Source organism: Eublepharis macularius, chromosome 1, assembly GCF_028583425.1.
Source record: "Eublepharis macularius isolate TG4126 chromosome 1, MPM_Emac_v1.0, whole genome shotgun sequence".
Classification (NCBI taxonomy): domain Eukaryota; kingdom Metazoa; phylum Chordata; class Lepidosauria; order Squamata; family Eublepharidae; genus Eublepharis; species Eublepharis macularius.
In genome coordinates this window covers 247,749,144-247,893,322 of record NC_072790.1, presented here as the reverse complement: position 1 = coordinate 247,893,322, position 144,179 = coordinate 247,749,144, and positions in this window count along the sequence as shown.

Here is a 144,179-nt window from a genome sequence, read left to right as displayed (position 1 = left end):
AGCTCACTTCTTCAGGTATCCTGAAGCAATGGTCTTGTACAGATGGCAGGGAAAGCTCTAGATCCATATGGAACTGACTGATAAAAGCTGAATGGACAGTAAATGCGCAAGAAGGAATATAGGAAACACTTGAACATTTTTAAACCTCGTTCATTAAAAAAAAATCCTAACAAATTACAAGATTGATTCTTTTAATCATTTTCTTTCACTCTGAAAAAGTAAGCTCACCTGTTTAAATGTTCATTCCAGACTCTCCTCCTTTCCAAAATGTCCTACCCAATCGGAGGTCTGAGCTCCCTGGGTTCCTACAGTGCCGTCTCTGGTGGCGTATCATCAGCAAGAAGCCTTGGCATCTCTCCCAGGCCCAACATCAGACCTTTCGAGCAACTCCCATCATCAGAAGTTGAGATACAGCCATCTCCTGTTGTTGTTACAATCCCAGGGCCAACCCTCTCTGCCTCTCCTGAACCTCTTCATGTGTGGTGGAGTTCCGGCCGCTTTATCGCTCCATAGGTTCTGGCTGCTTTCGTCAAAGGCTGTTTGGTTACCCTTGTTAAACTAGGAGGACCAGAATACAGGGAAATGGTATTTGAAAAACTGGATATGGATTCACAGCCGATGCTTTCATGGACTTGGGAGTCAGAAATACTGACCCTCTCCACTTTAAGCCAGAGCTCTTAGCTTCTCCGCCAGCTCAGCACTTCTCACGTCCAATGCTAGTGTGTACTTATTGCAGGCTTCACAACTGATGGTCACTTTCTCCTGAGCATCAGAATTGTAGAAACTCCCAAATCCAGATAACAGTTGATTGGATTTATCGTTGCTGAGCTCTTCAGGCATTTCTCTTCAAGCCTCCCAACTCTCTGCTGCTGCTGCTTTTCCTTGCTATTTTTAGGGTATTTCTACAAGGGCACCCTTTTATATTGATTGAGATTCTAGGGGGCGTAGAGATTCAGGTGACTTACCTGGATCTTTTCTTTACAGACTTGTGAAAATGATATTTAACGTGCATAAATAGCCCTTTGTTTAGTTGCCTAGTGCCCTTCGAGGGATGTCCAAAGGAAAGTGTATTACTTCTTTTGCATTGCATATGCTGTTGTCACCTTTGAAGTTGTGTGTTATGCATATGTTTTCATCCAATCTGCATTAAAGCTTGTCTGTCTGCATCACAAAATTGATTGTTGTTCCTCTTGTTTTTTTATGTTAGGATGATTTGTAGAATTTGACTCCAGTGATTGTGGTTGCTGTCATTTTTAAAGCCTGCAAAACTAGGTCAACTGCTTCGTTATCCCTCCCTATATTACAGAATAGATTGGCATTCAACCAAGGCTAATTGTTCAGAAAAGAAAATAATTGATTGCCGTTGAAAAGAAATGTTGGCTCTTTGATTGGAAAGTAGTGTCAAGCTCTCTCCCCCCCAAAGAAAAGGGGATTGGTTTCTTTTTGGTTCTATTCAGACAAAAAAATTTCAGTTTAAAATTCCAACCTCTCAATGGGCAGAGAGTGAAACTCCATTCCAAGGAAACCACGTGAGCACATGATACTGCTTTATACCAAGTCAGACCCTCAGTCTATCAAGATAGTTTCAGGTGGGTGGTTTCAGGTAGATGAGCAGTCTTCGAGTTCAGTAGCAATTAAAGGGCAATAAAATGTAGGTGTCCTCAAACAGAGAAAAACTTCAAAGGAAGATAACAACACAAGAGAGCTGAAACTGTTCCTTCGTGGATTCAGATCAATGGATCCCCCATGGGTGAAGAGGGATATTGGATATTGCTTTCACTACAAACACTTATTTTCTGCATTTCCACCCCTGCTCTAATCAAGCTGAATACATTTCACATACTATCTCCAGCGGTTCTAGGTGTCAACCTTGGTGTTTAAAGCCTTTCATGGACTGGGACCTGCATACCTGCGGGACCGCCTCTTCCATTACGTCCCCTGCAGGGTGTTGCACTCTGCAGACAAGCAGCTCCTGGTCATCCCCGGCCTGAAGGACATCCGTCTGGCCTCAACCAGGGCCAGGGCTTTTTCTGCCCTGGCCCCGGTCTAGTGGAATGCTCTCCTGCTGGAGATCCGGGCCCTGTGGGACCTGTTACAGTTTGGCGGGGCCTGTTAAATGGAGATGTTCTACTGGGCCTTCGGCTGAGTGCCAGCGGGTGTCCTGCTTCTTCCATCTAAGACCATCACTTCTTCTGGGGCTGCCCTCGGCCATCTGCCATGCCTGTATGCGGACTCCCAATATTTGTTTAAATAGCCTACTTCTGGACTATTTTAATGATTTTTTAAAAAAAAATTGATTTTATGTTTTTGAGATTTTACTGTATTTTTTAATGTTGTTAGCCACCCTGAGCCCATCTGGGGGGAGGGCAGGGTATAAATCGAATAAAATAAATAATAAATAAATATCTTACTTCTTTGCAACATCCCTCCCCTCCCACCTTCTGATTAGGATAAAAAATCTCCAATTTCCATACCTGCTTGTATCTGCTGTAGCATAGTGGTTAAGTAGTTGGGCTGTGAATCAGCACTCTGATAGTTCAAATACCACTCCTGCCATGAACTCAGCAAGAGGCTTTGAGTTAGTCCCCCGTCTCAGCCCAGCTCAACTCCTGTATTGTGGGCATAATACCAACACTGACTTTGTTCACTGTGCACTAATCCATCTAGAAGAGCATTATATAAGTGTACTGTTAAATGAGTTATTGTAGCATTGGACTTAAGTGGTTGGGTTGCAAATCAGCACTCTGCTGATTCAAATCCCACCCCTGCCATGAGCTGAGTAGGTAGTCTTGAGTAGGTCACTTCTATCAGCCCCATCTCCCCAGGTGTATTGTGGGGCTAATAAAAACACAGACTTTGTTTGCTGATCTGAGTGGGACACTAATCTGCCTAAAAGAACAGTATATAAGCACACTACTACTACTACTACTACTACTACTACTATTGTTGTTGTTGTTGTTGTTGTTGTTGTTGTTGTGACAAAGGGAGCTTGAATCTCAAAAGCTTATACCGTACAACTCTTTAAAGTGCTACTGAACTCAACCTTGCTCTATCAAGGCCAGTATTATCTACTCAGACTGGCAGCAGTTTTCCAGGGTCTCAGGTTGAGATCTTTCCAAACATCCCCTATCTGATCCTGTTTGATGCTGGTGATTGAATCTGGAACCTTTGTGTGCCAAGCAGATGCTCTTCCAGTCAGCCATGGCCCTTCCCCAGTCACAGCCCTTTCTAATAGACGGTACTCAGGGCTTTTTTTTCTGGGAAAAGAGGTGGCGGAACTCAGGACAGCACAATGATGTCACTTTCGGTCAGCTGGAACAAGAGGGGAGTTTTTTAAAGATTGAAGTGCCTCAGCGAAAATGATCACATGGCTGGTGGCACCGCCCCCTGATCTTCAGACAGAGGGGAGTTTAGGTTGCCTTCTACTCCACTAGGTGGCTCGGAGGGCAATCTAAACTCCCCTCTGTCTGAAGATCAGGGGCCGGGACCACCGGCCATGTGACCATTTTTAACAGGTGCCAGAACTCTGTTCCACTGCATTCCCACTGAAAAAAGGCCCTGACAGTGCCAAATAATAGATTGAGCCTATTAAGCTAATAAAATGGAACAAGATGGGAGAGGAAAGCTCATAAATCCTGAACAGGGGAAGACAATTAGCAGAAACACCCCCCCCCCATATCCCCTCTCTGGATTCAATAAGCTCTTGTATGGCCTCATTTCCCTTTGTCCCTCCCTTTACCCATTTAATCGATTCTCAATTCCTGCTTGCGTGATCTGATCATATACTCCCAAAGCTGCAGTCTGATTTCTTAAAGTTGTGTTCTCTGATTTCCATCTTTTCTGAAGCTATGAACACTGCCAGCATAGTTTAGCTTGTAAGAAGGCTGGGCCAAGGGACAGCAGGCAAAGGGGCAAGAGGGGAAGAGGTTGCAGCAGTGGTGAGGCAGGATAGGGAAGGAAAGAGGGGGATTCTCCTCCCCCCCTCCTGCTGAACTCCTCTGTCTAACTCCTTCTGTTAGCATTTCTGCTTGCATGATCTGATCTCTCTCAATTTTCTAGATGTTAAGAAGCTGCTATGGTGCTTACCAGAAACTATGTTCCACAAACAAGAATATTTTATTTGTTTGTTTACTTAATTATTTTTTAATATTTTTTATTTTTTTTAGATAGAAAATAGGGAATAAGAAATTGAGGGGGGGGGGTAGAAGGAAAAGAGAGAACCAAAAAAAAAGAAGTTACATATCTATTACATTGTACCATTCACTCTAATACTGGGCCCCGCAACCTTTTGGCACATGGGGGTCGCATTAGAGTGCCCAATGTCTAAAAAGAGCCACAACTTAAATTAAAATGTAACAAAATTATTAACCTACCCATTTAGATCAACAGTAAATTCAGAAGGCAATGAAGAAATGTTAACTTGAATGCAATCCATTTTGAAATAATATTTTACTATCAAATCCTTTTATCTAGCTACACATGCTTACCTAGTCAGTGTGATTTTTGGGGCTGTTTTCTGTTAGCCAAGACATTAATGTCCAAGTCAAGGTTTGTGACACTCTTAAAATGTCATGTAAATATTCATCTGTAAGTCTTGACCTACACTTGGATTTCACAATTTTCATCTTGGAAAAAGTTTGTTCACAGATGTATGTGGTGCCAAAAACTGTGAACATGCCTGCAGCAAATTTCTTTAGGTTGATAAATGTATCAGGTAGACCACAATAGAAATTGGACAGACTATTTTCTTTGTAAATGTCTCTGAGAAGACAACTAGCTTGCAAATCAATTTGGTCCATCTGAAAAAAAATTACTTGCATCTTCTGGTGCAACTTCAAATGGATTTTGAAACATTCTTATTTCTTTTCTGGGCTTATGGCAATCAGTGAATCTGTTTGGAACTCCACCTGTAGTCAGTTCAGTGCTTTGACATGTCTTTCAACATGGAATTGTAAATTCCCGCACTTCTCAAATTTTAGTTCATTGCAGCATGAGACGTTTGAAAAGTTTCTTTCTCTAACTTGCTTCACAAACATATTTAGTTTTGCTTCTCTCTTCATTGATTCTTGCAACTACACCAGTTTTACTTCCCACCATATTTCTTGCACCCTAAGTTGTGATGCTTTTCAATTTATCCCAACTCAGACCTAGATTTTCTACTGATTCACACACCTTCAAGAATATGTTTTCTGCAGTTGTCGTGTCTTTCAAACTCTGCAGTGTACACAACTCTTCTGTAATTCTGAAGCTGGAATCTATTCCCCTGATAAATATTAGTAGTTGAGCAGTGTCTATAATGTAATTGCTCTCATCTAATCCCAAAAGGAAAAAAATCAAAACTTTTTGCCTTGGCAATCAGTGACATATGCAGCTCTTCTCCTAGTTCTTCAACACGCCTGGTGATTGTAGATGCAGATAAACTGACACAACTAACACAAGATACCTTATCAGGACATATTTCCTCCATTACTTTAACAATGCATCAGTGAACGGCCTACCACTCACAGCAGTACATTTAGCAACAATGATAGCTGGCCCTCACAGTAGATAGATTCTCCTCAACGTGCTTTCTAAAACTATTTTGCTGCAAAAACATTGATTTTTTAAAGAGAATTATATTGTTCATGTAACACCTGTAAGGTTAATTGGTTTAGCCCAGTGGGGTGGAGTCAGAAGCTAGAGGCAGGCTGCTGAGGAGGAGGCTGTTTGCTGGGGAGCTTAATAAATTATAAGCTCTTATCACCTTGAATAAGGTAATCAAATGTTGTATGTAAAATATGATTTAAAGTGGTGTTTGTGTATTGTGTTTAGTTGGTGTTACTGTGATTATATTATTTTTGCAGGGCTATAATTCCCAACAAGAAGACAGAAGCCTGGGTACAGTTGCTTCAAATGGATGAGAGAGAACTCATCAGTTCTTGAATGTTGAACTGTTTGCCTTTTCAAGGACATTGTTGATTTGGAAGTTTTATTTTGGTTGCACTTAAGAGTTGATTTTTTAAGTTGTATTTTATTGTTAAAGTTTAAAAGAAAAAAGTTATTTCTTAAAATTTTGTGTAAGTTGCTTCCTAAGCCCCATAGAACCCATGAAAAGAGAAGTTACAAAAGTGGCGCCCTACATGGGGCTTGGAAGCAAACTTGCAAACAAACAGATTGCTGAAATGGATGTGTGCAAAAAGCTGGGGTTTGATGTGCATAGGACTATTCTGTTAAGTGATATAGATTCTACTGATGTAAATTCAGAGATAAAAAATCCTGTAGAATTGTTTGGTGTAATTGCTAAAATGCAAACACTAAAGGGGCAAGACAATGAAATGTTAGTGTGTGAATTCCAGACTCCCAGTGCTGTTTGGAGAATAGGGAGGGAATTCTGGAAGCACAAATTGCATGGAAAGTGGGAGGTAATTCCTGCAGATGTAGAAGTTACAACATTGCTTAGCAAAGAAGCAAATGATGTGGTACAGGAAAGGAAAGGAATGCTAAGTGGAAGTTATAGGGAGGAAAGAGCACCAATTGCAACCTCTACTCCTGCTGTAAACCTCTGCCCTGATTTGCAACAGCAATTGTTAATCAGGCGACTTCCAGCTTGGGATCCATGAAGGTCTAATGCAGTTCAGGGAGCTGAGCTGTCCGTGCCGCTGTTTGTAAGGGCTGGAGGAGTACAAACTGCCCATAGCCCCTGTTCTCAGGCAGAGAACAAGCAAGTACGCTCAAGACCTTGAGAGTGCGTTGATCTCAGGTGTGAGGGGGGGTCTATGCAACGATCCCCCACCTGCCCTTGAGGTCCTGCTCATAGACAGGCAGCCAAGATCTCTGCAGTGGCTCTGGAGTCAATTTCTGGCATAAGACCCTCATGCCCAAGCCTCAGCAACACCAAGGAAGGTTTTTGAACTGATTGGATAATTGAAGCAGCGATTACAACCCAAAAAAAATGTCTACAAAGGTAAAGATTGCTATCTCTCAGTACGGGACAGATTACAATAAGAAATAAAGTGATAAAGAGAACTAGAAAATTGGAAGAGGCTTAATAAATAACAGAGAAAGTTCCGGCAAACAAACTGCTAAAAGTTGACTTTTTAAAGAGAAGTTAGAGTGGAAAAGTGAATACTGTTTACATACCTGCGGCTTGGAAGAGATAGTGGACTGTGAGAAAGTTTTAACATCGCGAGAACTGCCATGCAACAAAGAGGAACAGGAAGTGTGTCATAACCATAAAGAGGCAGGGGAGAAGCGGCTTGCAAACAAAGAAAGTAGAATACCACCATTTTGAAGAAGGGCAGAGTTTTGGCTTCAAGGAAAAAGGAAGTAGGACATTTTGGACAAGGGTAAGGGCAGAGCCTCAAACAAGATCATAGAGAAAAGACGTCCGACATTTTGGACTGTGTAAACATCAATTTTTGCAAAATAACTTAGATTCAGACTTTTAAAAACAAAGGGAAAGAACAAACCTACGCCACAGAGTTAAGGAAAAGAGCGGACTCATGGGAGCGAAGTAAATCTAGCCCCACGATGTCGAAAAAGGACTGGCAGATGGTGATAGAAAATTTAGATTAAAAAGTTACAGAGGGAAATAAAGAGATGGAGAAAAAAATTACGGAAGGAAATAAAGAGCTCAAAGACATGATGCAAGAGATGGTGAAAAATTTGAAGGACTTTAAAGAGGCATTTAAAACAGAGATGGCAGAGCTATCTAAAAATATTGATCAAGTCCAAAAAGATTTACAAGCTACACAGCAGAGAGTTAATGCAGTTGAGAATCCAGCTAATACTTTGGCGGATGTGCACAGAACGGAGATGAGAGGAGTGAAGGGAAGAATGGCCATGGCAGAATGTAAACAAATGGAAAAACAACTTAGATTTCGTGGAATTCCAGAAGTTTTGGAAAAATCAACCCAAGATCATATTACTGAAATTTTAGCAGGTTACCTGGATAAAGAGGAAGTGGAAATAGCAGCATTTCTGGACGTAGCATACAGGATTAATTCAAAATTTGTGGCTCAAAGGAAATTACCAAGAGATATGATTGTGCAATTTACAACTAGAAGCATCAGAGAGTCAATAGTAAGTAAACAATTTCAAGATCCATTGGAAGTCAACGGGAAAACAGTGAGAATCATGAAAGAGCTGCCCAGATCGGTGTTGTTGGAAAGGAAAAAGTACAGAGAGCTGGTCCAGATGTTAAAAGATTTGAAAATCAGATACAGATGGGAAATACCTGAAGGGCTGGCTTTTGAATTTGGTGGAATTAGGAGGTCTATCAGATCTGGCCAGGAAATGCAAACTTTTATTAAAGACAATAAAAAAGACTTACCAAAGAGTACTAAACTTTGATCATGGAGTGTAAAGTTATATCTTGGAATGTAAATGGACTAAATTCACCTTCAAAACGTAAGACTATATTCCACTGGCTTGTAAAACAAAAATGTAATATAGTATGTTTGCAAGAGACACATATTAAAAAACAGGACGTAAAATATTTGAAACTTGCAAAACTTGGAAATGAATTTGTAGCGGCCTCCAAAAAGAAGAAGAGAGGAGTTGTGCTGTATATAAAGGAGGAGCTGCAGCCTAAATTAGTTTTATGTGATACACATGCCAGATACATAGCAGTGGAAATAATTTGGAATTCAAAGAAGATGTTGGTGATGGGAATTTACGCACCTAATGGTGCAAAAGAAAATTTTTTCAAGGACTTACAGAAACAGCTAGATGAACTGACCTATGATCAAATAATCTTGGCAGGTGACTTCAATGGAGTTACAAACTTGGAAGAAGACAAGAAATCTAAAAGCACACATAAAAAAAGAGGACTTTTGCCAAAATCTTTTTTTGAGGTTAAAGAACAAGAAAGTCTAGAGGATGTATGGAGGAGACAAAACCCCAAAAACAGACAATATACATTTTATTCTGCAAGTCATTTTACATTATCAAGAATTGATATGATCTGGGCTTCCAAGGAACTGGCGATATGGACTAAGGACGTGAAGATAATGCCCAAGGTAAGCTCAGATCATAATCCAATTATGTGGAAATTTGGAAAAAATATTAAAAGAAGAGGATGGAGGTTAAATGAGGACCTACTGCAGACAGAAGATAATATGGCATTGCTACGAAGGGAGACCAAGTTCTTTATACAATATAACATAAACAAGGATGTGTCAACTTACAAGGTATGGGATACCTACAAAGTTGTAATAAGAGGAATATTGATGGATCTGAATGCAAGAGACAGAAGGAGAAAAGAAGAAAAGAGAAAGGAAATAACGGAAAAAATTAAAGCCAAAGAGATGCAACTTAAGAAAAGACCAGGGAAGAAGCGAATATATCAGGATATAAAAATACGGCAGGAACAATTGATGGCAATGAACAATAAAGAATTGGAGTGGACTTTGAAAAAAATGAACCAAAAATCATTTGAAGGCGCAAATAAACCTGGCAAATATCTAGCTTGGCAATTAAAAAAGAAAAAAGAAAAGAAAATTATAATTAAGATTCGAGAAGAGGACAAAATAGTGTTGGACCAACCAGCTATCAGTAAAGCTTTTTATAAATTTTATGCAAAACTATACCAGAAAAAAGAGGTAAACAGAGATGCAATAGTGGAATACTTGGAGAGAATGAAGCTTCCAGCGATGTCAGAGGAATGGAAGGAAAAATTAGATAGAGAAATGACAGAGGAAGAAATAAAAGAGGCTATACAATCAACAAAATTAGGGAAAGCACCGGGACCGGATGGAATAACGGCAAAGTTCTATAAAATGATGATTAATGAAGTGGCACCTTTTTTAAGAGAGGTAATGAATGAAGTTATGCAAGGCCAAAAGATTCCTGATTCATGGAACGAAGCCAACATATCGTTGATTCCGAAAGACGGGCAGGATCTGACCAATGTTAAAAATTATCGGCCAATTTTGTTGCTGAATAATGATTACAAAATATTTGCAAAAGTTCTGGCGGAGAGGATAAAGGGATGGTTGCTGGAATTTATTGCAGAAGAACAGGCTGGATTTCTACCTAATAGACAAATCAAAGACAACCTAAGGACAGTAATAAATGCTATTGAATATTATGATAAGCATTGTGATAGGGAAGTTGGTTTCTTTTTCATAGATGCGGAAAAAGCATTTGACAACCTGAACTGGGATTTTATGTTTGCCACTATGGAAAAGCTGCAAATGGGAGAAAAGTTCATACAAGCGGTTAAAGAAATATATAAAGACCAATGTGCAGCGATTGTAGTGAATGATGACTTGACTAAAAAACTGCAAATAAGTAAAGGCACAAGACAGGGCTGCCCACTGTCTCCATTGTTGTTCATTTTGATCTTGGAAATATTGCTGATTCAAATACGAGAGGACGATACAATCCGAGGCATAAAAATAAAGGAATTTTCTTACAAGGTCAGAGCATTTGTGGATGATATAATGTTAATAGTAGATGGACTTCCGGTTTGGGATTCATGGAGGTCTAACGCAGCTCCATTTGCGGAGCTGACCGGATTGCCGTTTTAACCGGCCGGAGGGGTGAAAATAACCCGCGGCCGACTGCTCTCAGGCGGGGAGCAGGCAAAGAACGCTTAAGACCCTAGGGTGAGTTAGATCTCGGACGAGGGGGGGCTCTACACAAGGAGTCTCCCCCCTGATCCTTGAGGTCCCACCTTGCGACGGGTCGGCTATAATCTCTGCGGCAGTTTTGGGGCCAATTCGGCTGGCATAAGACCTACATACCCAAGCTTCGATCGGGGAGGGAAGTCGAGAGGAGAATTTAAGATCGAAACAGCGATTACAACCCGAGAAAGCTGAAGAGAAGGTAAAGATCGCTATCTCTTGAAACGGGACAGATTGATAAAAACAGAGAAGAAAGAAAGTAGACTTTTAAACTGCAACAGACTAGTGAAAAGGAGGTGAAGACTCGGCAGGAGTTGTATTTTAAAAGAGACTAAATTTAAAGAAGTTATTGTAAAAATTGGACTATTGTTTTGAATACCTGTGGTTTCGGAGCTGTGGGAAAAAGACACCATCGCGAGACCTGCTGTGGGAAGACGGGAGACAGGAAGTGCGTAACAACAATAGAGTGGCTGGAGGGAAGCGGCCCTTGCCGACGGACAGGAAGCAGGGAATCGCCATTTTTGAAAGGGGAAGGGTCGCGGCTTCAGCGGAAGAGGAAGTAGGCCATCTTGGATTACAATAACATAGAGAAACCATAGAGAAAAGACGCCCGACATTTTGGATACAAAAAAAATTAATTTTGGCAAAGATTGGGACATTTGAAAAAAAGGAAAACGTTTAAATATACGCCACGGAGCTAAGGAAGAGAGCAGATTCGTGGGAGCGAGCTAAAGCAAGCCCCACGATGTCGAAAAAAGAGTGGCAATCGGCGATAGAAAATTTGGACAAAAAACTTATAGACATGATGAAAGAACTTAAGGACACGAAACTGGAGCTTATTAAAGAGGTCAAAGAAGTTACACAGACAGTAAAGTCGGAGCTGTCAGAAGTGAAAAAAGGCGTGGAAACGATTAGTAGTGAATTACAAGGAACACAGCAGAGAGTTAAAACAGTAGAAGACGCGATGGAGAATTTAATAGACACGCAACAAACAGAGATGAGACTGGTGAAGGGGAGGATGTCAGTTGCAGAAACTAAACACATGGAGAAGCAGCTTCGTTTTCGTGGTCTGCCGGAAGTGGAAGGGAAGTCAGCGCAAGAACAGATGACTGAGGTGTTGGCTGATTACCTGGGGAAGGAGGAGGAGGAAATTGTGGCTATCCTAGATGTGGCGTACCGTGTGAACTCGAGAATTGCAACCCAGAGGAAACTACCAAGGGATGTGATTGTGCAGTTTACAACTAGAAACATGAAAGAGAGGATTGTGACAAAACAATTTCAAGATCCATTGGAGATTGATGGCAAGACGATTATCATAATGAAGGAACTGCCCAGATCAGTGTTACTGGACAGGAAAAAATATAGAGTGCTAATTCAGACTTTGAAGGACATGAATATCAGGTACAGATGGGAGTTACCGGAAGGAGTGTCCTTTGAGTTTGGAGGGGCAAAAAAACGCATCAGATCTGAGCGGGAGATGGAGAGATTTATCAAGGACAATGAAAAAGACTTACCAACAAAACCATGAATATGGAGTGTAAAGTATTATCTTGGAATGTAAATGGACTAAACTCACCGAATAAGAGGAAAAATATTTTTCATTGGCTACTAAAACAAAAATGTGATATTGTTTGTTTGCAGGAGACCCATATTAGAAAACAGGATGCAAAATATTTAAAATCTGGAAAATTGGGCAAAGAATTTGTAGCGGCCTCTAACAAGAAAAAAAGAGGAGTGGTGTTGTACATAAAAGAGGAGCTGCAGCCAAAATTTGTTATGAGAGATGTGGAAGCTAGATTTGTAGCAGTGGAATGTAATTGGAATTTAAAGAGAGTGTTGGTAGTCGGACTTTATGCACCTAACGGTGCAAAGGAAAGCTTCTTTGAGGATTTAAGGAAGCATTTAGACGATCTTGTATATGACCAGATAATTCTTGCTGGAGATTTCAATGGAGTGACAGATTTGGAACTAGACAAAAAGATTATAACAGCACAAAAGAAAAGAGGACTATTGCCAAAGCTTTTTTTTGAGTTGATTCAACAAGAGACTCTCGAAGACGTATGGAGGAGAGAATATCCTAAAACCAAACAGTTTACTTTTTATTCTGCAAGGCATCTTACATTATCAAGAATTGATATGATCTGGGCCTCAAAGGACTTAGCGTTATGGACTAAGGAGGTAGAAATAATGCCGATGGTAGGCTCAGATCACAATCCAATTATGTGGAAATTTGGAAAAAGGAGGAAAAGGAAAGCCTGGAGAATAAATGAGGACTTGTTACAGGAAAGTGAGAATATGGAAATATTGAGAAGAGAGACAAAGTTTTTTATACAATATAACGTGAATAAAGAAGTACCAACCAATAAAGTTTGGGATGCTTACAAGGCGGTTGTAAGGGGCATACTAATGGACTTAAATGGCAGAGCAAGGAAAAAGAAAGAGGAGAAAAGACAAGAGATTGAGGAGAAAATAAAGGCCAAAGAAGCACAGTTAAAAAAGAGACCAGGGAAAAAGAAAATATATCAGGAAATCAAAATTCTTCAAGAACAGTTAACAGCAATGAGTAATAAAGAATTGGAGTGGAACCTTAAAAGACTGAATCAAAAAGCTTTTGAGGGTGCTAATAAACCTGGGAAATATTTGGCATGGCAATTGAAGAAGAAAAGGGAAAAGAAAATAATAAACAAAATCTGTGAAGAAAACAAAACGTATCTGGAACAGACTACCATTAGTAGAGCCTTTTATAAATTTTATGCTAAGCTGTATAATAAAAAAGAAGTAACCAAAGAATCAATAGCATCATATTTGGAGAAAACTAAACTTCCGGAGATCTCGGAAGCTTGGAGAAATAAGTTGAATAGTGAAGTAACCGATGAGGAAATAAGTAAGGCAATACAATCTGCAAATCTAGGAAAGGCGCCAGGGCCAGATGGACTTACGGCTAAATTTTACAAGACAATGGCCAACGAACTGGCACCATTCCTAAAAGAGGTGATGAACGGAGTTTTTAGGAATCAAAGAATTCCAGACACTTGGAGCGAAGCGAATATATCATTGATCCCAAAAGAGGGCCAAGATCTGACTAACGTGAAAAATTACAGGCCTATATCATTACTTAACAATGACTACAAAATTTTTGCGAAGATATTGGCGGAGAGACTGAAGGGGTGGCTCTCGGAAGTCATAGAGGAAGAACAAGCAGGCTTTTTGCCAGACAGACAAATAAGAGACAATTTAAGGACAGTGATCAATGCTATTGAATACTATGATAAGCGTTGTGATAAAGAGGTTGGTTTCTTCTTTGTAGACGCTGAAAAAGCGTTTGACAATTTAAACTGGGATTTTTTGTTTGCCACTATGGAAAAGCTACAACTGGGAGAAAGATTCATCAGAGCAATTAAAGAAATTTATAGAGACCAGACTGCAGCAATTGTAGTGAATGATGAACTGACTAAGAAATTGACGATTAGTAAAGGAACAAGACAAGGTTGCCCGTTATCTCCATTGTTGTTCATTTTAGTATTGGAGATTCTGATGATACAAATACGACAAGATGAGGAAATACGAGGAATAAAAATAAAGGACTACTCATACAAGGTTAGAGCATTTGCAGATGACATAATGTTAATTGTAGAAGATCCATTGGAGAGCATGCCAAAAGTGATAGATAAGATCAAGGAGTTTGGTGACTTGGCAGGTTTCTTCATTAACAAAAAGAAGTCAAAGATATTATGCAAAAACATGACTAAGCAGAAACAACAATTGTTAATGGAAACAACGGACTGTGAAGTAACTAGTAAGGTGAAATACTTGGGAGTTGAGCTGACTGCAAAAAATATAGATTTGTTCAAGAATAATTATGAAAAATTATGGACTCAGATAGAGAGAGACTTGATCAAATGGAATAGACTGAATCTGTCATGGTTGGGCAGGATTGCAGCAGTTAAGATGAATGTGTTACCAAGAGTAATGTTTTTGCTACAGACAATACCAATCATCAGAGACTCTAAACAATTTGAAAAATGGCAGAGGAAAATATCAGATTTTGTTTGGGCAGGCAAGAAGCCTCGAGTGAAAGTAAAAGTTTTACAAGATGCAAAGGAAAGAGGCGGAATGCAACTGCCCAACTTGAGACTTTATCATGATGCAATCTGCCTAGTTTGGTTAAAAGAGTGGATGACGTTAAAGAATAAGAAACTATTAGCCCTAGAGGGATATAAAAAAATTTTTGGATGGCACGCATACCTATGGCATGACAAAGTAAAGGTCAACTCGATGTTCCTACATCATTTTGTAAGGAGAAGTTTATATACAATCTGGAAGAAGTACAGAATTTACTTACAAGAAGGAACCCCCTTGTGGGTGGTTCCATACGAGGTGATAGATCCGAGAGCTGTTGATAATGAACAACAATGTTTAACATACAAAGAAATAACTAAAATTGAAGTATCTAAACTTAGAATAAAGACGCAAGAGGAACTATCACCTAACTATGATTGGTTCCAGTACAGACAGATTAGAGATTTATACAATTCGGACTCTGTAAAAGGGGGCATACGAACAGAGAACTCGGAACTAGAGCAGACCCTTCTTAAAGAAGACAAGAAAAGAATATCCAAGGTATACCAAGTACTGTTGAAATGGTATACTGAGGATGAGATAGTTAAAACACAGATGGTGAAATGGGCTATAAATTTCAATAAAGAAATAACAATGGAGGCATGGGAATACTTGTGGAAAACTACAATGAAGACAACGACATGTATCAATATTAAAGAGAACATTTTCAAAATGATCTATCGTTGGTACATGACACCAAAGAAGATTGCGCTAGGGAACTTGAATACTTCTAATAAATGCTGGAAATGTAAGAAACATGAGGGCTCCCTCTATCATATGTGGTGGTCGTGTGAGGTAGCTAGGCAGTTCTGGGGGGAAATAATAAGAGAAATGAGTGAAATTTTACAGTTTCAAATAAATAAGAACCCAGAACTCCTGCTGCTAAACTTGGGAATGGAGGGAATTCCAGCCCATCATAGGACGTTGATTTTTTATATGACTGCAGCAGCTAGACTTTTGTATGCGCAGAAATGGAAAGTACAAGAAGTACCAACTATTGAAGATTGGATCTACAAATTGCTGTATATGGCTGAAATGGACAAGATGACAAGAAAACTGAGAGATCTGGACTCAGGGCAGTTTAACACAGACTGGGAGAAGCTGAAACAATATCTGGAGAAGAAATGGGAGGTGGGAGGAAAACTGTGGCAGTTTGAGAACTACTGAAGTATAATAATAGTATAAAAGAGAGGGGTGACTTTACCGGGGGAGGAAGAGAAATGTGAATTTATAAGCAGTTAGATTAATTGATTGAGATATATATAGATATGTATAGGTTAACTGATAGAGAATAATTAATGATAAGGTTTAAACATGAGGATTGACTAACTAACAATATTTTCTTTCTTTGACAAGATTTATATGCACCAAACTGAATGTATAGAAGAGTTAAATTGATTGAGTATCTGAGGAGTTATATAGAATTACCATAAAAAGATGAAATGAGTAATACATAGAGAACAAATCAAATTGTTTGATTTAAATGTGGGAAATTTTTATGGTTTATGATATATAGGTTTATATAGAAATATTCAAAACTGGAAAATGGGATAAATTGTTTATCTAAAGACGTATAGTTTGGGTGTATAATAAGTAAGGGAGTTAAAGATGTACTGCTTAATATAATGGAGAATGTATATCTGTTTTAGATAGAGGAATTTAATAGAAGTAAGGGAAAAGGGACAGAGGGTGGGAAAGCTGTTGGAAGTCAACAAAAGGGGGGGAAAGGGAGGGGGTTAGAAACGGAAAATTAGGGGAAAATTGATTGTAATGCAAAAATAATAATGTTCTAACCCAATAAAAACTTTTCAAAAAAAAAAAAATAATGTTAATAGTAGATGATCCAATAGATAACATGCCAAAAATAATAGATAAAATAAAGGAATTTGGAGATCTGGCTGGATTTTATATGAACAAAAAGAAATTGAAGATATTGTGTAAGAATATGACTAAGCAAAAACAACAAGAACTAATGGAGGTAACGGACTGTGAGGTAACCAACAAAGTAAAATATCTTGGCATTGAACTGACTGCAAAAAATATAGATTCATTTAAAAACAATTATGAGAAACTATGGCTACAAACAGAGAGAGACTTGATAAAATGGAATAAATTAAATTTGTCATGGTTGGGAAGAATAGCAGCAGTAAAGATGAACGTGTTACCACGTGTGATGTTTTTGTTGCAAACAATTCCAATGATCCGGGACTCCAAACAATTTGATAAATGGCAAAGGAAAATTTCAGACTTTGTGTGGGCAGGCAAGAAACCACGTGTGAAGATGAAAGTATTACAAGATTCGAAAGAAAGAGGTGGTTTGCAACTGCCAAATATAAGACTATACTACAAAGCAATATGTTTGGCATGGTTAAAAGACTGGATAACGTTAAAAGATTGTAAACTGCTGGCTTTGGAGGGACATAAAAAATTATTTGGATGGCATGCATATTTGTGGTATGATAAAGTAAAAGCGGACTCTATGTTTTTGCATCATTATATCCGAAGAAGCCTTTTCACTATCTGGAAGAAATACAAGGTTTATATGGGAGATGGAATTCCTTCATGGGTGGTACCATATGAAGTAATAGATCCGAGAGCTGTTGATAACGAAAAACAATGTTTAACTTACAAGGAGATAACACAAATGCAATATACAACGTTAAAAATAAAAACAGAAGAAGAGTTGTCTCCTTGCTATGGTTGGTTCCAATATAGGTAGATCAGAGATCTCTATAATTCGGACTGTTTAAAAGGAGGAATAAGAGTGGAAAATTCAGAACTAGAAGAAGTGATTCTACAAGAAGGCAAGAAAGAAATTTCAAAGATTTACAAAATACTTCTAAAATGTTATACTGAAGATGAAACAGTAAAAGTCCAGATGGTGAAATGGGCAATAAACTTTCATAAAGAAATAACAATGGAAGCTTGGGAGCATTTGTGGAAAAATACACTGAAGATTTCAACTTGTACGAATATTAAAGAGAACGTATACAAAATGATGTACAGATGGTATTTCACACCAAAGAAAATTGCGCTAGGAAATACCAACATGTCAGATAGATGCTGGAAGTGTAAAAAGCATGAAGGATCATTATATCACATGTGGTGGACTTGTGAAGTAGCAAAGCAATACTGGGGAGATATAATTGAAGTAATTAATGAGGTTTTACAAACCCAAATAAATAAGAACCCAGAGCTGTTGCTACTGAACTTGGAAATGGAGGATGTTTCAATGCAACATAGAACATTGCTATTTTATATGACCACAGCAGCAAGACTTTTGTATGCGCAGAAATGGAAAGTACAAGAAATACCAACTATAGAAGATTGGATATACAAATTGCTGTACATGGCAGAGATGGATAAAATGACAAGAAAACTTAAAGATCTTGATCCAGGACAATATATTGCAGATTGGGGGAAACTGAAAAAATACTTAGAAAAAAAATGGGACGTGAAAGAAGGACTGTGGCAGTTTGAGAACTATTAATTTGTGATGTTTTAAATGGAAGAGATAAGTAACTTTACCATTAATGGGAAAAAATAGCTATTAATTAATCTAAGCTAATATTACCATTAAGGAGATTTTATTTAAAATATACAGTCTAAGTAGTGATGTAGAGAATGGATATATTAGTGGATTTAATACAGTATATATAACAGAATTTGAACATGCTTAGAATAAGTGATATAATACATATATGATTTAGAAGAATATAATTGAAAATAAGTTAAGTAATAAGATAGGTTAAGGGTTGGAAAGCTGTTGGAAGTCTATAAGGAAGGGGAGGGAAAGGGTGGGGGTTGAAATAAATTAGGTAGGATGGGGAGTGTATGTATTAATTTTGGATTATATACTCACCAATAAAAAAAAATTCAAAAAAAAAAGCAATGGTTAATCAGGCTGTTGCAGGCTGAAAGTGAAACCAAGAGTGCATCAGCAGACCTAAGAGTGCAACTAAAGACTTTTTCAGGAGTTACACACAAACATATTGGAGAGATAGATTATTCTATTTGGAGAGTACATGCAAGAGAATTATTAGAAGATGAAATAATTCCTGCAAATATAAAAAGGAGCAAAATTATAGACAGTTTGCTTCCACCAGCCTTGCATGTAGCTTTAGGAGCAGGAAATAAAGCTACTGCAGACGAATGTTTTGCAATACTAGAAACTGCATATGGCAGTATTGTCCCTGTTTCTGAACTGAAAGCAAAGTTTTATGAAACTTACCAGCATACCAAAGAAGCCCCTTCAGAGTATTTAAATGGTTTACATGCTCTGGCTATGCAAATTTTAGAAGAAAGGGGAATAACAGAGAAGGAGTTTAACTTGTATGTACAACAGCAGTTATTCAGAGGGTGCTGGCATGAAGCACTGTTAACTGCTCTTAGAATAAAAGGAATAGGAGCTGGTAATACGCCAAAAGGTGCCCGGTATGGAGAACTCCTTTATGCTGTGAGATCTTTGCAGAGTGAAATTCTTGATAAACAGGAAAGAAAACTTAAACAGGAGATACATGAAAGGGAAAGATTTTTAAGTAAATGCAAGGGGCCTATTGAAAAAATGCCAGAGAAAGTTCCAAAGAGCTATGACGACAGAGAAATAAATTGGAAAGCCAAATACTTTGAATCTGAAAGAGAGATGGCTAAGCTGAAGTTAACTGTTCAGCAAGCACAGGAACTTAAGTCTTCAAGCCCACCTTTTCCCCAAACATATAGGGAAAAACAATCATTCACACCTAGGCGGAATAACCAAGCATTATGGTGCTTTAATTGTGGATTGAAAGGACATTTTAAACGTGATTGTGTCAATCAGCCTAATCCAACACTAGTACATAAAATTTTGATGAGAACCGTGGAGACCCAAGAGCAAACTGGTTCACAGGAAACAACTGAGAGTAAAACAGTTAGTCAGTGGGCATACAGAAAGGAGATTTCGGCTCTGGGTGAAAAAGAAATATTGCAAGATTTAGTAGGACCTGTATGTAATGATTATGTGTATTTGGATGGGGTAAAATGCACATGTTTAATAGAGACTGGTACACAAGTGACCTGTGTATGTGAAGCCTTTTATAAAAATCAATTATCTCATCGAAAGTTGCAACCTGTTGAGAACTAGAAGGAGCTGGAGGACAGACAGTGCCTTATTTAGGATATGTAGTCTTGGAATTGCAGATCCCACATGAAGTGAAAGGGACGGAGGATAAATTGGAGATTTTAGCGCTTGTGTGTCCTGATCAGCACATGAATCAAGAAGTCTCAGCTATTGTTGGAACAAATGTATTTAAGTGCATCACGGATGCCAATATTAATCAAGATGGATCTAGTTCTTTGAATAGGATGGGCCAGCCACGTCACTGGAAGGAAGCTTACAGATATCACCTGGAGAGTCAGAGAGAAAAAATGGAAGCTGAAGATGGGAATGAAATACGAATGCAGCGGGGAAGACCTATCAGTGTTCCAGCTGGAGGATCTTGCACAGTAACAGGTATGTTGCAGATGGCAGGATGGAGACTGGGGACTACAGTTCTTTTGGAAGATCCAGAAGTTATTGCTGGGCCAGGAGGGTTGGCTGTCTTCCCACAAATAATGAAACTGACTGTAACTAACATGAGAATAGGGATGCGCATTAAGAACTTGACACAAAAGGACATTGTGTTGAATCCTCACACTGTAGTTGCAAAGGCTTGTGAGGCAGAATGGGCGAAAGCCTTGTCCATGCCTGTTTTGCCCACTGCAAATACAAAAGAAAATCAATTACCAGTTTTAAATTTTGATGCTTCACCGTTGAGGGCATCACAACAAAGGAGGATTTCTCAGCTTATATCAAGAGAAACACCAGGAGTTTTTGCAGCACATGATTTAGACCTTGGCAGAGTCTTGGGTGTGACTCACAGGACTGATCTAACCAGTGATGTGCCCTTCAGAGAAAGAACTAGGCGAGTTTCACTTGCAGATTTTGAGGATTTACGGCAACATTTGTGGGAGCTAGCTGCTTTAGGTGTAATTGAAGAAACTAGTAGCCCATATGCGTCTCCCATAGTACTTGTGAGAAAAAAGACTGGCACTCTTAGGATGGTGGTGGATTACAGGAAGCTAAATAATTTGACGAAGAAAGATGCCTATCCTTTACCTAGAATAGAAGAGACTTTTGCGCTACTTGCAGGTTCTAAATGGTTTTCTGTTCTGGATCTGAAGAGTGGTTATTATCAAGTGCCAGTGGAACCTGCAGATCGCCAGAAGACAGCTTGTACCACTCCATTTGGAAACTGGCAATTTAAAATGATGCCCCAAGGACTGACAAATGCTCCAGCGAGTTTTCAGCGAATGATGGAACATGTGATGCATGGTTTAAATTTAACAGAAACAGTTGCCTTCCTGGACGATTTAATCATATTCTCAGCTACTAAAGAAGAGCATGAGGAACATCTTCTCAAAGTACTGAAAAGACTTCAGAGATATGGATTAAAGTTGGCTCCTTCTAAATGCAAGTTATTCCAACTCTCTGTGAAATACCTTGGCCATATAATATCAGCATCAGGTATAGAGCCAGATAAATAAAAAACAGATGCCATTACCACCTGGCCAATGCCATTAGAGAGCTTCAGAGTTTTTTTGGGTTTGCTGGATATTATAGGAGGTTTGTACAAGGATATTCAGTTATAGCGAAGCCATTAAACCAACTTCTAGTAGGTAGTCCTAAGGGGAGTAGGAATAGTGGAAATCAGTCTCTGAAACACAAATGAGACACTTGTTGTCAAGAGGCTTTTGAGACACTGAAGCTGAAGCTGACCACAGCACCAGTACTAGGTTTTGCTGACTAGAAACTAGCATATATATTGCACACTGATGCCATTACTTTTGGTTTAGGAGCAGCCTTGTACCAGATTCAGAATGGCAGTCTCCGTGTCATTGCTTATGCAAGAAGAAGCTTGAGTCGCAGCAAATGTAATTATCCAGTGCACACATTGGAATTCCTGGCATTGAAATGGGCAGTCTGTGATAAATTTCATGATTTCCTCTTGGAGCAGAATTTAAAGTGATGACAGATAACAATCCGCTTACTTAAGTATTAACTTCAGCTAAACTAGATGCTGCAGGGCAGAGGTGGGTGTCGGCATTATCCTTGTACAATTTTGAAATTGTTTAGGGGCAGCCAGCTTGCGGGAAAAGCAAATGACAGCACAGGTGGCTTGGAGGCCGCCCGCGCCATTCGTCTTTCCCCAGGACAAGGGGCGCATGGGCAAGCCAGCCGCCCCTTATCCTAGGGAAAGGCAAAAGGCAGCGCGGATGGCTGGGAGGCTGCCTGTGCCATTCGCCTTTCCCCAGGACAATGGGCGCGTGGGCAAGCCGGCCGCCCCTTATCTTGCGGGGCAGGTGAATGGCGCGGGCAGCCTCTGAGCTACTCGCACTGCCGCCAGCTCCGCAGCACACCAGGAGTAGAGCGGGTGGCAATATCTGTACCCACTTCACCCAGCTGGGATCAGGAGCAGTGTAGGTAGCAAAGCCCACCGCCCATCTTCACCTGTCAGGATCAGGTTTGGAGCAGATGGCAATGCCTGTTCCTCCCTTTTCCCCGTGGGGAGAAGGTGGCAATGCCCACCCCCCATCACCCAGTTGGTATCATGCTCGGAACAGGCGACAATGCCTTCTCCCCTTCACTCAGCCATAGTCAGGTGCAGAACAGGAGGCAACGCCCCCTTTACCGGCATGCATCAGGCATGTATCAGGTAGAAAAGCCCACCACCCTTTCACATGGCTGAGATCAGACAGACCAGGCATGGAGAAGATGACAATGCCCACCCCCTCCTTCACAAGCTGTAATCAGTGACAGAGGAGGAGCGAATGCCTTCCTGCCCAACTTCCCCTTTCTGGAGCCTGTTGTATTTTTCCCCCACAAAGGGCTATGTTGCTAGTACATTTATATTGTGCTAAAAGTCAAGAGATCTTCTGTGTGGTTAACTATCCCTCCTAAATAATACTGCCTAAAGTAAAGTTACTAATCTCTCACTAGAAGATTTCTATGCGTCCCATGGCTGTGAGAAGAAATTCCTTTAATCTGTCCACAAACATCACTTAACATATGAAAAGCCAGACTCCACATCCAAACAGGTTGATTGCTACTTGCAACAACCTGATCTGCAACCTTTTGCCTCCCTGTAAAGGCAGTTTTTGATTCAATGCTAAAGTTCATTCTAAACGAACTTTGAAATGAGTAATTTTTACATAGACACCTGTGACTGCCTCTGGCTCGGTACAGGTACAGTATGCGCCATATTTTGTACTGTGGGTTCCAAGTTGGCCACTGCACAGCCTCAAGCAAGGTTTGAAGGCAATAGCCTCCCTCATTCCTGCCCCCCTTCCTTTGCTCTCTCCAGCAACTCCTTGCTATACGGCTTTAAATACGAAGGTGTCAACTCCTATCAAACTCAGACTTGCGCTGACTTTCCCCTACCTTGGGGGGAAACTTCTCCTCTTTAAGCTTATGAAGCCTTCATTACCATGTTTGATGTTAAGCCTCAACTTTATTTCTTGTCCCACCAGTAACATATAAGTAGTATGGTTACCCAGCCAAGTCCAAGTAGGGAAAGATCACGGGTTTGCACTTCCATTTGTGCACCCTTTATTCCGAAGTGGCATCAACACAAGATGGAACCTGTAGAAGGTCCAGTCCAGATGCGTGAAGCTGTTGCCTTCGTGCATAGCTAGAGGTAGTCTTGCACATATAATGGTATAAGTCCATAAAAGACTTCGTATGTGATGGGATCTTGAATTGGACCTAACAGCTATTGGGTAGCCAGAGGAGTGACTGCAGAATAGTCGGAATATGCACATCCTCAATCTTGAGCTGTATCTTCTGCACTAAGTGGAATTTCTAAATTGATTGGGAGGAGATAACTACCTGAATAGAGTGCATTAGAGTGGTCTAGTCCTGATGTCACCACATGTCACCTGGCAACCAGCCACATTAAGGTAGGGGACCATCTTCCAGGTTGAACTAATTTGGAAGGAAGTGTTTAATGCAACTGCATTAATTTGTATATACTATTAATAAATAAAAATGGCATGTACACAATGATCTATAGTTTCACTTTGGAAACAAGGCAAGGTAATTCAAAACTCCAACATGCATGAAGAAATTGAGATCAATTGTGTGACTGCAGAATGACTGATATGCATGCTCTGTCCAGGTCCGGAGACTTAAGTGAGCTCCAATGTTCTGTACCAGCTGGAGTCTTTGACGGGAAACCTTTGATTCCTTTAATGCTGAGTAGGATTGTACATAAAGGAAAATCCAGGTGGTCAAATCAACCATCTAAGGGCTGATATAAAGCTTCCTGCCTTACCTCTCCTGATCTGCCTAGTGTCACGGGCTGGGCCAGCCCAAGCAGGGTGGTGCAGGTCCAAACCTTGATACCAAGTCCAGAGGGAGTTTCAGGAGCCAAAAGCCAAGTCAAAGCAGTGGTCAGAGCAGAAGCTAATGCCAGAGTTGAGTCCATAGTCCAAGAGCAAGGTCAGGCACAGTCCAAGGTCAGTTACCGGTAGTGTCAGGTCCAACAGCAGGCATGGGCAAGGTTCACGGAGCACGGAGTGGTTGCAGGCAGTAGAGACGTTGCTTCCACGCCTGGCTGTTGCTCCTGACTGGCTTTTATAGCCAGGCATGGTTTTCAGCCAGCTGCTGGGGCTCCATCCTGAAGCTACTCATCATCACTCTCCAGCAGCTGGCGTTGGCTCAGGAGACGAGCACTGCGCCATCTCTCCTGCAGCTCCAGTCTCTGGCGCTGTCTGCGGCGTTCTCTGGGTGTGGGTGAACCTGGGGGGGTGGAAGCCTCTGGCTGGGCTTCCCCTGTGGTGCTGGCAGTCCCTGACTGAGCTTCCCCTGTGGAAGTCCCTGGCTGCACTTCCCCTGTGGTGCTGGGGCTGGAGAGTACTGATGGCTCTGCTTCAGCTGCTGGCTGTAGGCTCCGATTAGCCAACAGCTGTGGCTCCTGATTACCAGCCTCTGCTGAGTCAGGGCTGGCTGCATGGAGCTCCTCTTCTCCTGAGGAGTCCTGGCTGGCTACACGAAGCCCCTCTCCTCCTGAGGAGGAGTCCTCGCTCTCACTGAGCCCAGGCTGGGCCATGACACCATCCCCTCCCTCAGGCCCCCCTCCATTCCGCGGACCGGGTTTCCGGGGGTAGGCCCTGTGGAACTGGCGGATGATGTCCGGAGCATGGAGATTACTGGCAGGCTCCCAGGATTGGTCTTCTGGGCCATAACCCTTCCAATCGACCAGATATTGCAGCTGTTCCCGGTGGCGGCGGGATTCCAGGACCTGGGCAACTTCATATTCTTCTTGCCTATCAATAAGCACTGGTGGCGGAGGAAGTGGCTTGGGTCTCTGTGGGTCCGGGGGCGAGGCAGGAATGAGGAGAGATCGATGGAAGACCGGGTGGATCGGGAGCGTAGGAGGCAAGTGCAGTCAAAAAGCCACAGAGTTGACCTGGTCCATGATGGTGAATGGGCCGATAAATCGGGCATCCAGTTTTTGGGATGGTCTCTGGGTCTGTATGTGGCGGGTTGAGAGCCAGACCTGATCTCCCACCTTCAAGGGTTCACCGGGTTGGCGCTTCCGGTCTGCAGCCTTTTTGTATGCCTCCTTGGCCTGTTGCAACTGCTCGTTCAAGAGTTGGTGTAGAGACTGGAGTTCTTGGAGGTAGTCATTGGCAGCAGGAACACAAGTGGAGGGGGTAGTGCTGGGGAAGAACCGAGGGTGATATCCATAGTTTGCCATGAAGGGTGTTTGTTGGGTGGACGTGTGCACCGCATTGTTGTAGGCGAATTCGGCCAGGGGGAGTAGGGCCACCCAGTTATCTTGCTGGTAGTTCGTATAGCACCTCAGGTACTGTTCCAGGGTTGCATTAGTGCATTCAGTTTGCCCATCGGATTGGGGGTGGTGCGCAGAGGACAAGTGGACCTGGGTGCCGAGGAGGGTATGCAGGGCACGCCAGAACCGGAAGGTGAATTGGGCTCCCCGGTCTGTGATCAGATGATCTGGTATACCATGGAGCCTGAAGACGTGTTGTAAGTAGAGCTGTGCGGTAGCCGGGGCTGTAGGAAGTCCGGGACAGGGAACAAAATGAGCCATCTTAGTGAACAGGTCCACCACCACCAGGATACAGGTGTGACCTTTGGAGCAGGGCAGGTCAGTGATAAAGTCCATGGAGATAAATTTCCAGGGCCCCGGAGGTGTAGGCAGGGGCAATAAGAGTCCAGAGGGTTTCTCAGGGTGGTCCTTGGCCCGTCTGCAGGTATCACAGGTGCTCACATACCGGGCCACGTCAGATTGAATCCAGGGCCACCAAAACTCCCGGGTCAGTAGGTGGGTGGTTTTGTGACGGCCGAAATGTCCAGCAGGCTTGGCATCGTGTGCCAGTTGTAGTACTTCGGTGCGCAATGGGCCTGGGGGAATATAAACCTGGCCCCGCTGGGTGAGCAGGCCATGTTCTTCCCCAAATCCGGATGCATTTGGGTGTGAGGACATGTGGAGGTCCTGGAGCTGCTTCTGGGCAAATGAGTCCTGAAATTGTTGCATGCGAATTCTGGCAGAGAGTCCCGGGGTGGTTTGGATGGCTGCAAGAGCTTCTGGGGGTAATATGGTGGTCAGGGGATGTTCCTCTCCAGCCGGTGAAGCGTACTCCGGCTTCCTCGAGAGGGCATCAGCTCGTTTATTCTGGGAGCTGGGCACATAGGTGATTTTGAAGTTGAACCGGGAAAAGAATAAGGACCACCAGATCTGTCTCTGGTTCAGGCGACAAGCTGTCTGGAGGTGTTCCAGATTTCGGTGGTCCGTGAGTACCTGGACCGGGTGTCGTGCCCCCTCAAGGTGGTGCCGCCAAACCTCAAAGGCTGCCTTGATGGCGAGCAATTCCCTCTCCCAGATGGTGTAGTTTTTCTCTGCTGGGGTGAGCTGGCGGGAGTAATAGGCGCAGGGTCGCAGAGGGCTTGAGGATGTCTCTCGCTGGGACAGTACAGCCCGAATCGCGGTGCTAGAAGCGTCCGCTTCCACAGTGAATGGCAGCTGGGGGGCTGGGTATCGCAAGACCGGTCCAGCAGTGAAGCAGCCCTTCAGGGCTTGGAAAGCTTGGTCTGCTTCAGGAGTCCATTGGAATGGCACCCGGGGCCGCAGTAGCTGCGTCAGTGGTACAGTGGTCTCGGCAAAGCCGGGGATAAACTGGCGATAATAATTGGCGAAGCCCAGAAAACGCTGCACATCCTTTCGGGCACGGGGGGCTTGGCAAGTCTGTACGGCCTCAACCTTCCTGGGGTCCATCTGAATCCCCTGGGGTGAAATTACATGGCCAAGGAATTCCACCGTCTGGAGTTGGAAGGCACACTTTTCCAACCTGGCAAACAGACCAAGTTGCCGTAGTCGCTGAAGCATGCTTCGTACATGCTGTGGGTGGTCTGCAGGATCCCGGGAATAAATCAAGATGTCATCCAAATAAATTATGACAAACTGATCCAGGAGGTTGCGAAAGATGTAATTCATGAACCTCTGGAACACAGCTGGTGCATTGGTCAGCCCGAACGGCATTACAAGGTACTCATACTGTCCATATCGAGTACTGAAAGCTGTCTTCCACTTATCATCTTTGCGGATACGCACCAGGTTATATGCCCCCCGAAGATCAAGTTTGGTATAGATCTGGGCTCCCTTCAATTGCTCTAGCAGGTCGGCGATCAGGGGAAGTGGGTACCTGTCTCGGACAGTGATTTTATTCAGGGCCCGGTAATCGTTGCATAACCGGAGTTCCCCACTTTTCTTTTTGACGAATAATACGGGAGCGGACGTGGGCGAGGTGGACGGGCGGATGAACCCCCACTGCAGGTTTTTGGCAAGAAAATCCCTGAGTGCAGCCAGCTCAGGCTCTGTCAGTGAATACAGGCGTCTCACCGGCAGGGGTGAGCCTGGAAGCAGGTCAATGGCGCAGTCATATGGCCGGTGGGGGGGGGGAAGTTGGTCCGCTCCCATCTCCTCAAACATATCCTGGAAGTCCATATACAGTTTGGGCAGAGTGGACGAGGTTGGTGCAGCTGTGACCGTGGCCAGGACCGTAGGCTGGGTCAGGTGCGGACATGGGTCCCAAAATTGGAGGTCCAGTTGGCCCCACCTGATGATGGGGTCGTGGAGGCTGAGCCAGGAAAGTCCCAAGATGAGGGGGAACCGAGGTGTACTCGCAACGTCGAAGCAGAGCTTCTCCTGATGCTGCTGGATTTGTAGTGTGAGTGGCTGGGTCTCTTTGACCACTGGGCCAGAGCACAGCGGGCGGCCAACAATGGCTTCAACTATGGTGGGTGCCTCCTTGGACTGAAGAGGAATTTTGTGCTGGGCTGCGAAGTGAGCATCTATGAAACAGTGGGAGGCTCCCGAATCTATCATGGCATACACAAACAGGACCCGGCTGTCGGGTAAGCAAAGCTTCATTGGCACCAGGAAAGGTTCAGGATGGTCATCGGAGGCATTGGCCACCCCAACCAGTTACTTTACAAGAGGCTGCTCTCGCCCTGTAGCTGAGATTTTCTTCTTTGCAGGGCAGCTGTTGGCATAGTGGCCTGCCTCACCACAGTACCAACAGAGCTGGTGGGCCTGGCGTTGCTCCTTTTCCTCTGGGGGCAAGGGGGGACAAGGCCCCCTAACTGCACAGGCTTACCCCTGTCTTCCGGTGAGGCTCTGGACGGAGGCCGATGGCGCAATGCATGGGCTGTTTTCCTGCTCTCCAGTCTCCCCTCGATTCATAGGCATAGAAGAATAAGAGCCTGCAGATCCACTGGCCATTCCGATCGAGCCAATTCATCAAGAACTTCATCGGACAGCCCTTCCAGGTACTGGTCCACTAGGGCGGCCTCGTTCCAGTTCAGGTCCTGAGCCAGTAGCTGGAATTCTGTGGTATACTGAGCCACAGTCCCATTTCCCTGGGTGAGGGCACGGATTTTCTGGTTTGCTTTGATGGCTTTCAGAGGGTTGGCAAAGACGGCGGTAATGTGAGCCACGAAGTTTGGAAAGTCCCCCAGCAGAGGGGATTTAGCCAGTAGCAAGGGTGTGGCCCATCTTGCTGCCTGCCCCTTTAACAGGCTGAGGATGAAGCCAACTTTGACTTTATCCGTGGGAAAGTCTCTGGCCCGAGTTCAATGTACAACTGGCACTGGGCAAGAAATGCTGGGAATTCTTCCACATTGCCCTCAAAACTGTCAGGAGGCCTCACTGGGCATTTTGCAGGCAGAGGTGCACCAGGGGCAACAAGAAGAGTAGCAATCTGCTGCTGCAAAGTCACCAGTGCTTGTGTTAATTGCAGCACCTGGTCCTGCAACATTGCCAGGCTTCCCGGGGTGGGCATCACTGCGTCCATGCTGGGAAGTGTGGTGGAAGCAATCTGTCACGGGCTGGGCCAGCCCAAGCAGGGTGGTGCAGGTCCAAACCTTGATACCAAGTCCAGAGGGAGTTTCAGGAGCCAAAAGCCAAGTCAAAGCAGTGGTCAGAGCAGAAGCTAATGCCAGAGTTGAGTCCAGAGTCCAAGAGCAAGGTCAGGCACAGTCCAAGGTCAGTTACCGGTAGTGTCAGGTCCAACACTAGGCACAGGCAAGGTTCACGGAGCACGGAGTGGTTGCAGGCAGTAGAGACGTTGCTTCCACGCCTGGCTGTTGCTCCTGACTGGCTTTTATAGCCAGGCATGGTTTTCAGCCAGCTGCTGGGGCTCCATCCTGAAGCTACTCATCATCACTCTCCAGCAGCTGGCGTTGGCTCAGGAGACGAGCACTGCGCCATCTCTCCTGCAGCTCCAGTCTCTGGTGCTGTCTGCGGCGTTCTCTGGGTGTGGGTGAACCTGGGGGGGTGGAAGCCTCTGGCTGGGCTTCCCCTGTGGTGCTGGCAGTCCCTGACTGAGCTTCCCCTGTGGAAGTCCCTGGCTGCACTTCCCCTGTGGTGCTGGGGCTGGAGAGTACTGATGGCTCTGCTTCAGCTGCTGGCTGTAGGCTCCGATTAGCCAACAGCTGTGGCTCCTGATTACCAGCCTCTGCTGAGTCAGGGCTGGCTGCACGGAGCTCCTCTTCTCCTGAGGAGTCCTGGCTGGCTACACGAAGCCCCTCTCCTCCTGAGGAGGAGTCCTCGCTCTCACTGAGCCCAGGCTGGGCCATGACACCTAGGTTCATAGAATCAGCATTGCTGTTAGATGACCCTCTAGTGTTGCCAAGGAGGCCCCCTCTCCTGCTTTAAGGCCTGCCATGGACTGTGTTAGAGTTTCCTGCGTTGCTGTTTTACTACTGCACCAAAGATTGCCCTGCACACGTGCACTCTAATACACGTGTCCGTTTCCTGCCTGCTTGTTGATTACCTTGCTCCTGCAATAGACTGTGTTAGTTTCCTGACACCATGGCTATATAACTGCACAAAGGATTCTCTTTCTGGGCAGCTCTGCCTAGACCTATATCTGGACCTCCCAGTGTGTGTTTGGACTTTATTACACGTGAGTCCCATGCCTGCCTTGCCATCTGCCACGAACTGTGCCTGTTCCCTGCTATGGACTGTGTTTTACGTGCTGTTCCCCCTGCCTCCGTGAAAGCCTGCCTCATCTGGGCCCAAGCCACTGTTAGCAGCCGGGCGCCAGCCGGGGAAACCTCCAGCAAGCCTGGCCAGGTGCTCCCTGGCCAGTTCCCGCCTGGAGGCTCCCGCGGGCCGGTCGCCGAGCTTGCCCTCGCTACCGGGCAGCCTGTTAGCCAGCCCCAGCCATGCCCAGCCGGCATCCATGTTCTTAGGCAGCTAGAAGACCTAGAGAAGAAGCCTGTTTTGAGAAGCCATTTCAGAGAAGCGGGCACACCATGTCCGCAGTGAGAGAACCTCGCCCCGCTCTGCATATCTTAGGAGCCGCCCCGGAGAAGAAGCTAAGTGCCGACCATCCCAAGCACTTAGAGAATGCATCTCAAAGAAACCTCTGCATTCCAGAGCTGATGACATCAGGACAAGCCCTGTCCGCTGGAACATCCATTCAACATGCCCGGATCTCCCCCTCCCTCCTTTGTCCACTCTTCCTGAGGTGTCACTATAACACAATCAGATTCCTAAAGTGGCCCATCCAAGGCATTCAGTAACCCATTAAAACCTTTGTTTTAATCCACGAGAACCACCAAGTACAGCACCAGCACCAGGGTACGTTTAAGGGTCCCTCAGACCACATGGTGAGCGTATGCCATTCCTATCCAGACCCCTTGCTGTCTCTCTGTGGATCCAGTGCTGGCATTGGACCACCTCGCTGTTGTGTCCCTGCTCCGCTTCACGATTATGAGTATTTCCCTTATCATCGTGGGTACCTGCTAATGCGACCGTCTCTATATTTCTTACTCTGCATTTCCTAGTTCTTGTGCACTTTCTTGTATGTATGTGCAAGTTCAGGCTTACACCACACTATTAGTAAATACACGTGTTTATTGAATCTATTTATAGTCTGCCTCTTTGTCACGTGAGTTTCTGGAATCGGAACCTCCATAAACATTGGTTAGATCCGCGCTAATTTTAGTTCCAGACTGCTACGCTAATTTCCCCATTTAAAAGAGCAGTTCTGGTAACACTAGCTTCTGGTTAAAAACCTCCAAAGAAGGAGAGCCCCCCACCTCCCAAGGAAGCCTGTTCCACTAAGGGACTGCTCTGACACATTCTTCTTAATGTTCACTTACTTTTTGCTTCCTGAAGGTCTTTTGATTTTTATTCAAAGCAACAGTGCTTTGAAATGGGAAAAGAAATTCCATGTCTGTCAGGTCTAGGATTCGTATGAAGTACCCTTACTAACCTTCATCCTTACCTTTTCTTGACTTTAGAAAGAGTGGGAAAAGGAGATAGCCTAATCCACATGCCTTCCAATACCTCTGTTTCCTTTAATGCTGGGTAGGGGGGTCCATAAAGGATAAGTTGAACCAAAATTACATTCAAATCTTGGTGGTTTGGCTCCTTCAAACAGCTTCTGGAATGCTGAACCAAATCCAAGAAAAAAACCAACCATACAGAGGCTGCACAGGCAGGCCAGGCAGTCAGAGGCCATCTGGTAGCATCTTGTTTTCCTTGATGGCAAGTCCATCTACACGTTCAACAGCAAGTCCATCTGCACCTGCAGCCACTTGGGTCCAACAAAAGATCATGAGCCCTTAGCGTTAGCCAGAAAGGGGGCTTTCAAGGGAAGGAAGAAACAGAGATGGTTTGCCACTGCCTTCCTCTGCAGAACTTTCCTCGGTGGTCTCCCATCCAAGTACTGATTCTTCTAAGGTTTGGAGATCTGATGAGATCAGGCTGTACCATACCACCTTCACTTCCGGGAACAATGTCTGATAATAACATTTTTTGTTTGGAATCCCCTTGTATTAACTAACCCCCAAAACCCCCTAATCTGCATAATTGATTCTTGGCAGACTCCTTCTCTCAAGCATAGAAGCCCCAGAGTAATATATTTATATTGTGCCAAAAGTCAAGAGATCTTCTATGTGGTTAACTTTCCCTCCTTAATAATACTGCCTGAAGTAAAGTTACCAATCTCTCACTAGAAGATTTCTATGAGTCCCTTGGCTATGGGAAACAACTCCTTTGAGGTGTCCACAAACATCACTTAACATATGAAAAGCCAGGTGCCACATCCAAACAGGTTGATTGCTACTTGGAAAAACCTGATCTGCAACCTTTTGCCTACCTGTGAAGGCAATTTTTTGATTCAATACTGAAGTTCATTCCAAACCAACTTTCAAATGAGTAATTTTTACATAGACACCTGTGACTGCCTCTGGCTCGGTAAAGGTACAGTATGCATCATATTTTGTACTGTGGGTTCCAAGTTGGCCACTGCACAACCTCAAGCAAGGTTTGAAGTCAATAGCCTACCTCATTCCCCCCCCCCATTCCTTTGCTCTCTTCAGCAACCCTTTGCTATATGGCTTTAAATATGAAGTTGTGACCCCTCCCCCCCAGCTGTCAAACTCAGACTTGGGCTGAGTTTCCACTACCCTGAGGGAAAACATCTCCTCTTGAAGCTTATGAAGCTGTATACTAGACTGGGAAGCCTTCAGTAGCATGGTTGATGTTAAGCTTTAACTTTATTTCTTGTCCCACCTTTCAGTAACATATAAGTAGTATGGTTACTCAACCAAGTCTAAGTATGGAAAGATCAGGGGTTTGCACTTCAATTAAACAGAAACTGGAGCATAAGGCTTGGGGAGATTCAAAGTGTAACATAAGGTTTATTTACAAGAAGGTAAAATAAGAAGGCAGGTAGGCAGGTGTTTAAAACTCAAAATAACATAGAGGTTTTTAAACAGAACACTTCACTGATGTGAGGCACAATAATAACATAATAGTAATGTCTGGTGCGACCAGACTCAGCCTCAGGGCCCTGGGTGCCACCTTCTCACTGGGAGGACTCACCCCCCCCCCCCGAGCCCTGGTGCAGCCAGCCCCCTTACCTGGCCAAAGGCTGGGGAGAAATGGGAGCTGGCCCGAGAGGAAGGGTAGCTGAGGCCGCTGAGCCAGGCCCATCCAGCCCCGAAGACACCACCCATGCCAGCCACACTAGCGAGCCGGAGGCAGTGAGCTCCAAAGGCAATGCCTGCCACCACACAGCTGAGCCACAGGCCGGTGCCGCCAAGGAAGTGACAGCCATGGGAGACAGAGTCAGGTGAGGCCTGGCTGATGGCACATGCTCCCGGGCTGCAAGGCTCAGCACATGGCCCGAGGCAGAGGAACACACCAGGCTGGGTAGAGGAGGCCACAGCAACGCTGGGCCAGGAGGAGCCATGCCCAGCGGATAAGGGGTGGGCCTGGCGTAGACAGAGGAGATGTGGGGAGGTGCTAAAGACGGCTGAGAGAGCTGGCAGTGGTGACAGAGACAGGGGGAAGAGAGACCAGAGACCAGTGGGGTAGAAGGGGGAACAAGGGTGATTTCAACCCCCTCCCCAACCCACATCGGAGGCCAAGGGAGGGCCCTTTGCGAAAGCTCACCACGGCAGAAAGGGGGATCAGCGCGGTGGGCAGAGCAGTGGCTCAGAAGTAATAATAACAACATTTGATACACACACACACACACACACACACAAAACGCTTGGTGCTGTTCTTAAGTTGCTGGCTTGTATTAGCGAGGTTGGTGTTATGAGACTTTACAGGGGTTACATTAGACACTTTCTGCAGTTGGCACTCCTATAAGTTAGGTGCTCCATTTCTAAAATACACATGGCATGACCTCCTCTTTATCGGACCTTAGGGTACTTTATTGAGTCTAACTCTTTCAAGGTACTGGCTAGGCATTATAGTTAATTATAGGCATTATAGGTATAACCCTGTTCCTCATGCCGATGGGGAGACTCCTTTCTACCCACTTTCTTGGCACACTATAATTCCAGATCTCTGTCATAGTACAGCCTGAGCTTGACGAGTCCTCTGAGGAGGAGGAACTGGAACAGCTGACGCTTGCTGACAGCCTTGCTCCTCCTGAGGAGGAGCAGCCTGTCTCCCAGCAGCCGACCACAGCTGAACAGTCAGAGGCTGAATCCCAGCCAGAAGCTCCCCTTCCCCACCCAGAGCCACCGGCCCAGATGCAGCCAGCTTCCTTATCCCCTCCAACATCTCCAGACTATCGAGAGCTACGTCGGCATAGCAGGGACAGAAGAGACTTACAGACCCGACGTCAATCTGCACGCCTCCGGGCTCTGAACAGGCCAGCCTTCTCAGAGGAAGGAGGGGCTTCAGAGGAGGAGACTTGAAGCAGCTGTGCGAGCTGAACGAATGCCCTTAGAGTATAAAAGCCAGAGGGAGGGCTCCCTTCAGCGTGGCTTCAATGAGTTCTCTAAGCTGCTACTGTACTGCCTGTGTTTGCTCCTTGGAACTGTCTCTCTGACCTCCGACCCGGCCTGTCCTCGACTACTCCCTTGATTTACGGACTTTGCACATTCCTCGCCTTGCCAGCTGGACCTTGTTACCTGTCAGCAGCACTCTGCAGACTCGGCAACCCCTGGAAGCAGGACAATCTCTTGAGTCTATGCAGGAGTTAGTGTTGTCTTTCCCACTTTAGTCCAAGGACTAAAAGTGCTTCAGGAATGTACAGTTTTCACTTTGAAGGGAACTCCTTCCCTTCACACCTCACACAGAGGGCTCTCTTCCTGACCCTCTCTGGTCAGAAGCCAGACCACCCACTCCCCTCACTCTTTTGTTTACTCCAGTTGTCAACCCCTCAACATTCCATCCCCAACTGCCATTTCAGGCTAGCTACATGGGGGGCAGGGTATGTCAATCATCTGCTTTAGTGTCCAGCAATCCCTGCTTTTGTAGCTGAGTCCTTCACAGAAGGTTGCATTCGGCCATTGTATCTAACAGCTGTAAATAAGGGAGGTGAGTATGATTACTTGCAGGAGAGGGGATGTCCCTCCCCTCCAGCTCTTGCGTTTCCCCCTCCTGCTCATTCATTCTCTGCTTTTTTCCTCATCATCTCTAAGGGCCAAGCTACAAGTGATAAATGACACAGGTTGGACACTTGTCAGCAGCTGAGCGGCCTGTTCGGTGCATAGACTCAAGAGATCTGGGAATTACAGTGGGCCAAGGAAGCGGGTAGAAAGGAGTCTCCCCTTTGGCACCAGGAACAGGGTTGTAGTTGGAGCATAACTATAATGCCTAGCCAGTATCTTGAAAGGGTTTGACTCAGTAGAGTACCCTAAGACCAGCTAAAGAGGAGAAGTTGAGTTGAGTGTATTTTAGAAGTGGAGCACGTAACTTATAGGAGAGCCCACTGCAGAAAGTGTTTGTTGTAACCTCTGTAAAGTTGGATAACAACAACCTCTCTAATACAAGCCAGCAACTTAAGAACAGCACCAAACGTTTTGTGCCTCAGTCAAGTGTTCTGTTTAAAAACCTCTACATTATTTTGGGTTTTAACACCCGCCTACCTGCTTTCTTATTTTACCTTCTTGTAAATAAACCTTCTGTTACACTTTGAATCTCCCCAAGCCCTGTGTGCCAGTTTCTGTTTAAGGGATGTGCAAACCCCTGATCTTTCCCTACTTGGACTTGGCTGGGTAACCATACTACTTATATGTTACTGAAGGGTGGGACAAGAAATAAAGTTGAAGCTTAACATCAACCATGCTACTGAAGGCTTCCCAGCCCAGCATACAGCTTCATAAGCTTTCAGAGGAGAAGTTTTCCCCATGATCTTTCCCCTACTTGGACTTTGCTGGGTAACCATGCTACTTGTATGTTACTGAAGGGTGGGTAAAGAGAGAAAGTTGAAACTTAACATCAACCACACTGCTGAAGGCTTCCCAGTCCAGTGAACAGGTTCATAAGCTTAAAGAGAAGTTTTCCCTCAGCGTAGGGGAAAATCAGCCCAAGTCTGAGTTTGACAGGTGTTTGTGACACCTACATATTTAAAGCCGTATAGCAAAGAGTTGCTGGAGACAGCAAAGGAGGGGGGGGGAGGAATGAGGGAGGCTATTGCCTTCAAACCTTGCTTGAGGTTGTGCAGTGACCAAGTTGGAACCCACAGTACAAAATATGGCACTGTACCTGTACCAAGCCAGAGGCAGTCACAGGTGTCCATGTAAAATGTACTCATTTTGAAGTTTGTTTGGAATGAACTTCAGCATTGAATCAGAAACTGCCTTTACCGGTAGGCAAAAGGTTGCAGATCAAGTTTTTTAAAGTAGCAATCAACCTGTTTGGATGTGGAGTCTGGCTTTTCATACGTTAAGTGATGTTTGTGGACAGATCAAAGGAGTTGTTTCCATTAGCCAGGGGACTCATAGAAAGTTTCTAATGAGAGAATATTAACTTTACTTCAGGCAGTATTTTTAAGGAGGGATAGCTAACCACATAGAAGATCTCTTGTCTTTTGACATAATATAAATGTATTACTCTGGGACTCCTATGCTTGAGATATACTGGGACTTTTATATGCCAATGGCATGAGTTGATTTTTGCCTTCTCTGTAAAATCTTTGCTTGCTGCCAGGTCTTAATGTAAGTTGGTCATATTTATGTGATGAACATTTTTTTTGGTTTGCAGAAATTCTGAGAATGTTCCAGTGGTTTTAAGCTGTTCATGAAGTTACATTTAGTTTTGGAGATCTCCTGTATGGACCCAAGTAGTTGCAGCTGCAGATGGACATGCCATTGAATGTGTAGATGGACTTGCCGTTAAGGAAAACAATATGCTGCCAGATGGCCCCTGACTGCCTGGCCTGCCTGTGTAGCCTCTGCGTGGTTGGTTTGTTTCCTGGATTTGGTTCAGCATTCCAGAAGCTGTTTTAAGGAGCCAAACCACCAGGTTCTGAATCTACCTGTTTGGATGTACAGGCCAGCTTTTCATACGTTAAGTGATGTTTGTGGACACCTCAAAGGAGTTGCTTCCCACAGCCACAAGACTCATAGAAATCTTCTAGTGAGAGAGTAGTAATTTTACTTCAGGCAGTATTATTCAGGAGGGATAGTTAACCACATAGAAGAACTCTTGACTTTTGGCACAATATAAATGTATTACTCTGGGACTTCTCTGCTTGAGAGAAGGAGTCTGCCAAGAATCAATTACGCAGATTAGGGGGCTTTGGAGGTTAGTTAATATGAGGAGATTCCAAAGAAATAATTTTATTATCAGACATGATTCCCAGGAGGGAAGGTGGTATGGTACAGCCTGATCTCATCATATCTCCAAATCTAAGTAGCATCGGTACTTGGATGGGAGACCACCAAGGAACGCTCTGCAGAGGAAGGCAGTGGCAAACCACCTCTGTTTCTTACTTGCCTCGAAAGCCCCCTTGCTGGCTAACACAAAGGGCTCAGGATCTCCTGTATGGACCCAAGTGGCTGCAGGTGCAGATGGACATGCCATTGAATGTGTAGATAGACTCGTCATTAGGAAAACAAGATGCTTCCAATGGAGCCTGACTGCCTGACCTGCCTGTGCAGCCTCTGTGTGGTTTGTTTGTTTCTCAGATTTGGTTCTGTATTCCAGAAGCTGTTTGAAGGAGCCAAATCACCAAGTTCTGAATGTAATTTTGGTTCATTTTTTCCTTTATGTACCCCCCTACCCAGCTTTAAAGGAAACAGAGCTATGGGAAAGCATGTGAATTAGGGTGGGGCTATATCCTTTTCCCGCTCTTTCTGAAGTCAATAATAGGTTAAAATGAGGGTAAGAAATGGTGCTTCGTACAAGTCCTAGACCTGACAGACATTGAATTTTTTTCCCATTTCAAAGAACTGTTGCTTCAAATAAAAAGCAAAAGACCTCCAGGGAGCAAGGAGGAAGTGATCATTAAGAAGAACTTCCTGACAGAGCAGTACTTTAGTGGAACAGGCTTCCTTGGGAGGTGGTGGGCTCTCCTTCTTTGGAAGTTCTTAAGCAGAGGCTAGAGGGCCAACTAACAGCAATGCTGATTCTGCAAACCTGGGCAGATCAAGAGAGGGAAGCCAGGAAGGGTTACATCAGCCCTTACAGAGCTGATCTGACCACCTGGATTCATGGCACTGTAACATCAAAACTAGATTGCTGTAATGCTCTTTATGTAGGTTTCCCCTCAGTTGACTCGAAGACTCCAGCTGTTACAGAACACTGCAGCTCACTTAACTCTCCAGAATTATATATACAGCACTCTTAATGTGACTGCATATATAGGTGTATCAAGATTATTTTGTGTGGTACATTATTAATGCAAAGCATAACAAACTGTAGAGTTCTTGACATGTATTTTTCAATGTGCACATGGAAACTGGAAACTGGAAATGGTACACTCCATACAGAATTGCATTTAAATCTTTTTTAACTTAAGGCACGGTGTAGAGGTCATTGGTATGGAATTCTCCTTGAATTCTCCATTCAGGCCCAAGTCATGGGGCTTGTGAAACAAAACTGCTTGCTCATCATTTGACCCAGTTTTCATTCATGTTGCTGGGATCTTTTGGGCAGGCAGTTATGCATTTAGATAATATCATTATGGAAGTAAAGTAACATTTGATTTATAAGCCACCCTTTAGGACAACTTAACACCTACTCAGAGTGGTTTACAAAGAATGATATTATAATCCCCACAACAATCAACCTGAGAGGTAGGTGTGGCTGAAAAAGCTGTGACTGACCCAAGGTGGAGGAGTGGGGAATTAAACTTGGTTCTCAGTGTCAACACTGAGAGATCTCTGTCTTTCAGAGCGACACCTCTGAAGATGCCAGTCACAGCTGCTGGCGAAACATCAGGAACTACAATGCCAAGACCACGACGATACAGCCCGGAAAATACACAACAACCATCATTCTCCAGCCTTCTCAATACTGGCAGAGATGCTAAAAACAACAACTGGAAACACAGGAATAGATAAGATCAAGAGTTGAGCAGCACATAAAAAACTAACAAAATTTGTGGTAGGGCTTTTATGAGCCACAGCTCACTTCTTCAGATCCCTTTGATGATGTCTGTTTGTACCCGTTCAGGTTTCTTCACAAGGTTGATGGATTTCCATTCTGTATGGCTCAATGTGGTGCCTTCCATGGAGATAGCTCAAGATGGGTAGCCGTATTAGTCTGTCTGTAGCAGTAGAAAAGAGCGAGAGTCCAGTGGCACCTATAAGACTGACAAAATGTAAGGTAGGGTATGAGCTTTCATGAGCCACAGCTCACTTCTTCAAATACCCTGAAGAAATGATCTGGTATAGATGGCGGGGACAGCTCTAGCTTCATACAAAACTGACTGATAGAAAATTGAATGGACAGTAAATGCACAAGAAGGGATATAGGAAGCCCTTGAACCTTTTTTAACCTCGTTCATTAAAAAAAAATCCTAACAGATTGCAAGATTTATTATTTTAATCAGTTTTCTCTCACTCTGAAAAAGTAAGCTCACCTATTTAAACTTTCATTCCAGACTCACCTCCTTCTTTCCAAGATGTCCTACCCAATCGAAGGTTTGAACTCCCTTGGTTCCTACAGGGTACTCCCTGGTGGTGCAACATCAGCAAGTAGCCTCGGCATCACCCCGGGGACCAACGTCGGATCTGTCAACCAAATCCCACTATTAGAAATTGTGATAAAGCCACCTCCTTTTGAGGTTACTATCCCAGGGCCAGTCCTCTCCTGATCTTCTGCATCTCGTCATGTACGGGGGACAGCTCTATAGGTTCCGGCCATGTGGTTGCTCCTGTTAAACTAGGAGGACCGGAATAGGGGGAAATATTTGAAAAACAGGATATGGATTCACAGCTGATGATTTCATGGACTTGGGAGTCAGAAATAGTGACCCTTCCCACTTTAAGCCAGAGCTGATAGCTTTTCCACCAGCTCAGCAATTCTGACTCTCACATTCAATGCTAGTGTGTATTTATTGTAGGCTTCACAACTGATGGTCACTTTCTCATGAGCATCAGAAGTGGGGAATCTCCCTAATCCAGGTCAGAGCTGATTGGATTTATCATTGGTGAGCTCTACGGGCATTTCTCTTCAAGCCTACCAACTTTCTGCTGCTATTCTTTTCCTTGCCATTTTTAGGGTATTTCTACAAGGGCACTCCGTTATTTTGATTGAGATTCTAGAGAGCTTAGAGACTCAGGTTACTTACCTGGATCTTTTCTTTACAGACTTGTGGAAATGATGTCTAAAATGCATAAATAGGATTTTTTTTGTTCATATTGCTGTTCTTGCCCATCTCTATTTACAAAGTGTGTTATCATTATCCCCACAACAATCAGCCTGTGATCCGAGTGGGGCTGAAAGAGCTCCAAAAGAGCTGTGACTCACCCAAGGTCACTCAGCTGGCTTCAAGAGAAGTAGTGGGGAATCAAACCCGGTTCTCCAGATTAGAATCCTGCCTCTCTTTACCACTACACCAAACTGGTGTAGAAATAGCTAGTGCACACTCTGCATACACTCACAAAATCAAAGTTCTCAGAAATTCGCATCAGAAGGAAGTAGAACAGAATACTTGATATAGCCATGCAATGGCTATATCAAGTACATAGCAAAAACGAGTGGCATTTGTCTCTTGGCATGGAAATGATCAAATTGAAGTAGGCGGATCCTGATGGGCATTTACCAGCATTATAATCCTGTTTCATAATCAACAATTTTTCAAAGGCTTAATTTGACCACGACAAAGGCTTAATTTTGACCATTACAATGCTACATTAAAATGACCCTTTCTGCCGCCAGCCTGGCAGGGGGTCGCCATTTGCCTCCTCGGAAGGAGGAGGAGAAGGCGCGCTTTCCCCGGGCATACGGGGATTGTGAGGGGGTGTAGCTTGCTGGCCGTTAGGCTGCTCCGCTCCCCTTCAGGCGTCAGTCGCCCGGAGTCGCGCTCGGAGGCAGGTGCTGCTTCCAGCTGTGCTCTCGGCGGCGGCCGCCTCAGCGGCTTGTTTGGAGCCTCGGCGGCGGCAGCAGCAGCATGGCAGCAACCTCGGCAGCGCGGCAGGGGCCTCGGCGGTGGACTCGGCGGCAGTCCCAGTGGTGGCGGAGGCATTTGCAGCGGCTGGTTCGGTGGCTTGAGGCTGTCGGCGGCGGCGGCCTCATTGGCGAGGCGTCGGTGGCCTTTCTGTGGCTTGCTCCTTTGCGAGTGGGGGGTGAAGCGGCGGCTGGTGGCAGCGGCTGGCCCGGGCCTTCCTTAGATACACCCCCTCCCCCCCTCTTTGAGGGAGGTGTTTGGCGGGTTCGGATTCCCCCCCTTTTTTCCTGGTACCACGCTTGGGCGCGGGTGGGTCCGCTGCCTGCTTGGTGGGGGGGGTTTCATTCTTGTGGAGCTCATTCGTGGGGGTGCGATCTTAGTGGGTTTTTTGCCCCCCCTTCCTCTCTTTGGTGGGGTTGTTGCATGAGCATAAGGGAGGGCGTTTAGATACCCTGTGGCTTCAAGGTGGCCATTTTGTTTGGGGGTTATAGTACTTCCCCCATCTGATTGATTAAGGTAGCCATTTTGTGAGGGGGCACAGGGTTGCACCCTCTCCTCCTCGTCCCCTTTTTGCCCATTGGCCATCAGTGTTAGGCATTCTTGGGCTTGTGCTATAGGGCTTCCTAGGGAAGTTTGAAAAATTTTGCTTGGTGGATTAGGCTGGCCTTGCCTCCTAAGAAAGGCAGCGGCCCTTCTAAGGGGAAACAACGCGCTAAGCGCCCTCCGCCCAAAAGCCCCCCCCCGGTGATTGCTTCATCAGAGGATGAGGAGGATGTTTTAGGGCACGAGGACATCCTGCGACAGCTGCAGGCCCTTGAGTCTGCCAAGGGGGTTCAGGCTCCTTCCGGGGACAGTGGGGGAAGGAAGAGGTCTCGGCGTATGGCCTCCAGAGATGCAGTAAACAGAGAAATTCTAATGCGCTTATCTGCTTTGGAAGGCACAGCGAAAGGCGAGTCCGGCTCTGCTCAGATGGCTTCTGCCAATGAAGTTGGTTCAGCAGCTGAGGAAGTGGAACAGGGAGTTGAGGCGGTTCCCACACCCGGGGTCCTGGCAGTGGAGCCTGAAGAGCAAGTTGGTAAGGATGCACCTACACAAACAGGATACCCTTGGCCTTGGGGGTCCTGTGGGCAGGGACCGTTTGTGGAGCTCTGGGTGCTAACTCTGGGGTCTCCTCCCAGTATTCTACTGTTTGGCCTCCTTTAGTGCAGCCATCATGGAAAGGACAGGGTTTTAGGGCTCCTGCTCCACCCTCCAGTGCCTTCTGAAAACTTGGCCTGTGCTGGGCAGCCTTTCGGCTGGCCTGGGATGATGGGTGGTCCCTGGGGGTGCTACCTGTATCCATCTTTGACTTATGGCAATGTTCCTTTTGGTGCATTGCCGTTTGGTGATGTAGCCCTTCCCCTTGGAGATCACCTGACGCAGGCCACACGTGATAAGATATTGAAAGGCGAATATGTGGACATCTTTTCCCTTCTCTTCAGAGACCTGGAGAAGAAGGACAAAGACGATCTAGACAACCGTGATAAAGAGCGGCTTAAGCGTCGGAAAGTAGATAGAACCTGGGGTAATTGGCTCCCCGGGTTCTTGATTTATGCGGGGGTGCTGGCAAGGGAGCAGCCTCAGAGGGCGGCGCCTTTGTTTCAGTATTTGGACATTGTTTACAAGGGATATACGGGATTCCTTGGAGGTGCATGGATGCAATATGACGAGGAGTTTCGGATGCGAGCTGCTATGAATTCGACCCTTCCCTGGGATCGCATTCATCAGCAGCTGTGGCTTTCCATGATGTCCCCTGCATGGCCCAGTGTGGGTGATCGTTCAGATAGCGGTCACATTGTGCAGCGCTCCTCCTTGGCTTCCAGCACCCGCACTACTGCGGGTCAGCAGGTTCAACCCCGGCTGCTGTGCTGGGAGTTCACTTTTAAAGGAGGCTGCAGCCGTAAGCCCTGTAGATTCAGGCACGAATGCCCATCCTGTGCTGGACCTCACTCCTATACTACCTGCCCCAAGGCACGGCAGGGCGGAGGAGGTAGGAAGTTTGGGGGATCAGGCAGTGGTAGCCAGCAGTCTGGTGGTAAAGGGCCCCAGTCCAGTAAGACTGAGGGTCCTTGAAGGACTGTTACGGGCTTATCCCAAGGCTTCTGAGGCCCAGTATTTGTTAAAAGGGTTTACTTATGGTTTTTGGATCCCAGTCGAGGGACCTCGTTGCCCTTTCTATTCGGATAATTTGCGTTCAGTTGTAGGTAAAGAAGACATTGTTAGGGACAAGATTAGGAAGGAGTGTGAGGAAGGGAGAGTCCTGGGCCCCTTTGATTCTCCACCAGTTCCTAATTTGAGGGTGTCCCCTTTGGGAGTAGTCCCCAAGAAGGCAGCAGGAGAATTTCGTTTAATTCATCACCTGTCGTTTCCTAGAGGCAATTCAGTTAATGATGCGATCCCAGAGCATCTTTGTTCTGTCAAATACACGTCATTTGACCAAGCAGTGAAGATGGTGCGTAAGTGTGGGGTGGGAGCGGAGCTGGCTAAATGCGACATTAAGTCCGCCTTTAGACTGCTCCCGGTGCACCCGGAGGACTTTGAGCTCCTCGGATTTGCTTTTGAAGGATAGTTTTTCATGGATCGCGCCCTACCGATGGGCTGTTCCATCTCGTGTGCTGCCTTTGAGACTTTCAGCTCCTTTCTTGAATGGGAAGTGCGACGCCGGGCGCATTGTCGTGACACGGCTCATTATTTAGATGATTTTTTGTTTTTTGGGCCGGCGGGGTCTGGACAGTGCCCCTGTCTGCTGGACACTTTTGTGAAAATGGCTCAGGAGCTAGGGGTGCCATTGGCACATGAGAAGACGGAAGGGCCTTCCCAGGTTCTCACGTTTCTGGGAATAGAACTTGATACAGTTAGGCAGTGTTTTAGGCTTCCCCTTGTAAAGGTTCACGACCTTAGGGATAGGCTCCAGGAGTTTAGAGGGAAGCATAAAGTTACGCTCCTTGAGCTGCAGCAGGTGGTTGGGCACTTGAATTTTGCCTGTAAGGCAGTCGCCCCAGGCAGGCCCTTTTTGAGGCGGCTTTGTGACGCTATGTCGTCCTTGAAGGCACCTCATCATCACTTGCGGCTTACTAAAGGCATGCAGGAGGACTTGCAGGTGTGGTCAGACTTCCTGGCCAGCTTTAATGGGGTTACGTTTTGGCGAGACGATTTATTACTTGAAGCCGAGCTTCAGATTATGTCTGACGCCTCTGGTTCTTTGGGTTTCGGGATTTATTTTAGGAAACATTGGTGTGTGGGTCAGTGGCCTAGGGAGTGGCATAGGTGGGGTCTCATTCGGGACCTCACGTTCCTGGAATTTTTTCCAATTTTGGTAGCTGTGTTTTTGTGGGGACGTGAGTTTTCGAATCATACTGTACATTTCTGGTGTGATAACCAGGCTGTGGTACAGGTGGTTAATTCATTGACTTCACGGTCCCCCAGGGTTATGAGGCTCGTGCGAGCCTTCACCCTGCTTTGCCTCTGGCGGAATATATTATTTAAGTCCAGGCACGTTCCGGGGGTCGATAATGAGGTGGCGGACGCTTTGTCTTGCCTACAGATGGAGCGTTTCAGGCAGCTTGCCCCGGAGGCAGATCCCCACCCAGTGCAGATGCCACAGGCGCTATGGCACCTTGGGAGTCCAAGGCGTTCAGGGCCATATGGCTTGCGGTGGCTCCAAGTACCAGGAGAGCCTACAACAGAGCGGTAGGACAGTTTGCTGGGTTTAGAGCCGAGTTTGGCTTGCAGCAGCGCTGGCCCATCCCGGTTTCCCACTTGATGCATTTTTGTGTGCATCAGAAGGAACGGGGTCTAGCGGTTAAGTCAATTCAGGGTCAGCTTGCAGCATTGGCGTTCGTAAGCAAGGCGCGGGGGTTTCCTGAGGCCATGGGGGACTTCCGCGTTAGGAAGATGCTGGAAGGTTGGTCGAGGGAAGCGGGACCTCGAGTTGATACCAGGGAGCCTATTTCTCCCTCAGTGCTTAAGGGGCCTTTTGCGGTGTGGGCTGAGGTTTGCAGTTCTAGGTATGAGGCTCGGCTGTTTCATGCAGCGGCACTGACTGCTTTCTTTGGGGCCCTACGCATTAGTGAATTAGTGGCTCAGTCCACCTTGGACCGGTCGGAACGTGCTCTTTTGGCAAGTGATTTGCAGTGGGAGGGGGATGTAGTTGTTATTAAGTTACGTCAATCCAAGACGGATCAGTGGCGTAAAGGGGCTGTTATTAGGCTGGGGCCTTGTGTAGAGGGAGAGTTGTGCCCAGTAAGGGCTCTCCGACGGTTCCTTCGGGTGAGGGGTAAGGAACATTGGCTTCTGTTTAGGCATGGGGATGGTCTGCCTTTAACGCGCTATCAATTTTGGGCAGTTACCCAACGGGCCCTTGATCGGCTGGGATTGGGCGGAGTTAAGTTTGTGACACATTCTTTTAGGATTGGGGCTGCTTCTACGGCGGCCGCGATGGGTTACCCGGCTGTGGCCATCCAGAGAGTCGGCAGGTGGCATTCTGCGGCTTATCGGGCTTATGTTAGGCCCTTGTCTCGTTTTTAAGCTGTTACTAATTGTCGGTGTCAGGCAATGAGATTTTTCTAGATGATTTGCGGCAAGGGCTCAGGTTGGCTTTAAGCCACCTGTGGGGTGCCAGGGCCTAAGCAGAGGCTTGGCCGGGCATTGGCAGGATAGAATTGGGGAATAGGGAGCGGGCCGGTGAACACCCTTGGCGCTTCTCCATTCTGGGGAAGAGGGGTCTGCCAGAAGCGGATGGTACTGCTTGTGACGGCTGCCATGCTGCATGGCAGACTGCCTTGGGGAACCCTGTGTGCAAGTCCTACCTCACTGCTGTACGGCTGAGATGTGGGAGCTTGGTTGGGGGAACCAACTTTGCCTGGCTGTCCAGGCAGCTGCCATCCGATGGATGGCTTAAGCCTGGGGCTTCAGGGCTCGCCCAGACAGGTCGAGGCGGAGGTCCAAGGGTGACCACATGGCTCGACTTGTACCGCTAGTTGGCCCTTGCCGCAGTTGATAGTTAAGGTTGTTTACATTTGTTATCTTAATAAAAGTGGCCCTTAGTTCCAAACACTGGCGTCTGTCTCTTCATTCCGACTGGGGTGGCAAACAGTCTCCATCAGCCAGTTGCTGTGATTTTCGACGGGGTATTTTTTACATCTAAAATTTTTTGCACTATTGAGCCCTTTAAACACTTTAAAAAATTCAAAAGCTATAAAATTATTTTTTGGCTTCTTTACCCTCCAATAGGCAGTGCCTTCCATTGTTTGTTAAGTGTCTCACTACAACAGGAGATCTTCCATCATAGACCACCATCTTCTGCTTCTCTCAGAAGACCGTAGGGGGGAAAAATCCACTGTGTTCCTGAAATAATACAATAGTCTCAGATACAAAATTCCCAATATGGATTCACTGCGTTGAATTTTATTCAAAACAACAGTGGTTTGAAATGAGGAAACCACTCTGCAGAGCCTTCCTCGGTGGTCCCCCATCCAAGTACCGAGGCTTCTTAGATTTGGAAAGTTGAAGAGATCAGCCTATACCATACCACCTTCCCTCCCGGGAATTATGTCTGATAATAACATTATTTGTTTGGAATCCCCTTGTATTAACTAACTCCCAAAGCCCCCTAATAATTCTTGACAGACTCCTTCTCTCAAGCATAGAAGTCCCAGAGTAATACATTTATATTATGTCAAAAGTCAAGAGATCTTCTATGTGGTTAGCTGTCCCTCCTTAATAATACTGCCTGAAGTAAAGTTAATATTCTCTCATTAGAAAATTTCTATGAGTCCCGTGGCTGTAGGAAGCAATTCCTTTGATCTGTCCACAAACATCACTTAACATATGAAAAGCTGGACTCCACATCCAAACAGGTTGATTGCTACTTGGAAAAACCTGATCTGCAATCTTTTGCCTACGTGTAAAGGCAGCTTTTATTCCAATGCTGAAGTTCATTCCAAATGAACTTCCGAATGAGTAATTTTTACATAGACACCTGTGATTAACTTTGGCTCGGTACAGATACAGTATGCACCATATTTTGTACTGCGGGTTCCTAGTTGGCCAGTGCACAACCTCAAGCAAGTTTTGAAGGCTGACCTTCCCCTACCTTGAGGTAAAGCTTCTCCTCTGTAAGCTTTTGAACCTGTATACTAGGCGGGGAAGCCTTCAGTAGCGTGTTTGATGTTCAGCTTCGATTTAATTTCTTGACCCACCCTTCAGTAACATAAAAATAGTATGGTTACCCAGGCAAGTCCAAGTAGGGAAAAGATGGGTAGCCGTATTAGACTCTGTGTAGCAGTAGAAAAGAGCAAGAGTCCAATAGCACCTGTAAGACTAACAAAATGTGTGGTAGGGTATGAGCTTTCATGTTACCCTTAAGAAATGATCAGGTATAGATGGCGTTGACAGCTCTAGCTTCATACAAAACTGACTGATAGAAAATTGAATGGACAGTAAATGCACAAGAAGGGATAGAGGAAGCTCTTCAACATTGTTTAACCTCGTTCATTAAAAAAAAATCCTAACAGATTGTAAGATTGAGTCTTTTAATCATTTTCTTTCACTCTGAAAAAGTAAGCTCACCTGCTTGAAATTACATTCCAGACTCACCTCCTTCTTTCCAAGTTGTCCTTTGGTTACATCCCAAGTCATCCCCCTTTCTGTGCAATCCCATCGTGCATTCCATCTTGTGGCTCTCCATTTGGCTACCCAATTGGCGGTCTGAGCGCCATTGGTTCATACAGGGTACTCTCTGGTGGCGCAACATCAGCAAGTAGCCTCGGCATCACCCCCCCCCGTACCAACGTTAGATTTGTCAACCAAATCTCCTAATCAGAAATTGTGATACAGCCAGCCCCTTTTATTATTACAATCCCAAATCCAATCCTCTCCTCCTATTCTGAACCTCTTCATGTAGCGGGAACAGCTCTGTAGGTTCCAGCTGCTTTAGTCAAAGGCTGTGTGGTTACCCCTGTTAAACTTGGAGGACCAGAATAGGGGAAAATGGTATTTGAAAAACAGGATATGGATTCATAGCCGATGATTTCATGGACTTGGGGGTGAGAAAGGTGGAGCCTCCCCATTTTAAGCCAGAGCTGATAGCCTTTCCACCAGCTCAGTACTTCTGACTCTCACGTCCAATGCTAGTGGGTACTTAATGTAGGTGTCACAACTGATGGTCCCTTTTTCCTGAGCATCAAAATTGTGTAAACTCCCAAATCCAGATCAGAGTTGATTAGATTTATCATTGCTGAGCACTTCAGGCATTTATCTTCAAGTCTTCGAACTCTGCTGCTGCTGCATTTCCTTGCCATTTTTAGGGTATTTCTACAAACACACCCTGTTATTTTGTATGAGATTCTAGGGAGCTTAGGAAAATGATGTTTAAAATGCATAAATAGCCCTTTGTTTAGCTGTCCTTTTGAGGGATTTCCAAAGGAAAATGTATTATTTCTTCTGTATTGCATATGCTGTTATCACCTTTGAAGCTGTTTGCCATGCAAATGTTGTCATCCAATCTGCATTAAAGCTTGTCTGTCTGCATCACAATACTGATTGTGGTTCCTCTGGTTTTTTTATGTTACGGTGATTTGTAGAATTTGACTCGAGTGATTGTGGTTGCTGTAATTTTTAAAGCCTGCAAAACTAGGTCAACTGCTTTGTTATTCCTCCCTATATTACAGAATAGATCAGCATTCAACCAAGGCTGATGGTTCAGAAAAGAAAATGATTGCTGTTGAAAAGAAATGTTGGCTCTATGATTGGATAGTAGGGTGAAGCTCTTTCTCCCCCTTAGAAATAGGGATTGGTTTCTTTTTGGTTCTATTCAGACAAAAACAAATCAGTTTAAAATTCTACCCTCTTGATGGGCAGAGAGTGAAACTCCATTCCAAGGAAACCACATGAGCACATGACACTGCTTTATACCAAGTCAGACCCTCAGTCTATCAAGAGAGTTTCAAGTGGGTGGTTTATGGTAGATGAGCAGTATTTGAGTTCAATAGCGGTTAGAGTCCAAGACAGAGTAGGTGTCCTGAAAAAGACAAAAACGTAAAAGGAAGATCACAACACTAGAGAGCTGAAATTGTTTCTTCACAGATTCAGAACAATGGATTCCCCAGGGCTGAATGGGGACATGGGATATTTCTCTCACTACAGATGCTAATTTTCTGCATTTCCACCCCTGCTCTAATCACACTGAATGCATTTCACAGTCGATCTTACTTCTTTGCAATACTGCTCTTAAGAAGCATTTAGGCAAGGCATAAAACAAATAACAGGTTGCTGATCTAAATACATTCTAACTAGCTAAAATAATACTGGCTATCTGACGAAGCATTCTTTGCGAGGGTTCCAAAGCTGGTTGATCTTACCAAAGTCCATCCAAGCCAGCTTACTCTAGACAACCTGAAGGCATGGAGCTGAAGAGCTACTAGTTGGCAATGGCTACCAGGTTGCAAGAAAGAAAAGACTGATAAACTGCCTAGAGACAAAGAAGCTTCTTGAAGATGCTGGGACTGGGAAATTGGGGAAAGCCTATGACTTGTGTCTCCTAAGTCCCCACCCCAGTCCAGTGTCTCCTAAGTCCCCACCCCAGAAAGCAGCTGGAAGTAAAAGGACAGCCATCCCAGCAACATCAACCTGTTTTCCCAAGTACTGTTGGGAAGTCACCCACGGCAGAGAAGAAGGTCCCATGGTGCTTTACATGCAACCACTTAGGCCACTTTTGGAATCAGTGCCCCAAGGCTGGGACTGACATAATCCCAGAGACCCTCAGATTACTTCGCTTGCATTTGATCCATAGTATATTCCCCAGCACCACTGGAAAAAGGTCATGGTGGATGGCTGTGATGTTGCTGCCTGGTGACATACTGCTTCTCTCCTAACAACTATGCATCGCTCTTTTATGAAACCCAAGTACCTCCTCCTGGGAGAAGAAAGGTATCATATAATAGATGGAGCCTATTAAGCTATAGAAATGGAACAAGATGGGAGGGTAAAGCTCAGAAATCCTGGACAGGGGAAGACAAAAATACTCCTGCTCCCCAGTATTCCCTCTCTGGATTCAATAAGCCCCGGTGTGGGTTGGTACCCTTTCTCCCTTTCCTTAATTAATTGATTCTCAATATTCTTTCCCTTGTGGAGTCCTCGTAGGGAGCAAGTCAAAACTGTTCTGCTTGCAAGTAAGCCCCATGTTATTCTATGAGGTTTACACCTGGAGAGTGTTTTTAGGATTTCAGCCCTAACATTCATCAGCCTGTGTTCTAGAGGTCCCCCCAATTTTCCAATTTGATTAACCTTTTTGCAGAGCTGGAGTTCCCCTGTATGTGTATTTTTGTTTGAAGAGGCTGTTCAGTGTTTATCATCCATTTGGAGGCCAGCCATTTGCATTTAGACATAGTGATACGTCATATGCACTAAAACCATGGCCATTAAAAGCCAACCCCTGAATAGTAAAGTTGGAACACTCTCTTTCAAATATGTTTTGATCCAGAGACTCTCATCCCTTCTCATTGATGTCTTTCCTAGCCATTCAGGACCACTAGGAGCTTCTAAGAGCTGTTGTTGTGTGTTTGAAGCACCACAGGTTTCTGGGTTCTTTTGAGTGTGTGTACCTCCTTGGTAAGCAACACTGGACACAGGTTGGTACAATATGTTATTGGAGTTTATTAAAGAAAGAACATAGGAGCATGTGTAAGGCAGAAACATAAAACAAATAACAGGTTGCTGATCTAAATATATTCTAACTAGCTAAACTACTACTGGCTATCTGACTAAGCATTCTCTGAGGTGGTTCCAAAGCTGGTGGATCTCACCAAAGTCCATCCATGCCAGCTTATTCTAAGCAACCTGGAGACATTAAGCTCAGGAGCTCTCTCACACATTGCAACTAGTTGGCAATAGCTACCAGGTAGCAAGACTGAAAAGACTGATAAACTGCCTAGAGACAAAGAAGCTTCTTGAAATCTGGAGGGACATCTGTACACTTGAAGAACCAATCAGGACTTGACTTCTTTACTGGAAATTGTAGCCGTGTGACAGTTTAGGGAGTACAGCGAAAGCTGAGATCAGCATCAATCACCTGCCTTCTCAAGGCCACTGTCTCATAAGAGGAAAGAAACCCAGATGCAGCTAATTAACAGAGCTTGGGACTTTCCCAGCACAGGCCTAGGATATGAGGCCTGAAACAAAGTTTCAAGCTTAGATTTTCTATTAAGTGGTACAAGGCCTGGTCCTTACCAAATAGGATTCTCTAAACTTTTAAGAAAGCATGATAGCGATTTTGCTCTTAAGGTCTCCAAACAAGAGGCCTTAGGAACTGCAGTTCTTTAAGTTGTGGAGATTCAGAAGTTATTACATGAGAAGGAGTATGCCAAGTGTCAGTTAAGCAGATTAGGGGGCTTTGGGGGTTATTTAATACAAGGGGATTCCAAACAAATGTCAGACATGGTTCACGGGAGGGAAGTTGGTATGGTATAGCCTGATCTCATCTGATCTCAGAATCTAAGAAGGGTCAGTACTTGGACGGGAGACTGCCGAGGAAGGCACTGCAGAGAAAGGCCATGACAAACCACCTCTGTTTCTTACTTGCCTCAAAAGCCCCCTTGCTGGCTAAAAACTGAAAATAAGTAAAGGTACGAGACAAGGTTGCCCTCTATCTCCATTGTTGTTTATTTTAATTTTGGAAATGTTGATGATTCAGATACGGGAGGACGAAGCAATTCGAGGCATAAAAATAAAAGAATTTTCCTACAAGGTCAGAGCTTTTGCGGATGATATAATGCTAATAGTAGAGGATCCAATCGACAACATGCCAAAAGTAATAAAGAAAATAAAAGAATTTGGAGGTCTGGCTGGTTTTTATGTAAACAAAAAGAAATCGAAGATATTATGTAAAAACATGACCAAACAGAAGCAACAGGAACTGATGGAGATGACAGACTGTGAGGTAACAAATAAAGTAAAGTACCTTGGTATTGAACTAACTGCTAAAAATATTGACCTATTCAAGAACAATTATGAGAAATTGTGGATACAAATAGAGAGATCTGATAAAATGGAATAAACTAAATTTATCATGGTTGGGAAGAATAGCCGCAGTCAAGATGAATGTGTTACCGCGTGTGATGTTTTTGCTGCAAACAATCCCAATTATTCGAGACTCCAAACAATTTGATAAATGGCAAAGGAAAATTTCAGACTTTGTGTGGGCAGGTAAAAAACCACGTGTAAAAATGAAAGTATTGCAAGATGCGAAGGAGAGAGGTGGTTTACAACTGCCCAACATAAGGCTATACTATGAAGCAGTATGTTTGACATGGTTAAAGGATTGGATAATGTTAAAAAATTGTAAGTTGCTGGCCTTGGAGGGACATAAAAAGATATTTGGATGGCATGCGTATTTGTGGTACGATAAAATAAAAGCGGACTCCATGTTTCTGCATCACTACATTCGAAGAAGTCTGTTTACAATTTGGAAGAAATATAAGATCTACATGAAAGATGGAATTCCCTCATGGGTAGTTCCGTATGAAGTAATAGATCCGAGAACTGTTGATAATGAGCAGCAATGTCTAACCTATAAGGAGATAACACAGATACAACATTCAGTACTTAAAATAAAATCAGAAGAAGAATTGTCTCCTAGTTATGGATGGTTTCAATATAGACAGATCAGAGATCTTTACAACTCGGACTGCTTAAGGGGAGGAATAAGGATTGAAAACTCGGAACTCGAGGAAGCAATTTTACAAGAAGGCAAGAAAGAAATTTCCAAGATCTATAAAATACTTCTAAAATGGCATACTGAAGATGAAACTGTAAAAGTTCAAATGGTGAAATGGGCAATAAATTTTCATAAAGAAATAACAATGGAGGCATGGGAGCATCTGTGGAAAAATACGCTGAAAATTTCAACATGTACAAATATTTAATTTAATTTAATTTAATTAATTTTAATTTTAATTTTAATTTTAATTTTAATTTTAATTATTTTAATTTTAATTTTAATTTTAATTTTAATTTTAATTTTAATTTTAATTATTTTAATTTTAATTTTAATTTTAATTTTAATTTATTATATTTATATTCCGCCCTCCCCGCTTTCGCAGGCTCAGGGCAGATAACAAATACAAACATGTTTAAAAACATTTAAAAACATTAAATGATACATTTAAAAACATTTAAAAACATTAAATATAACAATTCATGCTGCATAGTGGTTCATACATGCCTCTGTGTTTGCACAGGGGTGATGGTTTAACCCCCCCTTCACGGGGGGCGGGTACTGCCCGGCGTCAGCCATATGCCTGGCGGAATAACTCTGTCTTACAGACCCGGCGAAATGCAAGCAAATCTTGCCGGGCCCTTGTCTTGCAAGACAGAGCATTCCACCAGGTCGGGGCCAGGACCGAAAAGGCCCTGGCCCTGGTCGACGCCAGGCGGGCCTCCCTAGGACCAGGGACACTTAAAAGATGTTTTCCACCAGAGCGGAGAGTCCTCTGGGGCTCATATGATGAGAGACGGTCCCTCAGATACGTCGGTCCCAGTCCGCGTAGGGCTTTGTAGGTTAACACCAAAACCTTGAACATGATTCGGTACTCCACTGGCAGCCAATGCAGCTGGCGTAGCACCGGTGTAATATGCTCCCACACCGGTGCTCCAGCAACGACCCGCGCTGCTGCATTCTGTACCAGCTGTAACCGCCGGATCAGGCCCATGGGAAGCCCAGCGTAGAGCGCGTTACAGTAATCCAACCTAGAGGTGACCATTGCTTGGACCACTGTAGTCATGTCACGGGGAGACAAATAAGGGGCAAGCTGCCTGGCCTGCCGAAGATAATAAAAGGAAGACCTGGCAACTGCAGTGATCTGGTCCTCCATCTTCAGGGAGGAATCCAGAATCACCCCCAGGCTCCTAATCCTCGGGGCCAGTGTAAGTGCTGCCCCATCAAGTGTAGGAAGCCGAGGTCCCAAAGCCATCTCCCCATGACCCACATACAGGACCTCCGTCTTCGTGGGATTCAATTTCAGCCGACTTTGTCTCAACCAACCAGCCACAGCCTCAAAAGCACGCTCCAGGGCATCAGGGGCCGATCCAGGCTGCCCATCCAACAACAGATAAAGCTGGGTGTCATCCGTGTATTGGTGACACCCAAGCCCGAAACTCCGCACCAGCCGGGCGAGGGGGCGCATATAGATATTAAATAATAATGGAGAGAGTATCGCTCCCTGTGGCACACCACAAACCAGTGGCCTACGAGATGACACCCTCTCCCCAAGTGCCACCCTCTGTCCCCGGTCATGGAGAAAGGAGACCAGCCACTGCAGTGCTGTCCCCTGAATCCCCACATCGGCAAGGCGGTGGGTCAAAAGCTCATGATCGACCATATCAAACGCTGCTGACAGATCCAGCAAAATCAGCAGTGCTGATCCGCCCTGATCCAGATGTCTGCGGAGATCATCTGTGAGGGCGACCAACAATGTCTCGACCCCATGTCCCGGGTGGAAACCAGACTGGAAGGAGTCAAGGGCTGAGGTCTCCTTCAGGAAATTCTGCAGTTGCTTCTCTGCTGCCCGCTCAATCACCTTCCCCAAAAACGGAAGGTTGGAAACCGGTCGGTAATTGAGCAGGTCAGCAGGATCTAATGATGATTTCTTCAGAAGAGGCCGTACCACAGCTTCCTTCAGCGCCTTGTGAAAAATCCCAGAGCTCAAGGACAGGTTTATAATCGCCTCCAAGGAATCCCGAAGCCCGTCAACACTGGCTTTCACCAGCCATGACGGGCACGGGTCCAAGGGGCATGTGGTAGGCCGTACCACATGCAGAATCCTGTCCACCTCTTCCCCGAAAAGAGGGCTGAAATGATCTAATATGGATCCCGAAGATGGCCAAGGGGCCTCTAGTTCATTTTCTGTATCAACTGTGGCTGGTAAGTCGCGGCGGAGAAGCAAGATCTTATCAGTAAAAAAGCTCGCAAAAGCCTCACAGCTTATCTCCAAATTCAACTTTTGATGGTCTCCACCTGATTGGGAGACCAATGAACGGACCACATTAAATAATTTAGCTGGGCGTGAGCTAGCTGATGCGATGGAAGCTGCATAATACTCTTTCTTCACAGCTTTCACCGCCATCTCATAGGACTTCATAAACAGCCTATAAGATGTTCTTGCTTCCTCATCACGAGATCGCCGCCACATGCGTTCAAGTCGTCTTAGCTCCCGTTTCTGTTGCTGCAGCTCCTCTGTATACCAAGGAGCCCGGCGATTCCGGCAGCGAAGAGGACGACGGGGGGCGATTTCATCGATGGCCTCAGAGAGCCGGACTTGCCAGCTCTCCACTAGCTCATCTAATGAACCACCGTGGAGCATTGGTTCCCACAGAGCATTCTGGAACCCAATTGGGTCCATAAGTCTCCGCGGGCGAGCATAAATTTGCTCACCGCCCTTGCAGGAGGGGGGTGGAACGCCCAGCCGGGCCTTCACAACCGCGTGGTCTGACCATGGCACCAACTCTACTTTATCCAGAACCACATCCAATCCCATCCCGAAGATCAGATCTAGCGTGTGGCCTGCTTCATGTGTGGGTGCCGATACAAACTGGGAGAGTCCCAGTGTTGCCATGGCTGACACCAGGTCCCTGGCCTGTATCGAGCTGGCATCATCTATATGGGCATTGAAATCCCCCAGCACCATCAACATGGGGTACTCTAAGGCCCACCCAGCAACCACCTCTAGCAGGCGCTGTAAGGCGTCTGCTGGTGCGCTGGGCGGTCGGTACACCAAGCAGACAGCCAAACTCTCCTCGGCATTCCACACCAGGCCCACACAATCAATGCCAGAGATCTTCGGGGCGGGAAGCGGCTTGAAGGAGAAACCCTCCCGGACAAGGATTGCCACCCCTCCCCCCCGACCCTCAGTTCATGACTGATGAAGGACCGCATAACCCGGGGGGGTCAGCTCACCAAGAGCAACTGTTTCTCTTTCCCTCACCCAAGTCTCGGTCATGCATACCAGGTCCATATTAGCTGCCATAAAAGTATCATGCAGCATACTGGTCTTATTATTTATGGACCTGGCATTGCACAACATCAGTGTCGAAGGAGGATTTTTCCTAGCTCCAACACCGGCGTGCCTCGGGATGGGGCGTAGGTTAGAAGGGCACCGAGCCTTTCCACATCTCCGTGACCTTCTCCCTTTAAACCAGGCCCCACCGCCATACCTCCCCCGTCCCCAGAGGACTGGTATCCCTGGCCCTATCTCTGGCCCTATATTAAAGAGAATGTATATAAAATGATATATAGATGGTACTTGACGCCAAAGAAAATTGCGCTAGGAAATACAAATATGTCAGATAAATGCTGGAAATGTAAAAAACATGAAGGATCATTATATCATATGTGGTGGACTTGTGAGGTAGCCAAGCAATACTGGGGAGATATAATTGAAGTAATCAATGAGATCTTACAAATCCAAATAAATAAGAACCCAGAATTGTTGCTACTGAACTTGGGAATGGAAATTGTTCCAACGCAGTATAGGACATTGTTATTTTACATGATAACAGCAGCAAGACTTTTATATGCGCAGAAATGGAAGATGCAAGAAGTACCAACTATAGAAGACTGGATATACAAATTGCTGTACATGGCAGAGATGGACAAAATGACAAGAAAACTTAAAGACCTTGATCCAGGACAGTATACTGCCGACTGGGGGAAGTTGAAACAATATTTAGAAAAAAAATGGGATGTGAAGGGTGAACTGTGGCAGTTTGAGAACTATTAAGATATGATGATGAAAATGGAGGAGAGTAGTGACTTTACCTTGAGGAGGGGAATATAATTATTATAATCTAAGCTAGTAACATGTATAAGAAAATTTTACTTAGAATATATAGAATCTTATTTAAAATATATAGAATATACAGAATTACAGGTAGAAGATAATTGTAATTTACTAAGATTATATAGAATTTTACTTAGAATATACAGAATATATAGAATGCTATATATAGAAATATATAGAATTTTATATAAAATATACAGTTAAATAATGAAAAGTAAGATGAATATAGTAATGGAATGAATATAGAATATATTCTATAGAACATACAATATAGTATATAATAGAATTTGAATACGCTTAGAGTAAGTGTTATGGTATATTTTAGAGGGGTTAGGGGTTGGAAAGCTGCTGGAAGTCGACAAGGGAGGGGGGAGGAAAGGGTGGGGGTTAGAGTAATCAATTAGGGGAATGAATGTATGTATTTGGTTTTAATTAGAACTCACCAATAATTTTTTTTTAAAGCCCCCTTGCTGGCTAACGCTAAGGGCTCAGGATCTCCTGTTGGACCCAAGTGGCTGCAGGTGCAGACGGACATGCCATTGTACGTGTAGATGGACTCGCCATTAAGGAAAACAAGATGCTACCAGGTGGCGCATGACTGCCTGGCCTGCCTGTGCAGCCTCTGTGTGGTTTGTTTGTTTCTCAGATTTGGTTCTGCATTTCAGAAGCTGTTTTAAGGAGCCAAACCACCAAGTTCTGAATGTAATTTTGGTTTATCTTTTCCTTTATGTACCCCCCACTACTCAGCATTTAAGGAAACAGAACTTCTGGAAAGCATGTGGATTAGGGTAGTGCTATATCCTTTTCCTGCTTTCTGCAGTTGAGAAAAGGTCAGGGTGAAGCTTAGAAGGGGAGCTTCATGCAACTCCTACACCTGACAGACACTGATTTTTTCCCCATTTCAAGGGATTGTGTAAACTTAGTCACACATTAAATGGGACAAAAATTTTATATGTTATATTTTCTATTTCTAGAGGGACTTCGGTGGTATTGGTCGTGGCCCCTGATGAAATCGTGGCTAGATGAAACAAGCTAAATGAATTAATCTTGCTGGCTGCTTGTTGGGCCAACCCGGGACCGGGCTGGCTCCTGGGATACATCTACCTGGATCCTCTACATACAAGAACTGATTTAGAGGATCATTGTCCACCTTATTGACTCCACATTGTCTACTACTAATATTGTTTCTTTTTAAAAAAAAATATTATTCATTTCAACAATAACAGTACAACAATATTTAAGATAATTATAAAATAGAGATTATAAATTACAGTAAGGACTATAAAATTTGTTTAAACAATTACATTGTCAGGCGTATGTTAAACAATCACATAAGATTTACAAAAAGCTAAGTAAACAGAGGGAATTGCATTATCATTATATCATATTAAATTAAAGTGAGAAATTGCAGATGTTTAGGAGGGTGTAGTTCAGTAACAATGAGATATTCAAAAAACGGAAACCATTTCGTTAAAAAATCACTTTCTTTCATATGATTTTGTGCTTGGTATAAATCACCATGGATTTTCTCTTGGATATAGTGGTCCCATATTTTGCTAATCCAACCTTCCACCATTGGAGTTTTCGTAGATTTCCAGTTACATGCTATTAAAGATTTAGCTGCCATCAACAGGCTTCGTATTGACTTCCGGTTTGGGATTCATGGAGGTCTAACGCAGCTCCATTCGCGGAGCTGACCGGACTGCCGTTTTAACCGGCCGGAGGGGTGAAAATAGCCCGCGGCCGACTGCTCTCAGGCGGGGAGCAGGCAAGAACGCTCAAGACCCTAGGGTGAGTTAGATCTCGGACGAGGGGGGGCTCTACCCAACGAGTCTTCCCCCCGATCCTTGAGGTCCCACCTTGCGACGGGTCGGCTATAATCTCTGCGGCAGTTTTGGGGCCAATTCGGCTGGCATAAGACCTACATACCCAAGCTTCGATTGGGGAAGGAAGCTGAGAGGAGGATTTAAGATCGAAACAGCGATTACAACCCGTGAAAGGTGAAGAGAAGGTAAAGATCGCTATCTTTTGAAACGGGACAGATTGACTAAAACGGAGAGGAAAGAAAGTAGATTTTTAAACTGCAACAGACTAGTGAAAAAGAGGTGAAGACTCGGCAGGAGTTGTATTTTAAAAAAGACTAAGTTTAAAGAAGTTATTACAGAAATCGGACTATTGTTTTGAATACCTGTGGTTTTGGAGCTGTGGGAAAAAGACACCATCGCGAGACCTGCTGTGGGAAGACGGGAGACAGGAAGTGCGTAACAACAATAGAGTGGCTGGAGAGAAGCGGCCTTTGCCGAAGGACAGGAAGTAGGGAATCGCCATTTTTGAAAGGGGAAGGGTCGCGGCTTCAGCGGAAGAGGAAGTAGGCCATTTTGGATTACAACAATATAGAGAAACCATAGAGAAAAGACGCCCGACATTTTGGACACTTTAAAATTTAATTTTGGCAAAGACCGGGACATTTGAAAAAAGAAAAACGCTTAATCATACGCCACGGAGTTAAGGAAGAGAGCAGATTCGTGGGAGCGAGCTAAAGCAAGCCCCACGATGTCGAAAAAAGAGTGGCAATCGGCAATAGAAAATCTGGATAAAAATCTGGACAAAAAACTTGCAGACATGATTAAAGAACTTAAGGACACGAAATTGGAGCTTATTAAGGAGGTTAAAGAGGTTACACAGACAGTAAAGTCGGAGCTGTCAGAAGTGAAAAAAGGTATGGAAACGATTAGTAGTGAATTACAAGGAACGCAGCAGAGAGTTAAAACAGTAGAAGACGCGATGGAGAATTTAATAGACACGCAACAAACGGAGATGAGACTGGTGAAGGGGAGGATATCAGTTGCAGAAACTAAACACATGGAGAAGCAGCTTCGTTTTTGTGGTCTGCCAGAAGTGGAAGGGAAGTCAGCGCAAGAACAGATGACTGAGGTGTTGGCTGAATACCTGGGGAAGGAGGAGGAGGAAGTTGTGGCTATCCTAGATGTGGCGTACCGTGTGAACTCGAGAATTGCAACCCAGAGGAAACTACCAAGGGATGTGATTGTGCAGTTTACAACTAGAAACATGAAAGAGAGGATTGTGACAAAACAGTTTCAAGATCCATTGGAGATTGATGGCAAGACGATCATTATAATGAAGGAACTGCCCAGATCAGTGTTATTTGATCGGAAAAAATATAAAGTGCTAATTCAGACTTTGAAGGACATGAATATCAGGTACAGATGGGAGCTACCGGAAGGAGTGTCCTTTGAGTTTGGAGGGGCAAAAAAACGCATCAGATCTGAGCGGGAGATGGAGCGATTTATTAAGGACAATGAAAAAGACTTACCAACAAAATTATGAATATGGAGTGTAAACTATTATCTTGGAATGTAAATGGACTAAACTCACCGAATAAGAGGAAAAATATTTTTCATTGGCTACTAAAACAAAAATGTGATATTGTTTGTTTGCAGGAGACCCATATTAGAAAACAGGATGTAAAATATTTAAAATCTGGAAAATTGGGCAAAGAATTTGTAGCGGCCTCCAACAAGGAAAAAAGAGGAGTGGTGTTGTACATAAAAGAGGAGCTGCAGCCAAAATTTGTTATGAGAGATGTGGAAGCTAGATTTGTAGCAGTGGAATGTAATTGGAATTTAAAGAGAGTGTTGGTAGTCGGACTTTATGCACCTAACGGTGCAAAGGAAAGCTTCTTTGAGGATTTAAGGAAGCATTTAGACGATCTTGCATATGACCAGATAATTCTTGCTGGAGACTTCAATGGAGTGACAGATTTGGAATTAGACAAAAAGACTACAACAGCACAAAAGAAAAGAGGACTATTGCCAAAGCTTTTTTTTGAGTTGATTCAACAAGAGACTCTCGAAGATGTATGGAGGAGAGAATATCCTAAAACCAGACAGTTTACTTTTTATTCTGCAAGGCATCTTACATTATCAAGAATTGACATGATCTGGGCCTCAAAAGACTTAGCGTTATGGACTAAGGAGGTAGAAATAATGCCGATGGTAGGCTCAGATCACAACCCAATTATGTGGAAATTTGGAAAAAGGAGAAAAAGGAAAGCCTGGAGAATAAATGAGGACTTGTTACAGGAAAGAGAGAATATGGAAATATTGAGAAGAGAGACAAAGTTTTTCATACAATACAACGTGAATAAAGAAGTACCAACCAACAAAGTTTGGGATGCGTATAAGGCGGTTGTAAGGGGCATACTAATGGACTTAAATGGTAGAGCAAGGAAAAAGAAAGAGGAGAAAAGACAAGAGATAGAGGAGAAAATAAAAGCCAAAGAAGCACAGTTAAAAAAGAGACCAGGAAAAAAGAAAATATACCAGGAAATCAAAATTCTTCAAGAACAGCTAACAGCAATGAGTAATAAAGAATTGGAGTGGAACCTTAAAAGATTGAACCAAAAAGCCTTTGAGGGTGCTAATAAACCTGGGAAATATTTGGCATGGCAATTGAAGAAGAAAAGGGAAAAGAAAATAATAAATAAAATCTGTGAAGAAAATAAAACGTACTTGGAGCAGACTACCATTAGTAGAGCCTTTTATAAATTTTATGCTAAGCTGTATAATAAAAAAGAAGTAAACAAAGAATCAATAGCAGCATATTTGGAGAAAACCAAACTTCCAGAAATCTCGGAAGCTTGGAGAAATAAGTTGAACAGTGAAGTAACTGATGAGGAAATAAGTAAGGCAATACAATCCGCAAATCTAGGAAAGGCGCCAGGGCCAGATGGACTTACGGCTAAATTTTATAAGACAATGGCCAATGAACTGGCACCATTCCTAAAAGAGGTGATGAATGGAGTTTTTAGGGATCAAAGGATTCCAGATACTTGGAGTGAAGCGAATATATCATTGATCCCAAAAGAGGGCCAAGACCTGACCAACGTGAAAAATTACAGACCTATATCACTACTCAACAATGACTATAAAATTTTTGCGAAGATATTGGCGGAGAGATTGAAGGGGTGGCTCTCGGAAGTTATAGAGGAGGAACAAGCAGGCTTTTTGCCAGACAGACAAATAAGAGACAATTTAAGGACAGTGATCAATGCTATTGAATATTATGACAAGCGTTGTGACAAAGAGGTTGGTTTCTTCTTTGTAGACGCTGAAAAAGCGTTTGACAATTTAAACTGGGACTTTATGTTTGCCACTATGGAAAAGCTACAACTGGGAGAAAGATTTGTCAAAGCAATTAAGGAAATTTATAGAGACCAGACTGCAGCAATTGTAGTGAATGATGAACTGACTAAGAAATTGACGATTAGTAAAGGAACAAGACAAGGTTGCCCGTTATCTCCATTGTTGTTCATTTTAGTACTGGAGATTCTGATGATACAAATACGACAAGACGAGGAAATACGAGGAATAAAAATAAAGGACTATTCATATAAGGTCAGAGCATTTGCAGACGACATAATGTTAATTGTAGAAGACCCATTGGAGAACATGCCAAAAGTGATAGATAAGATTAAGGAGTTTGGAGACTTGGCAGGTTTCTTCATTAACAAAAAGAAGTCAAAGATACTATGCAAAAACATGACTAAGCAGAAACAACAATTGTTAATGGAAACAACGGATTGTGAAGTAACTAGTAAGGTGAAATACTTGGGAGTTGAGCTGACTGCAAAAAATATAGATTTGTTCAAGAATAATTATGAAAAATTATGGACTCAGATAGAGAGAGACTTGATCAAATGGAATAGATTGAACTTGTCATGGTTGGGCAGGATTGCAGCAGTTAAGATGAATGTGTTACCAAGAGTAATGTTTTTGCTACAGACAATACCAATCATCAGAGACTCTAAACAATTTGAAAAATGGCAGAGGAAAATATCAGATTTTGTTTGGGCAGGCAAGAAGCCTCGAGTGAAAGTAAAAGTTTTACAAGATGCAAAGGAAAGAGGCGGAATGCAACTGCCCAACCTGAGACTTTATCATGATGCAATCTGCCTAGTTTGGCTAAAAGAGTGGATGACATTAAAGAATAAGAAACTATTAGCCCTAGAGGGATATAAAAAATTTTTTGGATGGCACGCATACCTATGGCATGACAAAGTGAAGGTCAACTCGATGTTCCTGCATCATTTTGTAAGGAGAAGTTTATATACAATCTGGAAGAAGTATAGAATCTACCTACAAGAAGGAACCCCCTTGTGGGTGGTTCCATATGAGGTGATAGACCCGAGAGCTGTCGATAATGAACAACAATGTTTAACGTACAAAGAAATAACTAAAATTGAAGTATCTAAACTTAGAATAAAGACGCAAGAGGAACTATCACCTAACTATGATTGGTTCCAGTATAGGCAGATCAGAGACTTATACAATTCGGACTCTGCAAAAGGGGGCATACGAACAGAGAACTCGGAACTAGAGCAGACCCTTCTTAAAGAAGACAAGAAAAGAATATCCAAGGTATACCAAGTACTGTTGAAATGGTATACCGAGGACGAGACAGTTAAATCACAGATGGTGAAATGGGCTATAAACTTTAATAAAGAAATAACAATGGAGGCATGGGAATACTTGTGGAAAACTACAATGAAGATAACGACATGTACTAATATTAAAGAGAACATTTACAAAATGATTTATCGTTGGTACATGACACCAAAGAAGATTGCGCTAGGGAACTTGAATACTTCTAATAAATGTTGGAAGTGTAAGAAACATGAGGGCTCCCTCTACCACATGTGGTGGTCGTGTGAGGTAGCTAGGCAGTACTGGGGGGAAATAATAAGAGAAATGAGTGAAATTTTACAGTTTCAAATAAATAAGAACCCAGAACTCCTGCTACTAAACTTGGGAATGGAGGGAATTCCAGCCCATCATAGGACGTTGATATTTTATATGACAGCAGCAGCTAGACTTTTGTATGCGCAAAAATGGAAAGTACAAGAAGTGCCAACTATTGAAGATTGGATCTACAAATTGCTGTATATGGCTGAAATGGACAAGATGACAAGAAAACTGAGAGATCTGGACTCAGGGCAGTTTAACACGGACTGGGAGAAGCTGAAACAATATCTGGAGAAGAAATGGGAGGTGGGAGGAAAACTGTGGCAGTTTGAGAACTACTGAAGTATAATATAAGTATAAAAGAGAGGGGTGACTTTACCGGGGGAGGAAGAGAAAAGTGAATTTATAAGCAGTTAGATTAATAGATTGATATATATATAGATATGTATAGGTTAATTGATAGAACATTGATAGAGAATAATTAATGATAAGGTTTAAATATGAGGATTGAGTAACTAACAATATTTTCTTTCTTTGATAAGATTTATATGCACCAAACTGAATGTACAGAAGAGTTAAATCGATTGACTATGTGAGCTATATAGAATTACCATAAAAAGATGAAATGAGTAATATATAGAGAACAAATCAAATTGTTTGATTTGTTTTGATTTAAATGTGGGAAATTTTTATGGTTTATGATATATAGGTTTATGATATATAGAAATATTCAAAATGGGAAAAGGGGATAAATTGTTTATCTAAAGACGTACAGTTTGGGTGTATAATAAGTAAAGGAGTTAAAGATGTACTGCTTAATATAATGGAGAATGTATATCTGTTTTAGACAGAGGAATTTAATAGAAGTAAGGGAAAAGGGACAGAGGGGGGGAAAGCTGTTGGAAGTCAACAAAAGGGGGGGGAAAGGGAGGGGGTTAGAAATGAAAAATTTGGGGAAAATTGAATGTAATGTAAAAATAATAATATTCTAACCCAATAAAAAATTTTTCTAAAAAAAAAAAAACAGGCTTCGTATTAATTCCTTTCTAATGTGAGGAATTATAACAGTATCCCATTAATCTAAAAAAATCACTTTAGGGTCTAATGGAACAAAGTAGCCTGCAATCTCATGTATTTGTCGTAACATTTCTTCCCAGAATTTTTTTAAACGAGAACCAGCAGTGGGCGAAGGTACCAATGGTACCACAACCTTTCCAACAAAATGGGGAGTTAGATGGAGAAACTAACTAACCAAACTAATTTGGTTCAGCATTCCAGGAACTGCTTTAAGGAGCCAAACCACCAAGTTCTTAATGTAATTTTGGTTCATCTTTTCCTTTATGTATACCCCTATCCAGCGTTAAAGGAAACAGACGTATGGGAAAGCATGTGGAATAGGGTGGGGCTATATCCTTTTCCCGCTCTTTCTGAAGTCAAGAAAAGGTCAGGGTGAGGGTTAGAAATGGTGCTTCATACAAGCCCTAGACCGGACAGACATTGAATTTTTTCCCATTTCAAAGCACTGTTGCTTTGAATAACAATCAAAAGATCTTCAGGGAGCAAAAAGTAAGTGATCATTAAGAAGGACTTCCTGACAGAGCAGTCCCTTAGCTGATCAGTCTTCCTTGGGAGGTAGTGGGCTCTCCTTCTTTGGAGGTTTTTAAGTAGAGGACAGAGGGCCATCTGACAGCAATGCTGATTCTATGAACCTAGGCAGATCAAGAGAGGGAAGGCAGGAAGGGTTATATCAGCCCTTAGACGGTTGCTTTGACCACCTGGATTCACTGCACTGTAACATTGAAAGTAGATTGCTGTCATGCTCTTTACTTAGGTTTCCCCTCAGTTGACTCAAAGACTCCAGCTGGTACAAAACATTGCAGCTCGCTTAAGTCTCTGGAGCTGGACAGAGCATGCATATCAATCATACTGCAGTCACACCATTGATCTCAATTTCTTCATGCATATTGAAGTTTTGAATTACCTTGCCTTGTTTCCAAAGTGAATCTGTAGAGCATCGGACATTTCTATTCATTTCTATTCATGAATTATATATTCAGCATTCTTAATGTGATTGCATATATAGCTGCATCAAGGTTATTTTGTGTGATACACTATTAATGTAAAGCGTTACACATTGCAGATTTCTTGACATGTATTTTTCAATGTGCACATGGAAAATGGAAACAGTACACTCCATACAGAAACGCATTTCAATATTTTTTTAACTTTAGGCATCATTTTAAGGTCATTAATATGGAATTCTCCTTGGATTCTCCATTCAGGCCCAAGTCTTCGGGCTTGTGAAACAGAACTGCATGCTCATCATTTGACCCAGATTTCATTCATGCGGCTGGGATCTTTTGGGCAGGCAGGTATGCATTTAGATAATATCATTATGGAACGAAAGAGTGTCATACAATTATATATAACATTTGATTTAAGTACCACCCTTTAGGACAAGTTAACAACTACTCAGAGTTGTTTAAAAAGAATGATGTTATTATCCCCACAACAATGAACCTGAGAGGTAGGTGTGGCTGAAAAAGCTGTAACTGGCCCAAGGTCACTCAGCTGGCTTAAAGTGGAGGAGTGGGGAATTAAACTTGGTTCTCCAGGTTAGTGTCCTGCCTCTTTTCACCACTACACCAAATGCATTCGCTCAGAAAATCATAGTTCACAGGAATTCACATTAAAAGAAAGTGGAACAGAACACTTGATGTAGCCATGCAATGGAGCAAATACGTAGCAAAAATGAGTGACCTTTGTCTTTTGACATGGAAATGATCAATTTGTAGCACCTTGTTCTTCATTCTAAATGTTATCCCAGCTTTCCAGATTTTCCTCCACTGTGATATTTGGCACCTCAGTCGGAATGAAAGGCAGACACAATATTTGGGATTTAAAATGGGCTGCTTTATTAACTGATAACATACAAACATCAATTATGGCAAGGGCCTAACTAGCAGTACAGGTTGGGTCCTGGGGTCACTCCTGGACCCCGCCCCAACCTGTCTGGGCGAGCTACCCGCTGTCCTGGGTGCAAGCTATCCATCAAATGGCTGGGACCCAGCCTGGCCAGGCGAAGAGGTTCACCCCTGTAAAGCTTCCCCACTCGGCCATACAGCAGCAGGGGGAGACTGGCTTGTCCAGGGATTCCCCACCCAGGGCGTCTGTCCTCGCAGCTGGGCCATACACCAGCCAGCTGCTCCTGACAGACCCCATTTCCCCACCAATGGGGAAGTGCCAAGGGTGCTCACCGGCCCGCTAAAATTTTCTCCTTACTTCAGTCCTGCCACCATAGAAGCCAAGCCTCTGCTTAGGCCTCTGCGACCCACAAATAGCTTAAGGCCAACCTAACCCCTTGCCACAGGTTATTCAGAAATATGCTATTCCATCTTGTAGAGAGATTAACACCACCCCCTTGGTGGAGATCAGCAAAATGGGCCCTGAAATTGCAGCTGGGGCAAATAAATCCCCAACCCCCCTGTCATAGCCTTGACTAGGGCTCTGTTGTCCTTTAACCTAGCCCGTTCTAAAGTGCTGTAGTCCAATGCATACCGCCACACCAGCATGGAAGCATTGCAGACCAAAAAATTAGGACTCCGGGCCATCGCTTGCTAATCTCCAGCAAGTCATCCCACAACTGCCATGACAGGGCCATGCCCTTCAACGTACCAAGGTCATTACCACCCAGGTGCAGGACCAAAATGTGAGGTGGAGGGGCACTCATCCCCTCAAACAACAGCGACAGCAACCCAGACCAGCGCAGGCCTCTTCTGCCTTGCCATTTGACAGTGGCCCACTGGGTGAGTCCAAGCTGGGACCCGATCGGCATCCTCTTTGCTTGGTGCGCTGCACAAAAGACAATGCTGTGGCCATAGATGAGGATCTGCAGCCTCTCCTGTCGAACCACAGCACCTAAAAAAGAAACAGTGTCTGAACAATTGACCACTGTTCAAAGGCCGCCTCTACGTCTATAAACAGAGGAACGCCATCAGCCCACCCTCTGAATATTAGGCCCAGAGAAGCCCATCGCTGCTGTCATAGATGCAGCACCTATCCTGAAAGAGTGGGTCCCAAATTTGAAAAAAAAAAAAACCGGCCAAGCTTCACAAGGGCCGTACCCGTGACCATCAAAAACTGGTATTTAGTCAACAGGGCACCATCGGCATGACAAAACAGACCACATCTCCCCATGTTTTGTTGTATCCTTTAAGGGCCACCACAGGACACAAATGGGTGAGCAAAAGCTAATGCAGCCAGCTGGCTCCGGATGTACTTTACCACATGCCCCTTATCTTTCTGGGCCCACAGAAACACATCAAGTGCTCCATGGGGATGGGCCACAATTGCGGGAGACCTGCCTCCTGCCTGAAACCTGTAAACTGCTGCACAGCCCGATCATATGCCCTCCTGGTACTAGGGCCAAGGGCTAACTGGATTGCCCTAAAGGCCTCGGATTCCCAATCCTCCACAGTTCCTAGGGCACCTATGCTGGCACCAAATTGGCCTCAGGGGCAAGCTGCCAAAACCGGTCCATCTGCAGGCAAGACAGGGCATCTCCAACCTCATTGCTCACCCCAGGTATATGCCTGGCTGAAAACAATATGTTAAAGTGCAAGCACCTTAAGGTAAAAGCTCAGACCAACTTCATGACCCTGGGTGATTTAGAAGAGAGGGAGTTCACTATCAACCACTGCCATATTATTGCACCAAAAGTGCACTTAGTGGTTAGCTAGCTCATTCCCCCACAAGTGAACCACCACTAAGATTGGGAAAAATTCAAGGAAAGTCAGGTCTGTATTCAGACCCACCTCCACACAATGAGCAGGCCAGTGACCAACACACCAGTGCCCCATGAAATAAACCCTGAATCCAGTGGAACCGGATGCATCAGAGGCAACTTGTAGGTCCCCTTCCAACAACAGCTCCTGTCTCCAAAAGGAGACACCATTAAAGACTTCCAAAAACTGGAACCAAACCACCAGATCCTCCCTCATACCTGGAGAGATATGCAAACGATAATGTGAGAGCCTAAGGGTCCCCATTACATCACATAGACACCTCAACACACTCTGCCAGGCAACACCACACTGCAGGCAAAATTAAGGTGGCCAACCACCTGTTGCAGCTCCAGAAGGGATACTTTATGAATCCTAATCTGGGTCAGCTGGCATGCCCTCAAGTCTTGGAGCTTGTCAGCCGGCAACCTGGAGGTTTGCTGCTCTGTGTCCAACTCTATACCCAGGAAGGTCAGAACTGTCACTAGGCCCTCTGTTTTCTCATGGGTGAGGGGGGCCACCAACTCATCCACTAAGTGGATAAAGTCCTGCAAAAGGCATGCACATTGTCCAGACTGTGGGATCCCCACCAGGAGAAAATCATCTAAATAGTGGGTGGTATCGTGGCAGTGCTGCCTCCGATGCAATGCCCATTCCAGGAATGTACTAAATCGCTCAAAAACTGCAGACAAGATGAAACACCCCATTGGGAGGTCCCTGTCCATCTAAAATTGACCCTCAAAGGCAAAGCCCAGGAGCTCAAAGCCCTCAGGGTGAACTGGGAGGAGATAAAACGCCGACTTAATGTCACATTTCACAATCTCCGCTCCCCGGCCACAATGCCTTACCACTTTGATCGCTTGGTCAAAGGACGTATGACGCACTGAGGAAAAGTGCTCAGGTCATTAACTGAACCAACCTTGGGATAAGACAAACAGTGAATAAGCCCAAGCTCACCTGCCACCTTCTTAGGCACTACCCCCTAAGGTGAAACCCTCAAGCGAGGAACGGGAGGGGAGGGGAAAGTACCCCGAACCCCATCTTCAGCGCATTCCTTAGCTACCTTAGCCCTAAAAACTTCCTCCATACCAACCACTGAGCATAAGTTGGGTGACATGAAGGCACCTCTTGGGCCCTGAAATGGGATCCGAAAACCAAACAGGAAACCTTGTAACAAAAACTGGGCATTGGCCCACCTAGGGTAATCAGCCAACATGGCTTTGAGTACCCTCACTTTTATTGGGCTGGGTCCCCTTTCCAGTACCCTGCTGCCTGGTTGGGCCACTCCCTTTCTTTCCGAATGACTTTTGTCACCTGCAGGCATTGAAGGGGTGTGGACCCCAGCAAATTGGGCACTTTTAGCCAAACCTGCAGTTCTTCCGGCTGCAAACACCTAGTGAGGTAAACTCAAAACAAAGCAGCCGGGGCTGAACTGACTGCCCCGCAGAGGTGCAGGAGCTAGAAGAACTTGAGAAGGATCCCAAAGTACCTGACAAGGATCGCTGCACAATATGTCCGCTATTTTATTGATCCCCAATGTTGAATTTCACCAGGGTCATCAGCTGTAACCATAAGTCTGATGCACTTCGTCCCATGGCAACAATGGATTAATAGTGGCCTGCATCTTGAATTCTTAGCCGTATTGCAGCCAAGCTGCCACGGCGAAGTAAGTATAGCCCCTGTATATGATGTCTATATACTGAAAAGGGGGGGGGGGGCGACCTCCAAGGTTGTGCACATGAAATCACACCCGCATAGATTAGGAAACCTGGCAGCCAGTTGGCCCAGGTCCTATCAATCTTATGGTGCTTAAGGCACTCCTTATCCCTGTCCTCTAAATCATCTTTATCCTTCTTCTCCAGCTGCCTGAAGAGAAGGGTAAAGACATCAACATACTCAGCCTGCAAAATCTTTTTCCTTGTTGCTGCCATGAGGCGATCACCTAGAGGCACCACCCCATAATTTGACCACAGAACTCCGTAATAAGTTCCCCAAGGTGGAACAAGCCCCAACCCAACCTGAGACTGAGCAGACAATGGATGCCAACTTGGAGACCAAGACATCTGCCCAGCCAATGGAGGTTGGCCCCATTGAGTTCAGTATGCGGCCACGCCAGTGGCCATAGTCTCTCCAGACGAGCACGCCTGCATGTAAGTATGGTGTTGCATTGCTGATGATGCAAGGCCCCCGGCCTGACTCACTTGCACCCAAGGCCAGGGACCCCCTTGCTGGGGCCAAGACGACTTACCATTGGTCTCAGGTGGTTGGACTACCAAAGCAACTTGACCTGCAACAGCTGTCCAGTTCCCCTCCATCACAGATGGCACTGCTTCTTCAGCCTCCTCCTCAGTGATGTGACCACTGGCCAAAGCTGATGGAGCCGAAGCTCCACTGCCCTCCAGTCCCCTCCAAAGAAGCCAAATGAGAAAGAATATCATTACTGGAAGCAGCCTTGGAGGCAGCCCTCACAGGCCTTTTATTTGCAGTCCCTGCCACAGAAGCAGATGCCTTTCATGCTTGCTCTAAAGCCTCGCCAGTTGGGTCCTCCTGTCCCTCGTGCCAGGGAAGCAAGCAAGATCATCTTGCTTCATCCGAGCACAAGGCGCGACTGAGACCAACGGGGGTGTAAAAGCATATTAAGGCAAAAAACTCCACCCCCAGTGCAAGCCCCGTATGTAGGGCATGCCTTACTGCCTTCCTCCTTCCGAAGAGGCAAAGAACAGCCACCACCTTAAGTGGCTATCACAACCAGATGGTGTGGCCAGATTCCTGCTTGTTCTTTGTATCCCCCCTCCCTTCACACAATGGCTCTCTTGGTGGCATTACCCTGGTGTGATCTCCTCCCCCGTGTTGCACATGCTCATGTAGTTGTTTTGACAGGTGTCCCAATACAGCAAGAGACTTCCCATCACAGGCCCCAACTTCTGCCTCTCTCATAAGACCCAGTGGGAGAAAAAATAATAGCAAAATTAGCCTGCAATCGAGAGATCTTTTCCTCCACCCCATGCCATTTGAGGTGCCAAAACACCAGTGGGGCATTAGTTCTAATCCTTGTAGCTTTCTCAGCACTTTAACAGGTGTGGGGTGTTTGTGTGATTGTGTGCGTGTGTGAGCACACGTGTGTGTGAAAGAGTTCAATGCTTCAGGCCCAATCTCTTGCGGCAACGAAAGAGGGTTGCAGGTTGTAATACACAGAATTTATTACATGGGGAGTCAAAAGGATAGACATATGTGACTAAAATAAATGAAGAATGTTCTTTGGCTTGAGGCACGGACAGGAAATTTGATGTTACAGGAATGAATCACACCCCCTAATTCTTCAACAAACCATATAAAAGTGCTCACCAGAGCCGACTCTTTTACAGTTTCTTCTTCTCTCAACTTCTAGACCTTAGAAAGCGTGGTAAGTCTGCATTTAATTCAATCATTCCTTAGCTATACAATGCTGCATTCTGTTTTCTAGCACATCATTTATTTTGGAGGTGGCAGGAAAAAAATATAAGTAACTTATAGCCATGACTACTCTACCATGTAGTACTGTGGAAACACTATAGTAATGCCTTCTCAACACTGGCAGAGATGCTAAAAAAAACTGGTAACACACGAATAGATAAAATCAAGAGTTAAGCAGCACGTAAAAGACTAACAACATTTGTGGTAAGGCTTTCGTGAGCCACTTCTTCAGATACCTTTGATGATGTCTGTTTGTACCTGTTCAGGTTCCTTCACAAGGTTGATGGATTTCCATTCTGTATGGCTCAATGTGGTGCCTTCCATGGAGATAGCTCAAGATGGGTAGCCATATTAGTCTGTCTGTAGCAGTAGAAAAGAGCAAGAGTCCAGTAGCACCTATAAAACTAACAAAATGTGTGGTAATGTATGAGCTTTCATGAGCTACAGCTCGCTTCTTCAGGTACCCTGAAGCAATGGTCTTGTACAGATGGCAGGGAAAGCTTTAGATCCATATGGAACTGACTGATAAAAGTTGAATGGACAGTAAATGCACAAGAAGGAATATAGGAAACACTTGAACATTTTTTAACCTCCTTCATTAAAAAAAATCCGAACAGATTGCAAGATTGATTCTTTTAATCATTGAAAAAGTAATCTCACCTGTTTAAACTTTCGTTCCAGACTCACCTCCTTCTTTCCAAGATGTCCTTTGGTTACATCCCAAGTTGTGCCACTTTCTGTGCAATCCCGTCCTGCACTCCATCTTGCGGCTCTCCATGTGGCTACCCAATCGGAGGTCTGAGCTCCCTGGGTTCCTACAGTGCAGTCTCTGGTGGCGCATCATCAGCAAGAAACCTTGGCATCTCTCAAAGGGCCAGCATCGGATCTGTCGATCAAATCCCACCATCAGAAATTTTGATACAGCCACCTTCTTTTGTTGTTACAATCCCAGGGCCAACCCTCTTTCCCTCTCCCGAACCTCTTAATGTATGGAAGAGAACTCGGTAGGTTCCAGCTGTTGGTTACTCCTGTTAAACTAGGAGGACCAGAATACAGGGAAATGGTATTTGAAAAACAGGATATGGATTCACAGCCGATGCTTTCATGGACTTGGGTGTCAGAAATACTGACCCTTCCCACTTTAAGCCAGATCTCTTAGTTTCTCCACCAGCTTAGCACTTCTCATGTCCAATGCTAGTGAGTACTTATTGCAGGCTTCACAACTGATGGTCACTTTCTCCTGAGCATCAGAATTGTAGAAACTCCCAAATCCAGATAACAGTTGATTGGATTTATTGTTGCTGAGCTTTTCAGGCATTTCTCTTCAAGCCTCCCAACTCTCTGCTGCTGCTGCTTTTCCTTGCTATTTTTAGGGTATTTCTACAAGGGCACCCTGCTATATTGATTGAGATTCTAGGGGGCGTAGAGATTCAGGTGACTTACCTGGATCTTTTCTTTACAGACTTGTGAAAATGTTGTTTAAAATGCCTAAATAGCCCTTTGTTTAGTTGCCTAGTGCCCTTCGAGGGATGTCCAAAGGAAAGTGTATTACTTCTTTTGCATTGCATATGCTGTTATCACCTTTGAAACTCTTTGCCATGCATACGTTTTCATACAATCTTCATTAAAGCTTGTCTGTCTGCATCACAATATTGTTTGTGGTTCCTCTTGTGTTTTTTATATATATTAGGGTGATTTGTAGAATTTGACTCCAGTGATTGAGGTTGCTGTCATTTTTAAAGCCTGCAAAATTAGGTCAACTGCTTCGTTATCCTTCCGTATATTACAGAATAGATCTTCATTCAACCCAGAAAAGAAAATAATTGATTGCCGTTGAAAAGAAATGTTGGCTCTTTGATTGGAAAGAAGGGTTAAGCTCTCTCTCCCCCTTACAAAAAGGGATTGATTTCTTTTTGGTTCTATTCAGACAAAAAAAAAATAGCCACTCAATAGGCAGGGACTGAAACTTCATTCCAAGGAAACCACATGAGCACAGGATGCTAGTTTTTACCGAAGGAGACCCTCAGTCTATCAAGGTAGGTGTTTTTGGGCAGATGAGCAGTCTTCGAGTTCAGTAACACTTAAAGGCCAACAAGGAGTGGGGGTCCTCAAACAGACAAAAACTTCAACGGAAGATCACAACACAAGAGAGCTGAAATTGTTCCTTCACAGATTCAGAACTATGGATCCTCCAGGGCTAAATAGGGACATGGGATATTTCTCCCACTGCAAATGCTAATTTTCTGCATTTCAACCCCTGCTCTGATCACACTGAATGCATTTCACGTCCTATCTTTCTTCTTTGCAACATCCCTCCCACCTTCTGACTAGGATAAAAAAATCTCCAATTTCCGTTAACTGCTTGTATCTGTTGAAGCATAGTGGGTAAGTAGTTGGGCTGCGAATCAGCACTCTGCTGGTTAAAATCCCACTTCTGCCATTCCTGCCATGAGCTCAGGAAAGGGCCTTGAGTGAGTCCCTCCTCTCAGCTCAGCTGCCCAGCTGTACTGTGGGAAGAATAATAAGAATGACTTCGTTCTCTGCTCTGAGTGGGCACTATTCCATCTAGAAGTCCATTATGTAAGTGTACTGTTGCATGAGTCACTGTAGCACAGTGGTTAAGTGGTTGGGCTGCGAATCAGCACTCTGCTGATTCAAATCCCACTCCTGCCATGGCTGAGTAGGTAATCTTGTGTAAGTCACTTCTCTCAGCCCCTCTCCCCAGGTGTATTGTGGGGCTAATAAAAACACTGACTTTGTTTGCTGCTTTGAGTGGGACACTAATCTGTCTAAAAGAGTAGTATATAAGCACACTATTGTTATTATTATCTGACAAAGGGAGCTTGACTCTCAAAAGCCTATACCATAAAACTCTTTAAAGTGCTACTGAACTCAACCTTGCTCTATCAAGGCCAGTATTATCTACTCAGACGGGCAGCAGTTTTCCAGGGTCTCAGGTTGAGATCTCTCCAAACATCTCCTATCTGATCCTGTGAGATGCCGGTGATTGAATCTGGAACCTTTGCATGCCAAGCAGATGCTTTTGCAGTGAACCCTGGCCCTTCCCCTGCCATAGCTTTTTCTAGTAGGCGGTACCATGTGGTAGATGGAGCCTCTTAAGCTATTGAAATGGAACAAGATGGGAGGGGAATGCTCAGAATTCCTGAACAGGGGAATTAGCAAAAATACTCCACCCCCCTCCTATATCCGCTCTCTGGATTTAATATGCTCTCCTGTGTGCTGATTTCCCTTTCTCCCTTTGCCCATTTAATTGATTCTCAATTCTTGCTTGCATGATCTGATCATGTATTCCCTAAACTGAGGTCTGGTTTTTTAAAGTTGTGTTCTCTGACTTCCATCTTTTCTGAAGCTAAGAAAACCGCCAGCATATTTTATCTTGGAAGAAGTCTGGGCCGAGGGACAGCAGGCAAAGGGGCAAGAGGGGAAGAGGTTGCAGCAGGGGTAAGGCAGGATAGTGAAGGAAAGAGGGGAGACTCTCCTCCCCCCTCCTGCTGAACTCCCCTGTCTATCTCTTTCTGTTAGCGCTTCTTCTTGCATGATCTGATCTCACTCATTTTTCTAGATGTTAAAAAACTGCTATGGTGCTTACCAGAAACTATGCAGAAACCTATGCCACAAACATAAATATTTTATTTATTTGTTTATGTGCATATGCATGGCATTTTTATTCTGCCTTTCTCACTAAGACTCAAGGAAGATTACACAGTATGAGATTAGTACAATCAGTAACAAGTTCATTTCAATACAGTATCAAGGATATTCAATACAGTATCAAGGACATTTCCATAAACAATGCCATAGGATGAACAGATACAGGTTTAAATGATGTAGTATTCGCAAAAATCCAATACAGAGTAGAAAAAATAATGCAGCAGAACACAATCAATTCTATGACTAACATTAGATCCATGGAGCATTGGTGGTACATAGGAGTACGTGTTTAAAGCAGAAAATACATAAGGCAATATAGAGATGATGAAGTCTATGTTCCCTAATGCATTGGCAAAGCATCTGAGACCCCATATCTACAATACAGCCCTCCCATTGTAGTAAAAAGCCTTTATGAATAGTTCGGTTTGGCATCATTTATGAAAAGCCAGGAGAGTGTGGGTTCTTCTGACTTCCTCAGGCAGGTCATTTCACAGGAGAGGGGCCACCACAGAAAAAGCCCATGTCATACCCTTACTTGGTCACCCCAACACTAAGCTTGCACTGGAAATTTACTCATGTGTCCTTGTCTCAGCAGTTGTCTCTAGCTGCCCCTCAGTCTCTCCTGCTAAACTCCCCTGTCTAACTCCTTCTGTTAGCACTTCTGCTTCCATGATCTGATCGTGTAGTCTATGAGCTGCAGTCTGATTTCTTAAAGCTGTGTTCTCTGATTCCCATCTTTTCTAAAACTAAGAACACCACTGGCAATGTTTGGGCTAGGAAGAAGACTGGGCCAGGGGACAGCAGAGAAAGGGGGAAGAGGGGAGGAGGTTGAAACAGTGACAAGATAGTGAAGAAAAGAGAAGAGACTCTCCTCCCCCACTGCTACTCTCATTTTTCTAGATGTCAAGAAGCCAATACTGCAGATCAATGGGCCATGGCCCATTTTCACACATGTGGAATAATGCACTTTCAATGCACTTTAGCAATCCTTTGGAAGTGGATTTTTTGTTCCACACATGGAAAAGCAGTTCCAAATGTTCACTAAAGAGTATTGAAAGTGGATTATCCAACGTGTGTGGAAGCAGCCATGGGGTGTACAAAAATCCAGAGCTGCTTCAAGATGCTTAGAGTCTGGGGAGGAGAAAAGCAGAGAATGAGTGAGCAAGAGTGCTGGAAGCAACTGAAGGTGGAGGGTGTCTTCTCTCCGGCTGAATCCACACTTCTAATTTCCTCCGGTTTTTCCCCGCATAAAATCCGCGGGTCCCGTTTCAGTTCACATACTCTAACCGCACATCCAGATTTCCTGCGGTTTTTTTCTAACACATATTTCATGGGTTTCTTGTGCATCTCTTGCGCAGCAAGCACCACGGATGTGAACAAAAGAATCCGTTTCTCCTTGTTTCTGCCCAATCCAAACCACTCCCATTGTCCTTTTTTCCCCTCCTCTGTTGCTGTGCCTTTTACCCTATAAGTAAATCACTTGTTTTATGGGGTTTTTTTAAATTTAACTTAACTTATATCGCTGTTCCGCAGCCACGAGTCGACAGTATCCCAAAAATGAAAAAGAAATTCCAGCTCGGGAAAAAATCCTTCCCAAGACGCCTGCTCCACCTTTCACTCTACCACCGCCCTTTTCTTTTCTTTTTTTTTATATATTTTTTTTCAGATTTCCGTTATTCAGTTCGGAATAAAATAATTTTTTTGGAGAAATGCGTCTTGGTGTCATCAATCTTGCAAATGACAGACATGATCCAAAGTGAAAAATAGGGGCAATCGACCCCACATACCTACAAAATATCGATATATCGGAAATATACAACAATTTTTTAAAAAATGTGTGGTGATGTCATCACGTATGCGATGGAAGGACACGCCCCGAGAAGCGCGTTTCTAACGGGGATGTGAACAGAATTCGGCACGCAACATCCGCTATCAGAAAGGGTGTGAGAACACCAAAAGGGGAAATGCGCGCTGGAGAACGACAGAAGAAAAGCGGAAGAAATGCGAAGGGGAAGGTAGTGTGGATTCAGCCTCCTGCAAGTTCTCATGGGACTCCTCTTATCTACAGTTATCAGCTACAATGGCCAAATGGAACCCTCATATTTAAAGTCATATAGCAAAGATTTGCTGGAGAATAAAGGATAGGGGATGGGATGAGGGAGGCTATTGCCTTCAGATCTTGTTTGAGGTTGTGCAAAGGCCAACTAGGAATCGACAACACAAAATGTGGTGCCCACTGAACCTGTATGGAGACAATGTCAGTGTCAGGTATCTACGTAAAAATTACTCATTTGGAACTTTATTTGGAATGAACTTAAGCATTGAATCAAAGACTGCCTTTACACATAGGCAAACGGTTGCAGATCAGGTTTTTCCAAGTAGCAATCAACCTCTTTGGATGTGGACTCTGGCTTTTCATATGTTAAGTGATGTTTGCAGACAGAATAATAGAGTTGCTTCCCACAGCCTTGGGGCTCATAGAAATCTTTTAGCAAGAGAATAATAACTTTACTTCAGGCAGTATTATTAAGGAATGAAAGTTAACCACATATGAGAGCTCTTGTCTTTTGACACAATATAAATATACTGCTCTGGGACTTCTCTATTTCTCCATTTCATTGAAGTTTACAGAGCGGCAGTCTATGGGAGGGATATTTAATACAGTATCAAGGACATTTCCATAAACAATGCCATAGGATGAACAGATACAGGTTTAAATGATGTGGTATTCGCAAAAATCCAATACAGAGTAGAAAAATTAATGCAGCAGAACACAATCAATTCTATGACTAACATTAGATCCATGGAGCATTGGTGGTACATAGGAGTACGCGTTTAAAGCAGAAAATACATAAGGCAATATAGAGATGATGAAGTCTATGTTCACTAATGCATTGGCGAAGCATCTGAGACCCCATATCTACAATACAGCCCTCCCATTTTAGTAAAAAGCCTTTATGAATAGTTTGGTTTGGCGTCATTTAAGAAAAGCCAGGAGAGTGCGGGTTCTTCTGACTTCCCCAGGCAGGTCATTTCACAGGAGAGGGGCCACCACAGAAAAAGCCCATGTCATACCCTTATTTCATCATATGTCATACCCTTACTTGGTCACCCCAACACTAAGCTTGCACTGGAAATTTACTCATGTGTCCTTGTCTCAGCAATTGTCTCTAGCTGCCCCTCAGTCTTTCCTGCTAAAGTCCCCTGTCTAACTCCTTCTGTTAGCACTTCTGCTTCCATGATCTGATCGTGTAGTCTATGAGCTGCAGTCTGATTTGTTAAAGCTGTGTTCTCTCATTTCCATCTTTTCTGGAGCTATGAACACTGCCAACATAGTTTAGCTTGGAAGAAGGCTGGGGCAAGGGATAGCAGGCAAAGGGGCAAGAGGGGAAGTGGTTGAAGCAGTGGGGAGGCAGGATAGTGAAGGAAAGAGGGGAGACTCTCCTCCCCCACTGCTACTTTCTCCCATTTTTCTAGATGGCAAGAAGCTGCTTTGGCAGACCAATAGATGGGCATGGGGTGAATAAAAATCCACAGCTGCTTCAAGAGGCTTAGAGATTGGGGAGGAGAAAAACAGAGTGAGTGAGCAGGAGGGCAGGAAGGAAGGGCTGGATGGGAGGGACATCCCCTCTCCTGCAAGTTCTCATGCCCCCTTATCTACAGCTACTATTAGATACAATGGCCAAATGGAAACTTCTGTGAAAGACTCAGCTTAAAAAGCAGGATTCCTGGACAGTAAAGAGGATGATTGACATGACCCCACCCCTGACATTTGGTCAGCCTGAAATAGCAGTTAGGATGGAATGTTGAGGAGTTGGCAACTGGATTAAACAAAAGAATCTACCAGATAGTGAGGCTGGAATAGGTAGTGCATGCGCCTCCATCTGGAAAAAAAAAATAAGAGGATGCACGTATTCCAAGAAGCAAGACCCACGCAGGTGGTGTTGGTCCCATTTCTGAGAAAGAAGAGATAGACAGAACATGGAGTCCCCGAGTGAAGAGGTCTTGTGTCTCCAGCTGCAACTTAAGCAAGCAGACTATGAGCTAGAGAAAATGAATCTTGAGAATGAGAAATAGAAAATGAAGATTGAGAAAAACAACCAAGCATGCTTAGAACTGGAAAAAGACAGAATGAGACATGAGCTTGAGATGGCTAAGCTTGCAGTTTCCGCCTCCTCCAGATTCCATGGTGAAAGTGGACTGTTGGAAGTACCCCTTGAATTTTGAACAAGTCTGCATTGACTACAAGGTCCCCCCGGAGCGGTACATGGAAAACACTTGAATGGTGTCCTGGCTTCAGTGTCCGTCCAGATGGAAGGCAAAGAGAGAACAGACTACAAGCTGTTCAAGCAAAGTATCCGAGAGAGAGTGGGATTCACCAAGGAATGGGCCCAAAAGTGCTTCCAAGAAATCAGGCTTGAAGGTAAAGGGTCCTACCCGCAATAAATACAATGACTGGGGAAAGCCTATGATTTTTAGGTGGAAGTTGCAGAAGCCAAGACCCTGGCTGATGTCAAGGCCCTGATGTGCATTGACCGGTTCCTGAATCTTCTTCCCAAGCACATCTGTTGTCTGCTTGTAGACAAGAGTCCTTCTACCCTTCAAGAAGAAGGCAGTGGGCAGAGTGACTGACTGAAGCCTACAGAGGGCAGAGGTACAGCATTCATCAGGAATGGCATAAGAGGGAGTCTCCTAAGTCCCCACTCCGGTTCAGAAAGCAGCCGGAAGTAGAAGGACAGCCGTCCCAGCAACATCAACGTGTTTCCCCAAGTAGTGTTAGTAAGTCACCCATGGTGGAGAAGTGGTGCCATGGTGCTTTACATGCAACCAGTTGGGCCACTTTTGGAATAAGTGCCCCAAGGTCAGGACTGACATGCACCACATGATCCCAGAGGCTCTCAGATTACTTTGCTTGCATTTGACGCAGAATATATTCCCCAGCACCACTGGAAGAAGGTCATGGTGGAAGGCTGTGATGTTGCTGCCTGGCAAGATACTTCTTCTCTACTAACCACCATGCATCACACTTTTATCAATCCCAAGTACCTCCTCCTGGGAGAAGAAAGGAGGGTAAGGCACCTGCACGAAGCAGAAGGTATTGTGCTGCCAGTAACCCAGGTACCGATTATCTATGAAGGTTGGAATGGACTGTGGAAAGTTGCTGTGCACGAATATAACCCATTGGACATATTTGTGGGAGAAGACTTAGCAGAGCATGTGCTCTAGGAACCAGAAGAACACGCACTACACTCTGCAGAGGAACTTAGCAGATGAGCTAGAGACTATGTAGGGGTGTTAAACCACAGCAAGACTCAGAAGCTGCAGCCAGCTGAAACTGCACCAGTGACTTCTCCAGACGTTGCAGCAACACCTAAAGAGATAGAGTCTCCTCCACTTACCTCAAGAGCCTTCCAGAAGGAGCAAGAGGAATACACAAATTTCGAGGAAGTCCATGAACACGCAAGAAGGGATCTTACCTTCAGTGCAGTCACCTGATCCCCGTTCGTGATAGACAAAGGCCTGCGGTACTGTGAGTCCCTTCGACCAGGTGACCAAAGTGGCTGGAAGCTGCATCGTCAGATGGTGGTACCGGTCCAACATTGCCTCCGATTCATGAGCCTCGCCTATGATCACTCCAGCAGCCATCGGGAGTAAAAAGAATCAAAGAGACAGCAGTTTTATTGGGAGGGGAAGAGGAAAGACACTGTCAGGTTTGTCCAGTCCTATGATGTATGCCAGACTGTGGGGAGGTCCATAGATAAGGGTAAAGCCCCACTTCAGCCTCTACCTGTGATTGGCACCCTTTTTGCGAGAGTGGCTGTTGATTTGGTTGGGCCCTTCCTGAATAAAACCCTGAGGGGGAAGCAATATATTTTAACTGTTGTAGACTTTGCAACTCACTGGCCAGAAGCTTGGTATCGGTGCCAAGGCTATTTTCCAAGCTTTGGTAGATATATACGCAAAGATTTGTTGGTATCGAGAGATTCTCACAGACCCTGGAACCAATTTTCTTTAGGGGGTGATGGAGTACATATGGTGCAGCCATGGGGTTCAGCACTTAGTGACTCTCCCATACTATCATTCTTGGGAAGTTATTGCTTGTCATCTTATCCCAGAGCTGACAGAGGAGTTTGGGAGTCCTGAGGACATGTGTGTGGGGCTTCACAGTGTTGTCAGGGTTGAAGAGCTGACCTACTCTCCATTACAGTCTAAGAACCAGTGAGAAGAGGCTAGGCAACTGTGTGGTGAGTTTGCAGACCAATTCTCCTCTCGACCAGGTTGCTCTGTGGTTGAAAAACACTCTATATTCACAGGAGATGAGCCACCTGTGGCTGAAAGAGCTCGCAGAGATTCCCAAACCGAGCAGCAACTATCGAGAGGGAGTTAGAAGAAATTCTGGTAGCAGGAATCATCGGGCCTTCCAACAGCTCCTTGGTATCACCGGTGGTGCTAGTGAGTAAACTGAATGGAACGAGCCAGTTTTCTGTTGACTACTGGAAATTAAACAAAATAACAAGGTCTGATCCTTATCCAATGCCTTGCATCGATGACCTGCTTGACCAGTTGGCTCCAGCAAGGTACATCTCCACCTTGGACCTAACCCAAGGTTTCTGCCAGCTGGAACTTGATGAGCAGGCTAAGGAACGGTCTGCCTTTGTGACTCACAAAGGGCTGTATTAATTTAATGTACTTCCATTTGGGCACAGAAATGCCCCAGCAACCTTCCAGAGGGCTATTAATAAACTTTTTAGAGGGCTGGAAGGGTTTGTTGTAGCCTATTAGGATGATGAGGCTGTGTTCTCTAAATCTGGGAGCAGCCTTTGGAGCATCTTCGGCAGGTGCTGGAGAGAATCAAGGAAGCCGGATTTTACCTTAAAGGCAAAAAAGTGCCAGATAGGTTTGAACCAAATAACTTTTTTGGGACACAAGGTAGGGACAAGTACAGTCTCAGCTGGGCAAGGCAAGGACGAGGCTATCAGGGATTGGCCCATTTGCAAGAACAAGTCTAAGGTCCACTCTTTCCTTGGGTTGGCTGGCTACTACCAAACTTTTTCCCCTGACTATAGCAAACTAGCCTTGGCACAGACTGATCTCCTTGGCAAGAAGAGGCAGGAGAAACTGCAATGGACAGGGGCATATCAACACGCCTTTGACAGTCTGAAGAACTCGCTGGTGACAGGACCAGTTTTGAAGGCTCCAGACTTTAACAAACCATTTGTCCTCACCACTGATGCTTCTGACCCTGCCACAGGAGCTGTTTTCTCACAGGAGGGGCCATATCAGGAGCAACATCCAATTGCTTTCCTGAGTAAAAAGCTCACTGAGCCAGAAGATGGCTAGGGAATCCCCGAGCAAGAACGTTATGCTATTGTTTATGTCTTGGGGAAATTCAGGCCATACTTATAGGGCAGGCATTTCCTGATTCAAAGAGATCACTCTCCCCTACAGTGGCTTCAGACTGCCAGATTAACTCTTCCAAATCTCCTGTGGTAGCGGCCGGCTTGCAGGACTTTGACTTCAGAGTGGAGCACATTGCAGGATCTGAGAACAAGGTTGCAGATGTCTTGTCTAGGAGGGCCTGCCAGTATAAGGAATTGGATACGGTTCAATTGTTGTTACCTATTGATATAAAATGTAAATGTTGATTTAAAGGTTGGCAGAGCACATCCCAGATCCCTGGTTGCAAACCGCATCAATGGGAATCTGGATGGCTGGACCCCATAATTTGGTCTGGTGGTGGTGAAGGGGTGTCATGATCTGACTGTGCCAGGAAGGCCTAACAAGGCCTCAGAAACTTGTTAGTAGTGGGAGTAGGCCTGCCTTTTAATGCCAGGAGCCCGTGAGCTATTATGGAGCCAATCAGAACACATGGGCCTGGAGCCATATAATTCTGGGTGTGAAATAACCTGTGTTCTTTCCCCCAGGGAATAGGCCAGAGGAGTTTTCGGCTAGGGAGAGAGGCCCTCATCCAGGTAGAAGACAGGCCTGGCAGACAGAGCGACACTGAGTTCAGTCGCGCTATTTTATTTTATATTTATTTTACCTTTACCTATCTATTGTTGCTATTGCACCTTGTTTGCTTTCTTGCTTGTATGATGGATATTAACTGACCTCCTCATAAATAAACCCTTTTGTTTGTTGTTACTCTGCTGGGTCCTCACGTCTGTTATTGACCAAGCTACGGAGGTCAGCAGAGTGGGGAGGGTACTCTGGGCCTTCCCAAAGGACCCAAAATCCCAGATTTTTGGCAGCATGAGGATGCCTACCCTACTGAGGCATGACATGAGGTTCCATCTTACAGACGGGCAAGCTCTACACACTTCTGCAGTATCCATTGAGGCCTGAATAAACCATGACCTTCTATTTGGAATAGAATTCCAAGGAAATTCATTGGAAACCTTTTGTGGCAATACTCATGATATCCAGAAGACAATACCATTAATGTGATTACATAGATTTATTTTTTGGCAAAATTAAAATCTCCCTCATTTGACATTTTAGATTCACCAGTATCTTTTCAAGATGTCCAGAAATGCCTCTTCAGATCAAGAATCACCACATATAATAAAACAACCAGTAACAGTTGTAGTGACATTGCCTCTAATATGGTTCAAACCTTCTGGAACATGATTATGAGAGAATATTCTTCCTCGGAAAGACATGTTGATGCCCCTTTGTGTGTCCTACCACCGTCTTGCTTAACTTGGATGATCAGGAGAAATTGGGGAAATTATATCTGAAAACAATTTCTGTTAAAATTTTGAATATTCCTTTGCTAGTGCCAGCAATTTTGTTAATATAGGCCAACTGCTGCATTCATTTGTTTTTATTTCTGCTGGATTGAATGATCAGAATACAAATTATTTCATCCATTTCTTTCTCACCATTAAATTGCATCAATTATCATCAGTATATCATTTGTGGTATTAAGAAGGGGCCACAAGAAATAGGCACTGATGTAATCTTCCAACCCACCATCTTACGATCTGCTCAGGTTCACAGAATCTGCATTGTTGTCAGATGGACATCTAGTTTCTGCTTAAAAATCTGCAAATAAGGGGAGCCCACCACCTCCCAAAGAAGCCTGTTCCACTGAGGGACTGCTCTAACTGTCAGGAAGTTCTTCCTAATGACCACTTCCTCCTTCCTCCCTGAAGGTTTTTTGATATTTATTCAAAGGAACGGTGCTTTGAAATGGGGAAAATCAGCATCTGTCAGGTCTAGGACTTGCATGAAGCTCCCCTTCTAACCTTCACCCTGATCTTTTCTCAACTGCAGAAAGAGCAGGAAAAGGATATAGCCCCACCCTAATCCACATGATTATCCATATCTCTGTTTCTTTTAATGCTGAGTAGGATTGTACATAAAGGAAAAGATGAACCATAATAACATTCAGAACTTGGTGGTTTGGCTCCTTAAAACAGCTTCTGGAATGCAGAACCAAATCCAGGAAACAAACAAACCACGCAGAGGCTGCACAGGCAGGCCGGGCAGTCAGGGGACATCTGGGAACATCTTGTTTTCCTTAACAGCAAGTCAACTGCACGTTCAACAGCAAGTCCATCTGCACCTGCAGCCACTTGGGTCCAACAGGAGATCCTGAGCCCTTTGCTTTAGCCAGCAAGGGGGCTTTCCAGGCAAGTAAGAACAACAAGGCCTAACAAGACCTCAGAAACCTGTTAGCAGTGGGAGTAGGCCTGCCTTTTCATGCCAGGAGCCCATGAGCCATTATGGAGCCAATCAGAACACATGGGTCTGGAGCCATATAATTTATGATCTGCCTAGGTTCACAGAATCAGCATTGCTCTCTGATGGCCATCTAGCCTCTGCTTAAAAATCTTCAAATAAGGAGACCCCACCACCTCCCAAAGAAGTCTGTTCCACTGAGGGACTGCTCTAACTGTCAGGAAGTTCTTCCTAATGACCACTTCCTCCTTGCTCCTGGAAGGTTTTTTTTATTTTTATTCAAAGGAACAGTGCTTTGAAATGGAAAAAATCAGCATCTGTCAGGTCTAGGACTTGCATGAAGCTCCCCTTTTAAGCCTTACCCTGACCTTTCCTTGACTGCAGAAAGAGCGGGAAAAGGATATAGCACTACCCTAATCCACATGCTTTCCCACAAAGTTCTGTCTCCTTTAATGCAGGGTAGGGGCGCACATAAAGGAAAAGTTGAAGCAAAATTACAGTCAGAACCTGGTGGTTTGGCTCCTTAAAACAGCTTCTGGAATGCAGAACCAAATCGAGGAAACAAACAAACAAACCATGCAGGGGCTGCCAGGCAGGCCAGGCAGTCAGGGGCCATATGGGAACATCTTGTTTTCAATAACAGCAAGCCAACTACACATTCAACAGCAAGTCCATATGCACCTGCAGACACGTGGGTCCATAGGAGAGATCCTGAGACCTTTGCTTTAGCCAGCAAGGGGGCTTTCAAGCCAAGTAAGAAACAGAGGTGGTTTTCCACTGTCTTCCTCTTCAGAGCCTTCCTCGGTGGTCTTTCATCCAAGTACTGATCCTTCTTAGTTTCCAAGATCTGATGAGACCAGGCTATACCATACCACCTTCCCTCCCAGGAAAGATGTCTGATAATAACTTTATTTTTTTAGAATCCCCTTGTATTATCTAACCCCCAAAGCCCCCAAATCTGTTTAATTGATTCTTGGCATACTCCTTCTCATGTAATAACTGCTGTATCTCCAAAAGTTAAAGAACTGCAGTTCCCAAGGCCTCTTGATTGGAGACCTTAAGAGCTTGATTGGAGACCTTAAGAGTTCCATTTTTAGTGTGGAAGAAAAGATTTAAGTACAAGATGTTGGCAGCTCTTTTGAGGGAACGGGACATAAAGTACAAATGGCTACTCCCGGAAGGAATCGGGTTTAGTTATAAAGATAAAGCTTACAAGATTAATACGGAAGATCAGCTAAGGGATTTTGTGGATAAAAATTCAGAATTGGGACCAGACACCAAGCAAAAAGAAGAGGATCCGAAGCCTGAAGGGAGGGGGGAGGCAATGGGCGCTCCGGCGGTAGCTGCGCAGAGGGAATTGCGCCCGAGGCCCAGGGGAGGGAAAAAGATTTAATTTGAACTGTAATTTGTAATTTGTATGATCAACCACTCCGTCAACAATATATTGTACCAGCCTGTGTCCATTGTTGCTTACCAAGGAGGTACACACACTCAAAAGAACCCAGAAAGTTGTGGTGCTTCAAACAAACAATAAGAGCTCTTAGAGGCACCTAGGGGTCTTGAGTAGACATGGGCATGAACAGAAAGAAATGAACATGGTGTTCGTTGTTCGTTGCCATCCACGAGCAACGAACACTGACGAACATGATCCTATCACAAACACGTTTGTTGTTTGTGGGGAACAGCAGGCTCTCCTCCAGCCATCAAGATCCCTATCACACCATTCCCAGAAACCCTACGTGAGCAGACAGCAGGAAATGTACCAACAGTAAATAATAGCTTGGCCCAGAGCCTGGCAGCAGCCCTGGAACTTGAAGGGGTAGATCCCTATCCCACCACACACAAAGAAAATTCAAGCTCCAATGCGCTCTCCCTGTCTTTCTCTCCAAATGCCAACAGCAACTGTCTCACCCTTACTGTCTGCAAAACCAGAGCTGGGAGCCCCCCTCCCTCCCTGCTTCCTTGTAACAAATTTGGAGCTCCACACTTGAAAGGAAGACCTGCCGATCAAGCTAAATTTGGCTTAGATTGGGGAATTGATTGCAGGTGCCAGATTGTCTGGCTTGACGAACAGCAACGAATGAGGCTTGCAATGACCACCTGTTCGTTTAGAATGGGGCCTCAGGAACAGCTTGTTCACGAACAGCAGATAGGGCTGTTCATGGCTTTTTTTAGTTTGTATTGCTATTCATGCCCATCTCTAGTCTTACATTAAATGCAGAAAGCATTTAATGTAACCTCTGTAAACGCAGATAACACCAACCTCTCTAATAAAAGCTAGCAACTTAAGAACAGCACCAAGCGTTTTGTGCCTCACATCAGTGAAGTGTTCTGTTTAAAAACCTCTATGTTATTTTGAGTTTTAAACACCTGCCTACCTGCCTTCTTATTTTACCTTCTTGTAAATAAACCTTCTGTTACACTTTGAATCTCCCCAAGCCTTGTGTGTCAGTATCTGTTTAAGGGAAGTGCAAACCCCTGATCTTTCCATACTTGGACTTGGTTGGGTTACGACAGGAGAAGTTACTACAGGAGAAGGAGTCTGCCAAGAATCAATTAAGCAGATTAGGGTGCTTTGGGGGTTAGTTAATACTAGGGGATTCCAAAAAAAAATGTTATTATCAGACATCGTTCCAGGGAGGGAAGATGGCATGGTATAGCCTGATCTCATCAGCTTTCCAAATCTAAGAAGTGTCAGTACTTGGATGGGAGACCACCGAGGAAGGCTCTGCAGAGGAAGGCAGTGGCAAACCACCTCTGTTTCTTACTTGCCTTGAAAGACCCCTTGCTGGCTAACACTAAGAGTGTCTGGATCTCCCGTTTGGACCCAAGTGGCTGCAGGTGCAGATGGACTTGCTGTTGAACATGTAGATGTACTCGCCATTAAGGAAAACAAGATGCTATCAGATGGCCCCTGGCTAGTCATGGGCACGAACAGCATTACGAACGGAAAAAAAACACCGAACAGGCCGCTCAGCTGCTGACAAGTGTCCAATCTGTGTCGTTTATCACTTGTAGCTTGGCCCTTAGAGATGATGAGGAGAAAAGCAGAGAATGAATGAGCAGGAGGGGGAAAAGCAAGAGCTGGAGGGGAGGGACATCCCCTCTCCTGCAAGTAATCATACTCACCTCCCTTATTTACAGCTGTTAGATACAATGGCCAAATGGAACCTTCTGTGAAGGACTCAGCTACAAAAGCAGGGATTGCTGGACACTAAAGCAGATGATTGACATACCCTGCCCCCCATGTAGCTAGCCTGAAATGGCAGTTGGGGATGGAATGTTGAGGGGTTGACAACTGGAGTAAACAAAAGAGTGAGGGGAGTGGGTGGTCTGGCTTCTGACCAGAGAGGGTCAGCCAGAGTGCCCTCTGTGTGAGGTGTGAAGGGAAGCAGTTCCCTTCAAAGTGAAAAATGTACATTCCTGAAGCATTTTTAGTCCTTGGACTAAAGTGGGAAAGACAGCACTAACTCCTGCATAGACTCAAGAGATCTGGTAATTATAGTGTGCCAAGAAAGTGGGTAGAAAGGAGTCTCCCCATCGGCATGAGGAACAGGGTTATAGCTGGAGCATAACTATAATGCCTAGCCAGTATCTTGAAAGAGTTAGACTCAGTAAAGTACCCTAAGGTCCGATAAAGAGGAGAAGTCATGCCATGTGCATTTTAGAAATGGAGCACCTAACTTATAGGAGTGCCAACTGCAGAAAGCGTCTAATGTAACCCCTGTAAAGTCTCATAACACCAACCTCGCTAATACAAGCCAGCAACTTAAGAACAGCACCAAGCGTTTTGTGTGTGTGTGTGTGTATCAAATGTTGTTATTATTACTTCTGAGCCACTGCTCTGCCCACCGCGCCGATCCCCCTTTCTGCCGTGGCGAGCTATTGCAAAGGGCCCTCCCTTGGCCTCAGATGTGGGTAGGGGAGGGGGTTGAAATCACCCTTGCTCCCCGTCCTACCCCACTGGTCTCTGGTCTCTCTTCCCCCTCTCTCTGTCACCACTGCCAGCTCTCTCAGCCATCTCCTCCCCAGCTTCCTTGTGAGGGCCTTTTTAATTCCCTTTTCTCCACCAAAACAACCAATCTCTCCACCTTCCTCCTCTCATCACCTCCCTTGTCTCTCCTGACCCATTCCAAGATGTGTCTCTCCCCCTTGTTCCCCAATCCCTGTCCTTCCCCACACCCTCCAACCCTCCCACAGTTAGCCCCTCCCCACCTCTCCTCTGTCTATGCCGGGCCCACCCCTTATCCGCCGGGCATGGCTCCTCCTGGCCCAGCGTTGCTGTGGCCTCCTCTACCCAGCCTGGCGTGTTCCTCTGCCTCAGGCCATGTGCAGCCCAGGAGCATGTGCCATCAGCCAGGCCTCACATGTCTCTGTCTCCCATGGCTGTCACTTCCTTGGCGGCACCAGCCTGTGGCTCAGCTGTGCGGTGGCGGGCATTGCCTTTGGAGCTTGCTGCCTCCGGCTCGTTAGTGTGGCTGGCATGGGTGGTGTCTTCAGGTCTGGATGGGCCTGGCTCAGTGGCCTCAGCTACCCTTCCTCTCGGGCCAGCTCCCATTTCTCCCCAGCCTTTGGTCAGGTAAGGGGGCTGGCTGCACCAGGGCTCGGGAGGGGGGGTGAGTCCTCCCGGTGAGAAGGTGGCACCCAGGGCCCCGAGGCTGAGTCTGGTCGCATCGGACATTACTATTATGTTATTATTGTGCCTCACATCAGTGAAGTGTTCTGTTTAAAAACCTCTATGTTATTTTGAGTTTTAAACACCTGCCTACCTGCCTTCTTATTTTACCTTCTTGTAAATAAACCTTCTGTTACACTTTGAATCTCCCCAAGCCTTGTGTGCCAGTTTCTGTTTAAGGGAAGTGCAAACCCCTGATCTTTCCATACTTGGACTTGGTTGGGTAACCATACTACTTATATGTTACTGAAGGGTGGGACAAGAAATAAAGTTGAAGCTTAACATCAACCATGCTATTGAAGGCTTCCCAGCCCAGTGCACAGCTTCATAAGCTTTCAGAGGAGAAGTTTTCCCTCAGGGTAGGGGAAAGTCAACCCAAGACTGAGTTTGATGGGGAGGGGGTTGTGACACATTCACATTTAAAGCCATATAGCAAAGAGTTGCTGGAAAGAGCAAAGGATGGGGGGGGAGCAGATGAGGGAGGCTATTGCCTTCAAACCTTTTGTTAAGTGATGTTTGTGGACACCTCAAAGGAGTTGTTTCCCATAGCCAGGGGACTCATAGAAATCTTCTAGTGAGAGATTGGTAACTTTACTTCAGGCAGTATTATTAAGGAGGGAAAGTTTACCACATAGAAGATCTCTTGACTTTTGACACAATTTAAATATATTATTCTGGGGCTTCTATGCTTGAGAGAAGGAGTCTGCCAAGAATCAATTATGCAGATTAGGGGGCTGTGGGGGTTAGTTAGTACAAGGGGATTCCAAACAAAAAATATTATTATCAGACATTTTTCAGTAGTTGGATGGGAGACGGCAAGGAAAGCTCTGCAGAGGAAGGCAGTGGCAAACCACCTCTGTTTCTTACTTGCCTCAAAAGTCCCCTTGCTGGCTAACACTAAGAGTGTCAGGGTCTCCTGTTTGAATCCAAGTGGCTGCAGGTGCAGATGAACTTGCCTCTCTCTCTCTCTCGCCTCTTTACCCTCAAATATGACGTTCCTAAATAAACGTTTTTAACCATTTCTGCGTGACTACTTCTGATTTCATTGCTGCTCTACAAAAAGCAGATGACTCACTCTACGGTCAAAATCTCTGTCCCAGGCCCTGTTCTCTGCATTCCTAATAATGAAATCTCTAACTGTCCAAAGTCCACTTCACCACAACTGCAGAAGTAGAGAGCATCTTGATTCATTGTGCAAGGAAGGAGTCCCTTCTAAAGGATCACTCGCTCTCCTAGCCTGATACTTTCCAACTTAGAGACCCTCAGTGTCAATGAGATAGAAACATAGGATTCGGTTTCGTTTTCGCAGCCATGTTGGACGCTCCTCTCGGCAGGTCCAAGAGGAAGCGGCCGAGCCGCCTGGCCGGGCGGCTGATCTGCAAAGGTTAGCCCCCAGACTCTCAGGCAGGGAGTCTGAGTCCGGGACGTGGCGGGAAGAGCCCTCTGACAGATTGAGGCAGGGGGTAAATCACCCCTTTGTCCCCATGGAGGCCGGCAGACGAGCGCGACACCTAGTGTGCTGCCGGGCTATGGAAAACAGCAAGGAGCAGGATTAGGCGAAAGCCTGCAAGTAAGCGAATCCCTTCTGTTACTACAAGCGTATGTGAGGAGTGGTGGGGTCTGAAGGTTAGAAGACTCGGATTTCCCCCCCCCCCATAGAGTCTCAGAAGATTGGCGGTTCCCCCCCCCAAAATGGCAGCAAAAAAGCAGAGTCCTTCTCTTGGCAAGTCAGTTACGGCGGCCTTGCAGAGGGGCGAGACGCTTGAGGAACTGGTTAAAAGAGCGGTTATGGAAGCCATAAAACCCTTTGTTGACAAGCTGAATGAAACAGATCAAAGGGTGGGCTTAATTGAAAGCGATGTGAAAGCCATTAAAGAAGCAGCGGGGGGGGGGCAGAGAAGTCTGCCCGGGAAAGTGCGTCATTTACGAGAGCAACGAACAGGGAATTAAAGTTGGTGGAAAACCAGCTGATCGGACTGCAAGTGGAGTGAACACAAACCATTTTGCGTCTCCAGAATGTTAAAGAGGAGGAAAAAGAGGATTTATGGGATCTCGCCTCGGAACTTTTAGCGACACCCGCGAGGGCAACTAAAGAAGAAGTGAAAAGCGCCATTTTGGGAGCCCGTCAGGCATCTTCAAAATATGCAACGAAGCGGCAGCTGCCTTGCGAGATTGTTATCGAGTTTTCATCTAGGAGGGTCCGGGACAGTATCCTATATAATTCATACAATGCGGAATTGGACTTTCTGGGAAATAAAGTCAAGATATTGAAGGACGTTCCATTTTTAGTGTGGAAGAAAAGATTTAAGTACAAGATGTTGGCAGCTCTTTTGAGGGAACGGGACATAAAGTACAAATGGCTACTCCCGGAAGGAATCGGGTTTAGTTATAAAGATAAAGCTTACAAGATTAATTCGGAAGATCAGCTAAGGGATTTTGTGGATAAAAATTCAGAATTGGGACCAGACACCAAGCAAAAAGAAGAGGATCCGAAGCCTGAAGGGAGGGGGGAGGCAATGGGCGCTCCGGCGGTAGCTGCGCAGAGGGAATTGCGCCCGAGGCCCAGGGGAGGGAAAAAGATTTAATTTGAACTGTAATTTGTAATTTGTATGATCAACCACTCCGTCACTATTTTATTAAGCTATTTTTTTTTACTATGGCAGTATGAAGGGAAAGCATTGAAATGTAGTGTTTAGTGTTTGTAGGTCACCTTCCCCTTTTTTCCACCCCTCCCTCCCTTTCTCTTTTTTCTCCCTTTTTCCCCATCCCTTGTGTTATTGTAGTCTTTTGTAGTTACTGTTTTGTAGGTTATGTATGTATGTAGTAGTTTTGTATGTTAGATATTGAAAAATAAAAAATATTATAAAAAAAAAAGAGAGATAGAAACATAGAACTGGAAGTGTTCAGCCCCCCGCACAATACAGGAAATTCACAGCTGTCTCTCCGCCACATCTCTTCAAGCTGCTCCACGGCCAGAGGAAGGCGAACAACATCCAGTGTCCCTTGCCAGTCTGACCTAGAGGAATACTCCTTCCTGAAGACAAAGAGGAGTGTGTTTGTTCATTTGTTCGTGTCTTCATTTGTTTGTTTCTTCGTTTCTTCGTTCGTTCGTTCGTTCGTTCGTTCGTTCGTTTGTCCGCTATTTAGCCCTTCCTCCCCACAAGCAGGATTGGGGCAAATTAAAACATATTTAGATAATACACAGTACAATCGAACATGAATTAAAATCTACAGCAGGGCAAAGCCTATAGGTTGAACAGATGAGGAGATCATTTATAACCTTGTGTGACATTTTTGCCCATAGGAATCCATTTTGTTTCCTAATATTCTGTACTGACAGTAGCCTGTTGTTCAAAGTAGAGGTTGGGCATCAACATAATCAGATGGTGTGGCATACACATTTCTTTTAACACCATCCATAGCTTTTCCTGATCTACATAGTCAGAAGCTTTGCTTGTAATCTATGAAACAGGCTGATTATTTTCTGAAATTCCCTGGTATGTTCCATTAGTCCCTAACGAACTGCGGGCCCTGGATCCTAGATGGGAGTGTGTTCTCGCAGGCCTCGGAACATAAGGAAGGCCATGAGAGCCTATCACCGGCTCATTCCTTCATGCCTTCCTTCTCCCGATCTGCCTAAATGCTCATTGAGTCATAGAAACATCCTTTCATGCTATCCAGATCACAGCAGAGGAGCTGAAAGCGTAAGAATGGGGCTGTATTAGATGGTCCCTGAAAGTCTCATCCACATACCATTCTCTCTCTCTCTCTCTCTCTCTCTCTCTCTCTCTCTCTCTCTCTCTCTCTCTCTCACACACACACACACACACACACACACAAACTCCAACACAGCTATTTTCAGTCAATATTCCTAGCCATGAGGGAATGAATGAGTTCCCTGACCACCTAGTGCTCTTTGCATCAAACTCACATTCACGAGACCTGCCCGGTGGGAAGATTATTATACATATGGCTTACGTGTTCTTGTCTCGGCAGTTGTCTCTACCTGCCCCTCAATCTCTCCTGCTAATCTCCTTCTGTTAGTACTTCTGCTTGCATGATCTGAGCATGCAGTCCATGAGCTGCAGTCTGATTTCTTAAAGGCGTGCTCTCCGATTTCTATCTTTTCTGGAATAAAGAACACCGCCAGCATAGTTTGGCTAGGAAGAAGGCTGGGCCAAGGGACAGCAGGCAAAGGGGCAAGAGAGGAGGAGGTTGCGGCAGTGGTAAGGCAGGATAGTGAAGGAAAGAGGAGAGACTCTCCTCCCCCACTGCTACTCTCTCTCATTTTTCTAGAAGTCAAGACGCTGCTATGGCAGACGATTAGATGGGCATGGGATGAACAAAAGTCCACAGCTGCTTCAAGAGGCTTAGAGATTGGGGAGGGGAAAAGCAGAGATTGAGTGAGAAGGAGAGGAGGAAGGGAGGGCTGGAGGGGAGGGACATCCCCTCTGCTGCAAGTTCTCACGCCCCCCCCTTATCTACAGCTACTTTTAGATACAATGGCCAAATGGAACCTCCTGTGAAGGACTCAGCTTCAAAAGCAGGGATTGCTGGACGGTAAAGAGGATGATTGACATCTCCCCCCGTCCCATGTGGCTAGCCTGAAATGGTAGTTGGGGATGGAATGTTGAGGGGTTGTCAACTGGAGTAAAGAAAAGAGTGAGGAGATTGGGGGTCTGGCTTGTGACCAGAGAGGGTCAGAAAGAGAGGCCTCTGTGTGAGGAGAGAAAGGAAGGGGTTCCCTTCAAAGTGAAAACAGTACAGTCTTGAAGCACTTTTAGTCCTTGCACTAAAGTGGGAAAGACAGTACTGGCTCCTGCATAGACTCAAGAGATCTGGGAATTACAGTGGGCCAAAGAAGCGGGTAGAAAGGAGTCTCCCCTTTGGCACCAGGAACAGGGTTGTAGTTGGAGCATAACTATAATGCCTAGCCAGTATCTTGAAAGGATTTGACTCAGTAGAGTACCCTAAGACCAGCTAAAGAGGAGAAGTTGAGCTGAGTGTATTTTAGAAGTGGAGCACAAACTTATAGGAGAGCCCACTGCAGAAAGCGTTTGTTGTAACCTCTGTAAAGTTGGATAACAACAACCTCTCTAATACAAGCCAGAAACTTAAGAACAGCACCAAGCGTTTTGTGCCTCATATCAGTCAAGTGTTCTGTTTAAAAACCTCTACATTATTTTGAGTTTTTAACACCTGCCTACCTGCCTTCTTATTTTACCTTCTTGTAAATAAACCTTCTGTTACACTTTGAATCTCCCCAAGCCCTGTGTGCCAGTTTCTGTTTAAGGGATGTGCAAACCCCTGATCTTTCCCTACTTGGACTTGGCTGGGTAACCATACTACTTATATGTTACTGAAGGGTGGGACAAGAAATAAAGTTGAAGCTTAACATCAACCATGCTACTGAAGGCTTCCCAGCCCAGCATACAGCTTCATAAGCTTTCAGAGGAGAAGTTTTCCCCCTGATCTTTCCCCCACTTGGACTTTGCTGGGTAACCATGCTACTTATATGTTACTGAAGGGTGGGTAAAGAGAGAAAGTTGAAACTTAACATCAACCACACTGCTGAAGGCTTCCCAGTCCAGTGAACAGGTTCATAAGCTTAAAGAGAAGTTTTCCCTCAGCGTAGGGGAAAATCAGCCCAAGTCTGAGTTTGACAGGTGTTTGTGACACCTACATATTTAAAGCCGTATAGCAAAGAGTGGCTGGAGACAGCAAAGGAGGGGGGGCAGGAATGAGGGAGGCTATTGCCTTCAAACCTTGCTTGAGGTTGTGCAGTGACCAAGTTGGAACCCACAGTACAAAATATGGCACTGTACTTCTACCGAGCCAGAGGCAGTCACAGGTGTCCATGTAAAATGTACTCATTTTGAAGTTTGTTTGGAATGAACTTCAGCATTGAATCAAAAACTGCCTTTACCGGTAGGCAAAAGGTTGCAGATCAAGTTTTTTAAAGTAGCAATCAACCTGTTTGGATGTGGAGTCTGGCTTTTCATACGTTAAGTGATGTTTGTGGACAGATCAAAGGAGTTGTTTCCATTAGCCAGGGGACTCATAGAAAGTTTCTAATGAGAGAATATTAACTTTACTTCAGGCAGTATTTTTAAGGAGGGATAGCTAACCACATAGAAGATCTCTTGTCTTTTGACATAATATAAATGTATTACTCTGGGACTCCTATGCTTGAGATATACTGGGACTTTTATATGCCAATGGCATGAGTTGATTTTTGCCTTCTCTGTAAAATCTTTGCTTGCTGCCAGGTCTTAATGTAAGTTGGTCATATTTATGTGATGAACATTTTTTTTGGTTTGCAGAAATTCTGAGAATGTTCCAGTGGTTTTAAGCTGTTCATGAAGTTACATTTAGTTTTGGAGATCTCCTGTATGGACCCAAGTAGTTGTAGCTGCAGATGGACATGCCATTGAATGTGTAGATGGACTTGCCGTTAAGGAAAACAATATGCTGCCAGATGGCCCCTGACTGCCTGGCCTGCCTGTGTAGCCTCTGCGTGGTTGGTTTGTTTCCTGGATTTGGTTCAGCATTCCAGAAGCTGTTTTAAGGAGCCAAACCACCAGGTTCTGAATCTACCTGTTTGGATGTACAGGCCAGCTTTTCATACGTTAAGTGATGTTTGTGGACACCTCAAAGGAGTTGCTTCCCACAGCCACAAGACTCATAGAAATCTTCTAGTGAGAGAGTAGTAATTTTACTTCAGGCAGTATTATTCAGGAGGGATAGTTAACCACATAGAAGAACTCTTGACTTTTGGCACAATATAAATGTATTACTCTGGGACTTCTCTGCTTGAGAGAAGGAGTCTGCCAAGAATCAATTACGCAGATTAGGGGGCTTTGGAGGTTAGTTAATATGAGGAGATTCCAAAGAAATAATTTTATTATCAGACATGATTCCCAGGAGGGAAGGTGGTATGGTACAGCCTGATCTCATCATATCTCCAAATCTAAGTAGCATCGGTACTTGGATGGGAGACCACCAAGGAACGCTCTGCAGAGGAAGGCAGTGGCAAACCACCTCTGTTTCTTACTTGCCTCGAAAGCCCCCTTGCTGGCTAACACAAAGGGCTCAGGATCTCCTGTATGGACCCAAGTGGCTGCAGGTGCAGATGGACATGCCATTGAATGTGTAGATAGACTCGTCATTAGGAAAACAAGATGCTTCCAATGGAGCCTGACTGCCTGACCTGCCTGTGCAGCCTCTGTGTGGTTTGTTTGTTTCTCAGATTTGGTTCTGTATTCCAGAAGCTGTTTGAAGGAGCCAAATCACCAAGTTCTGAATGTAATTTTGGTTCATTTTTTCCTTTATGTACCCCCCTACCCAGCTTTAAAGGAAACAGAGCTATGGGAAAGCATGTGAATTAGGGTGGGGCTATATCCTTTTCCTGCTCTTTCTGAAGTCAAGAATAGGTTAGAATGAGGGTAAGAAATGGTGCTTCATACAAGCCCTAGACCTGACAGACATTGAATTTTTTTCCCATTTCAAAGAACTGTTGCTTCAAATAAAAAGCAAAAGACCTCCAGGGAGCAAGGAGGAAGTGATCATTAAGAAGAACTTCCTGACAGAGCAGTACTTTAGTGGAACAGGCTTCCTTGGGAGGTGGTGGGCTCTCCTTCTTTGGAAGTTCTTAAGCAGAGGCTAGAGGGCCAACTAACAGCAATGCTGATTCTGCAAACCTGGGCAGATCAAGAGAGGGAAGCCAGGAAGGGTTACATCAGCCCTTACAGAGCTGATCTGACCACCTGGATTCATGGCACTGTAACATCAAAACTAGATTGCTGTAATGCTCTTTATGTAGGTTTCCCCTCAGTTGACTCGAAGACTCCAGCTGTTACAGAACACTGCAGCTCACTTAACTCTCCAGAATTATATATACAGCACTCTTAATGTGACTGCATATATAGGTGTATCAAGATTATTTTGTGTGGTACATTATTAATGCAAAGCATAACAAACTGTAGAGTTCTTGACATGTATTTTTCAATGTGCACATGGAAACTGGAAACTGGAAATGGTACACTCCATACAGAATTGCATTTAAATCTTTTTTTACTTAAGGCACGGTGTAGAGGTCATTGGTATGGAATTCTCCTTGAATTCTCCATTCAGGCCCAAGTCATGGGGCTTGTGAAACAAAACTGCTTGCTCATCATTTGACCCAGTTTTCATTCATGTTGCTGGGATCTTTTGGGCAGGCAGTTATGCATTTAGATAATATCATTATGGAAGTAAAGTAACATTTGATTTATAAGCCACCCTTTAGGACAACTTAACACCTACTCAGAGTGGTTTACAAAGAATGATATTATAATCCCCACAACAATCAACCTGAGAGGTAGGTGTGGCTGAAAAAGCTGTGACTGACCCAAGGTGGAGGAGTGGGGAATTAAACTTGGTTCTCAGTGTCAACACTGAGAGATCTCTGTCTTTCGGAGCAACACCTCTGAAGATCCCAGTCACAGCTGCTGGCGAAACATCAGGAACTACAATGCCAAGACCACGACGATACAGCCCGGAAAATACACAACAACCATCATTCTCCAGCCTTCTCAATACTGGCAGAGATGCTAAAAACAACAACTGGAAACACAGGAATAGATAAGATCAAGAGTTGAGCAGCACATAAAAGACTAACAAAATTTGTGGTAGGGCTTTTATGAGCCACAGCTCACTTCTTCAGATCCCTTTGATGATGTCTGTTTGTACCCGTTCAGGTTTCTTCACAAGGTTGATGGATTTCCATTCTGTATGGCTAAATGTGGTGCCTTCCATGGAGATAGCTCAAGATGGGTAGCCGTATTAGTCTGTCTGTAGCAGTAGAAAAGAGCGAGAGTCCAATGGCACCTATAAGACTGACAAAATGTAAGGTAGGGTATGAGCTTTCATGAGCCACAGCTCACTTCTTCAAATACCCTGAAGAAATGATCTGGTATAGATGGCGGGGACAGCTCTAGCTTCATACAAAACTGACTGATAGAAAATTGAATGGACAGTAAATGCACAAGAAGGGATATAGGAAGCCCTTGAACCTTTTTTAACCTCGTTCATTAAAAAAAAAATCCTAACAGATTGCAAGATTGATTATTTTAATCAGTTTTCTCTCACTCTGAAAAAGTAAGCTCACCTATTTAAACTTTCATTCCAGACTCACCTCCTTCTTTCCAAGATGTCCTACCCAATCGAAGGTTTGAACTCCCTTGGTTCCTACAGGGTACTCCCTGGTGGTGCAACATCAGCAAGTAGCCTCGGCATCACCCCGGGGACCAACGTCGGATCTGTCAACCAAATCCCACTATTAGAAATTGTGATAAAGCCACCTCCTTTTGAGGTTACTATCCCAGGGCCAGTCCTCTCCTGATCTTCTGCATCTCGTCATGTACGGGGGACAGCTCTATAGGTTCCGGCCATGTGGTTGCTACTGTTAAACTAGGAGGACCGGAATAGGGGAAATATTTGAAAAACAGGATATGGATTCACAGCTGATGATTTCATGGACTTGGGAGTCAGAAATAGTGACCCTTCCCACTTTAAGCCAGAGCTGATAGCTTTTCCACCAGCTCAGCAATTCTGACTCTCACATTCAATGCTAGTGTGTATTTATTGTAGGCTTCACAACTGATGGTCACTTTCTCATGAGCATCAGAAGTGGGGAATCTCCCTAATCCAGGTCAGAGGTGATTGGATTTATCATTGCTGAGCTCTACAGGCATTTATCTTCAAGCCTATCAACTCTCTGCTGCTATTCTTTTCCTTGCCATTTTTAGGGTATTTCTACAAGGGCACTCTGTTATTTTGATTGAGATTCTAGAGAGCTTAGAGACTCAGGTTACTTACCTGGATCTTTTCTTTACAGACTTGTGGAAATGATGTTTAAAATGCATAAATAGGATTTTTTTTGTTCATATTGCTGTTCTTGCCCATCTCTATTTACAAAGTGTGTTATCATTATCCCCACAACAATCAGCCTGTGATCCGAGTGGGGCTGAAAGAGCTCCAAAAGAGCTGTGACTGACCCAAGGTCACTCAGCTGGCTTCTAGAGAAGTAGTGGGGAATCAAACCCGGTTCTCCAGATTAGAATCCTGCCTCTCTTTACCACTATACCAAACTGGTGTAGAAATAGCTAGTGCGCACTCTGCATACACTCACAAAATCAAAGTTCTCAGAAATTCGCATCAGAAGGAAGTAGAACAGAATACTTGATATAGCCATGCAATGGCTATATCAAGTACATAGCAAAAACGAGTGACATTTGTCTCTTGGCATGGAAATGATCAAATTGAAGTAGGCGGATCCTGATGGGCATTTACCAGCATTATAATCCCGTTTCATAATCAACAATTTTTCAAAGGCTTAATTTGACCACGACAAAGGCTTAATTTTGACCATTACAATGCTACATTAAAATGACCCTTTCTGCCGCCAGCCTGGCAGGGGGTCGCCATTTGCCTCCTCGGAAGGAGGAGGAGAAGGCGCGCTTTCCCCGGGCATACGGGGATTGTGAGGGGGTGTAGCTTGCCGGCTGTTAGGCTGCTCCGCTCCCCTTCAGGCGTCAGTCGCCCGGAGTCGCGCTCGGAGGTAGGTGCTGCTTCCAGCTCTGCTCTCGGCGGCGGCCGCCTCAGCGGCTTGTTTGGAGCCTCGGCGGCGGCAGCAGCAGCATGGCAGCAACCTCGGCAGCGCGGCAGGGGCCTCGGCGGTGGACTCGGCGGCAGTCCCGGTGGTGGCGGAGGCATTTGCAGCGGCTGGTTCGGTGGCTTGAGGCTGTCGGCGGCGGCGGCCTCATTGGCGAGGCGTCGGTGGCCTTTCTGTGGCTTGCTCCTTTGCGACTGGGGGGTGAAGCGGCGGCTGGTGGCAGCGGCTGGCCCGGGCCTTCCTTAGATACACCCCCTCCCCCCCTCTTTGAGGGAGGTGTTTGGCGGGTTCGGATTCCCCCCCTTTTTTCCTGGTACCACGCTTGGGCGCGGGTGGGTCCGCTGCCTGCTTGGTGGGGGGGTTTCATTCTTGTGGAGCTCATTCGTGGGGGTGCGATCTTAGTGGGTTTTTTGCCCCCCTTCCTCTCTTTGGTGGGGTTGTTGCATGAGCATAAGGGAGGGCGTTTAGATACCCTGTGGCTTCAAGGTGGCCATTTTGTTTGGGGGTTATAGTACTTCCCCCATCTGATTGATTAAGGTAGCCATTTTGTGAGGGGGCACAGGGTTGCACCCTCTCCTCCTCGTCCCCTTTTTGCCCATTGGCCATCAGTGTTAGGCATTCTTGGGCTTGTGCTATAGGGCTTCCTAGGGAATTTTGAAAAATTTTGCTTGGTGGATTAGGCTGGCCTTGCCTCCTAAGAAAGGCAGCAGCCCTTCTAAGGGGAAACAACGCGCTAAGCGCCCTCCCCCCAAAAGCCCCCCCCCGGTGATTTCTTCATCAGAGGATGAGGAGGATGTTTTAGGGCACGAGGACATCCTGTGACAGCTGCAGGCCCTTGAGTCTGCCAAGGGGGTTCAGGCTCCTTCCGGGGACAGTGGGGGAAGGAAGAGGTCTCGTCGTATGGCCTCCAGAGATGCAGTAAACAGAGAAATTCTAATGCGCTTATCTGCTTTGGAAGGCACAGCGAAAGGCGAGTCCGGCTCTGCTCAGATGGCTTCTGCCAATGAAGTTGGTTCAGCAGCTGAGGAAGTGGAACAGGGAGTTGAGGCGGTTCCCACACCCGTGGCCCTGGCAGTGGAGCCTGAAGAGCAAGTTGGTAAGGATGCACCTACACAAACAGGATACCCTTGGCCTTGGGGGTCCTGTGGGCAGGGACTGTTTGTGGAGCTCTGGGTGCTAACTCTGGGGTCTCCTCCCAGTATTCTACTGTTTGGCCTCCTTTAGTGCAGCCATCATGGAAAGGACAGGGTTTTAGGGCTCCTGCTCCACCCTCCAGTGCCTTCTGAAAACTTGGCCTGTGCTGGGCAGCCTTTCGGCTGGCCTGGGATGATGGGTGGTCCCTGGGGGTGCTACCTGTATCCATCTTTGACTTATGGCAATGTTCCTTTTGGTGCATTGCCGTTTGGTGATGTAGCCCTTCCCCTTGGAGATCACCTGACGCAGGCCACACGTGATAAGATATTGAAAGGCGAATATGTGGACATCTTTTCCCTTCTCTTCAGAGACCTGGAGAAGAAGGACAAAGACGATCTAGACAACCGTGATAAAGAGCGGCTTAAGCGTCGGAAAGTAGATAGAACCTGGGGTAATTGGCTCCCCGGGTTCTTGATTTATGCGGGGGTGCTGGCAAGGGAGCAGCCTCAGAGGGCGGCGCCTTTGTTTCAGTATTTGGACATTGTTTACAAGGGATATACGGGATTCCTTGGAGGTGCATGGATGCAATATGACGAGGAGTTTCGGATGCGAGCTGCTATGAATTCGACCCTTCCCTGGGATCGCATTCATCAGCAGCTGTGGCTTTCCATGATGTCCCCTGCATGGCCCAGTGTGGGTGATCGTTCAGATAGCGGTCACATTGTGCAGCGCTCCTCCTTGGCTTCCAGCACCCGCACTACTGCGTGTCAGCAGGTTCAACCCCGGCTGCTGTGCTGGGAGTTCACTTTTAAAGGAGGCTGCAGCCGTAAGCCCTGTAGATTCAGGCACAAATGCCCATCCTGTGCTGGACCTCACTCCTATACTACCTGCCCCAAGGCACGGCAGGGCGGAGGAGGTAGGAAGTTTGGGGGATCAGGCAGTGGTAGCCAGCAGTCTGGTGGTAAAGGGCCCCAGTCCAGTAAGACTGAGGGTCCTTGAAGGACTGTTACGGGCTTATCCCAAGGCTTCTGAGGCCCAGTATTTGTTAAAAGGGTTTACTTATGGTTTTTGGATCCCAGTCGAGGGACCTCGTTGCCCTTTCTATTCGGATAATTTGCGTTCAGTTGTAGGTAAAGAAGACATTGTTAGGGACAAGATTAGGAAGGAGTGTGAGGAAGGGAGAGTCCTGGGCCCCTTTGATTCTCCACCAGTTCCTAATTTGAGGGTGTCCCCTTTGGGAGTAGTCCCCAAGAAGGCAGCAGGAGAATTTCGTTTAATTCATCACCTGTCGTTTCCTAGAGGCAATTCAGTTAATGATGCGATCCCAGAGCATCTTTGTTCTGTCAAATACACGTCATTTGACCAAGCAGTGAAGATGGTGCGTAAGTGTGGGGTGGGAGCGGAGCTGGCTAAATGCGACATTAAGTCCGCCTTTAGACTGCTCCCGGTGCACCCGGAGGACTTTGAGCTCCTCGGATTTGCTTTTGAAGGATAGTTTTTCATGGATCGCGCCCTACCGATGGGCTGTTCCATCTCGTGTGCTGCCTTTGAGACTTTCAGCTCCTTTCTTGAATGGGAAGTGCGACGCCGGGCGCATTGTCGTGACACGGCTCATTATTTAGATGATTTTTTGTTTTTTGGGCCGGCGGGGTCTGGACAGTGCCCCTGTCTGCTGGACACTTTTGTGAAAATGGCTCAGGAGCTAGGGGTGCCATTGGCACATGAGAAGACGGAAGGGCCTTCCCAGGTTCTCACGTTTCTGGGAATAGAACTTGATACAGTTAGGCAGTGTTTTAGGCTTCCCCTTGTAAAGGTTCACGACCTTAGGGATAGGCTCCAGGAGTTTAGAGGGAAGCATAAAGTTACGCTCCTTGAGCTGCAGCAGGTGGTTGGGCACTTGAATTTTGCCTGTAAGGCAGTCGCCCCAGGAAGGCCCTTTTTGAGGCGGCTTTGTGACGCTATGTCATCCTTGAAGGCACCTCATCATCACTTGCGGCTTACTAAAGGCATGCAGGAGGACTTGCAGGTGTGGTCAGACTTCCTGGCCAGCTTTAATGGGGTTACGTTTTGGCGAGACGATTTATTACTTGAAGCCGAGCTTCAGGTTATGTCCGACGCCTCTGGTTCTTTGGGTTTCGGGATTTATTTTAGGAAACATTGGTGTGTGGGTCAGTGGCCTAGGGAGTGGCATAGGTGGGGTCTCATTCGGGACCTCACGTTCCTGGAATTTTTTCCAATTTTGGTAGCTGTGTTTTTGTGGGGACGTGAGTTTTCGAATCATACTGTACATTTCTGGTGTGATAACCAGGCTGTGGTACAGGTGGTTAATTCATTGACTTCACGGTCCCCCAGGGTTATGAGGCTCGTGCGAGCCTTCACCCTGCTTTGCCTCTGGCGGAATATATTATTTAAGTCCAGGCACGTTCCGGGGGTCGATAATGAGGTGGCGGACGCTTTGTCTTGCCTACAGATGGAGCGTTTCAGGCAGCTTGCCCCGGAGGCAGATCCCCACCCAGTGCAGATGCCACAGGCGCTATGGCACCTTGGGAGTCCAAGGCGTTCAGGGCCATATGGCTTGCGGTGGCTCCAAGTACCAGGAGAGCCTACAACAGAGCGGTAGGACAGTTTGCTGGGTTTAGAGCCGAGTTTGGCTTGCAGCAGCGCTGGCCCATCCCGGTTTCCCACTTGATGCATTTTTGTGTGCATCAGAAGGAACGGGGTCTAGCGGTTAAGTCAATTCAGGGTCAGCTTGCAGCATTGGCGTTCGTAAGCAAGGCGCGGGGGTTTCCTGAGGCCATGGGGGACTTCCGCGTTAGGAAGATGCTGGAAGGTTGGTCGAGGGAAGCGGGACCTCGAGTTGATACCAGGGAGCTTATTTCTCCCTCAGTGCTTAAGGGGCCTTTTGCGGTGTGGGCTGAGGTTTGCAGTTCTAGGTATGAGGCTCGGCTGCTTCATGCAGCGGCACTGACTGCTTTCTTTGGGGCCCTAAGCATTAGTGAATTAGTGGCTCAGTCCACCTTGGACCGGTCGGAACGTGCTCTTTTGGCAAGTGATTTGCAGTGGGAGGGGGATGTAGTTGTTATTAAGTTACGTCAATCCAAGACGGATCAGTGGTGTAAAGGGGCTGTTATTAGGCTGGGGCCTTGTGTAGAGGGAGAGTTGTGCCCAATAAGGGCTCTCCGACGGTTCCTTCGGGTGAGGGGTAAGGAACATTGGCTTCTGTTTAGGCATGGGGATGGTCTGCCTTTAACGCGCTATCAATTTTGGGCAGTTACCCAACGGGCCCTTGATTGGCTGGGATTGGGCGGAGTTAAGTTTGTGACACATTCTTTTAGGATTGGGGCTGCTTCTACGGCGGCCGCGATGGGTTACCCGGCTGTGGCCATCCAGAGAGTCGGCAGGTGGCATTCTGCGGCTTATCGGGCTTATGTTAGGCCCTTGTCTCGTTTTTAAGCTGTTACTAATTGTCGGTGTCAGGCAATGAGATTTTTCTAGATGATTTGCGGCAAGGGCTCAGGTTGGCTTTAAGCCACCTGTGGGGTGCCAGGGCCTAAGCAGAGGCTTGGCCGGGCATTGGCAGGATAGAATTGGGGAATAGGGAGCGGGCCGGTGAACACCCTTGGCGCTTCTCCATTCTGAGGAAGAGGGGTCTGCCAGAAGCGGATGGTACTGCTTGTGATGGCTGCCATGCTGCATGGCAGACTGCCTTGGGGAACCCTGTGTGCAAGTGCTACCTCACTGCTGTACGGCTGAGGTGTGGGAGCTTGGTTGGGGGAACCAACTTTGCCTGGCTGTCCAGGTAGCTGCCATCCGATGGATGGCTTAAGCCTGGGGCTTCAGGGCTCGCCCAGACAGGTCGAGGCGGAGGTCCAAGGGTGACCACATGGCTCGACTTGTACCGCTAGTTGGCCCTTGCCGCAGTTGATAGTTAAGGTTGTTTACATTTGTTATCTTAATAAAAGTGGCCCTTAGTTCCAAACACTGGCGTCTGTCTCTTCATACCGACTGGGGTGGCAAACAGTCTCCATCAGCCAGTTGCTGTGATTTTCGACGGGGTATTTTTTACATCTAAAATTTTTTGCACTATTGAGCCCTTTAAACACTTTAAAAAATTCAAAAGCTATAAAATTATTTTTTGGCTTCTTTACCCTCCAATAGGCAGTGCCTTCCATTGTTTGTTAAGTGTCTCACTACAACAGGAGATCTTCCATCATAGACCACCATCTTCTGCTTCTCTCAGAAGACCGTAGGGGGGAAAAATCCACTGTGTTCCTGAAATAATACAATAGTCTCAGATACAAAATTCCCAATATGGATTCACTGCGTTGAATTTTATTCAAAACAACAGTGGTTTGAAATGAGGAAACCACTCTGCAGAGCCTTCCTCGGTGGTCCCCCATCCAAGTACCGAGGCTTCTTAGATTTGGAAAGTTGAAGAGATCAGCCTATACCATACCACCTTCCCTCCCGGGAATTATGTCTGATAATAACATTATTTGTTTGGAATCCCCTTGTATTAACTAACTCCCAAAGCCCCCTAATAATTCTTGACAGACTCCTTCTCTCAAGCATAGAAGTCCCAGAGTAATACATTTATATTATGTCAAAAGTCAAGAGATCTTCTATGTGGTTAGCTGTCCCTCCTTAATAATACTGCCTGAAGTAAAGTTAATATTCTCTCATTAGAAAATTTCTATGAGTCCCGTGGCTGTAGGAAGCAATTCCTTTGATCTGTCCACAAACATCACTTAACATATGAAAAGCTGGACTCCACATCCAAACAGGTTGATTGCTACTTGGAAAAACCTGATCTGCAATCTTTTGCCTACGTGTAAAGGCAGCTTTTATTCCAATGCTGAAGTTCATTCCAAATGAACTTCCGAATGAGTAATTTTTACATAGACACCTGTGATTAACTTTGGCTCGGTACAGATACAGTATGCACCATATTTTGTACTGCGGGTTCCTAGTTGGCCAGTGCACAACCTCAAGCAAGTTTTGAAGGCTGACCTTCCCCTACCTTGAGGTAAAGCTTCTCCTCTGTAAGCTTTTGAACCTGTATACTAGGCGGGGAAGCCTTCAGTAGCGTGTTTGATGTTCAGCTTCGATTTAATTTCTTGACCCACCCTTCAGTAACATAAAAATAGTATGGTTACCCAGGCAAGTCCAAGTAGGGAAAAGATGGGTAGCCGTATTAGACTCTGTGTAGCAGTAGAAAAGAGCAAGAGTCCAATAGCACCTGTAAGACTAACAAAATGTGTGGTAGGGTATGAGCTTTCATGTTACCCTTAAGAAATGATCAGGTATAGATGGCAGGGACAGCTCTAGCTTCATACAAAACTGACTGATAGAAAATTGAATGGACAGTAAATGCACAAGAAAGGATAGAGGAAGCTCTTCAACATTGTTTAACCTCGTTCATTAAAAAAAAATCCTAACAGATTGTAAGATTGAGTCTTTTAATCATTTTCTTTCACTCTGAAAAAGTAAGCTCACCTGCTTGAAATTACATTCCAGACTCACCTCCTTCTTTCCAAGTTGTCCTTTGGTTACATCCCAAGTCATCCCCCTTTCTGTGCAATCCCATCGTGCATTCCATCTTGTGGCTCTCCATTTGGCTACCCAATTGGCGGTCTGAGCGCCATTGGTTCATACAGGGTACTCTCTGGTGGCGCAACATCAGCAAGTAGCCTCGGCATCACACCCCCCCCCCCGCCGTACCAACGTTAGATTTGTCAACCAAATCTCCTAATCAGAAATTGTGATACAGCCAGCCCCTTTTATTATTACAATCCCAAATCCAATCCTCTCCTCCTATTCTGAACCTCTTCATGTAGCGGGAACAGCTCTGTAGGTTCCAGCTGCTTTAGTCAAAGGCTGTGTGGTTACCCCTGTTAAACTTGGAGGACCAGAATAGGGGAAAATGGTATTTGAAAAACAGCATATGGATTCATAGCCGATGATTTCATGGACTTGGGGGTGAGAAAGGTGGAGCCTCCCCATTTTAAGCCAGAGCTGATAGCCTTTCCACCAGCTCAGTACTTCTGACTCTCACGTCCAATGCTAGTGGGTACTTATTGTAGGCGTCACAACTGATGGTCCCTTTTTCCTGAGCATCAAAATTGTGTAAACTCCCAAATCCAGATCAGAGTTGATTAGATTTATCATTGCTGAGCACTTCAGGCATTTATCTTCAAGTCTTCGAACTCTGCTGCTGCTGCATTTCCTTGCCATTTTTAGGGTATTTCTACAAACACACCCTGTTATTTTGTATGAGATTCTAGGGAGCTTGGGAAAATGATGTTTAAAATGCATAAATAGCCCTTTGTTTAGCTGTCCTTTTGAGGGATTTCCAAAGGAAAATGTATTATTTCTTCTGTATTGCATATGCTGTTATCACCTTTGAAGCTGTTTGCCATGCAAATGTTGTCATACAATCTTCATTAAAGCTTGTCTGTCTGCATCACAATACTGATTGTGGTTCCTCTGGTTTTTTTATGTTACGGTGATTTGTAGAATTTGACTCGAGTGATTGTGGTTGCTGTAATTTTTAAAGCCTGCAAAACTAGGTCAACTGCTTTGTTATTCCTCCCTATATTACAGAATAGATCAGCATTCAACCAAGGCTGATGGTTCAGAAAAGAAAATGATTGCTGTTGAAAAGAAATGTTGGCTCTATGATTGGATAGTAGGGTGAAGCTCTTTCTCCCCCTTAGAAAAAGGGATTGGTTTCTTTTTGGTTCTATTCAGACAAAAACAAATCAGTTTAAAATTCTACCCTCTTGATGGGCAGAGAGTGAAACTCCATTCCAAGGAAACCACATGAGCACATGACACTGCTTTACACCAAGTCAGACCCTCAGTCTATCAAGAGAGTTTCAGGTGGGTGGTTTCCGGTAGATGAGCAGTATTTGAGTTCAGTAGCGGTTAAAGGCCAAGACAGAGTAGGTGTCCTGAAAAAGACAAAAACGTAAAAGGAAGATCACATCACTAGAGAGCTGAAATGGTTTCTTTTTTTTTTTTTTGAAAAAATTTTTATTGGGTTAGAATCCATTATTTTTACATTTACATTCAATTTTCCCCAATTTTTTCATCTCTAACCCCCTCCCTTTCCCCCCCTTTTTGTTGACTTCCAACTGCTTTCCAACCCTTTGTCCCCTTTCCCTTACTTCTATTAGCTTCCTCTATCTAAAACAAATATATATTCTCCATTATTCTAAGCAGTACATCCTTAACTATTTTTAACATTGTATGCCCAAACTGTAAGTCTTTGTTTCCATCTTAGATAAACAATTTATCCCATTTTTCAATTTCAAATATTTCTATATATCATAAACCAAATAAATCATACATTAATTTATATCAAACAATTTGACTTATTCTCTATATATTACTCATTCTATCTTTTTGTAATAATTCTATATATCTCTCATCACGTAGTCAATCAATTTGACTCTATATCTTCAGACATTCAGTTTGGTACAAAACTTACCAAAAAAAAAGAAAATATTGTTAGTTAATCCTTATATTTAATCCTTATAGTTAATTATTTTCTATCTATGTTCTGTTTGTTAACCTATATATATCTATATATATGTCAATCTATTAATCTGACTGCTTATTAATTCACATTTATCTCTTCTCCCCCCGGTAAAGTCTCCCCCTTCTACTTCAGTACTTGAGTAGTTCTCAAACTGCCACAGTTTTCCTCCCACCTCCCATTTCTTCTCCAGGTGTTGTTTCAACTTCTCCCAGTCTGTGTTGAACTGCCCTGAGTCCAGATCTCTCAGTTTTCTTGTCATCTTATCCATTTCAGCCATATACAGCAATTTGTAAATCCAATCTTCAATAGTTGGCACTTCTTGTACTTTCCATTTTTGCGCATACAAAAGTCTAGCTGCTGCTGTCATATAAAATATCAACGTCCTGTGTTGGGCTGGAATTCCCTCCATTCCCAAGTTCAGTAGCAGGAGTTCTGGGTTCTTATTAATTTGAAATTGTAAAATTTCACTCATTTCTCTTATTATTTCCCCCCAGTACTGCCTGGCTACCTCACACGACCACCACATATGATAGAGGGAGCCCTCATGCTTCTTACATTTCCAGCATTTATTAGAAGTATTCAAATTCCCTAGCGCAATCTTCTTTGGTGTCATGTACCAACGATAGATCATTTTGTAGATGTTCTCTTTGATATTAGTACATGTCGTTGTCTTCATTGTAGTTTTCCACAGGTATTCCCATGCCTCCATTGTTATTTCTTTATTAAAGTTTATAGCCCATTTCACCATTTGTGTTTTAACTGTCTCATCCTCGGTATACCATTTCAGCAGTACTTGGTATACCTTGGATATTCTTTTCTTATCTTCTTTAAGAAGGGTCTGCTCTAGTTCCGAATTCTCTATTCGTATACCTCCCTTTACGGAGTCCGAATTATATAAGTCTCTGATCTGTCTATACTGGAACCAGTCGTAGTTAGGTGATAGTTCCTCTTACGTCTTTATTCTGAGTTTGGATGCTTCAGTTTTAGTTATTTCTTTGTACGTTAAACATTGTTGTTCATTATCAACAGCTCTCGGGTCTATCACCTCATACGGAACCACCCACAAGGGAGTTCCTTCTTGTAGATAAATTCTGTACTTCTTCCAGATTGTGTATAGACTTCTCCGTACAAAGTGATGCAGGAACATCGAGTTGACCTTTACTTTGTCATGCCATAAATATGCGTGCCATCCAAATATTTTTTTATATCCCTCTAGGGCTAGTAGTTTCTTGTTCTTTAATGTCATCCATTCTTTCAACCAAACTAGGCAGATTGCATCATGATAAAGTCTCAGATTGGGCAGTTGCATTCCGCCTCTTTCCTTTGCGTCTTGTAAAACTTTCACTTTCACTCGAGGCTTCTTGCCTGCCCAAACAAAATCTGATATTTTCCTCTGCCATTTTTCAAATTGTTTAGAGTCTCTGATGATTGGTATTGTCTGTAGCAAAAACATTACTCTTGGTAACACATTCATCTTAACTGCTGCAATCCTGCCCAACCATGACAAATTCAGTCTATTCCATTTAATCAAGTCTCTCTCTGAGTCCATAGTTTTTCATAATTGTTTTTGAATAGATCTATGTTCTTTGCAGTTAATTCGACTCCCAAATATTTCACTTTACTTGTTACTTCACAGTCCGTTGTTTCCGTTAATAATTGTTGTTTCTGCTTAGTCATATTTTTACATAATATCTTTGACTTCTTTTTGTTAATATAAAAACCTGCCAAGTCTCCAAACTCCTTGATCTTATCTATCACTCTTGGCATGTTCTCCAATGGGTCCTCTACAATTAACATTATGTCATCCGCAAATGCTCTGACCTTATATGAATAGTCCTTTATTTTTATTCCACAAATTTCCTCATCTTGACGTATTTGTATCATCAGAATCTCCAATACTAGAATGAACAACAATGGAGATAACGGGCAACCTTGTCTTGTTCCTTTACTTATCGTCAATTTCTTGGTCAGTTCATCATTCACCAGGATTGCTGCAGTCTGGTCTCTGTAAATTTCCTTAATTGCTCTGATGAATCTTTCTCCCAATTGTAGCTTTTCCATAGTGGCAAACATAAAGTCCCAGTTTAAATTGTCAAACGCTTTTTCAGCGTCTACAAAGAAGAAACCAACCTCTTTGTCACAACGCTTGTCATAATATTCAATAGCATTGATCACTGTCCTTAAATTGTCTCTTATTTGTCTGTCTGGCAAAAAGCCTGCTTGTTCCTCCTCTATAACTTCCGAGAGCCACCCCTTCAATCTCTCCGCCAATATCTTCGCAAAAATTTTATAGTCATTATTGAGTAGCGATATAGGTCTATAATTTTTCACGTTAGTCAGGTCTTGGCCCTCTTTTGGGATCAATGATATGTTCGCTTCACTCCAAGTGTCTGGAATCCTTTGATCCCTTAGAACCCCATTCATCACCTCTTTTAGGAATGGTGCCAGTTCATTAGCCATTGTCTTATAAAATTTAGCCGTAAGTCCATCTGGCCCTGGCGCCTTTCCTAGATTTGCAGATTGTATTGCCTTACTTATTTCCTCGTCAGTTACTTCACTGTTCAACTTATTTCTCCAAGCTTCCGAGATTTCTGGAAGTTTGGTTTTCTCCAAATATGACGCTATTGATTCTTTATTTACTTCTTTTTTATTATACAGCTTAGCGTAGAATTTATAAAAGGCTCTACTAATGGTAGTCTGCTCCAAATACGTTTTGTTGTTTTCACAAATTTTATTTATTATTTTCTTTTCCCTTTTCTTCTTCAATTGCCATGCCAGGTACTTCCCAGGTTTATTAGCGCCCTCAAACGCTTTTTGATTCAGTCTTTTAAGATTCCACTCCAATTCTTTATTACTCATTGCTGTTAGCTGTTCTTGAAGTATTTTAATTTCCTGGTGTACTTTCTTTTTCCCTGGTCTCTTTTTTAGCTGTATTTCTTTGGCTTTTATTTTCTCCTCAATCTCTTGTCTTTTCTCCTCTTTCTTCTTTCTTGCTCTACCATTTAAGTCCATTAGTATGCCCCTTATAACCGCCTTGTAAGCATCCCAAACTTTATTGGTTGGTACTTCTTTATTCACGTTGTATTGTATAAAAAACTTTGTCTCTCTTCTCAATATTTCCATATTCTCTCTTTCCTGTAACAAGTCCTCATTTATTCTCCATGCTTTCCTTTTTCTCCTTTTTCCAAATTTCCACATAATTGGGTTGTGATCTGAGCCTACCATCGGCATTATTTCTACCTCCTTAGTCCATAACGCTAAGTCTTTTGAGGCCCAGATCATATCAATTCTTGATAATGTAGAATGCCTTGCAGAATAAAAAGTAAACTGTCTGCTTTTAGGATATTCTCTCCTCCATACATCTTCGAGAGTCTCTTGTTGAATCAACTCAAAAAAAAGCTTTGGTAATAGTCCTCTTTTCTTTTGTGCCGTTGTAGTCTTTTTATCTAGTTCCAAGTCTGTCACTCCATTGAAGTCTCCAGCAAGAATTATCTGGTCATATGCAAAATCGTCTAAATGCTTCCTCAAATCCTCAAAGAAGCTTTCTTTTGAGAGCTGAAATTGTTTCTTCACAGATTCAGAACAATGGATTCCCCGGGGCTGAATGGGGACATGGGATATTTCTCTCACTACAGATGCTAATTTTCTGCATTTCCACCCCTGCTCTAATCACACTGAATGCATTTCACAGTCGATCTTACTTCTTTGCAATACTGCTCTTAAGAAGCATTTAGGCAAGGCATAAAACAAATAACAGGTTGCTGATCTAAATACATTCTAACTAGCTAAAATACTACTGGCTATCTGACGAAGCATTCTTTGCGATGGTTCCAAAGCTGGTTGATCTTACCAAAGTCCATCCAAGCCAGCTTACTCTAGACAACCTGAAGGCATGGAGCTGAAGAGCTACTAGTTGGCAATGGCTACCAGGTTGCAAGAAAGAAAAGACTGATAAACTGCCTAGAGACAAAGAAGCTTCTTGAAGATGCTGGGACTGGGAAATTGGGGAAAGCCTATGACTTGTGTCTCCTAAGTCCCCACCCCAGTCCAGAAAGCAGCTGGAAGTAAAAGGACAGCCATCCCAGCAACATCAACCTGTTTTCCCAAGTACTGTTGGGAAGTCACCCACGGCAGAGAAGAAGGTCCCATGGTGCTTTACGTGCAACCACTTAGGCCACTTTTGGAATCAGTGCCCCAAGGCTGGGACTGGCATAATCCCAGAGACCCTCAGATTACTTCGCTTGCATTTGATCCATAGTATATTCCCCAGCACCACTGGAAAAAGGTCATGGTGGATGGCTGTGATGTTGCTGCCTGGTGACATACTGCTTCTCTCCTAACAACTATGCATCGCTCTTTTATGAAACCCAAGTACCTCCTCCTGGGAGAAGAAAGGTATCATATAATAGATGGAGCCTATTAAGCTATAGAAATGGAACAAGATGGGAGGGTAAAGCTCAGAAATCCTGGACAGGGGAAGACAAAAATACTCCTGCTCCCCAGTATTCCCTCTCTGGATTCAATAAGCCCCGGTGTGGGTTGGTACCCTTTCTCCCTTTCCTTAATTAATTGATTCTCAATATTCTTTCCCTTGTGGAGTCCTCGTAGGGAGCAAGTCAAAACTGTTCTGCTTGCAAGTAAGCCCCATGTTATTCTATGAGGTTTACACCTGGAGAGTGTTTTTAGGATTTCAGCCCTAACATTCATCAGCCTGTGTTCTAGAGGTCCCCCCAGTTTTCCAGTTTGATTAACCTTTTTGCAGAGCTGGGGTTCCCCTGTGTGTGTATTTTTGTTTGAAGAGGCTGTTCAGTGTTTATCATCCATTTGGAGGCCAGCCATTTGCATTTAGACATAGTGATACGTCATATGCACTAAAACCATGGCCATTAAAAGCCAACCCCTGAATAGTAAAGTTGGAACACTCTCTTTCAAGTATGTTTTGATCCAGAGACTCTCATCCCTTCTCATTGATGTCTTTCCTAGCCACTCAGGACCACTAGGAGCTTCTAAGAGCTGTTGTTGTGTGTTTGAAGCACCACAGGTTTCTGGGTTCTTTTGAGTGTGTGTACCTCCTTAGTAAGCAACACTGGACATAGGTTGGTACAATATGTTATTGGAGTTTATTAAAGAAAGAACATAGGAGCATGTGTAAGGCAGAAACATAAAACAAATAACAGGTTGCTGATCTAAATATATTCTAACTAGCTAAACTACTACTGGTTATCTGACTAAGCATTCTCTGAGGTGGTTCCAAAGCTGGTGGATCTCACCAAAGTCCATCCATGCCAGCTTACACTAGGCATCCTGGAGGCATGAAGCTCAGGAGCTCTCTCACACATTGCAACTAGTTGGCAATAGCTACCAGGTAGCAAGACTGAAAAGACTGATAAACTGCCTAGAGACAAAGAAGCTTCTTGAAATCTGGAGGGACATCTGTACACTTGAAGAACCAATCAGGACTTGACTTCTTTACTGGAAATTGCAGCCCTGTGACAGTTTAGGGAGTGCAGCGAAAGCTGAGATTAGCACCAATCACCTGCCTTCTCAAGGCCACTCTCTCATGAGAGGAAAGAAACCCAGATGCAGCTAATTAACAGAGCTTGGGACTTTCCCAGCACAGGCCTAGGATATGTGGCCTGAAACAAAGTTTCAAGCTTAGATTTTCTATTAAGTGGTACAAGGCCTGGTCCTTACCAAATAGGATTCTCTAAACTTTTAAGAAAGCATGATAGCGATTTTGCTCTTAAGGTCTCCAAACAAGAGGCCTTAGGAACTGCAGTTCTTTAAGTTGTGGAGATTCAGAAGTTATTACATGAGAAGGAGTATGCCAAGTGTCAGTTAAGCAGATTAGGGGGCTTTGGGGGTTATTTAATACAAGGGGATTCCAAACAAATGTCAGACATGGTTCACGGGAGGGAAGTTGGTATGGTATAGCCTGATCTCATCTGATCTCAGAATCTAAGAAGGGTCAGTACTTGGACGGGAGACTGCCGAGGAAGGCACTGCAGAGAAAGGCCATGACAAACCACCTCTGTTTCTTACTTGCCTCAAAAGCCCCCTTGCTGGCTAAAAACTGAAAATAAGTAAAGGTACGAGACAAGGTTGCCCTCTATCTCCATTGTTGTTTATTTTAATTTTGGAAATGTTGATGATTCAGATACGGGAGGACGAAGCAATTCGAGGCATAAAAATAAAAGAATTTTCCTACAAGGTCAGAGCATTTGCGGATGATATAATGCTAATAGTAGAGGATCCAATCGACAACATGCCAAAAGTAATAAAGAAAATAAAAGAATTTGGAGGTCTGGCTGGTTTTTATGTAAACGAAAGGAAATCGAAGATATTACGTAAAAACATGACCAAACAGAAGCAACAGGAACTGATGGAGATGACAGACTGTGAGGTAACAAATAAAGTAAAGTACCTTGGTATTGAACTAACTGCTAAAAATATTGACCTATTCAAGAACAATTATGAGAAATTGTGGATACAAATAGAGAGAGATCTGATAAAATGGAATAAACTAAATTTATCATGGTTGGGAAGAATAGCCGCAGTCAAGATGAATGTGTTACCACGTGTGATGTTTTTGCTGCAAACAATCCCAATTATTCGAGACTCCAAACAATTTGATAAATGGCAAAGGAAAATTTCAGACTTTGTGTGGGCAGGTAAAAAACCACGTGTAAAAATGAAAGTATTGCCAGATGCGAAGGAGAGAGGTGGTTTACTACTGCACAACATAAGGCTATACTATGAAGCAATATGTTTGACGTGGTTAAAGGACTGGATAATGTTAAAAAATGGTAAGTTGCTGGCCTTGGAGGGACATAAAAAGATATTTGGATGGCATGCGTATTTGTGGTACGATAAAATAAAAGCGGACTCCATGTTTCTGCATCACTACATTCGAAGAAATCTGTTTACAATTTGGAAGAAATATAAGATCTACATGAAAGATGGAATTCCCTCATGGGTAGTTCCGTATGAAGTAATAGATCCGAGAACTGTTGATAATGAGCAGCAATGTCTAACCTATAAGGAGATAACACAGATACAACATTCAGTACTTAAAATAAAATCAGAAGAAGAATTGTCTCCTAGTTATGGATGGTTTCAATATAGACAGATCAGAGATCTTTACAACTCGGACTGCTTAAGGGGAGGAATAAGGATTGAAAACTCGGAACTCGAGGAAGCAATTTTACAAGAAGGCAAGAAAGAAATTTCCAAGATCTATAAAATACTTCTAAAATGGCATACTGAAGATGAAACTGTAAAAGTTCAAATGGTGAAATGGGCAATAAATTTTCATAAAGAAATAACAATGGAGGCATGGGAGCATCTGTGGAAAAATACGCTGAAAATTTCAACGTGTACAAATATTTAATTTAATTTAATTTAATTATTTTTAATTTTAATTTTAATTTTAATTATAATTATTTTAATTTTAATTTTAATTTTAATTTTAATTTTAATTTTAATTATTTTAATTTTAATTTTAATTTTAATTTTAATTTTAATTTTAATTTTAATTTTAATTTTAATTTATTATATTTATATTCCGCCCTCCCCGCTTTCGCAGGCTCAGGGCAGATAACAAATACAAACATGTTTAAAAACATTTAAAAACATTAAATGATACATTTAAAAACATTTAAAAACATTAAATATAACAATTCATGCTGCATAGTGGTTCATACATGCCTCTGTGTTTGCACAGGGGTGATGGTTTAACCCCCCCTTCACGGGGGGGCGGGCACTGCCCGGCGTCAGCCATATGCCTGGCGGAATAACTCTGTTTTACAGGCCCGGCGAAATGCAAGCAAATCTTGCCGGGCCCTTGTCTTGCAAGACAGAGCATTCCACCAGGTCGGGGCCAGGACCGAAAAGGCCCTGGCCCTGGTCGACGCCAGGCAGGCCTCCCTAGGGCCAGGGACACTTAAAAGATGTTTTCCACCAGAGCGGAGAGTCCTCTGGGGCTCATATGATGAGAGACGGTCCCTCAGATACGTCAGTCCCAGTCCGCGTAGGGCTTTGTAGGTTAACACCAAAACCTTGAACCTGATTCGGTACTCCACTGGCAGCCAATGCAGCTGGCGTAGCACCGGTGTAATATGCTCCCACACCGGTGCTCCAGCAATGACCCGCGCTGCTGCATTCTGTACCAGCTGTAACCGCCGGATCAGGCCCATAGGAAGCCCAGCGTAGAGCGCGTTACAGTAATCCAACCTAGAGGTGACCATTGCTTGGACCACTGTAGTCATGTCACGGGGAGACAAATAAGGGGCAAGCTGCCTGGCCTGCCGAAGATAATAAAAGGAAGACCTGGCAACTGCAGTGATCTGGTCCTCCATCTTCAGGGAGGAATCCAGAATCACCCCCAGGCTCCTAATCCTCGGGGCCAGTGTAAGTGCTGCCCCATCAAGTGTAGGAAGCCGAGGTCCCAAAGCCATCTCCCCATGACCCACATACAGGACCTCCGTCTTCGTGGGATTCAATTTCAGCTGACTTTGTCTCAACCAACCAGCCACAGCCTCAAAAGCACGCTCCAGGGCATCAGGGGCCAATCCAGGCTGCCCGTCCAACAACAGATAAAGCTGGGTGTCATCCGCGTATTGGTGACACCCAAGCCCGAAACTCCACACCAGCCGGGCGAGGGGGCGCATATAGATATTAAATAATAATGGAGAGAGTATCGCTCCCTGTGGCACACCACAAACCAGTGGCCTACGAGATGACACCCTCTCCCCAAGTGCCACCCTCTGTCCCCGGTCATGGAGAAAGGAGACCAGCCACTGCAGTGCTGTCCCCTGAATCCCCACATCGGCAAGGCGGTGGGTCAAAAGCTCATGATCGACCGTATCAAACGCTGCTGACAGATCCAGCAAAATCAGCAGTGCTGATCCGTCCTGATCCAGATGTCTGCGGAGATCGTCTGTGAGGGTGACCAACAATGTCTCGACCCCATGTCCCGGGCAGAAACCAGACTGGAAGGAGTCTAGGGCTGAGGTCTCCTTCAGGAAATTCTGCAATTGCTTCTCTGCCACCTGTTCAATCACCTTCCCCAAAAACGGAAGGTTGGAAACCGGTCGGTAATTGAGCAGGTCAGCAGGATCTAATGATGATTTCTTCAGAAGAGGCCATACCACAGCTTCCTTCAGTGCCTTGGGAAAAATCCCAGAGCTCAAGGACAGGTTTATAATCGCCTCCAAGGAATCCCGAAGCCCGTCAACACTGGCTTTCACCAGCCATGACGGGCACGGGTCCAAGGGGCACATGGTAGGCTGTACCACCTGCAGAATCCTGTCCACCTCTTCCCTGAAAAGAGGGCTGAAATGATCTAATATGGATCCCGAAGACGGCCAAGGGGCCTCTAGTTCATTTACTGTATCAACTGTGGCTGGTAAGTCACGGCGGAGAAGCAAGATCTTATCAGTAAAAAAGCTCGCAAAAGGCTCACAGCTTATCTCCAAATTCAACTTTTGATGGTCTCCACCTAATTGGGAGACCAATGAATGGACCACATTAAATAATTTAGCTGGGCGTGAGCTAGCTGATGTGATGGAAGCTACATATTACTCTTTCTTCACAGCTTTCACCGCCATCTCATAGGACTTCATAAACAGCCTATAAGATGTTCTTGCTTCCTCATCACGAGATCGCCGCCACACGCGTTCAAGTCGTCTTAGCTCCCGTTTCTGTTGCCGCAGCTCCTCTGTATACCAAGGAGCCCGGCGATTCCGGCAGCGAAGAGGACGACGGGGGGCGATTTCATCAATGGCCTCAGAGAGCCGGACTTGCCAGCTCTCCACTAGCTCATCTAATGAACTACCATGGAGCATTGGTTCCCGAAGAGCATTCTGGAACCCAATTGGGTCCATAAGTCTCTGCGGGCGAGCATAAATTTGCTCACCGCCCTTGCAGGAGGGGGGTGGCACGCCCAGCCGGGCCTTCACAACCGCGTGGTCTGACCATGCCACCAACTCTACTTTATCCAGAACCACATCCAATCCCATCCCGAAGATCAGATCTAGCGTGTGGCCTGCTTCATGTGTGGGTGCCGATACAAACTGGGAGAGACCCAGTGTTGCCATGGCTGACACCAGGTCCCTGGCCTGTATCGAGGTGGCATCATCTACATGGGCATTGAAATCCCCCAGCACCATCAACCTGGGGTACTCCAAGGCCCACCCAGCAACCACCTCTAGCAGGCGCGGTAAGGCGTCTGCTGGTGCGCTGGGCAGTCGGTACACCAAGCAGACAGCCAAACTCTCCTCGGCATTCCACACCAGGCCCACACAATCAATGCCAGAGATCTTCGGGGTGGGAAGCGGCTTGAAGGAGAAACCCTTCCGGACAAGGATTGCCACCCCTCCCCCCCGACCCTCAGTTCGTGACTGATGAAGGACCGCATAACCCGGGGGGGTCAGCTCACCAAGAGCAACTATTTCTCTTTCCCTCACCCAAGTCTCGGTCACGCATACCAGGTCCATATTAGCTGCCATAAAAGTATCATGCAGCATACTGGTCTTATTATTTATGGACCTGGCATTGCACAACATCAGTGTCAAAGGAGGATTTTTCCTAGCTCCAACACCGGCGTGCCTCGGGATGGGGCGTAGGTTAGAAGGGCACCGAGCCTTTCCACATCTCCGTGACCTTCTCCCTTTAAACCAGGCCCCACCGCCATACCTCTCCCGTCCCCAGAGGACTGGTATCCCTTGCCCTATCTCTGGCCCTATATTAAAGAGAATGTATATAAAATGATATATAGATGATACTTGACGCCAAAGAAAATTGTGCTAGGAAATACAAATATGTCAGATAAATGCTGGAAATGTAAAAAGCATGAAGGATCATTATATCATATGTGGTGGACTTGTGAGGTAGCCAAGCAATACTGGGGAGATATAATTGAAGTAATCAATGAGATCTTACAAATCCAAATAAATAAGAACCCAGAATTGTTGCTACTGAACTTGGGAATGGAAAATGTTCCAACGCAGTATAGGACATTGTTATTTTACATGATAACAGCAGCAAGACTTTTATATGCGCAGAAATGGAAGATGCAAGAAGTACCAACTATAGAAGACTGGATATACAAATTGCTGTACATGGCAGAGATGGACAAAATGACAAGAAAACTTAAAGACCTTGATCCAGGACAGTATACTGCCGACTGGGGGAAGTTGAAACAATATTTAGAAAAAAAATGGGATGTGAAGGGTGAACTGTGGCAGTTTGAGAACTATTAAGATATGATGATGAAAATGGAGGAGAGTAGTGACTTTACCTTGAGGAGGGGAATATAATTATTATAATCTAAGCTAGTAACATGTATAAGAAAATTTTACTTAGAATATATAGAATCTTATTTAAAATATATAGAATATACAGAATTACAGGTAGAAGATAATTGTAATTTACTTAGGTTATATAGAATTTTACTTAGAATATACAGAATATATAGAATGCTATATATAGAAATATATAGAATTTTATATAAAATATACAGTTAAATAATGAAAAGTAAGATTAATATAGTAATGGAATGAATATAGAATATATTCTATAGAACATATATAGTATATAATAGAATTTGAATACGCTTAGAGTAAGAGTTATGGTATATTTTAGAGGGGTTAGGGGTTGGAAAGCTGCTGGAAGTCGACAAGGGAGGGGGGAGGAAAGGGTGGGGGTTAGAGTAATCAATTAGGGGAATGAATGTGTGTATTTGGTTTTAATTAGAACTCACCAATAATTTATTTAATTTTTTTTTAAAAAGCCCCCTTGCTGGCTAATGCTAAGGGCTCAGGATCTCCTGTTGGACCCAAGTGGCTGCAGGTGCAGACGGACATGCCATTGCACGTGTAGATGGACTCACCATTAAGGAAAACAAGATGCTACCAGGTGGTGCATGACTACCTGGCCTGCCTGTGCAGCCTCTGTGTGGTTTGTTTGTTTCTCAGATTTGGTTCTGCATTTCAGAAGCTGTTTTAAGGAGCCAAACCACCAAGTTCTGAATGTAATTTTGGTTTATCTTTTCCTTTATGTACCCCCCACTACTCAGCATTTAAGGAAACAGAACTTCAGGAAAGCATGTGGATTAGGGTAGTGCTATATCCTTTTCCTGCTTTCTGCAGTTGAGAAAAGGTCAGGGTGAAGCTTAGAAGGGGAGCTTCATGCAACTCCTACACCTGACAGACACTGATTTTTTCCCCATTTCAAGGGATTGTGTAAACTTAGTCACACATTAAATGGGACAAAAATTTTATATGTTATATTTTCTATTTCTAGAGGGACTTTGGTGGTATTGGTCGTGGCCCCTGATGAAATCATGGCTAGATGAAACAAGCTAAATGAATTAATCTTGCTGGCTGCTTGTTGGGCCAACCCGGGACCGGGCTGGCTCCTGGGATACATCTACCTGGATCCTCTACATACAAGAACTGATTTAGAGGATCATTGTCCACCTTATTGACTCCACATTGTCTACTACTAATATTGTTTCTTTTTTAAAAAAAATATTATTCATTTCAACAATAACAGTACAACAATATTAAAGATAATTATAAAATAGAGATTATAAATTACAGTAAGGACTATAAAATTTGTTTAAACAATTACATTGTCAGGCGTATGTTAAACAATCACATAAGATTTACAAAAAGCTAAGTAAACAGAGGGAATTGCATTATCATTATATCATATTAAATTAAAGTGAGAAATTGCAGATGTTTAGGAGGGTGTAGTTCAGTAACAATGAGATATTCAAAAAACGGAAAACATTTCATTAAAAAATCACTTTCTTTCATATGATTTTGTGCTTGGTATAAATCACCATGGATTTTCTCTTGGATATAGTGGTCCCATATTTTGCTAATCCAACCTTCCACCATTGGAGTTTTCGTAGATTTCCAGTTACATGCTATTAAAGATTTAGCTGCCATCAACTGGCTTTGTATTAATTCCTTTCTAATGTGAGGAATTATAACAGTATCCCATTGATCTAAAAAAATCAGTTTAGGGTCTAATGGAACAAAGTAGCCTGTAATCTCATGTATTTGTCTTAACATTTCTTCCCAGAATTTTTTTAAACGAGAACCAGCAGTGGGCCTAGGTACCAATGGTACCACAACCTTTCCAACAAAATGGGGAGTTAGACGGAGAAACTAACTAACCAAACTAATTTGGTTCAGCATTCCAGGAACTGTTTTAAGGAGCCAAACCACCAAGTTCTTAATGTAATTTTGGTTCATCTTTTCCTTTATGTATACCCCTATCCAGCATTAAAGGAAACAGAGGTATGGGAAGGCATGTGGAATAGGGTGGGGCTATATCCTTTTCCCACTCTTTCTGAAGTCAAGAAAAGGTCAGGGTGAGGGTTAGAAATGGTGCTTCATACAAGCCCTAGACCGGACAGACATTGAATTTTTTCCCATTTCAAAGCACTGTTGCTTTGAATAAAAATCAAAAGATCTTCAGGGAGCAAAAAGTAAGTGATCATTAGGAAGGACTTCCTGACAGAATAGTCCCTTAGTTGATCAGTCTTCCTTGGGAGGTAGTGGGCTCTCCTTCTTTGGAGGTTTTTAAGTAGAGGCCAGAGGGCCATCTGACAGCAATGCTGATTCTATGAACCTAGGCAGATCAAGAGAGGGAAGGCAGGAAGGGTTATATCAGCCCTTAGACGGTTGCTTTGACCACCTGGATTCACTGCACTGTAACATTGAAAGTAGATTGCTGTCATGCTCTTTACTTAGGTTTCCCCTCAGTTGACTCAAAGACTCCAGCTGGTACAGAACATTGCAGCTCGCTTAAGTCTCTGGAGCTGGACAGAGCATACATATCAATCATTCTGCAGTGACACCATTGATCTCAATTTCTTCATGCATATTGAAGATTTGAATTACCTTGCCTTGTTTCCAAAGTGAAACTGTAGAGCATCGGACACATGCCATTTTTATTCATGAATTATATATTCAGCATTCTTAATGTGATTGCATATATAGCTGCATCAAGGTTATTTTGTGTGATACACCATTAATGTAAAGCGTTACAAATTGCAGATTTCTTGACATGTATTTTTCAATGTGCACATGGAAAATGGAAACAGTACACTCCATACAGAAATGCATTTCAATATTTTTTTAACTTTAGGCACCAGTTTAAGGTCATTAATATGGAATTCTCCTTGGATTCTCCATTCAGGCCCAAGTCTTCAGGCTTGTGAAACAGAACTGCATGCTCATCATTTGACCCAGATTTCATTCATGCGGCTGGGATCTTTTGGGCAGGCAGGTATGCATTTAGATAATATCATTATGGAACGAAAGAGTGTCATACAATTATATATAACATTTGATTTAAGTAACACCCTTTAGGACAAGTTAACAACTACTCAGAGTTGTTTAAAAAGAATGATGTTAATATCCCCACAACAATGAACCTGAGAGGTAGGTGTGGCTGAAAAAGCTGTAACTGGCCCAAGGTCACTCAGCTGGCTTAAAGTGGAGGAGTGGGGAATTAAACTTGGTTCTCCAGGTTAGTGTCCTGCCTCTTTTCACCACTACACCAAATGCATTCGCTCAGAAAATCAAAGTTCACAGGAATTCACATTAAAAGAAAGTGGAACAGAACGATGTAGCCATGCAATGGAGCAAATACGTAGCAAAAATGAGTGACCTTTGTCTTTTGACATGGAAATGATCAAATTGTAGCACCTTGTTCTTCATTCTAAATGTTATCCCAGCTTTCCAGATTTTCCTCCACTGTGATATTTGGCACCTCAGTCGGAATGAAAGGCAGATGCAATATTTGGGATTTAAAATGGGCCGCTTTATTAACTGATAACATACAAACATCAATTATGGCAAGGGCCTAACTAGCAGTACAGGTTGGGTCCTGGGGTCACTCCTGGACCCCAACCCAACCTGTCTGGGCGAGCTACCCGCTGTCCTGGGTGCAAGCTATCCATCAAATGGCTGCGACCTGGTCTGGCCAAGCGAAGAGGTTCACCCCTGTAAAGCTTCCCCACTCGGCCATACAGCAGCAGGGGGAGACTGGCTTGTCCAGGGGTTCCCCACCCAGAGCATCTGTCCTCACAGCTGGACCATACAGCAGCCAGCCGCTCCTGACAGACCCCATTTCCCCACCAATGGGCAAGTGCCAAGGGTGCTCACCGGCCCGCTAAAATTTTCCCCTTATTTCAGTCCTGCCACCGTAGAAGCCAAGCCTCTGCTTAGGCCTCTGCGACCCACAAATAGCTTAAGGCCAACCTAACCCCTTGCCACAGGTTATTTAGAAATATGCTATTACATCTTGTAGAGAGCTTCACACCACCCCCTCAGTGGAGATCAGCAAAATGGGCCCTGAAATTGCAGCTGGGGCAAATAAATCCCCAACCCCCCTATCATAGCCTTGACTAGGGCTCTGTTGTCCTTTTACCTAGCCCGTTCTAAAGTGCTGTAGTCCAATGCATACCGCCACACCAGCATGGAAGCATTGCAGACCAAAAAATTAGGACTCCGGGCCATCGCTTGCTAATCTCCAGCAAGTCATCCGGCAACTGCCATGACAGGGCCATGCCCTTCAACATACCAAGGTCATTACCACCCAGGTGCAGGACTAAAATGTGAGGTGGAGGGGCACTCGTCCCCTCAAACAACAGCGACAGCAACCCAGACCATCGCAGGCCTCTTCTGCCTTGCCATTTGACAGTGGCCCACTGGATGAGTCCAAGCTGGGACCCGATTGGCATCCTCTTTGCTTGGGTCGCTGCACAAAAGACAATGCTGTGGCCATAGATGAGGATCTGCAGCATCACCTGTCGAACCACAGCACCTAAAAAAGAAACAGTGTCTGAACAATTGACCACTGTTCAAAGGCCGCCTGTACGTCTATAAACAGAGGAACGCCATCAGCCCACCCTCTGAATATTAGGCCCAGAGAAGCCCATCGCTGCTGTCGTAGATGCAGCACCTATCCTGAAAGAGTGGGTCCCAAATTTGAAACCCCCCCCCAGGCCAAGCTTCACAAAGGCTGTATCCGTGACCGTCCAAAACTGGTATTTAGTCAACAGGGCACCATCGGCATGACAAAACAGAACACATCTCCCCATGTCTTGTTATATCCTTTAAGGGCCACCACAGGGCACAAATGGGTGAGCAAAAGCTAATGCAGCCAGCTGGCTCCGGATGTACTTTACCACATGCCCCTTATCTTTCTGGGCCCACAGAAACACAACAAGTGCTCCGCGGGGATGGGCCACAATTGCGGGAGACCTGCCTCCGGCCTGAAACCTGTAAACTGCTGCACAGCCCGATCATATGCCCTCCTGGTACTAGGGCCAAGGGCTAACTGGATTGCCCTAAAGGCCTCAGATTCCCAATCCTCCACAGTTCCTAGGGCACCTATGCTGGCACCAAATTGGCCTCAGGGGCAAGCTGCCAAAACCGGTCCATCTGCAGGCGAGACAGGGCATCTCCAACCTCATTGCTCACCCCAGGTATATGCCTGGCTGAAAACAATATATTAAAGTGCAAGCACCTTAAGGTAAAAGCTCAGACCAACTTCATGACCCTGGGCGATTTTAAAGAGAGGGAGTTCACTATCAACCACGGCCATATTATTGCACCAAAAGTGCACTTAGTGGTTAGCTAGCTCATTCCCCCACAAGTGAACCACCACTAAGATTGGGAAAAATTCAAGGAAAGTCAGGTCTGTACTCAGACCCACCTCCACACAATGAGCAGGCCAGCGAGCAGCGCACCAGTGCCCCATGAAATAAACCCTGAATCCAGTGGAACCGGATGCATCAGAGGCAACTTGTAGGTCCCCTTCCAACAACAGCTCCTGTCTCCAAAAGGAGACACCATTAAAGACTTCCAAAAACTAGAACCAAACCACCAGATCCTCCCTCATACCTGGAGAGATATGCAAACGATGATGTGGGAGCCTAAGGGTCCCCATTACATCACATAGACACCTCAAAAACACTCTGCCAGGCAACACCACACTGCAGGCAAAATTAAGGTGGCCAACCACCTCTTGCAGCTCCAGAAGGGATAGTTTATTAATCCTAATCTGGGTCAGCTGGCATGCCCTCAAGTCTTGGAGCTTGTCAGCCGGCAACCTGGAGGTTTGCTGCTCTGTGTCCAACTCTATACCCAGGAAGGTCAGGACTGTCACTGGGCCCTCTGTTTTCTCATGGGTGAGGGGGGCCACCAACTCATCCACTAAGTGGATAAAGTCCTCCAAAAGGCATGCGCATTGCCCAGACTGTGGGATCCCCACCAGGAGAAAATCATCTAAATAGTGGGTGGTATCATGGCAGCGCTGCCTCCGATGCAATGCCCATTCCAGGAATGTACTAAATCGCTCAAAAACTGCATACAAGATAAAACACCCCATTGGGAGGTCCCTGTCCATCTAAAATTGACCCTCAAAGGCAAAGCCCAGGAGCTCAAAGCCCTCAGGGTGAACTGGGAGGAGACAAAACACCGACTTAATGTCACATTTCACCATCTCCGCTCCCCGGCCACAATGCCTTACCACTTTGATCGCTTGGTCAAAGGACGTATGACGCACTGAGGAAAAGTGCTCTGGTCATTAACTGAACCAACCCTGGGATAACACAAACGGTGATTAAGCCCAAGCTCACCTGCCACCTTCTTAGGCACTACCCCCTAAGGTGAAACCCTCAAGCGAGGAACGGGAGGGGAGGGGAAAGGGCCCCAAACCCCATCTTCAGCGCATTCCTTAGCTACCTTAGCCCTAAAAACTTCCTCCATACCAACCACTGAGCATAAGTTGGGTGACATGAAGGCACCTCTTGGGCCCTGAAATGGGATCTGAAAACCAAACAGGAAACCTTGTAACAAAAACTGGGCATCGGCCCACCTAGGGTAATCAGCCAACATGGCTTTGAGTACCCTCACTTTTATTGGGCTGGGTCCCCTTTCCAGTACCCGCTGCCTGCTTGGGCCGCTCCCTTTCTTTCTGAATGACTTTTGTCACCTGCAGGCATTGAAGGGGTGTGGACCCCAGCAAATTGGGCACTTATAGCCAAACCTGCAGTTCTTCCGGCTGCAAACACCTTGTGAGGTAAACTCAAAACAAAGCAGCTGGGGCTGAACTGACTGCCCCGCAGAGGCACAGGAGCTAGAAGAACTTGAGAAGGATCCCGAAGTACCTGACGAGGATTGCGGCACAATATGTCCGCTATTTTATTGATCCCCAATGTTGAATTTCACCAGGGTCATCAGCTGTAACCATAAGTCTGATGCACTTCGTCCCATGGCAACAATGGATTAATAGCGGCCTGCATCTTGAATTCTTAGCTGTATTGCAGCCAAGCTGCCCCGGCGAAGTAAGTATAGCCCCTGTATATGATGTCTATATCCTGAAAAAAGGGGGGGGCACCCTCCAAGGTTGTGCACACGCAATCACACCCGCATAGATTAGGAAACCTGGCAGCCAGTTGGCCCAGGTCCTATCAATCTTATGGTGCTTAAGGCACTCCTTATCCCTGTCCTCTAAATCATCTTTATTCTTCTTCTCCAGCTGCCTGAAGAGAAGGGTAAAGACATCAACATACTCAGCCTGCAAAATCTTTTCCCTTGTTGCTGGCATGAGGCGATCACCTAGAGGCACCACTCCATAATTTGACCACGGAACTCCGTAATAAGTTCTCCAAGGTGGAACAAGCCCCAACCCAACTTGAGACTGAGCAGACAATGGATGCCAACTTGGAGACCAAGACATCTGCCCAGCCAATGGAGGTTGGCCCCATTGAGTTCAGTATGCGGCCACGCCAGTGGCCATAGTCCCTCCAGACGAGCACGCCTGCATGTAAGTATGGTGTTGCATCGCTGATGATGCAAGGCCCCCGGCCTGACTCGCTTGCACCCAAGGCCAGGGACCCCCTTGCTGGGGCCAAGACGATTTACCATTGGTCTCAGGTGGTTGGACTACCAAAGCAACTTGACCTGCATCAGCTGTCCAGTTCCCCTCCATCACAGATGGCACTGCTTCTTCAGCCTCCTCCTCAGTGATGTGACCACTGGCCAAAGCTGATGGAGCCGAAGCTCCACTGCCGGAAGTAGCCTCCAAAGAAGCCAAATGAGAAAGAATATCATTACTGGAAGCAGCCTTGGAGGCAGCCCTCACAGGCCTTTTATTTGCAGTCCCTGCCAAGCCCCCCATGCTTGCTCTAAAGCCTCGCCAGTTGGGTCCTCCTGTCCCTCGTGCCAGGGAAGCAGGCAAGATCATCTTGCTTCATCCGAGCACAAGGCGCGACTGAGAGCAACGGGGGTGTAAAAGTATATTAAGGCAAAAAACTCCACCCCCAGTGCAAGCCCCGTATGTAGGGCATGCCTTACTGCCTTCCTCCTTCCGAAGAGGCAAAGAACAGCCACCACCTTAAGTGGCTATGACAACCAGATGGTGTGGCCAGATTCCTGCTTGTTCTTTGTATCCCCCCTCCCTTCACACAATGGCTCTCTTGGTGGCATCACCCTGGTGTGATCTCCTCCCCCGTGTTGCACATGCTCATGTAGTTGCTTTGACAGGTGTCCCAATACAGCAAGAGACTTCCCATCACAGGCCCCCAACTTCTGCCTCTCTCATAAGACCCAGCGGGAGAAAAAATAATAGCAAAATTAGCCTGCAATCGAGAGATCTTTTCCCCCACCCTATGCCATTTGAGGTGCCAAAACACCAGTGGGGCATAAGTTCTAATCCTTGTAGCTTTCTCAGCACTTTAACAGGTGTGGGGTGTTTGTGTGATTGTGTGCGTGTGTGAGCACACGTGTGTGTGAAAGAGTTCAATGCTTCAGGCCCAATCTCTTGCGGCAATGAAAGAGGGTTGCAGGTTGTAATACACAGAATTTATTACATGGGGAGTCAAAAGGATAGACATATGTGACTAAAATAAATGAAGAATGTTCTTTGGCTTGAGGCACGGACAGGAAATTTGATGTTACAGGAATGAATCACACCCCCTAATTCTTCAACAAACCATATAAAAGTGCTCACCAGAGCCGACTCTTTTACAGTTTCTTCTTCTCTCAACTTCTAGACCTTAGAAAGCGTGGTAAGTCTGCATTTAATTCAATCATTCCTTAGCTATACAATGCTGCATTCTGTTTTCTAGCACATCATTTATTTTGGAGGTGGCAGGAAAAAAATATAAGCAACTTATAGCCATGACTACTCTACCATGTAGTACTGTGGAAACACTATAGTAATGCCTTCTCAACACTGGCAGAGATGCTAAAAAAAACTGGTAACACACGAATAGATAAGATCAAGAGTTAAGCAGCACGTAAAAGACTAACAAAATTTGTGGTAAGGCTTTCGTGAGCCACTTCTTCAGATACCTTTGATGATGTCTGTTTGTACCTGTTCAGGTTCCTTCACAAGGTTGATGGATTTCCATTCTGTATGGCTCAATGTGGTGCCTTCCATGGAGATAGCTCAAGATGGGTAGCCATATTAGTCTGTCTGTAGCAGTAGAAAAGAGCAAGAGTCCAGTAGCACCTATAAAACTAACAAAATGTGTGGTAGTGTATGAGCTTTCATGAGCTACAGCTCGCTTCTTCAGGTACCCTGAAGCAATGGTCTTGTACAGATGGCAGGGAAAGCTCTAGATCCATATGGAACTGACTGATAAAAGTTGAATGGACAGTAAATGCACAAGAAGGAATATAGGAAACACTTGAACATGTTTTAACCTCCTTCATTAAAAAAAATCCGAACAGATTGCAAGATTGATTCTTTTAATCATTGAAAAAGTAATCTCACCTGTTTAAACTTTCATTCCAGACTCACCTCCTTCTTTCCAAGATGTCCTTTGGTTACATCCCAAATTGTGCCACTTTCTGTGCAATCCCGTCCTGCACTCCATCTTGCGGCTCTCCATGTGGCTACCCAATCGGAGGTCTGAGCTCCCTGGGTTCCTACAGTGCAGTCTCTGGTGGCGCATCATCAGCAAGAAGCCTTGGCATCTCTCCCAGGGCCAACATCGAATCTTGTGAGCAAATCCCACCATTAGAAATTATAGTAGAACCATCCCCTCCTACTGTTATAATCTCACCCGCAACCATCTACACCTCTCCTGAACCTCTTCATGTATGGAAGAGAACTCGGTTGGTTCCAGCCGTTGGTTACTCCTATTAAACTAGGCGGACCAGAATACAGGGAAATGGTATTTAAAAAACAGGATATGGATTCACAGCCGATGCTTTCATGGACTTGGGAGACAGAAATACTGACCCTTCCCACTTTAAGCCAGATCTCTTAGTTTCTCCACCAGCTCAGCACTTCTCATGTCCAATGCTAGTGTGTACTTATTGCAGGCTTCACAACTGATGGTCACTTTCTCCTGAGCATCAGAATTGTAGAAACTCCCAAATCCAGATAACAGTTGATTGGATTTATTGTTGCTGAGCTCTTCAGGCATTTCTCTTCAAGCCTACCAGCTCTCTGCTTCTGCTGCTTTTCATTGCTATTTTTAGGGTATTTCTACAAGGGCACCCTGTTATATTGATTCTAGGGGGCGTAGAGATTCAGGTGACTTACCTGGATCTTTTCTTTACAGACTTGTGAAAATGTTGTTTAAAATGCCTAAATAGCCCTTTGTTTAGTTGCCTAGTGCTCTTCGAGGGATGTCCAAAGGAAAGTGTATTACTTCTTTTGCATTGGATATGCTGTTATCACCTTTGAAGCTCTTTGCCATGCATATGTTTTCATACAATCTTCATTAAAGCTTGTCTGTCTGCATCACAATATTGTTTGTGGTTCCTCTTGTGTTTTATATATATATTAGGGTGATTTGTAGAATTTGACTCCAGTGATGGAGGTTGCTGTCATTTTTAAAGCCTGCAAAATTAGGTCTACTGCTTCGTTATCCTTCAGTATATTACAGAATGGATCTTCATTCAACCCAGAAAAGAAAATAATTGATTGCCGTCGAAAAGAAATGTTGGCTCTTTGATTGGAAAGTAGGGTTAAGCTCTCTCTCTCCCCCTTACAAAAAGGGATTGATTTCTTTTTGGTTCTATTCAGACAAAAAAAAAATTAGCCACTCAATAGGCAGGGACTGAAACTTCATTCCAAGGAAACCACATGAGCCCAGGATGCTAGTTTTTACCGAAGGAGACCCTCAGTCTATCAAGGTAGGTGTTTTCAGGTAGATGAGCAGTCTTCGAGTTCAGTAACACTTAAAGGCCAACAAGGAGTGGGGGTCCTCAAACAGACAAAAACTTCAACGGAAGATCACAACACAAGAGAGCTGAAATTGTTCCTTCACGGATTCAGAACAATGGATCCACCAGGGCTGAATAGGGACATTGGATATTTCTCTCACTGCAAATGCTAATTTTCTGCATTTCAACCCCTGCTCTAATCACACTGAATGCATTTCACGTCCTATCTTTCTTCTTTGCAACATCCCTCCCACCTTCTGACTAGGATAAAAAAATCTCCAATTTCCGTTAACTGCTTGTATCTGCTGAAGCCTAGTGGGTAAGTAGTCGGGCTGCGAATCAGCACTCTGCTGTTTAAAATCCCACTGCTGCCACTCCTGCCATGAGCTCAGGAAAGGGCCTTGAGTGAATCCCGCCTCTCAGCTCAGCTGCCCAGCTGTACTGTGGGCAGAATAATAAGAATAACATCGTTCTCTGCTCTGAGTGGGCACTATTCCATCTAGAAGTCCATTATGTAAGTGTACTGTTGCATGAGTCACTGTAGCACAGTGGTTAAGTGGTTGGGCTGCGAATCAGCACTCTGCTGATTCAAATCCCACTCCTGCCATGGCTGAGTAGGTAATCTTGGGTAAGTCACTTCTCTCAGCCCCTCTCCCCAGGTGTATTGTGGGGCTAATAAAAACACTGACTTTGTTTGCTGCTTTGAGTGGGACACTAATCTGTCTAAAAGAGTAGTATATAAGCACACTATTGTTATTATTATCTGACAAAGGGAGCTTGACTCTCAAAAGCCTATACCATAAAACTCTTTAAAGTGCTACTGAACTCAACCTTGCTCTATCAAGGCCAGTATTATCTACTCAGACGGGCAGCAGTTTTCCAGGGTCTCAGGTTGAGATCTCTCCAAACATCTCCTATCTGATCCTGTGAGATGCCGGTGATTGAATCTGGAACCTTTGCATGCCAAGCAGATGCTTTTGCAGTGAACCCTGGCCCTTCCCCTGCCATAGCTTTTTCTAGTAGGCGGTACCATGTGGTAGATGGAGCCTATTAAGCTATTGAAATGGAACAAGATGGGAGGGGAATGCTCAGAATTCCTGAACAGGGGAATTAGCAAAAATACTCCACCCCCCTCCTATATCCGCTCTCTGGATTTAATATGCTCTCCTGTGTGCTGATTTCCCTTTCTCCCTTTGCCCATTTAATTGATTCTCAATTCTTGCTTGCATGTTCTGATCATGTACTCCCTAAACTACAGTCTGGTTTTTTAAAGTTGTGTTCTCTGACTTCCATCTTTTCTGAAGCTAAGAAAACCGCCAGCATATTTTATCTTGGAAGAAGTCTGGGCCGAGGGACAGCAGGCAAAGGGGCAAGAGGGGAAGAGGTTGCAGCAGGAGTGAAGCAGGATAGTGAAGGAAAGAGGGGAGACTCTCCTCCCCCCTCCTGCTGAACTCCTCTGTCGAACTCCTTCTGTTAGCGCTTCTGCTTGCATGATCTGATCTCACTCATTTTTCTAGATGTTAAGAAGCTGCTATGGTGCTTACCAGAAACTACGCAGAAACCTATGCCACAAACATAAATATTTTATTTATTTGTTTATGTGCATATGCATGACATTTTTATTCTGCCTTTCTCACTGAGACTCAAGGTGGATTACACAGTATGAGATTAGTACAATCAGTAACAAGTTCATTTCAATACAGTAGTATCAAGGATATTCAATACAGTATCAAGGACATTTCCATAAACAATGCCATAGGATGAACAGATACAGATTTAAATGATGTAGTATTCGCAAAAATCCAGTACAGAGTAGAAAAAATAATGCAGCAGAACACAATCAATTCTATGACTAACATTAGATCCATGGAGCATTCGTGGTACATAGGAGTACGTGTTTAAAGCAGAAAATACATAAGGCAATATAGAGATGATGAAGTCTATGTTCCCTAATGCATTGGCGAAGCATCTGAGACCCCATATCTACAATACAGCCCTCCCATTGTAGTAAAAAGCCTTTATGAATAGTTCGGTTTGGCATCATTTATGAAAAGCCAGGAGAGTGCGGGTTCTTCTGACTTCCTCAGGCAGGTCATTTCACAGGAGAGGGGCCACCACAGAAAAAGCCCATGTCATACCCTTACTTGGTCACCCCAACACTAAGCTTGCACTGGAAATTTACTCATGTGTCCTTGTCTCAGCAGTTGTCTGTAGCTGCCCCTCAGTCTCTCCTGCTAAACTCCCCTGTCTAACTCCTTCTGTTAGCACTTCTGCTTCCATGATCTGATCGTGTAGTCTATGAGCTGAAGTCTGATTTGTTAAAGCTGTGTTCTCTCATTTCCATCTTTTCTGGAGCTATGAACACTGCCAACATAGTTTAGCTTGGAAGAAGGCTGGGACAAGGGTTAGCAGGCAAAGGGGCAAGAGGGGAAGTGGTTGAAGCAGTGGGGAGGCAGGATAGTGAAGGAAAGAGGGGAGACTCTCCTCCCCCACTGCTACTTTCTCCCATTTTTCTAGATGGCAAGAAGCTGCTTTGGCAGACCAATAGATGGGCATGGGGTGAATAAAAATCCACAGCTGCTTCAAGAGACTTAGAGATTGGGGAGGAGAAAAAGAGAATGAGTGAGCAGGAGGGCAGAAAGGAAGGGCTGGATGGGAGGGACATCCCCTATCCTGCAAGTTCTCATGACCCCTTACCTACAGCTACTATTAGATACAATGGCCAAATGGAAACTTCTGTGAAAGACTCAGCTTCAAAAGCGGGATTCCTGGACAGTAAAGAGGATGATTGACATGACCCCACCCCCGACATTTGGTCAGCCTGAAATAGCAGTTAGGATGGAATGTTGAGGAGTTGGCAACTGGATTAAACAAAAGAATCTACCAGATAGTGAGGCTGGAATAGGTAGTGCATGCTCCTCCGATCTGGAAAAAAAAATAAGAGAATGCACGTATTCCAAGAAGCAAGACCCAAGCAGGTGGTGTTGGTCCCATTTCTGAGAAAGAAGAGATAGACAGAACATGGAGTCCCCGAGTGAAGAGGTCTTGTGTCTCCAGCTGCAACTTAAGCAAGCAGACTATGAGCTAGAGAAAATGAATCTTGAGAATGAGAAATAGAAAATGAAGCTTGAGAAAAACAACCAAGCATGCTTAGAACTGGAAAAAGACAAAATGAGACATGAGCTTGAGATGGCTAAGCTTGCAGTTTCCGCCTCCTCCAGATTCCATGGCGAAAGTGGACCATTGGAAGTACCCCTTGAATTTTGAACAAGTCTGCATTGACTACAAGGTCCCCCCGGAGCGGTACATGGAAAACACTTGAATGGTGTCCTGGCTTCAGTGTCTGTCCAGATGGAAGGCAAAGAGAGAACAGACTACAAGCTGGTCAAGCAAAGTATCCGAGAGAGAGTGGGATTCACCAAGGAATGGGCCCAAAAGTGCTTCCAAGAAATCAGGCTTGAAGGTAAAGGGTCCTACCCGCAATAAATACAATGACTGGGGAAAGCCTATGATTTGTGGGTGGAAGTTGCAGAAGCCAAGACCCTGGCTGATGTCAAGGCCCTGATGTGCATTGACCGGTTCCTGAATCTTCTTCCCAAGCACATCCGGTGCCTGCTTGTAGACAAGAGTCCTTCTACACTTCAAGAAGAAGGCAGTGGGCAGAGTGACTGACTGAAGCCTACAGAGGGCAGAGGTACAGCATTCATCAGGAATGGCATAAGAGGGAGTCTCCTAAGTCCCCACTCTGGTTCAGAAAGCAGCCAGAAGTAGAAGGACAGCCATCCCAGCAACATCAACCTGTTTCCCCAAGTAGTGTTAGGAAGTCACCCATGGTGGAGAAGTGGTGCCATGGTGCTTTACATGCAACCAGTTGGGACACTTTTGGAATAAGTGCCCCAAGGTCAGGACTGACATGCACCACATGATCCCAGAGGCTCTCAGATTACTTTGCTTGCATTTGACGCAGAATATATTCCCCAGCACCACCGAAAGAAGGTCATGGTGGAAGGCTGTATGTTGTTGCCTGGCAAGATACTTCTTCTCTACTAACCACCATGCATCACACTTTTATCAATCCCAAGTACCTCCTCCTGGGAGAAGAAAGGAGGGTAAGGCACCTGCACGAAGCAGAAGGTATTGTGCTGCCAGTAACCCAGGTACCGATTATCTATGAAGGTTGGAATGGACTGTGGAAAGTTGCTGTGTATGAATATAACCCAATGGACATATTTGTGAGAGAAGACTTAGCAGAGCATGTGCTCTAGGAACCAGAAGAACACGCACTACACTCTGCAGAGGAACTTAGCAGATGAGCTAGAGACTATGTAGTGGTGTTAAACCACAGCGAGACTCAGAAGCTGCAGCCAGCTGAAACTGTGCCAGTGACTTCTCCAGACGTTGCGGCAACACCTAAAGAGATAGAGTCTCCTCCACTTACCTCAAGAGCCTTCCAGAAGGAGCAAGAGGAATACACAAATTTCGAGGAAGTCCATGAACACGCAAGAAGGGATCTTACCTTCAGTGCAGTCACCTGATCCCCGTTCGTGATAGACAAAGGCCTGCGGTACTGTGAGTCCCTTCAACCAGGTGACCAAAGTGGCTGGAAGCTGCATCGTCAGATCGTGGTACCGGTCCAACATTGCCTCCGATTCATGAGCCTCGCCTATGATCACTCCAGCAGCCATCGGGAGTAAAAAGAATCAAAGAGACAGCAGTTTTATTGGGAGGGGAAGAGGAAAGACACTGTCAGGTTTGTCCAGTCCTATGATGTATGCCAGACTGTGGGGAGGTCCATAGATAAGGGTAAAGCCCCACTTCAGCCTCTACCTGTGATTGGCACCCCTTTTGCGAGAGTGGCTGTTGATTTGGTTGGGCCCTTCCTGAATAAAACCCTGAGGGGGAAGCAATATATTTTAACTGTTGTAGACTTTGCAACTCACTGGCCAGAAGCTTGGTATCGGTGCCAAGGCTATTTTCCATGCTTTGGTAGATATATACGCAAGGATTTGTTGGTATCGAGAGATTCTCACAGACCCTGGAACCAATTTTCTTTAGGGGGTGATGGAGTACATATGGTGCAGCCATGGGTTTCAGCACTTAGTGACTCCCCCATACTATCATTCTTGGGAAGTTATTGCTTGTCATCTTATCCCAGAGCTGACAGAGGAGTTTGGGAGTCCTGAGGACATGTGTGTGGGGCTTCACAGTGTTGTCAGGGTTGAAGAGCTGACCTACTCTCCATTACAGTCTAAGAACCAGTGAGAAGAGGCTAGGCAACTGTGTGGTGAGTTTGCAGACCAATTCTCCTCTCGACCGGGTTGCTCTGTGGTTGCAAAACACTCTATATTCACAGGAGATGAGCCACCTGTGGCTGAAAGAGCTCGCAGAGATTCCCAAACCGAGCAGCAAACTATCGAGAGGGAGTTAGAAGAAATTCTGGTAGCAGGAATCATCGGGCCTTCCAACAGCTCCTTGGTATCACCGGTGGTGCTAGTGAGTAAACTGAATGGAGCGAGCCAGTTTTCTGTTGACTACTGGAAATTAAACAAAATAACAAGGCCTGCTCCTTATCCAATGCCTTGCATCGATGACCTGCTTGACCAGTTGGCTCCAGCAAGGTACATCTCCACCTTGGACCTAACCCAAGGTTTCTGACAGCTGGAACTTGATGAGCAGGCTAAGGAACGGTCTGCCTTTGTGACTCACAAAGGGCTGTATTAATTTAATGTACTTCCATTTGGGCACAAAAATGCCCCAGCAACCTTCCAGAGGGCTATTAATAAACTTTTGAGAGGGCTGGAAGGGTTTGTTGTAGCCTATTAGAATGATGAGGCTGTGTTCTCTAAATCTGGGAGCAGCCTTTGGAGCATCTTCGGCAGGTGCTGGAGAGAATCAAGGAAGCCGGATTTTACCTTAAAGGCAAAAAAGTGCCAGATAGGTTTGAACCAAATAACTTTTTTGGGACACAAGGTAGGGACAAGTACAGTCTCAGCTGGGCAAGGCAAGGACAAGGCTATCAGGGATTGGCCCATTTGCAAGAACAAGTCTAAGGTCCACTCTTCCCTTGGGTTGGCTGGCTACTACCAAAAGTTTTTCCCTGACTATAGCAAACTAGCCTTGGCACAGACTGATCTCCTTGGCAAGAAGAGGCGGGAGAAACTGCAATGGACAGGGGCATATCAACACGCCTTTGACAGTCTGAAGAACTCGCTGGTGACAGGGCCAGTTTTGAAGGCTCCAGACTTTAACAAACCATTTGTCCTCACCACTGATGCTTCTGACCCTGGCAAAGGAGCTGTTTTCTCACAGGAGGGGCCATATCAGGAGCAACATCCAATTGCTTTCCTGAGTAAAAAGCTCACTGAGCCAGAAGATGGCTAGGGAATCCCCGAGAAAGAGTGTTATGCTATTGTTTATGCCTTGGGGAAATTCAGGTCATACTTATAGGGCAGGCATTTCCTGATTCAAAGAGATCACTCTCCCCTACAGTGGCTTCAGACTGCCAGATTAACCATTCCAAATCTCCTGTGGTAGCGGCCGGCTTGCAGGACTTTGACTTCAGAGTGGAGCACATTGCAGGATCTGAGAACAAGGTTGCAGATGCCTTGTCTAGGAGAGCCTGCCAGTATAAGGAATTGGATACGGTTCAATTGTTGTTACCTATTGATATAAAATGTAAATGTTGATTTAAAGATTGGCAGAGCACATCCCAGATCCCTGGTTGCAAACCGCATCAATGGGAATCTGGATGGCTGGACCCCATAATTTGGTCTGGTGGTGGTGAAGGGGAGTCATGATCTGGCTGTGCCAGGAAGGCCTAACAAGGCCTCAGAAACCTGTTAGCAGTGGGAGTAGGCCTGCCTTTTAATGCCTGGAGCCCGTGAGCCATTATGGAGCCAATCAGAACACATGGGTCTGGAGCCATATAATTTATGATCTGCCTAGGTTCACAGAATCACCATTGCTCTCTGATGGCCATCTAGCCTCTGCTTAAAACTCTTCAAATAAGGAGACCCCACCACCTCCCAAAGAAGCCTGTTCCACTGAGGGACTGCTCTAACTGTCAGGAAGTTCTTCCTAATGACCACTTCCTCCTTGCTCCTGGAAGGTTTTTTTATTTTTATTCAAAGGAACAGTGCTTTGGAATGGAAAAAAATCAGCATCTGTCAGGTCTAGGACTTGCACGAAGCTCCCCTTTTAAGCCTTACACCCTGACCTTTCCTTGACTGCAGAAAGAGCGGGAAAAGGATATAGCACTACCCTAATCCACATGCTTTCCCACAAAGTTCTGTCTCCTTTAATGCAGGGTAGGGGCGCACATAAAGGAAAAGTTGAAGCAAAATTACATTCAGAACCTGGTGGTTTGGCTCCTTAAAACAGCTTCTGGAATGCAGAACCAAATCAAGGAAACAAACGAACAAACCATGCAGGGGCTGCCAGGCAGGCCAGGCAGTCAGGGGCCATATGGGAACATCTTGTTTTCCTTAACAGCAAGCCAACTACACGTTCAACAGCAAGTCCATCTGCACCTGCAGACACGTGGGTCCATAGGAGAGATCCTGAGCCCTTTGCTTTAGCCAGCAAGGGGGCTTTCAAGCCAAGTAAGAAACAGAGGTGGTTTCCCACTGTCTTCCTCTTCAGAGCCTTCCTTGGTAGTCTTTCATCCAAGTACTGATCCTTCTTAGTTTCCAAGATCTGATGAGACCAGGCTATACCATACCACCTTCCCTCCCAGGAAAGATGTCTGATAATAACGTTATTTTTTAGAATCCCCTTGTATTATCTAACCCCCAAAGCCCCCAAATCTGTTTAATTGATTCTTGGCATACTCCTTGTCATGTAATAACTGCTGGATCTCCAAAACTTAAAGAACTGCAGTTCCCAAGGCCTCTTGATTGGAGACCTTAAGAGCAAAATAGCTTTCATGCTGGATTAAAAGTTTAGAGAATCCTATTTTGTAAAGACCATGCCTTGTATCACTTAATACAAAAAGCTAAGCTTGAAAATTTGGTTCAGGTCTCATATCCTAGGCCTGGGCTAGGAAGGTTCCAAGCTCCATTAATTAGCTGCATCTGGACTGCTTTCCTCTCTTGAGAGAGTGTCCTTGGAGAAGGCAAGTGGTTGGTGCTGATCTCAGCTTTCGCTGTACTCCCTACACTGTCACAGGGCTGCAACATCCAGTTAAAGTCAAGTCCTGATAGGTTCCTCGAGCGGGCTGATGCCCCTCCAGATGTCAAGAAGCGTCTTTGTTTCTAGGCAGTTTATCAGTCTTTTCAATCTTGCTACCTGGTACCCATTGCCAACTAGTTGCAATGTGGGAGAGAGAGAGCTCCTGAGCTTCATGCCTCCAGGATGCCTAGTGTAAGCTGGCATGGATGGACTTAGTTGAGATCAACCAGCTTTGGAACCACCTCAGAGAATGCTTAGTCAGATAGTCAGTAGTATTTTAGCTAGTTAGAATATATTTAGATCAGTAACCTGTTATTTGTTTTATGATTTCCCAAAATGCTTCCTAAGAGCAGTTTCTGCCTTACACATACTCCTATGTTCTTTCTTTAATAAACTTCAACAATATATTGTACCAGCCTGTGTCCATTGTTGCTTACCAAGGAGGTACACACACTCAAAAGAACCCAGAAAGTTGTGGTGCTTCAAACAAACTATAAGAGCTCTTAGAGGCACCTAGGGGTCTTGAGTAGACATGGGCATGAACAGAAAAAAATGAACATGGTGTTCGTTGTTCGTTGCCATCCACGAGCAACGAACACTGACGAACATGATCCCATCACAAACACGTTTGTTGTTTGTGGGGACCAGCAGGCTCTCCTCCAGCCATCAAGATCCCTATCACACCATTCCCAGAAACCCTACCTGAGCAGACAGCAGGAAATGTACCAATAGTAAATAATAGCTTGGCCCAGAGCCTGGCAGCAGCCCTGGAACTTGAAGGGGTAGATCCCTATCCCACCACACACAAAGAAAATTCAAGCTCCAATGCACTCTCCCTGTCTTTCTCTCCAAATGCCAACAGCAACTGTCTCACCCTTACTGTCTGCAAAACCAGAGCGGGGAACCTCCCTCCCCCTGCTCATTGCTTCTTTGTGACAGATTTGGAGCTCCACACTTGAAAGGAAGAACTGCCGATCAAGCTAAATTTGGCTTAGATTGGGGAATTGATTGCAGGTGCCAGATTGTCTGGCTTGACGAACAACAACGAATGAGGCTTGCAATGACCACCTGTTCGTTTAGAATGGGGCCTCATGAACAGCTTGTTCACGAACAGCAGATTGGGCTGTTCATGGCTTTTTTTAGTTTGTATTGCTATTCATGCCCATCTCTAGTCTTACATTAAATGCAGAAAGCATTTAATGTAACCTCTGTAAACGCAGATAACACCAACCTCTCTAATAAAAGCTAGCAACTTAAGAACAGCACCAAGCGTTTTGTGCCTCACATCAGTGAAGTGTTCTGTTTAAAAACCTCTATGTTATTTTGAGTTTTAAACACCTGCCTACCTGCCTTCTTATTTTACCTTCTTGTAAATAAACCTTCTGTTACACTTTGAATCTCCCCAAGCCTTGTGTGCCAGTTTCTGTTTAAGGGAAGTGCAAACCCCTGATCTTTCCATACTTGGACTTGGTTGGGTTACCACAGGAGAAGTTACTACAGGAGAAGGAGTCTGCCAAGAATCAATTAAGCAGATTAGGGTGCTTTGGGGGTTAGTTAATACTAGGGGATACCAAAAAATAATGTTATTATCAGACATCGTTCCAGGGAGGGAAGGTGCCATGGTATAGCCTGATCTCATCAGCTTTCCGAATCTAAGAAGTGTCAGTACTTGGATGGGAGACCACCAGGGAAGGCTCTGCAGAGGAAGGCAGTGGCAAACCACCTCTGTTTCTTACTTGCCTTGAAAGACCCCTTGCTGGCTAACACTAAGAGTGTCTAGATCTCCCGTTTGGACCCAAGTGGCTGCAGGTGCAGATGGACTTGCTGTTGAACATGTAGATGTACTCGCCATTAAGGAAAACAAGATGCTATCAGATGGCCCCTGGCTAGTCATGGGCACGAACAGCATTACGAATGGAAAAAAAACCACCGAACAGGCCGCTCAGCTGCTGACAAGTGTCCAACCTGTGTCGTTTATCACTTGTAGCTTGGCCCTTAGAGATGATGAGGAGAAAAGCAGAGAATGAATGAGCAGGAGGGGGGAAAGCAAGAGCTGGAGGGGAGGGACATCCCCTCTCCTGCAAGTAATCATACTCACCTCCCTTATTTACAGCTGTTAGATACAATGGCCAAATGGAACCTTCTGTGAAGGACTCAGCTACAAAAGCAGGGATTGCTGGACACTAAAGCAGATGATTGACATACCCTGCCCCCCATGTAGCTAGCCTGAAATGGCAGTTGGGGATGGAATGTTGAGGGGTTGACAACTGGAGTAAACAAAAGAGTAAGGGGAGTGGGTGGTCTGGCTTCTGACCAGAGAGGGTCAGCCAGAGAGCCCTCTGTGTGAGGTGTGAAGGGAAGGAGTTCCCTTCAAAGTGAAAAATATACATTCCTGAAGCACTTTTAGTACTTGGACTAAAGTGGGAAAAGACAACACTAACTCCTGCATAGACTCAAGAGATCTGGGAATTATAGTGTGCCAAGAAAGTGGGTAGAAAGGAGTCTTCCCATCGGCATGAGGAACAGGGTTGTAGCTGGAGCATAACTATAATGCCTAGCCAGTATCTTGAAAGAGTCAGACTCAATAAAGTACACTAAGGTCCGATAAAGAGGAGAAGTCATGCCATGTGTATTTTAGAAATGGAGCACCTAACTTATAGGAGAGCCAACTGCAGAAAGCGTCTAATGTAACCCCTGTAAAGTCTCATAACACCAACCTCGCTAATACAAGCCAGCAACTTAAGAACAGCACCAAGCGTTTTGTGTGTGTGTGTATCAAATGTTGTTATTATTATTTCTGAGCCACTGCTCTGCCCACCACGCCGATCCCCCTTTCTGCCGTGGTAAGCTTTCGCAAAGGGCCCTCCCTTGGCCTCAGATGTGCGTAGGGGAGGGGGTTGAAATCACCCTTGCTCCCCGTCCTACCCCACTGGTCTCTGGTCTCTCTTCCTCCTCTCTCTGTCACCACTGCCAGCTCTCTCAGCCGTCTCCTCCCCAGCTTCCTTGGGAGGGCCCCTTTTATTCCCTTTTCTCCACCAAAACAACCAATCCCTCCACCTTCCTCCTCTCATCACCTCCCTTGTCTCTCCTGACCCATTCCCAGATATGTCTCTCCCCTTTGTTCCCCAATCCCTGTCCTTCCCCGCACCCTCCAGCCCTCCCACAGTTCGCCCCTCCTCACCTCTCCTCTGTCTATGCTGGGCCCACCCCTTATCCACTGGGCATGGCTCCTCCTGGCCCAGTGTTGCTGTGGCCTCCTCTACTCACCCTGGCATGTTCCTCTGCCTCGGGCCATGTGCAGCCCAGGAGCATGCGCCACCAGCCAGGCCTCGCCTGTCTCTGTCTCCTATGGCTGTCACTTCCTTGGCGGCACCAGCCTGTGGCTCAGCTGTGCGGTGGCGGGCATTGCCTTTGGAGCTCGCTGCCTCTGGCTCGCTAGTGTAGCTGGCGTAGGTGGTGCCTTCGGGGCTGGATGGGCCTGGCTCAGCTGCCTCAGCTACCCTTCCTCTCGGGCCAGCTCCCATTTCTCCCCAGCCTTTGGCCAGGTAAGGGGGCTGGCTGCACCAGGGCTCGGGGGGGTGAGTCCTCCCGGTGAGAAGGTGGCACCCAGGGCCCCGAGGCTGAGTCTGGTCATACTGGACATTACTATTACGTTATTATTGTGCCTCACATCAGTGAAGTGTTCTGTTTAAAAACCTCTATGTTTTAAACACCTGCCTACCTGCCTTCTTATTTTACCTTCTTGTAAATAAACTTCTGTTACACTTTGAATCTCCCGAAGCCTTGTGTGCCAGTTTCTGTTTAAGGGATGTGCAAACCCCTGATCTTTCCCTACTTGGACTTGGCTGGGTAACCACATTACTTATATGTTACTGAAGGGTGGGACAAGAAATAAAGTTGAAGCTTAACATCAACCAAGCTATTGAAGGCTTCCCAGCCCAGTGCACAGCTTCATAAGCTTTAAGAGGAGAAGTTTTCCCTCAGGGTAGGGGAAAGTCAACCCAAGACTGAGTTTGATGGGGGGGGGGGGTTGTGACTAGGGGTGTGCAAGGAAAAAATTTTCGGCATTCTTCGCTTTAGCCGAAACAAGAATCTCTTTCGGATAAAGCCGAAAGCCGAAACAGCTAGCCGTTTCGGCTTTCAGCTTTCAGCTTTGTTTCGGCTTTCTTTCGGCTTTTTTAAATGGGAAATGCCTCCGTCTTCCCGGACGCCTGGGGGAGGGATTTTCCCACCGAATCAGCCCAAAATTGGTGGGGACCTTCCTCTAACCACTCTCTAACAACCCCCCAAGTTTCAGACCGATTGGACTTTGGGGGGCCATGTTATGGCCCCCCAAAGCAGGTCCCCCTATCCTCCCATAAGAAAGCGAAGAGTAAGCATATTGTTAGCATGCTGCTGCTCATCTTCTTCATTATTTCCTATG